This window comes from Thunnus albacares, chromosome 1 (assembly GCF_914725855.1).
Source record: "Thunnus albacares chromosome 1, fThuAlb1.1, whole genome shotgun sequence".
NCBI classification, from domain to species: Eukaryota; Metazoa; Chordata; class Actinopteri; order Scombriformes; family Scombridae; genus Thunnus; species Thunnus albacares.
Window position 1 is genome coordinate 38,234,365 of NC_058106.1, and position 142,833 is coordinate 38,377,197.

Consider the following 142,833-nt stretch of genomic DNA (forward strand, 5'->3'; position numbering starts at 1 on the left):
ATCCCTTTCATCGTGGCTCCATCTACTCCCAGGGACAGCACAGAATAATTAAAAGATATCTCTGTACGTTACTTCTGGCCACTTTCTCAAGTCATCCTCCCAGCCGCTAGCGGCGATCCTTGAAGGGTGCGGCATAGAAAAAGTGTGCTCCCATGTTTTTGACCATATTTTCCATGTCAGCTATTTTACAGCAACCTAACTGCTTTGCGTTGTAAATAAATTTTGTTCCGTACGCTGCAAATTAGCCGTTTGCACTTCCAGTTCCCGCCGGCGTTTCAAACAGAAGTCTCAACACAATCACGTTCAAACCGGGAGAGAAAAAAAATGGGCGGGGCTACATAAGGTGAATAGTTGATACTGTAACTCTGACTTTAGGTTGACTTTTGTTCAATTTTGTGTCTTGATGTTTTGCTGTTTGAATTTATGTTGAGTATCGCAGTGTTCAGTCATCACTTTCATATAACTAACCAGCAGTCGAGACACATTTCAATGAGAAACTGATTAGTTTTATCCATTTTTAATCAGTTTTCTATGAGAGTCATAAGAAGCCTACAGTGTGCATCTCTAATGTTATTGCTGTGTTTGATTTTTTTGCCGCATGTGGTCCTATTAAACCAGCAGATTGTCCCAGCAGTTTCTGAAAATAAGATTTTGAGAACATTTTTAGAGCAGAAGACCAGTGGAGCAAAGATGCAGATGACTTGGGAGATTGAGATAATTGTGAAAATATAAACTTGATTATTATGGCGCCACCTTGAAGTCAGTGAGCATCATTTCATGTGCCTGAGTAGTGGCTGGAATTAACAACCCACCTGCCAGTTTTGGTGTTTCTAGGTTTTATATTTTTTGCTGCACAATCACTTTAAACAGAAAGAAGAAGAAGGATAATGAGAACAAAAACAATAAGTTCCATCATCTTCGCTGCTTTGACTCCTAATAAGATTAAAATTGGCTTCATACTACCAAGATCTGCCCGGATCACTGATCAGCCAACTGATTAATGTGGACATGGCTTATGAGTTTCATCAAATCATTCCTGTTAATTATTTGTGTTCTGTTGGGTCTGCATCTCCTGCCTGTGTGTGTGTGTGTGTGTGTGTGTGTGTGTGTGTGTGTGGTTAGCGTAGCAGGTCAAAACACTGGTGTAGAAGCTGTGTAAACTGAAACTCCCTGATAAACTTTATTTTTATGCATTAATTGTGAAACTAACATGATCTACTGGTTGTCTTGTCATCAGTTCCGTTCTGTGTAAATTCTGCCAATATTTGAGATCATTAACCAGTTTTTAATTAAATTACATTTGGAGTAATTGGGTGACTGTTAGAGTGCTGAGTTCATTGCCAAGTTAGTTTAACAACTCTGCTGTATTTATGGTCCTTCTGTGGTAACTGTATAAGTTTTCTTCTTGCTGTTGGGGGAGCCAAGCAGACACACACACACACACACACACACACACACACACACACAGCCAGCTGATGTTTTTGTTACTTATTGTATATTATGTACATATATGTATTTTACCAGGTATGGAGATGTCCTTTGTTTTTGAATCAATTTCGTGGCTGATAGTTTAATTCTTACCGGTCTAACTATATAAGCTGAGTCTTGCTGGTGTGGTTGCTATGGTAACACTACATTGCATTGACAGTTACAATGCCAGCTTGTGATTTATCTGGTAGAGTTCGAGGCCTTCAGATGAAGGAGAAGAGGACTTTGGGTGAGGCCATTGGAGACAACACCAGAGATTTACTTCTGGTTGGAAACAGGAGACAACAGTGATTATGGAGCAACTGCACTTTGTAATGTTGTTATGGCTGGATGGTCAATAATCCACCACTTGCAGGAACGAGCCCTGGTGGCCCTCTCAACAAGTGATTATACAGCTCCAGACCATCTACTCAGAGCCGTTATCTCACAGATGGACTTCAGACACGGGGTGGCTGTATCGCATCGCGCATTCCAACATTTGAGAGCCAATAGTGGAGTCGGCTCTCCCAGACCCCAGAGCCTCCACTCCAGCCTCCATCTCCTGCCTGCTCTTCAGCCTCAGTCTGCTGTGCCTCCTCTCCAGCTGCCATCCGCTGTGCCTCCTCTCCAGCCTCAGTCTGCAGTACCTCCATTCCAGCCTCCACCTGCTGTGCCTCCTCTCCAGTCTACCCCCCCAGTGTGCTCTTTGCAGCAAGTTGTAAGTGATGATTCACTCAATTCTCTTTTTAGACCAGTAGATCTATTCATGAGCAACACAGACACAAATCAAATACACTGCACGTCAGTTTGTTTTGTCATAACTAAAGCTTAAATAGACACGAGGAGATTGTGATACTGCAGAGCCAGTCTTAAACATCTGTTTTATTTTTCCAGGCAGTGGATCGGCATAACATACCAGGAATGGATCGTGTGGATGAATTGGCAGAGTACCTGGTAGAGCTGCGTACAGAGACGGGCCTAACACTGACCAACCAGCAGGCCAGTGTGGGTCTGTGGCAGAACCTGGAACAATTTGATAAGGACAGGGTTGTGTATGCTGCTCGGCATCAGGACAGGTTGTTGACAGGCCGCTTTAGGTCCCCCAAAAACAAGGCAGTTTTTACTCCTGGTGTTGAGAGCACTAAGAGGTGTGTTCTGGGTTCAAGTGGCTCACCTGCTCAGTGGCCTGACTGCTGTCGTCTTGTTGAGACTATCTTTGTTAGGCTGTGCAACATTCACACAAGCCCCCCAAAAAATGGGACAGCACAGCATGTCAAGATGGTCTCTTATTCTGCAGGACTACAAAAAAATTAGGCAGCTGATTTTGTGCAACGGTGTAGTAATGCAGCAAACCACCCTTCAACTGGTTGAGGTAAATCAGACCACCCTCATCCAGTGGCATAACCAACGGCTGAAAGGTCAGGAAGTCTCTGTGCTTCTGCAGGGGTTGCAACTGCCTGAGGCACGGCCGGTGGCAGGTGAACCACTGACACTTGCAAAGACACGGCCTGCAGTTCCTCCACAATATCACCATCAGATGCACACTTACCACATGCCACCCAACACAGCTGGGCAGGCAAAAACCAGGTTTCGGCGGATCAAGCCTTCAGCTACCTCTACAGAGCCATTAGCCCCCCCCACCTTCAGTCACTTTCCACCCAGATCCAACCATCAACGCCTTCACTGCAGCTTCCAGGTACCTCAGGGCTGAGGCTTATTCATCCTAAGCCAACAGCACTACCACCACAGCTGTTTTTAGTAACTGGTGCCATGCCGCAGTTATTGACGTCACCCAGTCCTATCCTTGGACCGAGTGCCACCAACACTGCCTCTGACAGTCCTGCCAGTGACACAGCAAGTACAAGTGAAGCGCAAATACAATCGGTCGGTCACATCGAACACTTGCAAGAGTTGCGGACAGTTTCGCACACAAGAGACTGGCCATAGCCAATACAAGGGTAAAATATATTGCCCAAACACTGAGACTCTCAGCAAAGAACAGTGGCTGGAGCAGATGAGAAAAAAATAAAAAATTGCTACACTCATGATACATTTTGATACATTTCCCTGTTCTTGGTGTTACGTTTGCCTATGAGGATTCTTATTTGATGTTTTTAATGTTTTTTTTAGGTATACTCAAGTTTTAACTGTTGATATTAATGTGAATATTTTTTGTGCTGAAACAAGTCAATCATCAGAAAATTGAATGAATTTTTTTTGTAATTATTGCAAGTTCAAGAGTTTTAAGACAAGATTGTAAACGTGTATTTTTTAATATTTTATTATTATTTTATCAGTCTGATCGATGAGAGAGCTCCACTCTCAGCAAAGTCTCTGACCATATAATAGAATTCATTTGTTGACTTATAATACAAGTGGTCAATTTGCACTGCTTTATTTTTATCAGTATGTTATATGTTTTTCTTTCATATTTCTGAAACTGTATTTGGAAGAGATTGCTCTCATGTATACACTGCAGAGCAGCAACCATTTTACTTCTTTTCCCTTCCAGAAAGTATGTTGTGTCGTACTTGAAGTTGTTTTCAATAAAAACAGTAAGTAAGTGTCCACGGGTGCCTTGTTTACTTTGTCATGCATATATTGTAAATTGTATTTATTTATCGGGACAGTGTACAGTTCTTATAACATAAATGATTCACTGCACCAGAGTTAGCTCAAAGCTAATTTACATCTGCAGTCCCCCACAATCAAAACATACAACAGCACAACAACACACAGTGCAAAGCAAAAAACACACAGAACACATTATACAAAATACAAAATAAATTATTTGAGAAGACCATGAGATCAAATCCAGGCTCAGTGGCCATACATATATATATATATATATATATATATATATATATATATGTTGTGTGTGTGTGTATATACATATCAAAATAAAAATAGAAAAAAAAGAATAATAGCAATAGAATAGTGGAAGAAGGAAAAATGTATGGTATGTTCAGCCATAACACCATATTTAAATTAAATCCAGTAGATGGCGGTAATGCAACATTTTAGATGCCAAAAGCCACTAAAAAACAAAAAGAATAAGAATTGAACTTGGATTTTTAACACATACACACAAATTATAAACATTTGACACATAAATACAAATTATAAACATTTGCCACTAGAAAAGTCTTAAAATTTTGACGGCCGCCTTTTGTGTTTTCTTTTTCTTCCTTCCCTCTTGTTGACCGCATGTAATTGATTCAGGTACCACAGCCATGAAAACAATCACTCTGTGTTTAATATTATAAGTAATCATGTATTATTGAATTGAACTTGGATTTCAACAAATAAAAACAAATTATAAACATTTGCCACAGGAAAAGCCTTCAACTTTTGGTGGCATTGGACGGGATTCGAACTCGGTGTTTTCGCTTTCTTCCTTCCCCCCTTCTCCTCCCTTCTTCCCCTTCTTATACAGACAATTGTTCCCCAGCTTTAGGTCAGGAGGTAGAGTGGGTTGTCCGCTAATCGGAAGATCTCTGGTTCGGTTCCCGGCTCCTCCAGTCCACATGTGGAAGTGTCCTTGGACAAGATACTGAACCCCAATGAATGATTAGATTCCTCTGATGGGCGGACTCTCATGGTACCCTGACATCAGTGTGTGAATGTGACTCATGGTGTAAAAAGCGCTTTGAGTTCCTGGAAGACTAGAAAGCTGCTATACAAGTACAGTCCGTTTACCATTTAGAAATCAGGTTTAGTGGAGGAAGGTCCGAGGCCCGTCTGGAGTCCCCTCAATACGTCCTTAATCAACTACATCCTCCCTCCATCATTTTTTATCTTATTCATGTGATATCGATGGGCTTTTAGTGGAGTTTGATAAAGTTTAGAGTTTGCAATGAGGGCTTCACTACCTACTCCAACACCTACTGAGTCCACATTATAACTTTATTAAAAGAAACACGGATCTCAAGACTTACTCCCGAGATGGTGTCAGATATGCAGCGGGATACATCCTCGCTCAGACTCCCCACATGCTCACATTCAGATGCTGTTCAAGCATCCTGTAAAGTGGTGAGATTGTGACATGTGGGTTGTCACATCCTAAAAGGTCCGGCTGCCGTCCTCTCCAGGGCCGGGACTTACTGGAGACACATGACGGACCTCAAGGACAGACTGGTGTGTCGGCTGGGATGCTGGTCCCAGCAGCAGGTCCTGAGATTTGAAGATGAAATTCCAGCTTTCTTTGATCCTTCAGCCCACTTTGATCCGGTCTTCTTTTTTATCCAGCTGAGCTCCAATAATTATTTTTTTTTTAAACTGTTGCCAAACAAGACGTCCCCTCTGAAGGCCGCCACACTCAAACAGGTATTTCATTCTGTTAAGTTTTTCGTTATTCTGTTTCAGTGATGTTTTCCTCTTGTGGCTGAAATTTAATTTCATTAAATAAATTGTTTTGTTTTTTTAAATCGATACATTGGAGAAAGTTACAATCAAAAGAACGCAGCACAACATGGTTTTCACTTGGTTTTGGTTGTGTTGTACCTGGAAGCCATATTGGACGACACACGTGATGGTGAACTTGTGGAGGGAAGCCGCCCTGCTGCAGGTAAGGTGAAGTGGTTTGTCTCACCCACTTAAAAAGGAACAAACTGACTATGACTACAAATCGCTGTCCACCAACTACACCAAAACTCAAGTAGGTGACACATAACGACCTTGAGGTCAAACTCAATGTAGCAGCAGAAGTCCTCCAGCTGTCCTGTGTACAACACAAACAAGGCTTTGTGTAAAACATGTCTGTCATCTCTTTTTAGGAGGAGTGTGATGATGAGCAGCAGTGTTTGGCTGTTGAAGGTGTCATGGAGGAGAGCGAGGACACAAACTGCTGATAGACACACTGAAGGGTGACAAGATGTTCACCACAGAGAAGCTTATGGGAGGCTCTTTATTTTTTACCTCACAAAAATGCCAACAGAGGTCCAGGACAAGCTATGTGACTGACTTGCTGCTATAAAGTTGTGGCTTTTATCTATTTTGTAAATTTGCCTGAGATAAATAATAAGTATTTGTGTAAAATCTGAGGCTTTTTCATCAAAATGTTCCAAAAGTTTTGGGGTCAATATATAAAGGTTTGGAGTAAGATTTTGTTGAAGTTCAAAAACAAAGTTCAAACATCTGGAAGACACCTGGTGACCTGGTTCATGGTGACATGGTGTATCATGGTGCTTGTATCTGCAAACCACACCCACACACACACACAGTTCTCTCAAACACTGACCTGGAAACTTCAACCTTTAACAGGCTCATCTTGGATGTGTGTATTTTTCCAAACACAAGTTTGTTTTTACTCCACAGTCTTGGTCATGTTGGGGCTGACGAGTGGACTTGTGGTTTCCATAAATACAACCACCAGAGTTGTAACCCTTCACATTTGAATCTGTAATAAAAAGGTCTGTCTCTCAATGTAGCAATTTAACAAATGGGAGTACATTTTGTGGCTGCAACCAATTCATAAAAAGCACAAACACACTTTCCAGAGGAGACGTCTAAAAAGAAAAAAACGTTAGAGTTGTCGTTATGTTGTGAAGACGACTGACTAAATCATTCAGTCGTGATTTATTGCACACAGGTGTTTTTGAAGCTTAAACATAAACCTGAGCGATTCTTCTGGCACTGTGAGGACTTGAACACTCAACTTTCCTACCGAATTACATAAAGTGATTGAATGCTGAAAGCAGAAATGCATGTGAGTCTTGGGTAAACAGGAAGTAATGAAATGAAACAACCATAAGAGCCTTGCTGTCATCATGTTTACCAAGAAAAGCATCAGCTGCACTGCTGAAATACTGACAGGTAGTCTGCAGGTGGGATTCAGTGCATCTCAGTATGTGATGTTTTTGTGTGTGTTGTTTGTGTTTGTGAGAAAACGGCAGTTTTGCTTTGTCAGTGACACCTGAAGGTTTGAGGTGACTAAAAACAGAAGCGGAGGGATCTTATCAGGAGGACACACTCAGCCTTTTGCAGCTTTAATCAACAGACTGGCAGCAGCTGTATGTTGCCCTTAATGGCTCCTATGACTCATATGTCAAACATGTGACACAGCAAACATTAAGGTCAGTGAAAGGTTTTGATGGTGGTGAAACCTTACAAACAGGATCAAAGTCAGCAGACTGAGGTGTAAAGAGTGATGAGAAATGAGGAGCAACAGTCAAGCAGGGATTTTTTTTTTTTTTTTACTAGTGACCATAAATAAATGAAAGTTCAAACACGTAGCAGCCTGGTGGACAACAAACACAGTCCAACCTGACCCCTCCCTCCCTCTGACACACTACACTGTTTTCACACCTGGCACATCTACCTGCCGTCTCTACCAACACCAGGATACAGTGAGGGGCACCTAGTTAATCCCACAATAGATTTAGAAAATATTTACAATTTAACCTAATATTCTAACACTAATACTCACATTTACAAAATAACTATTACAAAACAAAACAAAAGCTGAACTTAAACCCCTCTAGTAAGTCCTCTCTCTGTTCTTGACTACTTGGTTCAGCCTAACAAGGTCATTGACATCTGCTGGAGGCCTGTGGCTGCATTCTCACCTGAGCGTTTCCATGAAAACGCTTCCGGATGTCAAATAAGAGAGTGATTCGTACAACATAACAACATAAATAAACTTCCTGTATTAGTCTGTTCTGTCAAACTTTACACAATGTGCACGTGTGTTGAGGCTTTCCAGCTCCCTCACAATCAGATTTTCATATTAAGACTTTTAATTGGATATTAAATAAGGGTTACAGCTCTTAACATTCTCTGCCCTGAGCTGGTATCAAACCCACAACCTTATAATCTAACAGGGGAAGCTGATCATTACCAGGACATAACCAGCAGAGGATCCCTGAAACAGAACAAATTCACATTTTGCTGGGAAAAAATTGATTTGCTGAAAACAAAGCTTCTAGGTCAGAAATCTGTACATCATTAATGGCAGAAGAAGGAAGTACAACACGTGTAGAAAGTGTTTGAAGGAAGAAAGAATCTGTAAGACTGAGAGCCTGCTGACTGTACTGCAGCGCTCTCCCTATCAGAAACTATAACTCCTATGGGAAATATATTTACATTTTGACAGAGAGGAAGCTTGTGGAAACATTTTGAGGTATGAAGTGTGTTTGGAAAGTTAAACTGTAGGTATAGGACCTCTGCTCTCCCCTCTGTCTGATCTCAACATACTGGTGAGACCTGGAAACTGCTGTAAATCACTTTGGACTCAAATTGCTCTAAAAGTACAAAAGATATCACACAGAAAATATAACCTTAAAACTTTTCAAAGTTTGAATGGGGTCTTTAGGATAATAGATGTCTGAACAGTTGAGTCTGGAGGTGACAAAAGGACTCTAGACTGCTACTATAAACGTCAGTACTTTAAAATATATATATATAAAGGTCACTGAAACATGTTACAATAAAGAAAAATACAAGCAATATCTGTGCTGAATGAGCAGCACAGTTTGACATCTGAAGGTATGCAGCAGTTAGAAAGAACCAAAAAAAAACGTACGAAATGTGGATCAAGTAGCGTAATAATAAAGAGAAGAACAACAAAAACTGCTGCTTGTGAAAGTGTCTCCTTCTGCTGTTCGTCTCGTGTTGAGTTTTTATTTTGATGATGAAATAAAATTACTAGACACTTTTTTTTTTTTATGAGTTAACAAGCCCAGCTGCAACATTTCAGCTCTGAAAAGAACCTTCTTCAGGCAGGTTTGTTCAGAAAGCTGATGAAAATATGAAGCAGTCCAAACTAGTCTGGATCAAGAAAAGATGCTGTTTGTTTGAAATCTGATTTGAATGAGAGAAGAAGAAGAGAAAGGCCCCCATATATATATATATATATATATACACATACACATATAGAGGAGGAGGAACCGCCTTCACGTAAGGCTGTTGGCCCGGACTAGTCTCCCGTGACGATAATAGTTTGTTCTATTGTTACGTAAAGACAACTTCACCAGGCTTATCACTTTCATACTCACATTATCAGGCTGTAGGAGATGAGGTATATCTACTGCGCTTGCCTTCGGCCATTGTGTGTGTGGAAAGAGCGAGTGCTCAAGCTAAAGGTGTATCGTGTTGTGGTTAAGTTCATCTACCTGTGATGAAGTTTTTTTTTGAGCATCCTTATTGGCCTATGTGGTCCAGTTGTGATATTCCAAGCGTTCAGTCAATGACGAGAAGTAGATGTCTGTTATTCCGTTGTTACACCTCGTTAGCTTAACTACATATTTACATGTGATACATGAGCGATACTTCCAGTGTTGTTACGATGCTCATGCTGCAATTTCCTGGAGGAAGTATTAAGTTAGTTACGGTAATCTTTCATATGTTTAAGTTAAAGTAGTATTGTTTGCACTGCTGTGACAAGTTAAGTTAATAACACCTCCATTAAGGACAATGTGGTCGCCGTTATGTAGTACTTTATTTGACCAAAGGGTGTCACCATTATACTTTATGTGACCTGGTCAGTGATATATATATGAGAAGTTTGTTTATTTCTCTGAGTATTCTCATCTGTATGTAACTCAGCTATTATTCTGTTAAACGGGGACTGTGAAGCTTCGATATATATTTATGTTTAACTGAGTCTGGACCACAACACAGTTCAGAGAAGCAATTACGTCTCTTCATCCTCATTCCTGTATCCTGACCGATACACCATCCTGTTTACTGCCAAACCCTAAACGAGCTAGCCCTGCCTAATTAGCTCATTAACAACAGGAGAGAGACGTTATTCAAGGGGGGGGGGGGGGGGGGGGGGGGACAGACTTCGACATAACACCAGACCTCTTGTAGACCACTAACCAGACATTCTTTAACATCACGTCGGGGCGTTTTACTGTTTTAACCCAAACCATGGGAAGGATTAACGTATCACCTGCAATTTTGAAACAATTTTAATTTGATCACATGATCTCACACAATGAATACCATTATGCATACATATTAACTGAGTTGTCTTCGTTTGTGGATGTATTTATTCATTAATTGGTTTGTGTATTTATTCAGTGTTTTTTTTTTGTCTGTTTGTTTCAGAGAGGAGGAGACCTGTGTGGATAATTCGACTCCGGTAAAAAAAACCCAACAACTCCTGAACGTCTGGATCTGAAGTTATCAGAGAAACAAGCTGAGCAAACATTAGCGGCAGCTTGGCTCGCAGCTTCTCTGGACGCCTTGTGTCTGCCGAACAGTGGCAGAAAAACACATGAAACTGCTTTATTCAGTGTTTGTACCGGTTTTAATCACTGGGGCCTGTTTGTTTTGGAGAGGAGGAGACATCTGCAGATAATCTCACTCCTGGTAAAAACCTCCTGAAGGATGAACAATGTAGGAATCCAAACCCGGGAGAAGCTGACTGCAGTGATGAAGACACTTATGATCCCAACACTACCTCACAAAGTCATCAAACTCTGTCTTTTATTAGTGTTTTGAATGAGAGACCCGTAGCGGCATAAAATTACATATTGTGTGTTTAATTTCTTAAAAGGAGATTTTAAAAACAGACACCAACCTCCAAACTGCAGAGTGTCGCTTGCACACCACTGCAGAGAAATCCAAAGCTTGATGCTAAGCTACGATCGGAGAAGGAGTTTAGTGAACGGTTGATTGTCTGCACATATATTGCAAAGTTAATTATCAAGCAAAAATGTCAAACATTCGATGGTTCTAGCTTCTAAAATTGGATAATTTGCTGCTTTTCCTTTTAACTACTGGAAGATATATTGAATATCTTTGGGTTTCAGACTGTTGGTTGGACAAAACAAACAGTAACTTGACTTGACTTTTCACTGTTTTCTGATGTTAAACAGACCAAACAATTAATCAAGAAAATAACAAACAGATGAAAATAATTGTTAGTTGCAGCTTTTCATTTAACTGCAACTGGTTTTTAAAAAAACGCAGCAACTGTGAAATAATACATTGAATTAAATCAAGTTGCATGAAAAAGTGTCACATTTTGCCAACAGATTGGAGCCCAATCAGGAACCAGTTTATATCCCACAGCAGCTGCTCAATGAAAAGCAGAGCGACACTCCCATTGAGCTTTATTGTTTCCACCTCACTACCTCCAGCTCTGGAATCAGTTCACATGTCTTCAGAAGGGGAAGGAGTTGCGGGAGAATACCGAACTCCTCCTGAGCCCCAGAATGAAGCGGTGATTACGGTTGGAAGTTGAAGCACGCAGGCATGAAGAGCAAACTGCTCCCTCGGAAACCTTTTTTCTCAGCCAACAGACGCTCCTCACCGATCGCCCTCACCCAGGTAGACGCTTCACTCCCTTAATGTGTTTGTTACACTTCATACCACGGCTCATTACGGGTCAGAGTTTGTTGATTCGTTAGTTTGCACGTTCAGTCACGTGTGACAGATTGCACCAGATGACACACACTGAATGCAAACAGATTGGTTTAAGTGTGTGTAGCAGGTTAAAGTGTGTGCTGCTGTGTTTTCCTCAGGCAGATGGCTAAGGGGGGGGATGTCGATGCAACGTGTGTGCTTATTGCGTGTACGCTATGTGTGCTTTGGGATCATCGGCAGGGAGGTTTTGCAGGGAGGTTCTGCTTGTTTGATTATTGAGTGACAGGAAGCTCAGGAGAGATGTGCCTTGCTAGCTCAGCTGGCGCCTCAGGGCTTCAAGGTCGACAGGATTAGCATCTTAAAAACCTCCGCTCCTCAGATCTGTAGAGAGGAGAGAGAGAGAGAGTCGGTGGAGCGGCAGCAACCTGGCTGATTTCATAAATTTGGATCTTCCTCCCACTTTCAGCTCCACCTCGTCTCTTTTGAAATCTGCGGTGTAGATAGGAAGCGGAAGTTTACCTGTCTCATTACACCACATCACACATCAGACGCTTGAAGGCTCAGACTAACAGGAAGTGTCTGGTTACACACGGCGCTCCGTGCTACAGATCTGATCAACAGATATTTTTATTTTGTCACAGATTGCTCAGAAATATTCAGCAACATTCCTGCATTAGCAACTCCAGTTACAGTGAACCCTCCTTAACCCTTTGAACCCTCAACTTCATGTATACATATAACATGCCTGGCTGAGACCTGTGACGACTCTGCTAAAAGCCTGTAAATAAAGAGACTGAAACTGGAATTGCTTGTATGTCTAAAGAGGTAAAAACTCCAGCAACACTTGTAGTATATAGAACAACTTTATTGCTATATACTACAAATGAGTTTTGACCTTTTTAGACTTCTTTCGCTTCTACATTTATCTTGGAAGTAGGTGAAGTTGTGCCAGAAACCTCTACTCTGCATCTTTCTGCTTGCAGGTTTTCAACACCAGGAAAATATTTACTGCATATGGATGTATAGAGGAATATAAGATCCATGATGATAAGATATTCTGAGCCTCGGTGCTGTCAAAAGAATTGAATATATTAATGGATTTGTTATTTTTTGTCTTTCATTGGGGATAATTTATTGCTAAATTTGGAAGTGCAGTTCCTGTAATGCTGTAGGGGATAAAGACAGGAAGTCATGTTGCCATGGAGTCAGTGTGGCTCACCTGTTTCTTCTGTTTGTTTACATTCTGGCAGATTGTCACCGTGAGAAGTCCTGCTGATTGAACTATTAGCTCCTGTTTGCACTGTGACAACTATCACTGAGACACTGAGGAAAAAAAGGTTTATGGTCATTTGGTGAGTTTGAGGCTTTTAGTCGTCTCGACATCAGTTAAATCTTTGTATCCAGTCTGTTTGGCTGTCTGTGTTGTGAGCACACAGCAGTGATGTGGCTGAATGCTGCAGCATAGAAGGACTGAAGCTCATCAGGTCCACATTTCAATGTTTGCAGTACTTTGGTTTATGACCAAATACCTGCGAAAAAGCTGTTGTTTGAGTTTAATGCTGATTAGCAGTTGTTAGCACATTCAGCCCAGGTGTCCTGATTTAACTGATGGTTTTTATTATGAGTGTAGATAATGACTCCAATAAGTAAATATATATAAATATATCTACATGTATTGTGTCTGTTTGCTACTTAAAAGTATAATGTATAAGATTTGGCCAGAATTTTAGTTTAAAACATTCCAAAATTAACTAAAATTATCAACAGGATGTGAAGAAATTACAGTAGACACCATTATGTATTGTGTTGCAGAGATATCTACTGGAGTTAGCATGCTAACCCGGCTAGCTCAGGCCCGTCCTGTCTCGTAATACCACTTTGTACCACAGGTGGCGATAGTGAGTCACTGTAGCGTCCAGTCTGCTTTAAGACTGTTAGTACATCAGAAAGTAACCATGTAGCATCTCAATATGTGGTCAGTTTATCCAATTAACGTCTGTTTGGAAAGATGCAGCGATGACATCAGCTGTTCATATCAGCCGATCCAACGAACTGCACTGAGTTGCAACAGCTAAACTGGACAGATATGGAAATGTATCAATAAATTAGGTCTCGACTGGTTTACTGCGTTGTTAAACAGCAGTGATTAAAGAAAAATGATGCTGTGTGGCAGAAAAAAAAGTGCTGTTTTGCCATCAGTGAGTATAAAATAAATGTTTAGTTGTAACTGATCTCTGTGGTGCAACATGCTTTCTGATCTGTGCAGCTGGTTTGTCATTTACTGCTGTCTCCAATGTCTCTGTAGCATTTTCATATTTTGACAACAGCACATTAAATGTATGTATGTAAACAGTGAGTCTAAAGAAAGTATGACTCTTTATTGAAGATCTGAGAGCAGGAAAACACATTTTGCATATCAGCTCGTTTTGTTGTGGGTTCAGTCTCAGATTAGACCAGAAACAACTTTATTGTAAAGATATTATATTAAATATGCTGCACCATTTACATACCCTGTTGTTTAAATCAAACATGTCAACAGTTCATTAAGCCTTGTTTCAGGCTGAACCCCGGGAGGCTGCCACATCTGAATAAAGAAAACGTTCTTTCTCAGGTAATTTAAGCCACATTGTTGTGGTGTTTTTTCTTTATTATTATTCTTAAATCAATCAAAATGGTTAAAGGGATTCAACAGAATACAGTAGTAAAAAGGGAGCAAATTAAACAACTGCCTGTGGTTGAATCTATTGATTATGAAATATCTTGCTGAGGCGGCTGAAACATTCAGTAGCTGCTAATGATTCACGCTGAGAATCAACACGATCTATAAACTGCATGGAAATATAAGTAATAACAAGCAAACAGGCTACGAGGCAAAGTAAACATCTCATAATGCAGAACGCTGGTTTTATCTGGAGATATTTTATACACAAGAACAATTTAACTGCTTTAAATCATCATGCATTAAAAACAGCACAGAGGAAATACAGTATAATAATAAAATAATGAGGAAAATGTAATTTAAATGTCAATAAAGACAGATGGAGACCGAGCAGTCTAAACAGAGGAGGGCCTGTGTGTAGCAGGCAGTTGTTTCTATTCTACATTATTAGAGATCATTAAAAACGCTGAGTAGAATTGAACTATTTCTAAAGACATCCAGTCTCAAATATTTAAGAGGACATGTGCAACTTCTGTGAATTCCTTTAAAGAAACATTTTACATTTTGCTTTTAAGGAGACTGTTTACATCTCTGTGCATAATTTATTCAATCTCACTGATTTTTCTTTCCCTTTTCACACAGTTTTATTGAATTTTATTGCTTGTTTTGCAGCGTTTGATTTGTTAAGTGCCTCAAATGTTTTATGGAATTTATGTTGAGCTGCATTTCATGTTTGAAAGGCGCTATACAAATAAAGTTTATTATTATTTAAATAACAGATTTTTCTCTCTTTAGTGTGCTGAGTGCATCATTTGCATGTTAACACAGCGTTTCACAGCATTTCATCAGAACAGGTCGGTTTCATTAATGCAGCTCCTTGCTCTCTTTACTGCACTGCGACCCCCGCCGTGACACATACGTGTCCTCTCCTCCCGAGGCCGAACTCATCTCACATACATGTATTTCCATTCCATTATCGTAATTAATGAGACAATGAATGCTTATCGTGTCTGTCATGCAGGCCATTAGCGGCTCAGCCCCTCCGGCTTCTTATCATCATGTTGCTTCACAGAGGAGAGAGAGAAGGCAGCGTGGAAATGATAAAAGCCAACTGTACATCAGAATAGAGGGTAATATTAGAACAATTAAACTGTCAGGACGACATGATCGTTCTGTGGTCGCTGCTCAATTATGTAACTTAGACCAAGATCGGAATAAAGCTTTTAAATCCAAACAGCACAGTTTTAAGGAGCAAATTGAGGGCAAGAATGAAGTAATCTGAGGGCACAAATAACTGAGTCAAGGGGAACCAATCAAGTGATTTAATGGCATGGATGACCAAATTGAGTTCAGAAATGACTCATTTTTTACCTCACATTTCAAATAATTCCCATTAAAGGTATAATATGTAACTATTCTGCATTAAAATGTCTAAAAACAACTAGACCTATATTATATATGTTGTTGAGTTGTGTACTTACATTATCCCAAATGTTTCCAACAATGTTCAAACTCAGAGAAATCTGTAATTTAATCAAAGTAACGGACCGTTTCATTTGGTCACGTCTATGGCGTCATACCTCCTCTACTAAAGAGTAAACACGCACAAGATGCATACGGCAGCGCTGTGTTTGTCCGCTACAATGGCGTCTACCAAAGAGTAACTTACACACATACAAGATAATACATCGGCGTTGTGGTTGTTCCACACAAACTGTTATAAATGGACTATTATTCAGTTTTAAGCCACATTTTCATGATAAATTAAGGTGGTTTTTAACTATATCTTTTAGCCGGAAGAAGGATTTTAGTCATTGGACGTCTGGATCTTAAGTTATCAGAGAAATAAACTGGACAAACGTTAGCAGCAGCTCAGCTAACAGCCCGTACCGGACGTCCGGTGGTCGCTGAACATCATCGGAGAAATATTGATTTTTTAGGTGAAACAGCTTTAATCAGTGTTTTTACCTGTAATCTCCGGGTCCGTTTGTTCTGGAAAGGAGGAGACCTCTGCAGGTAAAAACATCCCGAATGATGAACACTGGAGTAATCCTATCCCGGTGAAGCTGGTTATTTAACAACGAAGACAACAACTCCCATGATCCCTTGCTACTTCACACCGTCATCACACTTCGTCTTTTGTTATTGTTTTGATTGAGACCCCTAGCGGCTGAAATTACATATTGTGTGTTTAAGTTGCAAATGTGAACATGTCAGCAAACAGTTGCTTATTTCCACATCCAGCAGTTACGGAGCAACATTATCATTCATGTGGAGTCGTGTTTCTGTCCACCTGGTGAACGTAAGTCCAATATTCACTCTCTTTTAGCTCTGTTTTTACTCTCTACCAACTCCTGAGGGAAATATCTGGATCTTTAGCTGCTAAATGCTCCACTATGTTCACCAGCTAGTCTACAGCTAACTGTGTCTGTTTGTCGTTTGGTGCTGAGCAGGTAGTGTAAAGGGGCTTTTTGGAGTTTTTTCTCTGAAAACGACGCTATGAGAGCCGCTGAGAGTGAACCAGAACAGTAAAGTTGCAGCCAGACAGATAAACAACGAGCTGAAACTCACCATAAAGCTCCGTAAAGCTGCAGAGTCACTGATAATTCTCTGTAGGTTCATCACTATGAGCCAATAACACATTACACACTGAGACATCAGACTGGAGATACAAAAACACTGATTATAAGCACTTTATTATAAGAAAACATGCTCTTCTGTTCAGCTTCATTTATTATTCCCACTTCCTCCATCACTCCATAGCAACCACTGCAGACAGGTTAACAAGGCCTGAACACACAAACACTGCAAAGAACAGTTACATCAGACCGTCTGCAGTGTGAAAACACAAACAGCTCTGACCGCTGAGCCCGCAAACAAACATCACTGTGTAATTTGCATCTTAATCATATTTATTTCTGTATTTGTTCTGCTTATGCTGGACAGAGTGTCCCCCCCACCCCACACCACTTTTTGGTTTTACAATTTGAAATGTGTGCTGTCCCTGAAAGCGTTGATTGGAGATAATAAAAAGGTGTGTGATTCAACAGATATTTATCTCCGCAAGGTAATTTCCCTTTCAGTGTCAAAGAAGTGACGTTTTTCAAAAAAGCTCTTTTCATTGCAGCTGGGATGTTACTTTGTCTGGAGTGGTTATGGCCAGACAGGATGCATGTGTCTGAAATTATCCCATCATGTCCTGTTAGACAGACAGTCCATTAAACAAAAACAACAATCTGTGCTCTGTGCTGCAGACTGGCAGCAGATTTAAACATTTGCTTTTGTTTGCAGCATGTGCACACAGTACCAAGCATATTCATGTAGACAGCAGACTGTGTCTATATGAAGATCAAATTATTTGGAATCAAAACTTTTTTAAAAAAAACATCGGTTGTATACATAGACTGTAAAAAAATATGGATGTAGTCACCGTGACATCACCCATTGGTTTGCGAACTGCTGTTTTGAAGCCTCTAGTGTAGCGATTTGACCGTCGCCATGTTTGATTTTTGGAGCCAGAAGTGACCATATTTGGATGAGAGGGTGGAGCTGACCGTAGCGCTAGCTGCTAGCTTTGTTAGCACGGTGCATTTACAACCTATGGTTAACAGTGATAATGCTAATGCTAATTTTCGCTATCGGAAAAACAGGCCTAAAACCGTTAAAACAAAATGTACTCATCGGAAAAACTGATCATCCGACCCATTGACAGGTGTTTTATTACAACCAAACACTGAACAAGACTGTTTTTAGGGTGACCACAATGTTACAATTAACTTTAGTGAACTGAAAACACGCTGTGAAACAGCAGCAGCTACGCCTATACGCCATGGTTACATTACGTAAGCAACGTTGTCACCATGGTAGCGACTTGTCAATCACATCGTAGCCATGCCCTAAAGCATACGCTGCTTTATCATCTATTTTACTCTAAATGGAGCCATAATTTACAAAATGAACATGATGCTGTATTGAAGAAGACTTGAAACTAGTGATTGAGACCATAAACTCATTAGGAAACAGTTTACTGAGGTAATAAATCAAGAGAGAAGTAGGGTCATTTTCTCATAGACTTCCATACAATCTGACTTCTTTTTGCAGCCAGTGGAGTCGCCCCCTGCTGGCCATTAGATAAAATGCAGGTTTTTGACACTTCCGCATTGGCTTCATTTTTCAGCCCCCAGGGGTTGGCGCTTGGTTGTACACCAGAGGAATGACCTGACAGACGCCTTGATTCCACCAAGACATGTCTGAGTGCTAATGGGACACTTCATGTTAAACTTTTGCCCAGTTGTAACACCAGAGGAGCACTTTAGTGGCCTCAAATATCCCTCTAATCAGCTCACTCTGTAACAGACACATAATGCTTCCAAGCTTGCTTCCAGCAGTTGTCATCACCCTGGGTTGTTTTTCACTTTGTCAGAGGAATGTTATAAAATAAGGATGTTACTTGCAGTGCAACATTTCGGGGAGCAGGTAGGGTTCGGTACAGATGATGTCCTTATTACCAACATGAATCATCCGAGTAAAATGTGTCAACATCTGTACTGGTGATGAAGGAAAATCCTCATTGTGTAGCTTGTCCACATTGTTCATCACAGCCACTCTGTCCACAAGGATTAACAGCTCGCAACTCTCACCATTTATTTCAGACTCAAAATACCAACTTCCTGTTAAGCCACGCCCATTCAGAGTACAGATACGGACACAGATAATTTAGTTGGTTGAACAGATACGGATAATGGTGCACTGGGTCACCTCTAGTAACAGTAGTATTTATGAGCCATGATCACTCTGATCTCACTACTTACAATTTGGAAAACTAGTTTTGCTGTATATGTAATACCAAATAAAATGCACAATAAAAGATATATATATATATATATATATACGGAAGCCCTGAGAGGCAAGTGAGATGGTAATCCATTTTCTAAGTCTGATCTAAACTTTTGTCTCCTGTTAATTTAAGTGTTTGTTGTTGTGTGTTATGTTGTGTAGTAATACTCATTTCACCCAAAAGAGGCTGAAGTGCACCATTATATCCCCTGTTCTAAATAGGACTAGAAGCATGTTTTCCTCCTGGTGAGTTTTAATTTCTCCATCGCTCTATCACAAGGTATATATATTGTGTGTCAACAAGTTATGTAACATTACTGTCATGTCTCTGTTTTGACTAGAAACGTATTTTAATCAGCACTAACCTGATGATTCACATCATTTTCATCCTCATCAAACCATCAGTGACCCCTCGTCCCCTGAGATTTGGTGCATTGTCATCCTGGAAGAGACCACTCCCATCAGGATAGAAATGTTTCATCATAGGATAAAGGTGATCACTCACAACAACTTTGTATTGATTAGCAGTGATCCTTCCCTCTAAGGGGACAAGTGGACCCAAACCATGCCAGCAAAATGCCCCCCACAGCATAACGGAGCCCCCAGACCCCCTCACCGTAGGGGTCAAACATTCAGACCTGGACCTGTGTCTCCTTTAATTTTTCACCCATCTGTATCTCTATTAGATAGATTATTTAACCATGAGAATTAGGTTGAGCAACAGACATCTCGGATAAAAATGAACTCTTGTATACTTAAAACATCCCAGTGTTAGTTAAGTCATGGGCTGTCAGGCTTGTGAAGCACCAACCACCTACTTAATTATGCTCAAATGATTGAAGCATACTTGCTTGATATTTTACTTGCCATGGGTGCCATTAATTCTGGAGCAGTGAATAGATAGTTTATTTTGGATATCTTAATCTTCTCTAAAATCAACTGTTAGGATGCTTGGTAACCACAGACCTTGTGGCAGAAACCACTGGGTATAAAATGTGAAAAAGCTGAACTGAGTGGAAACATTTTTCTGTCAACACAGTTTACTCAGATACTGATGATAGTCTTTTAAGTCTTCAGCTTACTGCCTGGCTGGCATTATTAATATGGAACCAACTTGTCATTAAACAGACTGCAGTTTAATTATGTAATATCTTGTCTACAAGAGACTGCATATAGTGAAATTAATCAGGTTGTGTAAATGTCTGATTATAGGTACAACTCTGACACAATACTGAAAGGCTGTAAACTCATCATGTCCTCATCTGATCAGGTACTTGGTCAACAATGGGACCTTCAGGTGCGCTCGGACCTTTGAGTTGTTCATATTTCCTATAGATTTTATCAAGATTCAAATGAAATGACTCTACTCCAATCAGCAGTAATCTTATATTGGGAAGGGTCAAAAAGTAAAAAACAAACAGGAAGGGGTAAACTCACTACTTAAAGTGAGAAGTATAATCATAATGTATTGAGAGAGTGAGCTGAAATTGGGTCTTTTTAATGCTCTGCACGTTGTACAATCATTACTGTGTTTCGCATGAGGTGAGACTAACAACACATTCCTATTTTCTCTCTGAGCACTTTGATCTGCCAACAAAATCAAGTTTAGCTCACCGCTCCAATATGTTTGGATATCTTGGGTCGTACTCAATAACACCTTTCCTACGCACAGCTGATCGGGTTTGGATTTCTGCCCAACAGTGTGTAGGTCTCGTTCTGCATCATTCAGTCATAGAGGCTGTTAAGTATTTTATTCATTAAATAAATAAACAAAGCTCATTAACCTTACGTGACCTCCTCCTTCACCGACGGGGATTACACCTCTAGGATGGAATTACTGGACCCACAAGTCAAATGTTGGACTTCCCTCTGGAATATTAAACAAACAAAAATGAGTTTACTGGCCTCAAGGTGATTTAATCTAAGTAGTTTAATTTTTACTAATATTTATTCATTAGAGGTTAGCACAATGTATAAGAATGACTATTCTCTCCATGTACAGTACAGACAGTTATGGAATTCTCAATCAAATCATATCTAACAACTATCTCCTCAGATCCACAGGACAAAACTCTTATCAAATGGGTCCACAGCTTGTTACATATCAATTCCTTGACATGAAAAGATTTGAGAATCAACTGTCTAAGTACCAACGGTTCGACTGTCAACTGAAGAACTGATTAAGAATAAACATTGTACTACAATTGTAATATTCAATACACAGCATCCAATTCTATATCATAAATATGAAAAGTAACCATATCAATTTAAATTGCCAAAATCAAAATGTAACCAGAGTGCTTCTTCTGTTGTGTATTGCTTTCATTAAATGTTCAAAATGATCCTTTTCCCTTAGAAAGTGTCCAAATGTCCCGATCATAAGGGGTGAAGTGTCCACGTTAGCATAACTAATGTTACAATAAACTAACGTTAGCTTACTGTAACGTTAGCATGACTTACGTTACAGTAAACTAATATTAGCTATGCAGTCGACTCAACTCAGATTGTAGCTGTTGGTTAGCCATGAACAATGTTTGTTGCTTGCTAGCTAACTGGCTAACATAAGTATAACAACATAAATAAAGCTAATGCTAACGGCAGATTAGTGCTGATTAAAATACATTTCTAGCCAAAAGAAAGACATGATACATGACTTGCTAACACACATTATATGTACCTTGTGTTTAGAGTGCATATAGAAATTAAAATGCATTTTATTAAATATTACAACAACAAACACTTAAAAAATCAAGTTAACATTTTTTCTCCTGCCAAAACTTATTTTTTCCACCTGTTTCACAGATTTAAAAAATTGAAGGGACTTAGAAAGATTATCCTGGCAAACCCTTTTTCCACCTGTTCTTGAGTCATAAACATAAACACAGGAGAGTTTTGTCTCCAGCGGTTTTAATGTGATGCGGCTGTTTGCTGCAGACGCGGCGGGTGACACTTGGACTGAAGTAGGATGAAAGTCACAAAAGTGAAACTTGACCGCTGTGGGACTTGATTACCTAAATAAAATCTAATTTTATGTTTATAGCACACTAAATGGATATTTTATAGTATCAATTAAATACCAAAAAAACTATGTAGTATTTAATTGATATCACAGTTTATTTCAAACATGTCATATCTGTTCTATTATTACTGTTGTTTTATCAATTTTATTTATCTATTTATTGTTATTATCATTAATCTTACACTAGAGGTATTTTATTTTATTTTAATTGTCAGATTTTACTGCTTAATTGTAGTTTTTAAATGTAAATATAAATACTACTACTATGTACATTAGCTGCACATCTGCGACGGCTGTACTGTAGGTGTGACTCTACACCTGGAAAAGATTCTGCTTTTTCATTTTCACTGCTTCCTCTTACAGACTCTTTGAACCCGACATTAAATCTGAAATACATTTCGGACAGGAAAAAGTTACATACTGTAAGTTACAGATGCAGAAGGAGCATTTTAACAAGTCCACTTTCTTCTTCTTCTTCTTCTTCCTCACTATTTCCCCTTTCATGAGCCTACTGGAAAGATAAGAGGGATCCAGAGCCAGCAGGGGTCTCGGCTGGACTTTTATCCCAGGTTAGAAATGTTTCGTTTCAGAGCCCAGGTTTTAAATGAGCTGCGGTTTCTCTTTGACTGTTTGACTTTGTTTTATAGCAGCGGGAGAGAACTGAGAGAGCGAGAAGGGTAAAAACATTACTGAAACATTTGCTGCGGTAAACTAACAAAGCTGACGGTGAAGGTTTAAGCAGCAGTTTGCCTTCTTAAATATATGACTTTTATATACATACATACATACATACATATATATATATATATATATATATATATATATCTATATACATACATATATACATATATATAACTTATCTTGTTGGCACCTTAAGGGCATACTATGCAGGATTTTCCCCCAAAAAAAGACAGACTCATACAAAAGTATCCCTCTCAATCATCACTTATGACCCACTAGAAGCTTTGGGCAGTGTTGCTGTGGGGAGGTGTGAGCGTGTTTATTTGTGCTTTAGATCATTTAACCACCGTGAAACAATCAGAAAATAACGTTTTATTCATCTGATTCCCGGCTTTGTCCTCGCCAGCGCCGCTCGCTCTCTTCATTCACTCTCTAGTTCGCTTGACCACCACTGCTCTCTCTCTCTCTCGTCATTGAGCCAGGGAGGAGGGGCCAACTTATTATTGTAGCCATGACGACAAAGGTGGCCTAACTTTAAGGAAGTAGTAACTTAAACCCACACCACATGTTTTTCGCACCTTAACAAAGTTATCAATTTTACCATCATCTGTCTGTGCTTTCGTCCTGATGATTACTGCCGATAAAGGCGACAGATTAGTAAATGTTTGTATTTGTCGTTCTGGAGTCACATGATACAACCACGTATCTGGTTGTTTAAAGCTGTAGTTCAGGACCTTTGTCTCCCCCCTCTGGCAGTGAGTGTAATTACAAAAACACTGTCAACAACTGCTTACATCACAGGCTCCACCATAGTCGACTCAGTTGCTACTATTGCAGCTGTAAAATGGTAGATAAATTCTTTTGAGCGTCACACAACCCCCCAAGAATGACTCGTTGACGATAACATTTGAAAAGTCTAGAAGAGCCACGTCATTAAATTATTTTATCCCCGTTCAGGTTAGCAGGCGGCTAACAGGAAGTTAGCTGCTCGGCTCATAGAGCACGCTCAGTATGAATTCATCCGGCCAGCGCAGGAACCAACGCCAGGTTAAAAACTGTGAAATACAGAGAGATTTATCAGCATCGTGTGAACTCGTTTGGCTTGAATGTAACAGACGTTCATTTATATGTAAAAGTTCTGCACTGCACATTAATAAAACTGCATCATCTGCATAGATTTGATTAACAAAAGGATGCAGATTTACAGCTGAACAGTTCTTCCACCTGTTCCTCCTCCTCCAGGTGAGTCTTTAACACAAACTGTGATAAACAACATTCTGCACATTTAAATATCCTCTTGTTGCTTCACACCGAGCAAACGCACTTAATATTAGATTTGAATAATAACCGACCTGTGTTTGAAGTGAGATAGTTCCTCAGTATTAAGCTAATGAATTTGATTGCCTTTAATACTCCTTCATCTGCTCCTCTCCATCACCGCCTCCCTCTCTTTAATCATCTCCGCTCTACTTCAAACAACAAACTGTTCAATTCAAACCTTCAGTCAAAAGCGTCTGATTTACTTCTCCAGAGTGTCTCCAGGAGAGCAAACAATACGCGAACGCAGACTTTTAATCTACGTCCTTCATCTTGGAAGCTTATAGAACGATATAAAAGCTTGAATAAATTAAGATTCCTGTGTACAGCGTGAATACCTTTAATTAAGGTTTGCTTTCAATGGCTGAGCTCAGCTGGGATCCAGAGCCAAGATGGTGAAATACACAAAGTTTCAAGTTTCAGGTAGTTATTCAACTAATAAGTAAATAACAATAATGTCAAAACTTAACTATTCTTGAAATGTCAGTTTCTAACTTTTTTAACCTTTCAGTTTGAATAAAATCTTTATTTATGAGAATGTTTCCTCCCGTCTGTCAGCAGGAGACTAATGAATAAAACCGTTACTGATGTATGAAGAGGTTTTCATGAAATATGATTGACAGATCGGCTGCAGAGCAACAGATTACAGATTTCTGTTGCTGATCTGAATCTCACATTTCAATATTTCAGCTGCAACTCTGAAACCAAAACAGAAAATGACTCCAACATGTTAATGAAGCGTTCTGTTGCTCTCTTAAAGGAGCCAAATAGGCCTACAGGAGGAAAAGATACGTTCGTTAAAACGAAACCTGCTGGTAATTTACTTGGTTTGATATTAACGTGCATCATTTCTTCAGTCTTTCGCAGGTTGAATCTGGATTCTAGAGGCTTGTTGTTGCTGTTCAGCTTTCTGCCTCTTTCTCATCACTTAGTACTTCCTGGTTCACGTCAGAACGGCCGCCAGTGAAACTACAAAATCCATGATTCCTCATTCTTTGCTCCTGCAGAGATCCTCCAGATCGTGACTGATGTCCACCATCATCAAGGACGTTCAAACCTCCTTCCTCACATCTCTTCTCTCTCTCTTCCCGCTGGGTGGATCAATAACTTCTTCTTCTTCTGCAGTGATTTAACGGCACCAGCTGTTTATCTTCAGATATTCACAGAACAGTGGATGGAAATGAGCGTTAATTAGCATTTTCTTTCCATTCAGATTTGTGCTACGTTGGAAACTTAGCTGATGTTGATTCAGTTCTGTCAGTTTGTGTCTGTGCTGAACAGCTCTACAGTTATATTCCATCAAAACAGAAGGTTTCAAAATTGGCTGAAACAGCTTCTTTGTATTGTTTTGTTTCACTTGAGTGTCATTTTTTAAAAATTTAGAACAGCACATTTTGCCAAAAGGCTGTAAATTAACAAGTTAACTTTGCTAATGTCGAATCATTAAAGATTAGTTTGTGTCTGTGCTGAACAGCTCTACAGTTATATTCCATCAAAACAGAAAGTTTCAAAATTGGCTGAAACAACTTTTTTGTATTGTTTTGTTTCACTTGGGTGTCATTTTTTAAATTTTGAACAGCACATTTTGCCAAATTAACAAGTCTGCAATCCAAAGATAATCAATTTAGTTTGTGTATCAGTAGGTTGGAGGATTCCTTCATGTTTTATTGGCACAGAAGAATTTTACAGTTGTTTCACGGCACCGTTTAAACTCCAACTTCCTTCCAAGAACTCCCCAATTTCATGACTCACTAAAAGTCATAACTGACGCTCAATGAATCAGAGTTAATACTCGTTATATCAGCGATGGGATTTCTGCTACATCACACTGTGTAGAGCCTTCATCTCTCCTCCTCCTCCTCCTCCTCCTCCTCCTCACTCGTCGTCGGGGCGACGAGAGGCCGCTCCTGTTTCGTCTCATCGCCGGCTCCGATCTGACGCCGACGGGCTGCCAGAGGAGGAGATTAATGAAACGACGTTCTCCTTCACAGCGATAAAAAAAACCCCAGCCGTCGTGCCCCTCAGCTCCTCTCGGAGGCCGTATCCAAATGGATCTGTCGCAGTTTTGTGGAGATTAGATTAAATTTGGTGGTAATGTGATGCCATTCTGTGAAGAGAGATAAAGTACCATCTGCTCTTCTCTCCTATTTTGTGTACTCTTTTCCCCTCTGCAGCCTCTTGTCACCTTCACGCCCCCGCAAACACTTCCTCCTCCTCCTCTTCTTCTATTTTCTCTTCTTCTTCAGTCCCTCCCTTGGATTTTCTCACTCACAGTTCTTCTTCTCTTATTTTAGCTCTTAATTAAATTTAAATGTGTCCTTCTCTTTTCAGAGCTGCACTACAAATCTGCATAACTTTCTGTTGCTGGATGTTTTTTTCTCTCCGTCTTCCAGGGACGGAGCTGCTCCGCTGTGCAGAACACTGGTGGGCGGTGTCGGATCAGCTCTCTCTGTTTATTTGCCTTTTTTATGGATTCGTTTTCTAACTGTGAGGAGAAAAAAAAGCTGCTTGCTTGCTGAGGGAAAGTCAACAGTTCAACTTCCCTGAGAGACATCTTTGTTCCTTAATTAATTCCTGCAGCACTTTAACAAAGTAAAACACCAGAGCTGAAATGTTTTAATGGAGGGTAAACATTAAGCAGCAGCAGGACGTCACGCTCAGAGAGGCTAAAAGTCAGCAACACACACCATGTGCAGTTGCTTTTTAACAATTAATTGAAGAAATAAATACTTTGATGAAGCCATTTACATGAACACATTGATCTAATGCTTTTTCAGTCTTAATTTCTCTAAATCTCATGTTCCACTATGTTTATATCTCAGCTCGGGTACAGAAGCTGCAGATTAATGAATATTTGCATCCTGCTGCCTTCAGGTGCTGCAGGGATGTGATGACCTGAAGCTTTTCATACAGTATAAAGCAGCTGATAACCTGCTTTAACCGCATTAAAGTTTATATTTTTTATGCTGATTTAAAAGGCATCTATTGTCTATTGGCTGGGGAGCGTTTGATTAAATATACTTTATTTATATTTTGACTATTATTCAGTTATTTCTCTGTATTTCTTGCTGAAAGAATTTAGTTTGCTCTTGTTGTTGTTTGTTCCCTCCTCCCACCTGTGTGTTCCCTCCTCCCACCTGTGTGTTCCCTCCTCCCACCTGTGTGTTCCCTCCTCTCACCTGTGTGTTCCCTCCTCCCACCTGTTTGTTCCCTCCTCCCACCTGTGTGTTCCCTCCTCCCACCTGTGTGTTCCCTCCTCCCACTTGTTTGTTCCCTCCTCTCACCTGTGCAGCGTGTTGTTGCTGCTGCGTTTGGAACCAGAATACACCGACAGGAAAAACTAATTCAGGAAACGGTCGTAGTGCCGCTTGCGTTGGTCGTTATAATCAGTAACTAACCTGTAACCTGTAACCTGTTAGCTACTGCATCCAAATAACAATCAGCAAGCCAAGTATATTATAACATAATATTTCCATGATCACCTTCTTATCAGAGCCGTCTATGAACAAACACTCTGCTCACTGCGTCGGTCATGTGAGGATCTGCCATGATTGGACAGAACTTTTATTGGCTCGTCTGAGTCTGACGTTCATCCATGTGGGTGAAAAGACAAAAAAAAATGCACAAGTTGTGTGTGTGTTTGTGATGTTAAACCCTCCAGATTTTATGATACTAGATACCAGTGGTGAACTCAGTTGTACTTGAGGTACTTGTACTTGTACTTGAGTATTTCCATTTTACTTGATACATCTTCCTCACTACATAAGAAAATATTTTACTTTTTACTCCACTACATTTATTTAACAGCTTTAGTTACGTGAAATAACAGAAATCTTATAAATTACACTGCATCACCTAAGATGTCTTCTCATTATAACACAGATTATTAAATAATCGATTTACAAATAGAACATCAACAAATGCAGACTCAAATATTCAATATATGAGTAGAAATATATATATATATATATATATATATATATATATATATATATATATATATATATGTAAGTTTATTTTGATAGAGAGATGCAGAGATATTTCAGATCATCACATCTGTGCAGATGCAGCAGCAGAACTCAAACGATCATCTCTCGACCTCTCAGATTCATCCTGTGACCTTTATAAAGTCATTAAAGCGGCTCCACATCAAGCAGCTGCAGCAGGAAACACTGTTTACACATCCATGCTTCACTGTTAATTATTTACTATATAAAACGTGTAATATATCAGTCTGAGGGGACGATTTCCTGCAAAACAAGTACGTTAACTATTAATACTTTAAGTAAATAATAATAATAATAATACGTCTGTACTTTCTGTATTTAAGTAAGATTTTAAATGCAGAAATTTAACTTGTAATGGATTTTTACATGGTGTTTTTCAACTTTTACTGAGTAAAAAGTCCTTCCACCACTGACATAATAAACTACTATTAAATCTATCTGGAGCTCGTCTTTCTTACAGCTGATTATCATCTATCTATCTACCGTTAATGAACGAGGACATCTGTCCCTTTAAACATTTAGGACTCATCATGCTGTTAACTTTATGATTCACTCAGAAGTGGAGGCTGTTTTTCTTTATTGATTCATCTGGTGATTATTTTCTCGATTAAACTTGTTTGAAATATCAGAAAATAGTTAAACATGTTATAATTTCCAACAGTCAAAGGAAACATATTCAAAAAACAGTCTAAAAACAGGAAATATTCAGTTTACTATCATATAAAACACAAATCAGACAGAATCAGATATACAGAAATAGAGATATTTGCTTGAAAAATTGCTTAAACATTTATCAGAAGATTTATCAGCTCTAGTGATCAATACTAGAAACATTTAGAGTTTATTTCTCTGTTTGTTGACGTCCGTCTCAATCATCTCATCTAGTTAACGACACTTGTACATAATGTTCATTTCCTCATCCTCATTCCTCGTCTTCTAACAGAGTCGGGGAACTTTTCTAGGCAGCAGCCGGTCGGTTTATCAGCGAGTCACATCATGAAGCTTCTTAAACTCTCACTTATTGCCTCCGTTCAGCTGCCCTCGTCCCAACCTGCTGCTCCTTGAAATCTTCCACACGGTGATTTCTGTGGATCTGTACAATAAGCTGCTGAGTCATTACTCCCATCATCCTCCTCTCCACCCCCCCCAACCCCCTCCCGACCCTGCAGGTGTCTCCTGTCCTCTCCTGTCCACCTGAACATCACAACCGAGCTACAGCAGCGTCCAGATGGGGCCGCCGACCCCGACGCTCCGTTACGGGAACTCAAGAGGAAAAAAGTTCGCAAAGGCATCGAGACAGCGAGCGAACAAGTCACGGCTCCGGACGCCGTTTTAACCACGAGGAGACGACAGGATCTGGTCTGTAACAGACAGTTCAGCAGGACAAAAGCCTCCTCAAAGGGGGGGGCGGCGGAGAGCTGAAGGTGAGGAGACGATACTGCACGAGGTGAAGAAGAGTCAACACACAGACATGAAACACATTGAGTGTGATTACACTTCATTATCACCTAGAAACCAGAGAAAAAACAGGCTGAACTTTCCTAAAACTCATCACATATTGAAGTTTTCTTCAGTCTCACAGTAATAACAGTGATATTTGTCTGTACATCATGTTACAGGAACCGCTAACAGCTGATTCACATGACTTTTAATATAAAAATATAAACAAATATGGTGTCTGATAAGAGAACAGCAGCTCCTGCCCAACATATTGGTTCATAGACAGGCCGATATGTTGCTGTTAGCAAGTTTCCATCTGTCAGATTAGCAAAAACATGTTTGTAGTAGAAGGAAAACATTCAGAGATCCTCTTTAAATACAAGGACGTCGCTCCAGACGGGATTTAACTGACAGGAGGAGCAGCGACTTACTGTCGGTCATCCAGCTGGAAATATTACTGGAGGTCGAAGGTGAAAATGAGCCTCATACAGAGAGAGACTGGATTAAAAATCACTGACCAGCAGGTAACGTTAGCATCGCTACACCTCCCCTACAGACAGAGAAATCCAGTCTGAACCGTCGCCTATGTATCCGTGACATTAAAACCAAAACAGCTCGAGCAGAAATGGTAATCCTATTAAAAAAGGGTTGTTGTACAGGTGTAGAGAGACGATCAGAGCTGCACGGACTGAAGGTCGAACTGAACAACAGCAGCTTTAAACTGAGCGACGCTGAGCGCAGCAGAAAAACATCCACAATACACACACAAACATTCACGCGTCTGAATATCTGGGACTGATAAACACACCTCTGGAGCTGAAACTCTCCTACTTACAGAGTAATGAAACTGCAGATTCCAGTCATATTTGAATTATTCAAAGTTGCATTAATCTAGTTCATCCCTCCATGTGTTCAGCTGCATCATTTATAACAACTCAGGCTGAACTTTGTTCCAAGAAGAAACTCTTGACACAGATTCATGATGTCGGTGCATCACTTCCTGCTAACCTGAACTCACCTCGACTCAGAGTCTATCAGTCACCACTTAAATCAGACTTCAATTTAAAGAAATAAAATAAAGATCATCGTTATTGTAGATGTTGAACATTCTCTGGATTTTTAGGAATCTACTTCTCAGATATCCCCAATACTGTCTGAGAAATAAATGCTTTTTTACTGCTAAGAGTGGAACAAAGGCTACACGGCCAAAAGTATGCGGACACCCGAACATAGCAGCAGGTTCATTAATCTGCTGCTATAAGGCAAGTCAAGCATTTCTTTATGGAGCTGAGGCTTAAATTGATCAGCTGCTCGTCTCTCAGTGTAGAATCTGATTTATTATATTTCTTTGTGTGCGTACATGTAGAATCACTGCAGACTAAACGTACCAATAACCCACCAATGGGATCATCAGTAGCTTTTGCTGTAGGCAGCTTTCTTTATTTGATGTTGTTTTATTTGTGAAAGTGAAATTATACCATTAATGTCTATTTCAGCTTACAGAGAATCTGTGGCTCCATATAAAGAGATGAAGAGTATCTGACATCTAATATTAATCATCTGCATTAATAATCAACTGTTACATTTTACACACCATGAGTTTTAATTGATTTGAATGAAGAAGAGAGAAACTGATGTTAGCAAAAAGTTGCTTTATTTCCACATCCAGCAGTTACGGAGCAACATTATCATTCATGTGGAGTCGTGTTTCTGTCCACCTGGTGAATGTAAGTCCGATATTCACTCTCTTTTAGCTTCTGTTTTTGGTCTCCACCAGCTCCTGAGGGAAATATCTGGCTCTTTAGCTGCTAAATGCTCCACTATGTTCACCAGCTAGTCTACAGCTAACTGTGAGCAGGTAGTGTTCAGCGGCTTTTTACAGATTTTTCTCTGAAAACGATGCTAAGAGAGCGCTGAGAGTGAACCAGAACAGTCAAGTTGCAGCCGGACAGATAAACAATGAGCTGAAACTCACTATAAAGCTCCGTAAAGCCGAGAAGAGCTGCACAACCAACACATTACACACTGTGAGTTCAGACTGTGGAGGTAATTCTGATGCATTGACCGTCAGACTCATGCAGTTGACACTTTGTCAAAATGTTCCATTTTCTCATGCAGTGAAAAACAAATTCATAACTGATAATGATGCGGTACGAAAACTGGACACTGACAGCGCACAGACAGACAAGACAGAGCAGCAGCGAGTTATTCAGACCATCAGGGGGAAAGCCAGAAGTATACACATATCTATTATATTGTAATTTTTACATATATATATCTTCTAGAGGTGGAGCCAAATCCAAATACAGTATTCTGAAAAGTACAAATATTTATTTCGTACAAATATTACATCTCAAGTAACAGCACACAGGTCGGGACTTGGTTACATCGCTCTGCTCTGCTGTCCGTCTCTGTGTTAAAGCTGAGCTTTGGTTGAGTGGTCAGTGCAGTCGTCCTATCATATCCTAAAATTAGAAGTGTAATAAAAACAAAAACAGGATTGTTACACCTATTTCTACTTTCGTTTGAACACAAATACAAATAATTCTGCTGCCTCAACAAACACACATCCTCAGTCTCTTCACCCTCCCACCTGGGAACCAATCACACGCCAAGCTGAAGTCAGAACTTGGCAGCTCTGTATAGAAATACTGATGTAGATGCTTTAATAAATCCACTTTCTCTGGGAGCATCTATTCAGTGTTTATTCAGTCTATTCAGCTCTTTTCTCTTGAGACTGTTTCTGCCTTTTTATCTACATATCAGATGTGCTTCACTACCTGCAGGCATGCAGCGTGATAAAAAGTAGAGCAACAAATTAACAGCACATTTGTCACATCTAAAATAAAATAAAGTGGCCCTGCGCCGGATGTTTGTTTCACTTAACATGACAGTCAGATAAATAGTATATAAACTAGACTTCACATCACTGGATTTTACATATTACAGATTTTTCTGGGAGCTAAAGTCTTGCATATGTTCACAAGCTTTTAGAAACAGATGAAAGAATCATGTTGTTGAATTGTATTTATTACTTCATTGTGATGATTCATGAACATGAACATTAAATGAAAACATAAGCCAGCGTTATCTTTTTAAAATATCAAGCAACTAACAAGGAGCATATATATATATATATATATATATATATATATATATATATATATATATATATATATATATATATATAGGGATGCACAATATTATCGGCATGTCAACGGTATCGGCCAATAAAAGCTCAAAAATGAAATATTGTTATCAGCCATTTCTGCCGATTATGAGAGGCCGATTTGTTGTCTTCTCCTCCGCCATCCGACTGTGCTTCCCTCCACGGACTGTTTCTCCCTGACGGTCCCGGTGTTTCCTCTGCAGGCTCCACTTCACTCAGCTACCCGTCAGACCTGCTGCTTCTTCCCATTTTAACCTGGATAACAAACCGGGGCTCGGTGCTCCAGTTGGATCCATATGGAGAGCCGGGGCTAACGTTAACTGGGAGGCTAGCAGAGGCTAGCTGGCTGTGCTTCCCTCTGGCCATGCTGCAGCTAACGCTCCGCTAGCCTCTCAGCTGACGTTAGCCTCGGGTCTGACGGGCAGCTGAGTGAAGTGCAGCCTGCGGAGGAAACACCGGGACCGTCAGGGTGAAACAGTCCGTGGAGAAGCTGCTAAGTTCGGCTGCACAGATAGGAAACACCTCGACTGACAGGATGTACCACTCTGTTTGGGGGGGAAAAAACCTCCTTCTTTTTGGTTTATAACGGCGGTTGGCAACCAGTGTATTAGGTGCATTACCGCCACCTTCTGCTCCGGAGTGTGGACCAGAGATTAAATCCTACACATTAATCCTGTCTGTCTAATAAACTCAATGAAAACTCTACTGCTGCTCCAACTTGGCAGGTTCATTAAAGTTTTAATGCTGAACTCCTGAACTCCAGTCTTCCTCAGTTCTTCCTTCATATATTGTCTTTCTTGATCATAATTAGTACAATCTATGATTGCATGCATAATAGTCTCCTCAGCCAGCTGGAAAAAAATATGCACATATATCGGTATCTGCAATCAACCACAGTGAGTTGGGAATATCAGCATATCGGATATCGGCAAAAAATCCAATATCATGCATCCCTATATATATATATATATATATATATATATATATCCAGGTGAAAGTAACAGAGGCTCCCAAAGTTCCACAAGGTGAATTATTTCTTGTGCAGGAATCAGGATATGGATCTTTGTGGATTTCTAAAAAGACTTCAGCAGCTCCACAGACATATTCATTTCATTATTCCAATATTCCAGCCAAACCTATTTCCTCCTGCTGGTTGTGGAGGCGACCACATGTGGAGCAGCAGGCTTTGATATCAGACTGTAGCGGCGTCTCTTCCTATCAGACGGCACAGTGTCACACCTCCCCGGCTTTGTTTTCTTTCCTTTCACACCTCCAGGGCTGTCTGTCGCTCCGCTGCAGAATCAGAAGTCTCTGGTGTGTTTTTTTTCATCATCAGCAGGTTTTGAACTGAGCCCGTACGGACCGACCGATCGCCCGCGGAGGAAAAACTCACCACCGCCTCTCAAAAAGCCGAGGACTCAAGAGGAAACAGAAACTTCAGTGGATGTTTAATGCAGCAGGACGGCGCTCAGAGGCCTCGGCGGAGAATAAAACCCAACCGAACGTTCAACAACAACAACAACACGTGGAGTTCAGCAGAGCGCAGGAAGGTCACGGGATCGTTACAGTAGGACGCGTCATCGGAGGACTTGGAATCTGACACTTTAACTGTGGAGATATTTGAGAGTGGAGCGACTCTAACGTCCCCGGAGTCACACTGCTGTAAATGTTCGGATGGAAAGTGTGAATGTGCAGAGTCTGAACGTCTCTACAGACGCTCCGGGTTTTAAAAATAAATCTTTCTCTCTCTAACAGGTACAGCAGGTGCGATCCCTGGTGGTTCTGGTTCTCACCCACTGTTCAACCAGAGATGCTTCAGATGAAGGAAGACAGAGCTGCATTATTATTCTGGCAACGAAATAAATGTTTTAGTCATTTTTTAAAGCAAAAATGTAAAAAAAACAAAAAAAAAACATGATGATTTAATGCTTGTCTTTGTCCTTTATGATAATAAACTCATTATCTTTGGGTTTTGGGCTCTTTATTATATTAAAATATATTATAATGTCTTATAAACGTCTTATAAACAAAAGGACTGATTGAGACATGAATCCACAGATTGTTCAATGACGAAAACAATGGTTAGAGGTTATGATTATAAACACAATAAAACACATACAGAACATCATAAACTGCTCAATGACAAACAGATGATTCATGATTTACCTGATTGAGTTTAATAATCACAGCAACATTTATCATTATTAATAGACAGAATACAGAAACAGAGAAAGTGAGTAAAAATGTAAAATTGTAGTCTGTGTTCTCCTGTAAAGCTGGAGGACAGTACGGAGCTGTAAACTAAACACTAGTGAACATCTGCCTCATGTGAAGACAGCAAACTGTGATTATTCTACCGTGTTTTCTTCCTGGTTCCAGTATAACCATAATTAAAGGGAGAGACGGCCACCGAGTTGACTTCCTCTCTTCAAACGAGTGAAACGAGTGAAACGAGTGACCTTTACCTTTAATCCTACAGACAGGAAAGATGAATAGCGTCTCCTCCTCCTCCTCCTCCTCCTCCTCCTGAGGCCGTATTTGAACCTGCGACACACTAATTACAGTACAAGGTGTTAAAGCTTCAACCTGAGTGTGGCTTTATCTCTGACAGCGCTCCTCCTCCTCCTCCTCCTCCTCCTCCTCTTCCTCCCTGAACCCTCTCTGAGACGGCAGCTGAAAGCTCGATAATCTGACAATCTCTGCGGACATTACCGGCTGTGGCCGGAAGGCAGGTGCCTTAATTTCCAGTAACGGGTGGTTATTACTGAACAGATCTTAAAATGGAGAAGGTAATGGCCCATTGTGCTTTGGGTGCTCGTCTAAGCTGCCTATTAGAGCTTAATGTGATTTACACACTGCAGAGAGAAGGGACGGAGCGGAGAGAGAGAAGAGAGAGTGTTGCTGTTTGTGCTTCTGTTGTGTGAACGTGTTTCTGAAATGTGAGCACGAATGAATCCATGAAGGAATTTAAATTGAATGTGATCTGCTTTGATGCACGTTTCCTGCTGGAGAGAAGGAAGAAACTGGGACGTGTGTGTGTGTGTGTGTGTGTGTGTGTGTGTGTGTGTATCAGTCAGTAATGTGAGTGAGGATTAATCCCTGAAGTCAATTTCATGACTTGCAGCAGTAATGCTTCTCTGCATAATCTTGAGAGAGAAGAAGAAAGCAGGAAGTTGTTGTCGTGTAAGAAGTCTGCTGGGATTCATGGTTTAACCTTCCAGTACACGATGATGTCACACATGATGTCACATGAAATATCAGCGGCTGAATAGAGAGCTAAAGATCAGCCTCTGATGCATTTCTTTTATTTTTCTTTGGATTTAACAGTTTTTTGTCATTTCAAGTGTCTCATATCCAGATAAAATCCAGATTAGATTCACACAAACTTAAATTTCATCCCAAACAACCAGTTCTGTTCTCACAACCTCCAGCTTTCTTTCCTCCAAAAATAGTAGAAATGATTGAACGTGTACAAAAAAACCCCTCATAACGTTACAGCCTCGACATAAAATGACTCAAATGAGACTTTTAACATATCAATAACAATATTTATTACAAAATAAACCAACTTACACATCAGACAAAAGCAGCTGGAGGACGTTTTTCATCATTTTCTGACGTTTTATGGACCAAACAACTAATCAAGAAGATAATAATGTTTCATGTTTCATTACATTTTTACAAAACTGACACATTTCAGACTATTTCAAGATATTTATTAGTATTTATTTTGTATCTGTTTTACCTTTTTCATCCAGTTAAACCACAAAGGTTGAGATAATGTTTGTGGTCATATTATTGATGAGTCCAGCAGCTCAGGATCAAACCTCAAACACACACCGGCCACCATCTCTTTATTCCCTTTCAGCTCGTCACAGAGAATTAACAGAAATCTGAAGTCCCTCCACGCAGCAGCGTCGGCTCTGGCTCCCGCGGCGGCTCTCGGAGGCTCCAGGTGTTGAAGCGGAGGTCACCTTCAGCTGCACATCGGCAGCTTCTCCTCCTCCCCGCCGCTCCTTAATCCGCTGTTAATTAAGCAGAATCTGCTCGTTAGCCAAATAATCCATCAAATGGCCAATAAGGTTCAGGAGAACACGCTGAGGGAGAAGCTGCTCCTGTTCAATTAAAATTAACTTTTTTTTTACTCACGTAGCAACGTCCATTATACAAAACAGCTGAACACACACACACACACACACACACACACACAGAGAGAGTCTGGGAGAATCTTTGAAATAACTGATTTTATTTATTTTATTATATTTTATTTTAGTTCACCGTCCAGCTCACTTCTTTGTCATTTCTTTCATTCTGTTCCTCATTTATTTCCTTCAAACTATTAAATGATGTTAAATATTCCCACAGCAGCCAAACTCACCACATAAATAGTTTTTAAACTACTGATCCTGCTCTTATGTTCAGTTTTATCTCCAGTTATTCCAATAAAGAGATAAATTGTTAAAAACACCTGCAGGTGTTGCTGCTGACGTTCTAATGTGTTTCTGGGGCGAAGCTGCGAAACCTGCAGTTCTTCTGGTACCAGTACCATCATCTGACATGTGCAGTGACGTCCTCCTGAAGAACTAGAGGCTGTTACAGCTTTGACCTCTGAGTCTCCACCTCTGGGTCTCCAGTCTGCTCTGGATGCTGCTCAGAAACAAAACTTCCTTGTTCTTCTTCACTTGTGATGCAAACTAGCAAACATGGCAACGAAATATGAGCACAGAGGATGTTGAAGACATTTTACAGTGTTTTGGTTGACTTAGATATTCAGCCGTATTTATTCCAGTACACAGCTGCAGAAATGCGACAGAGAAAAGGCCGAGGCTGCAGCTGCATTAGCCGCAATGCATCCTGGTACCTGTAGGCACAGCTGGCACCAGCAGGAAAACTCCACTTTCTGTGTTACTATAGCGATATTGTCCATCTTTTAGCTTACAAAGAAGAGGACAAGTGTTTTATTGGTCTTATTCATATCCCTCGATAGAGTTTTAAACGTTGTGTAACTCTAAACATGAGTCGGCATGTTGTGACCCAGTTTGTCGTCACTGAAGGTAAAAGTCTGATTCACCTTCCAACCTCCTCACACTCTTACTTTACACTTCTTTTTTTTCTTTTTGCATCAATACGTTTCGTCTTTTCCAGCTGTGTCGCCTCCACCTGAACCTTCCCGTTGGAGAAATGGATTCCTCTCACTTTCTCTCACTCTCAGAGAACCCAGCAGGTTATTTGCATTTTCTGATACTTTGCCTATTTCACAAAATTTCACGGGAAGCGGGGTCGACGGATCGACAGCAGGAGGGTCAGAAGTATAACAGAACTCACAAAGAGAAAGTGGATAAAGTTGAACTTGGCGGCGAGCAGGTTCTTGTTAACAGTCGCAGTCAGCAGGTTACCGCTCGGGAAGGTCGAAGCGGCTCGGCTGAGTGTGTGCATGATAATGAAGCAAACGAGCTACCGAGCGCCCGCTGATGATCATTTTATCCACCTGAAAGGGTATTTGGAACATAAGAGGGTAGAATAACTAAGGTGAGCATCACACACCTTTTCAACCTCTCCGGTATTTTAGAGGGAGTGCCGACGGCGAGGGCGAGCGTCCGTGAATCTCCGCATCCCGTCCTGCCAAACAACCCGATCGGGGGGGGAATCAGGCAGTGATTAGTCTCCCCTGAGCCGCACATGAAGCACGATCCACGGGGCTTGTCCTCATTATGTCTCCATTAGCAGGAGCGTAATGGATTTTTAATGAAGGAGGGAGACACAAACACAAGACGAAGCCCGACATCAGCGGGGGAGCCTCACCAATCACCAGACTGAATCCTCCTCCTCCTCCTCCTCGTCTGCTGCCGTCCGTCCGTCCTCAGAGGGATCAAATGTCCAAGTTTCATTTTATATATATATATAATATAACACACTCACTACTTCCTTCCTGCTATACATTTAAAAATCATTCCCCAAACTCTCACTCAGAAGCTTCCTCGCTTATTACTTTCTGTGAACTTAAAGAGAAAACAAGAAGTTGCAGTAAAAACATAAATCCCTCTGAAGCGCGTTACCTCCTGTGTGTGTGTGAGAACTGTTTTTCTTCTATTTAATCTCTCATTAGCAGTTTTGTTTTCTCGCTCTCCGCCAATTGTTTTTTATGTGATTCGGACGTCACTGATGAGAACTCTGGAGAACCAGAAGCAATCAGCTCCTCTTTTTACCGGCGGTGTTGTTCGTCCCCCGACTGTGTCGACTCCCATTACACCAGTCCGACAAACACCATTAAGATCCTTTTCTTTGAGTGTGAGTGTGTGTGTGTGTGTGTGTGTGTGTGTGTGATTCGCAGCAGTGTGTTAGGACTGGCTGGGAAGTCATTAAAGCTGCAGCAATCAAACCGAGCACTTAAATGATTAGTAGCAGAATCACAGATGAGATTCGTCAACGTTTTGGTTAAAATCCTGGATTATTTTTTTTACATTTTCACATCATTTTAAAGCCAATATTCTTTGAAGATCCCCTCCAGGCTTTTGATTTTAAAAAAATGCATAAATTCTCTGCTTTGAATAATAATTGTGTCTGATATGATTTTCTCAAACAAAAAGTTCAATTACAGAGTCTTAAAAGTCTTAAACTAACATCCAGAATACAGAATATATATATAAATACTTTTCACTTCAAAAGTGGAACAGTTAGTTTCACTTCAAGTTTCCACATCATCACACCTGTTTAAGCTGCATACTGGATCACGATTGGCTCCAAACTAGTTGTGATGTCATCAATCCTGCAGGTACATCCAGGACCGACTTTCCTCCCTCAGCAGATGAATGAAAACAGACACAACTTACTATTCAAAGCTGAATATTTTTTACTTTAAAACATGTCTGCAGGGGATCTTTAAATATATTAATCTAGAAAATCTGTTCATTTTTATGCAGCTTCAGTTTTGAGTAACTTGATACAGTTACAGCAGCAGCAGCTGTGACCTCAGAGATAATGAAATTACCATAAATTCTCTAACAGTGGCCAGGACTCTTATTACCTAAGTGGCAGAGAGAACCAGACTCATATTAGAGACAGACCTTTACTTCTAATTTGCCGTGTTCTCCAGTTAATACAAACTCAGCACTTCCCCCATGTTGACCTTTTGTCTTGATAAACTCGGTATAATGTCCAACAGTCAGGTCAGGTGTTTCACTTTGCCTTTTCTCCCTGAAGATTCAGCTTATTTCCAGCTCTATATTTATATTCTGGGGCTCTACTGGAATATCTTTGCATGATTTCCAGTTAAAAACTCCTTATTTATCTTCTACTGGTCCTTTATGCAGCCCCTCAGTTCAGCCTCTGTCTGAAACAGGCCGTTTTAGCTCCTGTCTCTTTAAGGCCCCGCCTCCTGATGAGCCCACTCTGTTCTGATTGGTCAGCTTCAGGAAGCTTCCTCCGGCTCCGGAGTCTATGTAAACAAACTACAGTAGCAGGATTTTACTTCTTTTACTCCTCGTTATGATGTGAGAGTTGACAACGTGAACAACACATGGAAAAAAACCTTAGCAACAACCTTAGCAACCACCTTAGCAACCAAGGCTACAGATGGCTGTTTATAGGCGTGTACGGCAGCTTGTTGGCAAAGTGGGAAAAAAATGGCGCAAATGAAGTGTCAGAGCAGGTCGAAGCCCTGGGTTTTGACTTGCAGGCAGCATTTCTACGTATGTCAACCTCAACTTTTGACCATGTTTAACATCCAACATCATGATAGTACATAAATAACAGAAAATCATTAAAATCATAACACAGCCCCTTTAAGGACAGGTTCACAGGTTTTTTAGTCTATCTTAAAACAACAGTCAGATATCAGTATGAACACTGAGACATTATTATTCTTACTGTAATCATTCCTCCTGTTCATACCGACCATGAAGGGATCCCTTCTTAATGTGCTTTCAGTGTAAAATATGAAATAAAAAAAATGCAAAGTTTATCTGAGGCCAATATGAGGCTTCAGGTGTCTAAATTAGCTGAATCCAGTGGGTGTTTTCCAAAGTTACTGTCTTCTAACTGTGAAGAATTTCAGCTTTTGCCATCAAACAGAAGATTAAGAGTCCCGCAGGTGAGACTCAGCAGACTGCAGAGCTCTTTTGTTCCTCAGTCTGTCAAACTGTTGAATCACATTTTGGGTTCTCAGTAGTTCTCAGTGCAGCTTTTGTAAACTGAGAAAGCTATGAAACTGCAGCTACACATTCATAACGTCTGATGTTATATATATGTTTATAGTGTTTGTTTTGCTGTTTGGTTACATGTTGTGTTTTGTTATATATGTGTACACCTTGAGACGCAAGACAGAAATATTCTGATGATTAAGTGAAATCAAATTTTATAAAGAGGTTTTGTTGATTGGAGCTTAAACGCACAATATGTCATTTTCTGCTGCTATAGGTCTCTCAATCAAAAGGTGTATACTCTGGTGGACGCCATTGTAGCGGACAACCACCACGCCAACACATATACTCTTTGGTAGAGGAGGTATGACGCCATGGACAGGCGACCAAATGAAACGGACCATTGCTTGGATTAAAATTACAGATTTCTCTGGGTTTGAAAATTGCTGGAAACATTTAGGATAATGTAAGTACACAACTCAACAAGATATATAACAAAGGTCTAGTTGTTTTTAGACATTTTAATGCGGAATAGTTACATATTATAGCTTTAATGGAAAAGAAGAAACAACTGGAATGAATTAGAGTCTGAAAACATTGTTATTTGCTAAAAAAAGGAAGTGAGAGCAGCAGAGTGGAGCAGAGTTAGTGATGTCATAAACTGTTGTAGTAAAACCTGCATCAACTTTGTCCACTTGTTATTATCAGAAACAAGTAGTGAACAAAACACTGACATATCATGATCTTTGAGTTCATATGTTGAACTTGTTAGGAAACAGTTGCTTATTTCCACATTGATCATCACATTGATAACGTCCATAATAACTTGTGGGGTTCCTCAGGGTTCTGTTCTTGATCTCTTGTAGTTCAAAATCTAGTTAAAGCTGCTTGAAATGATGTTTTTTGTCCACTTGTTTTCAGCAGAATAGCCTCTAAACACGACTTCTGTCATATTATCAGTTTATAGAACAGTTGTGGCTAACATGTTAGCAAACAGTTGCTTATTTCCACATCCAGCAGTTACGGAGCAACATTATCATTCATGTGGAGTTGTGTTTCTGTCCACCTGGTGAATGTAAGTCCAATATTCACTCTCTTTTAGCTCTGTTTTTGGTCTCCACCAACTCCTGAGGGAAATATCTGGCTCTTTAGCTGCTAAATGCTCCACTATGTTCACCAGCTAGTCTACAGCTAACTGTGTCTGTTTGCCTGTTTGATGCTGAGCAGGTAGTGTACAGCAACTTTTTAAAGCTTTTTCTCTGGAAATAGCTGCCTGCTGCAGCCCAAATAAGTACAAAATTAAGATTATCAATTAAGATACACCCATCCCTTTATTTGTTTATGCTCAGCATGCCACTGGCTGTTATTTAAATATCAGCTTTTATATGATTCATTCATCTACTGCGTTTCATTACAGACACCTGTGGTTGTTTTAAATCAAAGGTCACATGTCTTCTTTGAGACTGTTATGTGATTTAAAACCTATATCAACAACAAAGCCTTAACATTCATTATACACCTCGGTGAATGTTATCTCTCTCAGTCATACATGTGTTGGAATTGAAGCTTGTTTCCCCACCTGCGCCTCATAATAATCAACACAGTTATTGATTCCATTTAACCGCTTTTAAACTCACAGCGTTTGATTTGAAAAGAGCAAAGACGTCCCGCTTAATTGGTGCCTCGGAAAGGTCAGTTTTAATTAATGTTGTGACTCCATAATGCAAGTGTGATTATCAAAGTCTTTCCTCCAGAATACTAAACATGCAACAAATACCATCAGGGCTTTAGAGCTCTGTGTGTTTTATTACCAAAAAAAAACACCAGCACATCACACACCAGTGGTGCAGAAAGCTAATAAAAGAGGCAAATCAATCATAATTTACCTCCAGGAGAAATACATTTACAGTAGCTCAGACCTGAGCTTGTTCTCTAAATGAATGGAAAATTGATGTGAGCGCAAGGTCAATCACTCAGGATCATCTGCTTTGCAGTCAACACAAAGGCTCCGCTAACACTGATTAATAAATACACTTTTACATCAGTGGATGAAAAGCTTAAAACTCTCTGCACTCAACAGCTTTCCACCTCAATACAGAGCTGTAATAAAAAAGCTGCCTTTCATGGAAAAATATGAGGTCAATAAACATCTAACCAGCCTTTCTCTGACTGTATGAGACTGAAGCTCCAGCCTCAGGATGAACATCACAGCAGCAGGTTGCTAATGAAATATCCTCTGAGCTCCTCACTAACTGAACTCATTAACCAGGATGGAGACGACGGGATCTGGTCTGTAACGGACGTTCAGCGGGACGAAGCTTCTCCAGCAGGGCGCCGGAGAGCTGAAGGTGAGGCGACGATACCGCATGAGGCGAAGAAGAGTCAAAAAACATCATAACTCAGTCAGATCTGAACACACAGACATGAAACACATCAATATCATTCAGTGTGATTCATTATCTCTGATGTCATCATCAATAAACCTTTGAGACTTCAGAAGTTTTCTTCAGTATTACAGTCATAACTGTGATAATTATCTGTACACCATGTAACACTGCTGCTAACAGCTGATTCACATGACTTTTAATGGAAACTATTTGACTAAATGTAAACAAATATGGTGTAAAAACAGGTCTGAAAGAGAACATCAGCACCTGCCCGTAGCTGACATTACAGCACATCTGATGAGCTGTTATGGGCCATACGTCAGTGTTAGCGCCCCGTCTATACATATATACTCTGTACTGGATTAAAATCACTGACCAGCAGCTTGTTAAAGTCTTCACACCTCCCCTACAGACAGAAATACAGTCTGAATGGGACTTTAGATGTTACAGATTTCTACAGAGATCAATACAACATCGGCTACTAAATGTCTTTACAATGATTTCTTATTAGCAGTGACTGAGACCATCAAAGGAAATTAAAATGTGTTATCTTGATGAGTGTCTGGCTTTAAAACAGACACTTTTCAACATTTTCTTGTGTCTGAAATCACTCAGTTTACTATGTTTACTGTCCACTGTATAGTACCATCAAAACTTCCACAGTAGAATGATCTATGTAGTAGGTAACAGCTGTCAGTTATGATGCAAGATGAAGATGATTAGTGAGTGTCTGAAACCTCAGTTTACTGATTTAAAACATATTTGGATTACAGATTGTGAAGATCAGGGTTGATCCTTCTACAGTCCAGAAGGTTGTGGTAACAGATCTGCCCAAATGAAAACCAACCAGACTGAACACAGGTTAGAAAACACCATAACAGACCCTGTAGAGGTCATAACGACTGACGCAGATACAGCTGAGACAGATGTATTTACATCTTTTTAACATCTGGCTAGAATGTGTCTCAAACCTCCTCCAGAGATGGTTTGAACTATTGGATATAAATGTGTCTTGAAAGCTTTTTGGGAACATTTACACTGAGCTCGTTCGACTCATGAAACTCAGATCTAAAATGCATCCGATGCAACTGACTCACCAGTTACAGCGTGTTGTATCTTCATGTAGAAGTTACCTCCACACCTAAAAAAACACAATCATATAAATTCCACACATGGAGACGATAATCATTACAAGCAGTGTGTGTGTGTGTGTGTGTGTTTTATCAAGGAACAGTTTGAAATGCAGCAGATAAGCTAAGATGTGCTAATACTTGATGGATATTGATTCACTTGTGTCATATCGGAATATGTATATATAAATTAGGGATGCATGATATTATCGGCACGTCATCGGTATCGGCCGATATAAGCTCCGGTCCCGGTGTTTCCTCCGCAGGCTGCACTTCACTCAGCCGCCCGTCAGACCAGCTGCTTCTTCCCGCTTTAACCTGAATAACAAACCGGGGCTGGGTGATCCGGTTGTATCCTCATAGAGAGCCGAAGCTAATGTTAGTTTGGAGGCTAGCAGAGGCTAGCTGGCTGTGCTTCCCTCCAGCCATGCTGCGGCTAACGCAGACCGGGGCTCGGTGCTCTGGTTGGATCCACATGGAGAGCCGAGGCTAACGTTAGCTGAGAGGCTAGCTGAGAGGCTAGCGGAGCGTTATCCGCAGCATGGCTGGAGGGAAGCACAGCCAGCTAGCCTCTGCTAGCCTCCAAACTAACGTTAGCCTCGGCTCTCCATGTGGATCCAACCGGAGCACCGAGCCCCGGTTTGTTATTCAGGTCAAAGTGGGAAAAAGCAGCTGGTCTGACGGGCGGCTGAGTGAAGTGGAGCTTGAGGAGGAAACACCAGGACCGTCAGGGAGAAACAGTCCGTGGAGAAACTGCTATGTTTGGCTGCACAGATAGGAAACACCTTGACTGACAGGATGTACCACTCTGTTTGGGGAAAAAAAAACCTTCTTCTTTTTGGTTTATAACGGCGGTTGGCAACCAGCGTATTAGGTGCATTACCGCCACCTTCTGCTCCGGAGTGTGGACCAGAGATTAAATCCTACACATTAATCCTGTCTGTCTAATAAACTCAATGAAAACTCTACTGCTGCTCCAACTTGGCAGGTTCATTAAAGTTTTAATGCTGAGCTCCTGAACTCCAGTCTTCCTAAGTTCTTCCTTCATATATTGTCTTTCTTGATCATACTTAGTACAATCTATGAAGCATAATAGTCTCCTCAGAATATCCTCATATATGTGCATATATCGGCAATCGGCCACAATGAGTTGGAAATATCGGCATATCGGATATCGGCAAAAAATCCAATATCGTGCATCCCTAATATAGATATATGTTGTCACTGTGGACGCATTTCAGCTTTCAGCAGTTTTTGAAATCTGATGCTACTTCCTGCAGTTCATTGTTCTTTTTTATTAAGTAACCAGAGTGAGTTTGTGTCATGTATTGTGCTGTTAACGTCGCCTCCAGTGTGTTTTAATGGTGATGAAAAGGGCAGCAGTGTCCAACAAATCATCCTATAATGTAAATGCAAATGAAGTCACAGTGCTGCTGCGTCAAACCGTCTACAAACTGTGTCATTACATTTTACAGAAAAGCAACTTCTCACACAGTCCGGGCCAAAGTCATTGTAGTGAAACCTTTTGAAGTGAAAGGTCATCAGGCAGTAACTTCTCTTCCAGATGAAAGAGCTTCTGATAATTGGAGCAGGTTCAGAGACGAGGATGAGCCGAATGCACCTCAAACATGAGGAGCGATGCGAAATGAAAAAAAAGAGAAACCGTGAAAAAAAAAAAGGCAGCGAGAGAGAAGAAGAAGGAAAGATCAAACGTAGATTGGAGAGAGCCTGTAATGAAGGCACAATTACCAGTAATTTTTCTCAATTTACCCAGTCTGACCTGCCGGGTAGCCGTACATGTAATAAGAATACAGGACCAATCATTTTCTCATCAGAACCGAACAGCTTGTACATCTCCAACCCTGCACACATAAGCACTTTATCTCCCGTCTCCTCGGTCTCTGTGTGGCTCGCTGATCCTGTTGCGGCGACACCAGAGACGTCGGCGCCGGCCGTCTGCTCCCCCCCCCCCCCCCCCCCCCCCCAGGTGTCACACACGCTCACAAACTTTATAAAAGAGTGACGGAGCCGCTTGTCTTTTTATTGCTCTGCCACACAGCTGCTGGTGAATCCTGTCAAGAGATATTAAATTTGTATGAAAGGGAAAAAAAAAAAAAAGCTTCACTCACACTGCAAGTCTGACAGGAAGAGGAGGACACTGTGGGATGTATCACCGTCATATCTGTTAAATATGCAGGTGGGTGCGGGTGATTGTTAGCTTAGCATTAAGACCGGTAATGTTATTATCACACACATCCTGTCCTGCAGTAACCTCGGCCTTTCCTGTTCCTCGTCGTCCACCTTCTCAGCTGCAGCCTTCCCGCCCTTTTTTCCTATTTACCCGTCGTATCCACAGAGTATCTTATCTTACCGCGTTGTGGCCGTTTACCTCTTGCACTTCAATGAGGAAACTCTCAATATAATATTGTCACATTTACTTTAACGCTCAGGTCTCAGCATGCTCGTTACAGACATACGAGCTGCTGTAGAGGAGTGAGCCTCAAACAACAGAGCAAACACGTCTTAATCTTTATATATGATTAAACCCAAACAGACGTGGCAGGATCTGAACATCAGAACAAACAGATGTTCTTTGTTTGTCTTTCACACAGGAACACACTGTTCAGACGCACAAACATGGTTTCTGCAACTACCACTGAGCATCTAAACCTGTCACAAGTTCCCACAAACAATATGTTAAAGGACTTTCTATATATTTCTTAATGTCACAGGATCAGGACCATGTTAGGAAAACCAAGCAGGTTGGATCTCCGTCATCTTTTTCCTTCAGCATGTTGTTTTCCTGCTTTACAATCCTGTCATCATGGTCAGATACATCCTGTTCTCCATCTCTTTAATGCTTTATTCCTGAGTGCCAGCAAGGTTAGTCTAATGTATCTGATACAGGAGCCGATGCATCATCCTGCCTCTTCTTCAAAACTGTATTCATTGATTGTGTGAGGAGAGTTGAGCAGATATTTCCAGGTCAGCCTTTAGCGCTCAGCTAACCCTGCTAGCCTCTGATAGCTCCTCATCACTGTCTTTGCTAGATTTACCCATCACTCTTAAAAGATCTTTACCAAGTATCACTTACACAGAAAAAGTGTCACGTCTGCTCAACACCGAAGTCAACAAATCTCCTGTTTGGATGCAAACCAACAATGAACTGATCTACTAACAAGTATTGTGTTTGTATCAAAGCTGATATATCTGATTAAAAACAGGTCAGTGAGTCTCACCGCTGCACTGGGTCACATGATCCTTCATCATGAAGAGTTTTGGTCACGTTAGTTTGTTTAGAAACGGCTCCAAAGACTAATAACAGCATCACGTTTTCAGTCTCTGGAGAGTAGTTCTGTGTAAGACAGACGCTACTGAGCATGTGCAGGAACACTTCCTCCATCTTCGTCCTTAATTCCAGTAAAGTTGAACTTTTTACTTCCAGTCGTTTGTGTTTACGGAGACACAACAGTTTATTTGTCAGTTTGTTTTTGGTTTAATCCGTCTGGACCAGGAGAATCCTGTTAAACAAATGACATTTGTGGTTTATTATTTCTTAAATGGCTTTTTTAAAATATTTTTCATAATGGAACTTCATAAAATATACAGTATATAGTGTTAAGTGAATGAAAATCCTCCCATAAACCCAACAAGCTTTTCACCACTTACTTTCAGCCTTGACAGAGCTGTGTGTGTGTGTGTGTGTGTGTGTGTGTGTGTGTGTGTGCGTGTGCATGTGTGTGCGTGTTGTGTAAGCGGGCTCGGCGGACACTAGAAGAAGAAGTTGTCAAGGTCAGTGGATCAGAGAGTTTGTCGTCGTTACTCGGTTCCTCGTTACGCCACAGGCTTCATTAGCCGCTTGATTGGCCTCGAGTTCAGCACCCTGATGAATCTGTTTTATCATACAGACTCATTACTGGTTGCAACAGTCACGACTGGACCACACGCACGCACGTACGCACGCACACACGCACACGCACACACACACACACAGGTAATAATTATATTGGTATCCCATTGTAATATAGGACGCATCTAAATGAAATAGACCATGATGACATTAACTAGAAGCAGCAGTTTGGTTGGCATTCAATGCAAATTAGAGAAAACTGTCTAATGAAGTCTGGAGACACTGAACAGCTTGACCCCCCACACACACACACACACACACACACACTGACACACTGAAGGGCTTCGGGAGACATGTGAGTCAAAACACATTTTCCCACCAATTTGGCACAGCTCCACAGGAGGCTTTAATTGGGCGCGAGCAGCGAGGAGGTGACACGTGTAAAAGCAAAGCTGTGTCAGACGGAGGTCAGGGCGGCGTCGGTGTGGTGTGGAGCGCAGCGTCTCATGCCTCCTTCGCAGCACACAGCGAGAACGAAACAGCGTCGATCACCTCTGATAGGATGAGTTTAGTTTTTTTCCTTTCCGAGTCTGCGGATGTTCATGTTATTATGACGGAGTGTTTTAGTTTAGCAAGTTCAGACCTCTAAACATATCAAACTTGAATGTTTTTGGGTATTTTGAGTATTAACACACACTAACAGGATGTGTTGAGTGGACGTAAAAGCAATTTGTGCTTCATTATCCTCCCAGAATATTAAATTGAAGGCTAAATAAAGCTGGTGAATGATGAAATCAAAATGCAAAACAATTATTAAAGCTAACAGGCACTAAAATCGTCTCACTATCAACTACAGTGCAGCTGCTAAACGTCGACACACAGCACCGACTGACTTTTTAACACCGTTTTAAAGGTTGTAATGCTTCCAGGTTTTATTGCTGCCAGTTAGTTTACCAGACTTTCTCTTTCTGTCAGACTGAGACACTAAGATGTGGCTGAAAGTTTTTCCTCGCTGCCGTCACCGAGTGCTGCTCATGAGGGAAAGTTGGGTCTCTGACAGTTAAAGAGAACAGACTAGTCTAGACCTGCTCTATGTGGAAAGTGCCCCGAGATAACCTCTGTTATAAATAAATACATTGATTGATAAATACATTGAATCTGTACACATTTGTTAATTTCTTACATACATTCAGATGACACATGTGCATTTATTTTCTTGAAACAAAGAGCTGTAAACACTTGAATCACAGCTTTAAAGCAGTGAGAGGGTGGCAGGTACAGTGTCTTATCAATACGTCTTACTGGTGAATCAAATCTAAACAGTAGTTAAACTATAAAACAGGATTAGAAAAACATTTTTAATCTGAAGTTTTTCCTGCTTAGAGGTTATTGTATAAACATAATGATAAAGTAAATAACAGAACCAGACACTCTGTAGCTCATCTGTTGTTATTTATATATCTGGATACCTGGATGTGTCATGATGAACCTTATGTATGTACGTATGAATGTTTGTATGTATGTATGCATGTTTGTATGTATGTATGTTTGTATGCATGTTATGTATGTGTGTATGAATGTATGTTTGCATGTATGTATGTATGCATGTTTGTTTGTATGCATGCATGTATGTATATATGTATGTATGTATGTATGCATGTTTGTATGTATGTATGTATGCATGCATGTATGTATGTATGTATGTATGCATGTTTGTATGTATGTATGTATGTATGTATGTATGTATGCATGTTTGTATGTATGTATGCATGCATGTATGTATGTATGTATGTTTGTATGTATGCATGTTTGTATGTATGTATGCATGTATGTTTGTATGTATGTATGTATGCATGTATGTATGTATGTATGCATGTATGCACGTATGTATGTATGCATGTATGTATGCATGTATGTTTGTATGTATGTATGTATGCATGTATGTATGTATGCATGTTTGTATGTATGCATGTATGTATGTATGCATGTTTGTATGTTTGTATGTATGTATGTATGTATGCATGTTTGTATGTATGTATGCATGTTTGTATGTATGCATGTTTGTATGTATGTATGCATGTATGCATGTTTGTATGTATGCATGTTTGTATGTTTGTATGTATGCATGTATGTATGTATGCATGTTTGTATGTTTGTATGTATGTATGTATGCATGTTTGTATGTATGCATGTTTGTATGTATGCATGTATGCATGTTTGTATGTTTGTATGTATGTATGCATGTTTGTATGTATGCATGTATGCATGTTTGTATGTTTGTATGTATGTATGCATGTTTGTATGTATGCATGTATGCACGTATGTATGCATGCATGCATGTATGTATGTATGTATGTTATGTATGTATGTATGAATGTATGTTTGCATGTATGTATGCATGCATGTTTGTTTGTATGCATGCATGTATGTATATATGTATGTATGTATGTATGCATGTTTGTATGTATGTATGTATGCATGCATGTATGTATGTATGTATGTATGCATGTTTGTATGTATGTATGTATGTATGTATGTATGCATGTTTGTATGTATGTATGCATGCATGTATGTATGTATGTATGTTTGTATGTATGCATGTTTGTATGTATGTATGCATGTATGTTTGTATGTATGTATGTATGCATGTATGTATGTATGTATGCATGTATGCACGTATGTATGTATGCATGTATGTATGCATGTATGTTTGTATGTATGTATGTATGCATGTATGTATGTATGCATGTTTGTATGTATGCATGTATGTATGTATGCATGTTTGTATGTTTGTATGTATGTATGTATGTATGCATGTTTGTATGTATGTATGCATGTTTGTATGTATGCATGTTTGTATGTATGTATGCATGTATGCATGTTTGTATGTATGCATGTTTGTATGTTTGTATGTATGCATGTATGTATGTATGCATGTTTGTATGTTTGTATGTATGTATGTATGCATGTTTGTATGTATGCATGTTTGTATGTATGCATGTATGCATGTTTGTATGTTTGTATGTATGTATGCATGTTTGTATGTATGCATGTATGCATGTTTGTATGTTTGTATGTATGTATGCATGTTTGTATGTATGCATGTATGCATGTATGCATGTTTGTATGTTTGTATGTATGTATGCATGTATGCACGTATGTATGCATGCATGCATGTATGTATGTATGTATGTATGTATGTATGTATGTATGCATGTTTGTATCTTTGTATGTATGTATGCATGTTTGTATGTATGCATGTATGTTTGCATGTATGTAAAGCGTAACAGAGCCACCAGACCCCCTCACTGTAGGGGTCCAGCATTCAGACCTGGACCACTTTTTTCTTTAATGTGTCACCTGTCTGTTTATACAAATATATAGATTGTAATTATTTGTTCTAAATATGAGCAAAAACCAGTTTGAGTCTGGTGCTGATCTGTACAATCTGCACTTATTATTATTCTACTTATTTAACCTCAATTTAATATTAACAAATGAGTGCAAATTCCTATTTCTAGACGAAGCCTGGAGGAGGGAAACTAACAAACACTCAAAGTGTCATACTGGCACAGAAAGTGTGTGTGTGTGTGTGTTGGAAACAGTGGGGGTGGTGTTTATGTGTGTGCATCAGAGTGGGGGTGGTGTTTGTGTGCATCGGTGTGGAGAATCCAGACAAAAACAAAGTTATAAAGTGAAGAAATACAACCAGGGGGGGAAAGGAAGGAAGCAGCTCTGAATAAATGTCTTGGGGAGAACGCAGCAAATTGGGACTGATAAACCGGCAGATCTGAAACATAATGAATAGTTTCAGCGAGTTGTTTTTAAAAGAGAGGAGAGGGAGGAATAATCCGCTTTCCTGAGACCCTTTCAGACACAGAATCTGTAATATTGTTGGGTTCATTTTTCTGTTAACGTGAAGGATTGCTGGATATCACACGAGGGTCTTTTTTCTGGACAGAACCTTGACTGATAGAGCTGCACGGCCTGTCAGTAGTTTCTGTACGGCAAGTAACACAGGCCAATAATGTACAAGAGATTACCGTAATGGCCTGAATATAAGCCCAATATTCTGGAAATTAAGTTTGAACAGTGGAGGACATCTTATATTTTCAGACAAGACATTAATCAGATCTTTCTGAGTGGATGCATTATGGGTTGTTTTTAGACTTAACATCGCTAAGCTAGTGAGTTTCTTCCCATTTGTTTACAGGGAGTCTGTTAGTATCAGTCAGCATTAAATGTGTTTGGTTATCTCAAGAGTATTTTTCTGCCGCGGAGGAAATAAATTCATGAGTCGAAAGCGTTTTGTGATGTTTTTACAGCAGAAAACGGACGGCGTGCTGAATCTGTCAAGCTGCCAGTTATGACCGTCACAGATGATGAGCAGCTCAAAAATACAGACAGTCTGTCTGAAAAATGCAAACTGCTGGAGGGAATAATTTAGACCACTTTGACAGGAGCATGAGTATGTGACTACACTGAGATGTATCTTCAAAAAGTCTTTTTTTTCCCAAAAACAGGTGTTGGAAGATGGAGGTACGTCTGTCTATATAATTAGTGACGCCTTATATTCAAACCAATATGTGTTCACTTACTTTTTCTTAACAAAACATGAGCCTGATGTCTGCAGGCTGCTGGTTTGAGTGTGTTATCTACCTGGCAGGTAGGAACAGATTATTCCATTTCTATTTTAACCAGTACAGCTGTCTACACGGCCCACGTTTCATTTGCTATAAATGCGTCAACAAACCCTGAAGCATATTTTTACACTTCTATTTCTCATTTTACATGTCTATTTTCCTCCATTGTACAAGCATAACTACAGTGATTGTGTCTTGAGCTCTGAGTGCTTCCTATATTTGGGTGACCTACACTTGACACTGTGCCTAAACGCATCATGAGGCTGAAGTACCTTAAAGTGCCATCAACAGCCGCTAGCTGCTCCAACTGACTCCCGTTCAAAAAGCCTCAACGTCTCTCTAGAAGTACTCAGTCAATTATTGTTTTCAACAAGTCATTCTGGCCTCAATCTGTAAATTCAGGCCCTCTAATAAGTGTGCTGGTGGTCATTTTGGAAATTATTGCTCCGTTAATAAGATTTGAAGACTTATAGTAGCTTTGATATCTGCCGTGTGGGTGTTGATTGACAGCTGTGATTGACAGTTGGCTCCAGGACTCGCACTGAGTCGGACTGTTGTTGCCATATTTCACTAAGTTTAATGTTACTTGATTATAATACCTACCCTGTTAGCACAATTTAGCTAAAGTAGCTAACGTTAGCCCAAGCGTGCAGCAGTCAGTGTTCCCAGTAAGCTAACGTTAGCTTGCGTTAGAGGTAGCGGGGTGAGCTTGCAGAGTATGAAGGGAAACACACTCCTTATCTGCAAGCATCCAAACAGTAAAGACGGTGCCGTCCACAAGCTGCAACTCTGGACTTCAAACTGGCTCCAATGAAACCAACAGGTGACACATCCATCTTTATATACAGACTGTGACGGACACACAAACAGAGCTGAAGCTGTGATTCCCAGAACTTCAACTCTCCTGACCAGAGACGATGTTTCGTCAAGAAACACGAACACATCGCAGATCAGTGTGCAGAGTCTTCTTCAGTCTGTCTCTCTCGTTACATGCGACCAGTAAATTCACAGTGAGCAGCTCGTCAAACTGCAACATATAGTTCAACTATTTCACATCACAGTTGACAGGACTGTCTGGACATAAGGCGGCTAATGAAGCAGCGATAATTGATGTTGCTTTTTGATTTAAAAGAAATGTTTTCATACATGTTGAAATAACTTGATATTTGAATTAAAATTAAGCTAATTCATTCTATGTATCGCTCCAAGCTTCTGGCGCCACATATTTCATGTGGGCGAGTGACCACAGCTTAAATAGTAGCTAAAAGATGTTTTTCTTTGTGTTCGCTGCATCGTAGTTCCTGCTCTAACGCCAGGAATGACTCTCAGGAGGTCAAATCTTCACCTCAGTTGTTGTGAGGCAGGATGTGTTTTGAAGGAATAAATCAATACATATTCAGGCGACTGGAATGAGCTCACATTTCCTCTCATTTTTCCCTTCCATTGCACCATCCCATCACCCCACATCTGACCCAGGTACAACAGAGCTGCCACAGTCCTGTCCTGGTCCCAGACGTCGGCCGGGGGTGTGATCCAGTTAGACGTCTTCAATAAAAAGAGGCGAGCCCAGACAGCTGTGAATAAAAGGAGCTGAATATCCTTTGAATTTCCTGTCACATCTCTCGGTTCCCCTCAGTGTTGAGCCTTGACAGCCACAGGAAATGTTCAGATGACAGTTTGCTCCGAATTCTTTCTAAACATTCAGCTGCAAGCGAGTGAGGCATGAAGGAATACACATCAGCCGGCAGAATGAAGATATCCACACTGACAAAGTGCAGACTGAAGTGAGCACAGCCGCTTTAGGTTGAATAAAGTTTAACCTGCAGGAGTTTTCTAACGGCTAGTCTTATGTTTCACTTCTTCACCGCAAAATAGATCGGACAGTTATCTGTCACGTACTTAAAAATGGTCTGAGATGGTCTGAGAGAACATCATGTCAGAGGATGTAAGTCAGACAAAAGTGCTGCAAACAACCAGAAGAGTCTGAGAGCACAGGACTGAAAAACAGAATGAAGCTTCACATGAAAACATATTTGGATACGAGGTGGAAATAATCCTCTAATAGTTATTTTTCTTTAGCCTTAGAAAGCTTCAAGGATGAGGACTAACTGACACGTTTGTCAAATCTATCTAAGGTAAACTTTCCCGCCTAAACGCTTTCCTAAAGCTGTCGGAAACAAGGCGAGTCTAATATGAGAGGATTCATGTTTGTGAAATTATTTTAACATTTAAATCATAAGTTGTTGGATTTTTTTTTAATGACTGTTGTTTTATTTTATTTAAATGACAATGAAGTTAAAATGTTAAATACAGTATTAAAGCCTCTGGAAACGTGGCTTGAAATCATGAAAATACATATATGATATCAAAGTTGAGTGTCTCATTAAGCATCCACAAAAATCTGAATAACTAACACCAACTAACAAACTAGGTCAGACCACCTGAAACTGTGTTTTTATTCAACTATAACCCCCAGAGTATGATGCTAATCGTTTTAGCATCTTCCATTCATGTACATGAAACGGTTAGCATACCTTAAAGGTTTAGCTATTAACTACCAAATCCATCAAATGGACCCCACTTGGTTAAAAAGCTTGAATAATCCACTAACTAACAAACTAGGTTAGACCACCTGAAATTGTGTTTTTATTTAACTATACCTCTATGGCACTAATCATTTTAGCATCTTCCATTCACTTACATGAAACGGTTAGCATTAGCTTTTCTATTCAAAACTTTTGAGCTTATTATCAATTACCCCAGTGGTCTACTGGTTATCTTCACTAATCAGCTAACTAGCAGACTAGAGTAGACCGCACATATCTGTTTTTATTGAACTATACCTTGCAGACTACAAAGCTAAGTGTTTTAGCATCTTTCATTCACTTACATGCGACGGTTAGCATTAGCATTACTATGATACACTTTTGAGCTACTTATCCACTCTGTGATGAATACAGATTTGGATGGTGTACTCAAGTCTGCTAGTTAGCTTAACACAGTAACTTTCAAACCATATCAGGCTAATTTGAATTCTCATTCTAGCTAAAAGCAAAGAAAAGTGCACTGCATTGTTTTCTCATGGGAGAGATGAGAGTAGTGTTGTGAATTCAGCTTGGCCAGATAGCCACGTCAATCATCTTTCTATTAAATATGATTGGGCAGGTATTTATTACGTAATAAATTCCATAGTTTAGTCCCGTCTAACTGCAACCCAGTAACAAGGGAAGAGAGCGAAACTTTCTAAAGAATTATATATGTTCTCATACTTTTTTAGGTGTTTACTATATGCGCATTAGATCCCAAATTACATAATTAATAGCCAATCATGGATTTGCCTTTCCAGGGGCTTTAAATATGGTCTTGAAAAAGTTGTGTGAGTTGGTTTTATATTTGAGCCAATTATACATGAAAGGACGAGCTCATAATTCTTCAAGTCAGTCTTAAAACAATGTAAATGTGACAGATATGCACTTAACTCAGACTGCTGAAGCCTCATATAAACTTCACATCAACTTTTAAATGACTGTGGAAACACTGTGGATTTTGGCCTCCATCACTTATGGACACCTGACTGTTGTTTTAAGCACTTTGAGCTGCATTTTTTTGTATTAAAGGTGCTATACAAATAAATTTGTTGCTGTTATTGATGTTATTATTAAGACACACTTCAAACTTTGTGAACCTGTCCTTTAAAATCTTTTTATTCACTCTCTTTCTCTGCGTTGCCACAGATTTGGCACAACTGCCTCCATTGTTTTATTGGAGGACATCACACATCCAGTCTGTATTTGCCAAAAAGCAGCACATTCACGTCTCCATCTGTTTTGTGTTGTAGGATGCTGCATGATGTGTGGACAAAAAGGAAAGAAATCTGTTGTTCAGTTTCTGTGTTTGTGTTACAATATTTACCGGGTCAGAAGGAAACCTGATCATTACAGTTCAGCTCTGTGAAATCTGGCATCTGAGCAGACAGGAGATGAAGAAAATGACAAATAATTGTCCCAATTTAGAGAAATCAGGAAGAGCAGAGAGAGGAGCTGAAATAAGAAGAAAACATGCGTCTGATTACAGTTATTACACAGCTCTGTTCAGCGCTCTGCTCTGATTGGCCGATGTTCCCTCTTTAAGTTGTTTTACATGACTCCATGTTGTTTATTTAATTTCTCTTTTCCAATAGATTTAAAATTTTAGTTTTCTTTTGGTGACAGAAGGAGAAGAAATACGATGGGACGACATGATACACTCACACATGGACGTCATGGTAACAGGTGATGTGTCTTGTTCAGCTCATTTGGTCCAGATCAAATAAACAGGATCCTGTGGTCTGTTTGTGTTTATGCTGATTTATTACAGGAGAACCAAGACCAGTAAACATCAAGTCACGGAGGAAAGTTGGAGTAAAACCGGTTCAATAATTAACCTTCGATGTTTAAAAACACTCACAGCTGTTCTGTTGAAAACTCTTCTAAGAGTAAAAATATTCATTCTGCTCAATGATAAAAAAAATATGTTTAACCTGTTTCCCAAGTTGTGACTCAGCAAAGCAAACAACAAAGAAACAAACTACCTGGATGAAGACGATGCGTTCAGGCGCAGTACTGAGTGTAAGACGATCAGTTACAGTCGCTTTAAGAGGAGAAACCATAACAAAACACTGAATGAACACATGCTTCAAATCCAAAACGCTAAAACACACAAACATAACACAAAAAACACAAACAGTGAGGGTCTCTTCACACCTGGCGTTAATATGAGTCTTGGTTGATCTGATCACAAGCGGACAGCTCGAAGTATAGGTGTGAACGCATTGAGATCCGATCGCTCAGACCACATTCAGAGGCGGTCTAGACCGCATGTGGTCACAGTCTTCCAGCAGAGTGTATGTGAATGTGATCTGGACCAGGCTGAAGGAACCGCCTACTCACCTGATGTCCTCTAGACGTAGACTGAGTCCAGGAAGTGCACCGCTGCCTCCGTGAACCCTCCGTCCATGGCTGAGTTCAACTTGTTTTATAACAGGATAAAGAAATGCATTATGTGTGTGTGTGTGTGTGTGTGTGTGTGTGTGTGTGTGTGTGTGTGTCTGACCTTTTGGATGTGTAGAGGAACACAGAACATTAATCAACATTAGATCTTTACCGATCCTGTCGGTGTGTCTGCGGGTTTAAATAATCAATGAAGTTATGCTGCTCTGCCTCGTGTGTAAACGCACACAGCGTCTCTCAATGGGGAGACTCTATATTCTCTCTTATTACACTCTTGTATTTGTTATATATATATATATATAAATATATATGTTCAGACTCTAGAGCGAATCAATAGGATGGCATTTGGTTTTCATGAGGGGACACATTGATGCATTATATATTTGTTTATCCTGTTATCAAACAAGTTGAACACAGACGCCCGGTCCTCCCGCTGGTTAAAAACAACAATGAATTTGGTCTTTGCAAACAGATAATAATGTACATGTTTATTGACATCTAGAGCTGGGAGGTGAGATCCGATCACATGTGATCACTTGAGACGCATGTTAATGTCAGGTGTAAACAGGACCGGTGGGAAATGTGCTTCAAACGGCTGCGAAACAGAAAAACGCCAAACAAAAAGAAAGACTCTACAAAAAGAAATGATAAACAGGAAGTGCTCCCGGCTGACCTCGCAGTGGACTCGTCCGAGATGAATTTGACCTTGACTGGAAAGTGGACGAAAGCAGACAACTGATAAACAACAACACTCAAGTAAAGTATAACGTTGTACATAATATTAAAAAAAATCACATTACATTGGATGAATTATAACAGTCAGGTGGCTTATTAGACACTCAGCAAATTCACAAAACTGTAAAGAGCTTAAATGAGTATAACAGTAACATTCAACAATAATTTTAACACGGTCGAGACTTCAAGTACAATCAGAGGCTTAAGTTTTATCAACTCTAAACTTTCAAAGAGTAAAACAACAGGATAAAAACATAAAAATCTCTACTTTTTTAAAGCGCAATGTGATTCAGAACCAAAACAATGAACTAAAGGTGCAATAATACGTCTGAATCCTGACTGTTGAAAATCCAGCAGCATTAAAACATCTTTCACATCTTCTCTATTATTATATCTCCTTCTAAAAGGAGACAAACTGACATATCAGTCAGATTTTTACCAGGAAACCAGTTTATGGACTTTATCTGACTTGAGCTTTACTCTTTGACATGTGACAATATTACAACCAGTGCTAAAGACTCCTTCTGCTGGAATACACAAAGACTTTCTAGCTAGTTGGCTGACACTTTCCAACATTCCCGAGGATCCATCTCACCGTCTTCAATCCTCCGTCTATCACCTCGTCTAGAGATGGGGGAGTGGATGTGGCTGCAGTTTCAGCACCTGAGGTTTTCAAAAAGCTGATGAATGTTTTCTTCCTGTTTCTCTGCTGGTGTTTGTTCTGCTTCAGGGTTGTGTGATGTGGAGGCGGATGGAGGCTGAGCCGACGCTGCTGGATGTTGTGCTTGTACAGTCAGCAGGGACTCCGGCGACCAGACGTTGGATTCACTCTGACTGACTGGTCGCTGTTGATGTTTCGGGTTTTGAACCTCGGATCAACAAGTGAAGCAGGTCATCAGTGGTGAGATCCATGTTTGACAGAATGCTTGTTTTGATTATTTTTGTTAGTTCAGTGTTGTTGTCATTCAGGTTCTTCTTCTTATATTATTATTAAGAGTAATTTTGTTTATATAGTACTTTTCGAAACACAGATACAAAGTGCTTTACAATGAACAGAACACATTTAAAAGTGAAAGTCATAAAAACTAAGCACATTATAAAAACACAAATGAACTAAAATGCTATAAAATATAAGATCCCCATAGAGTAATTTTAAACAAGTAGGTTTTTAACAGTGTTCAAGATGTTGACTTTCAACAGGTGAAGCAGCAGCTTTATGTAAGTCACACGTTAAGTCAAACGTTAGTCCTCACCTGTGAGCATCTGTTACATCTCTTAGTGGACTCAGAGCCTTCTTCAGACTCCATCACATCAGTTTCTTGCCATGATGGCACCAAATGCCCTGTCTTCTTGTCGGCCCTCAGGACCTGAGAAATATGCTGTGTCTCAAATCGCGTACTTCTGTACTGACACTTAACATTTTGAGTGCATAAGTGCGTTCACACTGAGAAGTATGGGAAAATGCAGTGCACTGTGAGAACCCGGATGGTGCACTCAAAATGGTCAAAAAGTCGAGTGTGGAACTATGGACACTTCTCGCCCTCAATGGTCGCCATCTTGGCTACGTAGAGGAAGGGGAGGGACCACTTTTCAAACGTTGTAACTACGGTGAACATCGCCACATTATACAAATGTAAGTTATACATGTGTTTTTTAGCACTAAGCACCACTATACTGTTGTCGGATATAAGCCATCAGTATGTTTTTTGGGTTAATTTAGCAGTCTGTAATCATTTGGTAGCGCGAACGATAACGCGAATGCTAACGCTAGCTAATGCTAATTTGCGATCGTCATTTCCGGTGAGTGCACAACGGCTGTGTTTGATTTGAGACAAAACTACCCTGTAGAAATTTGCGCACTACGCCAGTAAGTATATAATGTACACAGTGTACTACATGAAAGTGTACTAACAGAAGTCTGTGATTTGAGACACAGCTCTGGTCTTTTCCTGGTTCAACACTCTCTGTCAACCTGAGTCTGGAACCCCGTCGTGTTGGTGACTCGGTGAAGAGTCTGTTTCTTCCAGCTGAAGAAGAATTAACTGACCGCCTTCTTGCAGATAGATGTTGTGTGATCAATATGAGGGTCTTTGGTACTTTTCCCAAATAATTAAAACATTTTTTTTTTAAAATTGTACCATTTTATTGGGAACTGACTGTTCCACAATACATTTTTTTCATATGCAAAACATTTTAATATAATAAAATGTAAATTATATTGTAGATTAATCTCATCATTTTATTCTGTTCTGTGTTTTTCAGTGTAATATTCAGTTATTTTATTAATATATAACAGTATTGTTATTATGAACCAACTCTTTATCTGACTGCCGGTGGCAATCTTATATTTCAGTTTGACTCACCGGTGGCGAGGTCATGTCTGTGCCCAAAGCGCTGCAGATGAGTCCAGCTGTTGAGCTCCGAGGTCGTCACCATGTCGGCCCCGCTGTCCGTGGTCACGCAGGTCATGTTGTCCTCGTTCAAACGCCTCCTCAGGCTTTGTGTTATGAGCTCCTCTGTGTGGTCTTGTGGGAAGTGTGTTGTTTGAAGACACGCAGCTTCCAGTCATGAATGCAATAAATGCTCAGACACAAATAAGGCAAGGCAAGTTTATTTGTGTAGCACATTTCAACAACAAGGCAATTCAAAGTGCTTTACATAGAGCATAAAAGGCATCAAGACAGAATATAAAAGCAACACAAGTAAAAAGACATTTGGAAATAAAAAAGAAGCTAAAAGGGAATAAGTCAGATAAAACAAGACAATAAAAGTTACAGTGCAGTGTAAAATATAAACCCTTAATGTGGTTTAATGAAAGGCTGCAAATAGAAAAGTCTTCAGCTGTGATTTAAAAGAACTGAGAGTTGCAGCAGACCTGCAGTTTTCTGGGAGTTTGTTCAGATATGTGGAGCATAAAAACTGAGCACTGCTTCTCCAGGTTTAGTTTTGACTCTGGGGACAGAAAGCAGACCTGATCCCAGACCACCTGAGAGGTCTGGATGGTTCATAACGTAGCAGCAGATCAGAAACCGTTCAGTGTTTTATAAACCAACAGCAATATCTTAAAATCAATTCTTTGACAGACAGGAAGCCAGTGTAAAGATCTGAGAAGTGCAGTTTTATGATCCACTTTCTTGGTCTTAGTGACTCGAGCAGCAGCTTCTGAATCAGCTGCAGCTGTCTGATCGACCTGTGAAGACAGCGTTACAGTAGTCAAGTCTACTGAAAATAAATGCATGGACAAGTTTTTCCAAATCCTGCTGAGACAGAAGTCCTTTAATTCTTGAGATATTCTTCAGATGATAGTGGGCTGACTTTGTAATAAGACTTTGAAGTGCAACTAGACCATAAATCACTTTGTTTAATCACAAAAAAACTAGATGTTTTGAATTTTGAGTTGAATCTTGTCGTGGCATTGGGAGAACAGCTGTGAATAGGGCATGTTGCGGCTGGGTATCTCATACCATGGATCAACTATTTTAAACAGTCATTTAAAGCCCTCATTTTCCGTGTTTTTTATGGGAATCATATCATTGGCCAGGTAGAATATCACTGCATCTGTTGTCCTGTCATACAGTGTGCCTTCGTTAAAGTGGTTTGTTTTAGCCGTGTGGCGTCTGGCTTTGTGAGTGTACTGCTGACATCATGGTGCCATCTGACATGTAACTCTTATCTTTGCAAACTTTGCAAATAACTGTTTGAACCATGTCGGTTTCGGAAAATCCAAATCAGTTCCGCACTACCGATGTCAATTTTTTTCTAGGGACCAAATAAAAAGGGCAAAGATAAGAAATCCAAGACTCTACTGGATGCGTGAATGAGCCACAGAACCACAACTGATATAACGTGCACAGTAGGAAGGCAGATCATGGAGACATTTTAATCGTTCATGATCTAATATCATCATATCTGACAAACAATCCAAAACCCCAGAAATTTTTAATTTAATATCACGTAAGACCGGGACCCAGCCAGTGTCTGGAATTTTCGCTTGAACACTAACAACTACTGTATTGTCCCGAATATTAGACATCCCTGATTAGAAGATGACACCCTCTTTTCATACTTGTCCTGTTGTGAACGTTTCCCTGAAATACTTTTAATCCATGAAGAAGAGAGTTCTCGTCCTTTTCTCTTATAAAAGTGAAACATGAAATAATACCACTAAAGCAGAATGTAAATACAATAAACATCACATCCTCACACTCCCTCCGGTCAGTATTATCTTCTCCAGCTGTCAGCATTTTTCAGACCGTCCTTTTATCATTTTTTATCATTTCAGCTGTGACAGCAGTAAACTCAACTGTTTGACAGATGATTCACTCCTCGCTGTGTTTCTACAGTTAACATGTTTTCTTTCATCATGAATTTATTTCCTCTGCGGGAGAAAAACACTGTTAGTGCTGCTGACAGAGTTCTGGTTCCACTGGGGATTGAACCCAGGACCTTCTGCGTGTAAAGCAGACGTGATGACCACTACACTATGGAACCTGTACTGTGGTATTTTATGATGTAATCTGGATATAGAAGTGCTTCTAGTAGTCTAGTGTTGAAAAGTGGTTTAGGTAGAGTTTTTCTTTTAGTTTATAGGAAGGAAATAAAAAAGAACATTAAAAAAAAACACATCTTGGTTGAATTTGATTGTAGTAGTATGGCAACTGTTTACATTATTAGTTAGTTAGTTATGTTAAGGCAACGTTTAGGTCAGGATTTTATTAGTTGAGGGAAGGAAATAACTTGCACAATTGATTTGAAGTATGGGACGAGATGAAAGAGTTGTGGTTCCACTGGGGTTTGAACCCAGGACCTTCTGCGTGTAAAGCAGACGTGATGACCACTACACTATGGAACCACTGACATGAGTGACTTTCTACAAAAATCACACATTTTTAGGTCACTTCTTGTGAAACATGACAGGCCTACTTTTTTAAATAAGACTATAAATGTCTGTATTTATCAAATAACAAAACCAATTTGTATTCAGCTCAATCCTAAATTTATGTAATAGAGTTCAGGTAACATAGATACTGTAACTCTTCCAATCTGCAGTAGCTTTTTGTTGAGAGAATATGTTAGTTGAGGTTACATCTAGATCAGATTTACCTTAGTTGGTTCCACAACTGACTTCAACCAAATTAAGGTGATTACTGGTTCCACTGGGGATTGAACCCAGGACCTTCTGCGTGTAAAGCAGACGTGATGACCACTACACTATGGAACCACTGTAATGTGATATTTTCAGGTCTAATCTGTGTATAGAAGTACTTCTGACTGTAGTCCAGCAGTCGAAAGTGGTTTAAGTCAATTTATTGTAATTTACAGTAAAGAATATAAAAAGTAACATGAGGGAAGACTGAGAAAGAAGGACTCTACATGTTGGTTGAGTTGCAACATCTTACTTACAACCAGCTGTAGATTTTTGTCAATTTCCTTCTGATGACCATAAAAACAAACATCTGTTGACCACTATTGAACAGAGCAGTCTGTCAACTCCAGTCATGTCAGAGTTCTGGTTCCACTGGGGATTGAACCCAGGACCTTCTGCGTGTAAAGCAGACGTGATGACCACTACACTATGGAACCACTGTACTGTAAACTTTTACAATCTAATCTGGGTATAGAAGTGATTCTGACTGTAGTCTTGTGGTGAAAAGTGGTTTAGGTAGAGTTTTTCTTTTAGTTTATAGGTTTATATAGCTCGACGTTGCGAGGTGTGACGTCACCTCTTGGTTTCATTGGAGCCGGTCTGAAGTCCAGAGTTGCAGTTTTTGGTCGACGCCATCTTTTCAGTTTGGAGTCAGGACCTTCAAATAAGGAGGAGGTGTTGCCTTTCACACTCTGGAAACACGTCCTGCTACCTTGGACCCAAGCTAACGTTAGCTTACTGGGAACATCAAGCGCTGCACACTTGGGATAACGTTAGCTACTTTAGCTAAATTGTGCTAACAGGGCAGGTACCATAATCAAGTGACATTAAACTTAGTGAAATATTGCGACAACAGAACGACTCAGTGTGAGTCCCACAGCCAACTGTCAATCACAGCTGTCAATCAACGCCCACACAGCAGATATCAACGCTACTATAAGTCTTCAAATCTGATTAACGGAGCAATAATTTCCACAATGACCACCAGCACACTTCTTAGAGGACCTGAATTTAGAGATTGAGACCAGAATGACTCGTTGAAAACAATGATCGACTCAGTATTTCTAGGGAGAAGTTGAGGTTTTTTGAACGGGAGTCAGTTGGAGCAGCTAGCGGCCATCGGTGGTACATTAAAGTACTTCAGCCACAAGACGTTGGAGCTGCTGATTGGTGCTGACTGACTCTAACAATCACTGTTAAACAAGCTGGAAGAAACTTGCTAACCTAGCAACATTAAGGCTACAAACACCCATAATGCATCACACCCTGTAGGAGCTGCTGTCCATTCAAAAAGATCTGATGTTGTGAACATATAATTATATTTTTCAAATGCAATTTCCAGAATAAATTATTGTCTTATATTCTGACCAATCTGGTAATTAATTAGCATTTAAACAACTAATCAGCAGCTATAATAATAATAATAATAATCAGATTCTGTAAAGTCTGTGATGTCTCAAAGCGTCCAGATCATCTTCAGCTTGATTCATATTCATTTTTTTTTTTTTTTTACCTTGTAGCTTAAACAGCGATCATATCTGAGCCTGAAATCTGATGATAGTGCTGCACTGAGTTATCGTATGATAAGACTGAGGATTAGTAGCGGTGGTCACTCTGCGTCTCAAAATGCAAGGGGACGTTTTTAATAAAATTGCACCGGCTCAGCAAACCCGCAGGAACAACTGTGTGTGTGTGTGTGTGTGTTGGAGGGAAAAAAGAGAGTTTGTGTTGTGCACTCCATGTATTTCCCTACAGGAGCCGAGGTTTGCACGCAGCGCTGCAGCCGTAACAGATGAAGATGGATTAGCGTCTCTGTCTGACTGTCTTAGGGAAGCAGAAACGGGACGGAGAAGCGCCGACACTCGCAGCGGAAACACATTACTCCACCCTGCCAAGGTCCCCAGATGAAAGGTTCAGCGATTTTGTTGGCTGGTTATCAAAACCAAGACACAGCAGTTTCCTCTCTTCTGCCTCTTTCACCCTCTTCTGCCTCCCCCCTCCTCCTCCTCCTCTTCTTCTTCTTCAGGGAGAGGAGGCTGCTGACTCAGCCGAGGAGCTGCCGCATTTCTTTTGTTTGAAGACATTTCATGTCTCAATGTTTGGGTGAGGAGTGGATGACTGTAGCTGTGACCCAAATTCAGGGGTCGCCTTATTTCAACGACTGAATGACAGACAGTCTACAGAGGATTTACCGTAACATCATCATCCTCAAGCCTCACTGAGAACTAAGAGCACAGTAGAGGAGACTTTTAGACCACTGAGCTGTGATGATGCAGTTTAACAGATGATGTGAATATGATACAAGTTTATATTTTCATTTATTCATTTGACATATAAATGAGGGACAATCCAGCAGCACGAGGCTGCAGGTGCATGAAGTCACATCAGTGCAGTGTTGCCTGATGGGACTGACAGAAAGTAGTCTTATCAAAAACTGGATTTCAAACAACTGACATAAATATGAACCCATTTTTGGGTCTATTTTAGTCGTCAGTAGAAGATAAATAAGGAGTTTTTATCTGTAAATCATGCAAAGATATTCCAGCAGAGCCCCAGAATATAAATATAGCCTGGAAAAAGTGCAGAGTATGTGTCCTTTAAAGATTTCCCCTCATACGAACAGATGTTACGAGTGTTCAATCACAAGATTCTGACAGCAGAATGACTGGAACAGGAAAAATGTTTCAACTCGGTTGTAATAAAGTGAAATGACATCTGGTTTCAACAGCTGTCAGTAAATGTGTGTTGAGTCGATGCTGCTTTCATATCATATGTGATGGATGATGGAAAGATTCCCATGACTTGTGAACGTTCAGTGTGGTGGCAGAGTTCGTGGTGTAAAGATTAAAACACTGTTTATGCAATGTATTAATGTAACAGGGTCAACTATGCAGCATATGTATTATAATTACACAAAATTTGTAAATAGTTAAATCCTGACGTGCTACTCCTCCAGGGTCAACAGGTGGAACATTTAAGGCTCAGTTCATTGAACCCCTACGTTCACTTTTGTGGGTGCCCCCCTCTATAAATGATGTCCCCCGCCTTTACCTCTCCCCTTTTGTTGTCATACTTCATGGGAGAGGAGCCTGAGTTAGCGTCACAATTGACTGGATGATAGTTTCTGTCCATTTACTTCTGTCAGTTGCCGGAATAAACGGTGGCCCCCAACGAAACCCTCGCCTAAGCCTCTTCCTTACGACACAACGCAAGAGTCAAACTGCTACATTAATAAACCGAGCAGTTTGACGGCCGAGACTATTAAAACTGTCCTGCTCTCGTGATCAACTTAACTTTATTTTAATGCAACTGAATTCAGGTTTTAGTTGTTCTCATTTACATACTGGGTTACGTTGACCAGCTGCTGCTGCAGATGAAATCTATTAATAATCGTGGGAGATTTGTGTGATTTTTAGAGATTACACTGCTTTAGAAAAACAGACTTGGAGCATAAAAACACTTGAGGGGGTACCGTGGTCTCTAGAAGTCATAAATTGAAGCATATTTGTTCCGTGAGATGACGAGTGACCAACCAAACCAAACACATGCCGACTCTCTGACTGGCCTCCATTACCTCCATCCTGCAGATGAGTCTTCGTTACTCCAGTTGATGTAATGTGATGACCACCTGAACAGAAACAAGAGCACCTGAATCCAGGATTAGTTGTCAGGCTACAAGGGATTCTGGGATACTGAGGACCAAAAGATATACAAGTTTTTGCAGCTAAATTTTTGCAAAAGTAGACTGAATTTTGGCTTTTGACGATCTCACAATGACATTCAGCAGCTGAAGCGTGAAGTGTGGATGTAACTTGGCCTCTTTTGTGTGTGTGTGTGTGTGTGTGTGTGTGTGTGTGCGTGCGCTGGGTATTATGCCTGTCACAGTTGAGTGCTCTCAGGGATCAGTCAGTCTGACAGATCATTAACCTGACTGAGACAGAGCAACGGCCGTCCAACCAACCAAAGGTCAGAGAAAGGTCAGATTCATATACAGAGCGTCTTATCTGACTGATACGAACCACGCCATCTTTTATCACCCAACCCCCCCCCCACTCCCCCTCCTCCCCCAACAAACACACACAACTTTCTTCTTCTTCTTCTCTTGTTTAACATCCCTCATGGCCCTCTGGGATGCAGGAGACTAAATGTCAGAAAAGTGGGCTTTTGACAGGAGGTCACCAGTTCACATCTTGACACCAGAGGGGAAGACGGTTTAAAGAACAGACGTTTGTGTAATCGTCTCCTTTAACCATTTACACCCAGATCAATGCAATTGCGCCAATAAGCAGATTCCTCATAACTCAATCAAATCCGAGTTCCAAAACCTCTCTCTCTCTTTCTTAAAGGATCATTCTGGTGATTTTCTATATTTTTCTTATTGTCAACAAATCTTATATGCAGCCAAACCAACAATAAACTCATCCTACTCTATTGTGTGTGTATCCAGAATCTGATACATCTTATTCCTCTGTGCTGTAGACCTCTGTTGTTGTCCAAAAACTATTTAAAAAATGTCAGCGAGCCACAGCGCTGCACTGGGTGACATGTTCCTTCATCCATCATACTTTTTTTCATCATCATCAAGAGCACAAAAAAAAGGGTGAACGTATAGAATCCCAAACCCCTGAAGAGAGAAAGCTTCCAGTGAACCAAACAGCACATTTTATGAGGATGGACAAGAAATGCTATCAGAAACAGAAACAGACGTCAATGAAGACGACCTTGGGCCAACACTGAGAGAAGAGTTCTCTTTCTTTATCTTTTGTATAACGCGTAACCCACTGGATGTTCTACTTAAAGTACTCCAACAACAGCCCCATGAGGAGCTCCCTCCACCACCAGAACTCTCTTTAACACAGGCAGGAAATTCAACATCAAAGCAGTAGAAGATGTGAAGACCATAACATACAGCATGGCCGACCAATTCTCTCTACACCCTAATAAATATCCCCATAATCAATACAAGACTTACAATCAATTAATGATTCCCTCGATATCGATGGCTAACCTCTTTTCAGGTCAAACAAATCACTCTGGACAATTCTGTGCTCCATCAGTTTGACATCAAAGTGCATTTTCACTTCCAGCTGACTGGACAACAATCAACATAGTCCAGTTAATGAAAGGACTTCATCTCAGTGTGTCAGTTTTCAACCCAGAAGAAAACGTTGGCATTGAACGTTTCTGCAAACCACAGAAACGTTGAATATATACGTTTCAACACGTGTATTACGTATCATATCAACATATCTACAAATGTAGCATATTAACATTTCTACCCGTTCAATAATGATGCTTTATGGTGTGACAACGTTGTGGTTAAGGTCGGGTTAGGTTTAGGCACAAAGACCACTTGGTTAGGGTTAGGGGAAAGATCATGGTTTGGGTTAAAATAAAAAATAAAATAAAAACGGCCGATGTCTCACTAAAAAGGCTGTTTTTCTCGCCAGAAAAACAGCTGCAAATGTCCTGACGTCTCGCTAAAAACACCCACTTTTTTCGGTTGAAACGGGAAGCGGACATCGGTTTCGGTTTCGAGGTGGTCTCGAACCGTGTTCTCTGCTGATTTCCAACTTGCTTCCAACAAACTTACTATCCATCCACCTGCCCCTCCTCCTCCTCTTCCTATATAGGAAAGATCAACTCATATAGATCCCATGTGAACTACGTCACTTTAGAAATGTTGAGATGATGTGTATTTCACGTGTTGAAACGTAGACTTTCAACGTTTCTGTGGTTTGCAGAAACATACAGTGCCAATGTTTTATTCTGGCGACCAGGCTGTAGTTTGAAAAGTAATGCATCCAGTGGTGACAGATCATAGTCATGTGGATTTTTTTTTTCTTGTATTGCAGTTGATTTGCATGATGAGACATCAGAACGTAACTAAAAATATCTTCTGTAAATATATTTGTAATCAGTACATGCAGCAGTGTTGAGAAAAGCCATCAGATTAGAGAAGGTACATTTGCAGCAATTTATTGCAGAATAATCCACCCACCACCCCCCACAGGGACCCTGTATAAACACTTTACAGTTTGCTTCAATTTAATTATTAATGCCTGATTGAATGGTTGTTTGTACACATCCATTTTTACATCACCACGCTGTAATTACACCTTTATTTTACACAGAGGTCATTAAGTTGTTTGAAGCCTTTGGGCAGTGGATGCTGCTTAAGTTGGAAATGATGCAAGCCAACTTCAGTAATGCCATTAGGAGGGCGGTGGACTTGCTGGAGGCCAGACAACTGGCGTCCCAGGAGGACACTGGTGACATGCTGCAGGAGCTGTGCCAAACTGTGGAGTTCGACTCGGAGAGCTTGTGCCTCCAGATTCAGTCGCTGTTCTTTCAAGAAGAGAACAGTGAGTGCAGTGACATTTCTTTCCTGGTATTTTGACAAATGACACAGCACAGTAACACAACTTTTGATTTCTACAGATTCAGTACCACAGTCTGCGAGCTGGAGTGAGTCTGGTTGATGGTGTGAGGAGGGAGCATCTCAGTCTGGGGGGGAAATACAGCTTTAAGGGGTGAAAGGGAAAGACTGTCAATAAATGAAGCCATGTTAAATAAGAATTTGTCAAGTAATTTTGACACGAACATATCAGTGTCTGCTTGTAAAACATTTTCAGATAGTATAATAGCAATGACTAAGACTATGGTACCATAAAATAGGTTTCACTGGGTTGAATTCACAATATTTCAGAGATTGGTGTTAAATCACATGGTACCATCTCTATATTCAAATGGTTCCTGTGGTCATCTGAGGGCATTTAACCTTTTACTTGGTACGTTCCAACAGCCAGGTTGTCTTTTCTTCAATTCCTATTCCAACTTATCCTAAAACCAACCATAACCCTTAATTTGTCTCGGTGCTGCTGAAGATAATGGCCACAAGCCACTTCAGTAGAAATTGCAGCATAATGGTACCATCGCAATTTACTTTGTAATGAAATACAAGACAGACAATTTCAACTACTTGTCATTCTGGACAAAGGACAATGTCACCACATTCACTGCAAACTACATAATAAAAGAGCAGAACTGCCAAGGCCTAGCTTCAAACAGAGAGAAGAGGTCCTGGGTTGTTTCTTACCATTTGTGTCTGATCTTAATGGTAAGTGGCTTTCAGACTGGCTCCACCATTACTTCTGGTGCTACTTCTTCCTCTCTTGTTAGACTGAGGGCAGACTGGACGCTACAATGACTCACTATCACCCGTCAGGTACAACGTATAACGAGACAGTACAGGCCGAAGCTAACTGGTTAGCATGCTAACTTCAGTAGATATCTGTGCAACACAGTACATATAGGTCTTTGACATAACGTCAAAACTGTTGACTTAACGTTCTGTTGATAATTTTAGTTAATTTTGAAATTAAAATGACTCAGTATTCTGACTTACATGTGCGTTACCTATCTGTATACAGACATACCTTAAGAGGGCATAACCTATAATATAATATGATGATGACTTCTGTTGGCTAAGTAAACTAGCTAATCAGCGTTAGCTAACGTTAGCAGGTTAACATTAATCTGCGTTCACGATAACAATATTCCTTTCTTCAATTCTATAATTATCATCTTTTATAGGGATTCTGATTTGAAGGTGCCGTCTTTTTCATTTGTGTAGATGCCAACACGTGTGCCCGGTGGTGAGTGCGGTTGGCATGGTGAAGAGGAGGAGGAGGAAGTCATATCAGAGGACCCAGAAGATTAGCGACCCAGCCTCATCCCCCTCTGTTCATTTTGCACCAAGCTCTGCTTATGAGAGCCGACACTTTATACAGCTTGTAACAATAATAACAATAATAATAATACTAATAAAGAACGTCTAGAGGACTTTTCACAAATGTCATCTCGCAGTAAAATCCCCGTAACATAATGGGAACCCGACACAATGATGTTCAGCAGCTGTTCGGAGAGGCCCTTTAGGCCCTTTAGCAAACATGCTGGAGACGTTTTTTTTGTTTGTTTTGTTGTTGCACCTGAAAACAAATAGAAAATGCTTGATCCAGACTTGACTGCTGCTGTTACTGAAGAACGGCATTAACATCAGTCTGAATGGGTTCACTCCATCTGTTCTTCTGATATCACGTCATCCTCTAATGATGAAGCTTTATTATCATGTAGAAGCATTTTTATCATACTGGGAATCGCGGTTAGAACTATGATCTCTGATGAAAATGCACCCCATCAAAGTGTTTGACGTTCCTGAGATTTTAGGAGATTTAATAACTTTGAATGTGAGACGTGTTCAAAGATGTATAAGAATCTCTGCTTGGAATAATAATGTGTCTGTTATGGGGTTTTTTTTTTTCACAAATAAGCTCAATTGTCTTATTAAAAACCTTTAAATGACTTGGCAAATGGCAAACAGTCTCTCATTAAAAGTCTGCTGAACTAGCTATTAGCAGTTCCAGTTTACTATCAATGGATTACTCTGATAGTTAAACACTGGTCGTCCCTGTATTTCACCAGGATGCATGATTGAATTTCACTGTGCCACTTTCTGGTTTGTCTGGACACTTGAACTCACATTTCCAATATGAACTATTAACAGATTTTTGTCATGAAGAAAAAAAAACATCCCGAATATTCTGGATGCTGTGAATCAAAAAGACATAAAAACCAGGACTCTGAGTCAGTTTGCTTAACTGTGCTGTATGATAAAAGCTTCCAGGAGATTTTCCACAGGAATGTTGTAGTTAACAGTGACATCTTCTTGTTGCTTAGTAACCGCTCCCCTGATGGCTGCCCCGCTGCTCAGTTTGAAAAGATCAGGGTCAAGGTTAGCAGCTGTGGCTTCACCTACCTGGATTGTTATTAAAGACCTTGTCCCTCCGCTGACGTGACGAACATCACCTGACCTGGCACTGAACCCCCGGGGACACGCAGAGAAAATCAGCAGCAGCAGAGCTCAAACAATAGATGACACTGAGGACAGAGTTTTCAAGAAATAATTTACCAGAAATTGTTCAGTGAAGTTTTGAAACAAGTGGACAAATGGAGGGAAACGGGGGGGGGGGGCTGCCAGTTATTGTGAAACCGCAATAGTTTGAAAAATGTCCCGTTGGATCGAAAACCCGTTAGTTCAACGGTCCGTTATCCCGAAAACAAACGCCCAGAGCTCCTAACATACACACTCTGGAGCTGCTGTAATTCAGTGACTGCCGGCCGTGATACTTTCCAGACTCTGTGAACATATTGCTCAATTTAACAGATCTGGGTTCCCCAACACACAGATACCGATATTTTCAGCTGATATTTCAGTTGATATTTAACTTTAACAGCTCTTCTGTGAACTATTAGCTCACATTACACATCTTACTTTAGTTTATTTGCTTAAAGTTTAATAAACTTAACCTAAACTTAAACTTTAAATGTGTAACATTACTGTTTGACATTCTGAAACACGACCAGTTCACGCAATTGTTATACCATGATTTCATTAAATCAGTGTTCTGCTTTGTGAAACATGATGCCGAATTTATTAGAAGAACTGAGTGAATGGTGAAAAGTCTGTTTGATAAATGACTGACGACGATGCAGCAACTCAAACGTCGTTTGGCCGACAGTCACTTGTGTACTAACGATTGATTTGAAAAATGTAATTATCATTGTGATGTTAATAGTGTCGTGTTATGAAATACCTTTATTAAAGTAAGAGTCCTGCATTCAAAACTTATGTAACACTAAATATTTTCACCAGTTAACTGTGGTTAAATAACAGCAGAAAGTCTTCAACTGTTTCCTGCTGTAGGAAGAAAACCTTTGTTAACATACTGTAAAATATAGCTGAGTTTACTGCTAAACAGAAGATCATTTATGATTTCTTATGACTCATAAACAGACACTAAACTCATTGTAAGATAATACTCATCACTCATCTGCCTTTTTTAACTGCTGATTTATTACTTTGGAGTTGTACTGAGTGAAACATCTTTTGTACTTAATATATCTTAGCGTATTTTGACGTGCTTGTTAAAATACAGTGATATTGTATGATGACAACACTGTGGTTAAGGTCTGGTTAGGTTTAGGGAAAGCTCATGGTTTGGGTTCAAAATACACTTAGATATTAATGGCAATAAAACTCCAGGGAGAGTATTTGCAGAATGGTATTTTGTTTTCGGGATAACGGGCTATCGGACTAATGGTAAGTTTTTCGGACTACTGGGATTTTGGAATAATGGGCTGTCGGACCAATGGAAAGGCACCAGGGAAATACTGTTGACAGAGTGATTATTTAACAAATTGTAGAAATCACAGCAGTATTTCATAAACTGGCTTCACTTTTTTTAAATCAATAATGCCTTCAGGTTGTTAAATAAAGCTGTGAAAAGGATGTAGTTTATTCTCTATCGGGACACTTTGAATCACTGAGTTTCATGAATATAGATACAGTCAGTAAAAGCAATAAATGATTCACAGAAAGAATTTAAAAAAAAAAAACAGTGAGAATACAGTGAAGAAGAATATATAAATGTGAACCATGGAATTAAATTAGAAAAAAAACAAAGATTAAGAATGACAATTGTATGAAAATTATAGCAGGTTTACAAAACTAAGTTTAAAAATGTATCGTTACTTAACTAGTTTAAAGTATAGCTGCAACAATTAGTCGTTAATCAACAGAAAATTCATCAGTAACGTTTTAAAAACCATTTCACAACCATTTTTCAAGCAAAAATGCCAAATATTTGATGGATTCAAATAACTGGGTGCTTTTTCTTGTCGTACATCGTAAATTAAATATTTTGTGTTTTTTTGGGTTGCTGCTTGCACAAAACAAGACATTTGATGCCAACACCTTTTACACAGGTATTTTCTTTTGTTTTTTTTACACCAAACAGTTTTGTGCAATCCTGCTCTAAAGCTCTGCTCTATTTCATTCAGTACTAGTTTCTGTTGAGGTTCTGCAGTTTACAGTCTAGGAGGCAGAAAACATGCTAATCTCAGTGCTGCTAGTATGTAAACACATTAGTACTGACTGCTGAGGTAGCTGACTTCACTTGAACTTGTCTTATCAGAGAAAATTTCCATAATGACAAACATGTTGTGTAAAAAAAAAAAAGCAAAACAGACGTGACAAACCAATTTCACCATATAAAGCAAATATCACAGAGATCTATGGATATCAGTAGAAAGTAAATGGAGATCACCTATGTGTAGTCAAGGGGCTTTAATTGATTGTAGTGTAATACACCTGTATCTGTGAGTGAGTACTGTGGCAAACTCACACCATGGAAACAAAGGAACGCAGCAAGCAACTCTGCAAAAAAAGGCGATTGAAAAGCACAAATCAGGCGATGGAGACAAGAACAAGTCACTCAACATCCCGCGGAGGACAGTTAGATCACTCATAAAGAAATGGAAAGTTTATGGCCTGGCTATAAATCTGACAGAGCAGGCAATCCTCAAAATATGTGTGAGTGTGCAAGAAGGAGCAGAGTGAGGGAGGCCACCAAGAGACCTACGACAACTATGAGAAAACTGTAATCGGAAATCGGAAATTAATAAATATACCTGAAGAGACAGTGTGCGAGTGGTTTCAATTTTTATTCAACCTCCAAGTTCCAAGCTCCAGAGGTGGAGATTTTCATTCTGTCTATTTATACTGCCTTGATTTCGGGAGGAGCTGTATGAAGTTCAGTGCAACAGTATGTCAACTACGTTAATTTGTGCTAGCTAACGTTAGCTAAAACATTCACAAAGTTGTAACAGGCTGAGTTCATATTTGGCGCTAGATCAGTCTGCACATCATTTTAACTTTTTTATTTTTAAAAAATTACATCGATATTATATGAGTACAGCTGTTTATTAAAATAACTTTACACATTAGATAATCAAATAGACAGATATACCCACCGAGCAGGAGCAGTCGGCATTTGTGATCCTTGAACATAGAAAAACCTGCCAATTCTGGTCACTAGATGTTGCACTACGCATGTCTTAATCTCAGTTCAACTCAACTTTATTTATGTAGCACCTTTCATACACACATGCAACCCAAAGTGCTTAAAATTATGATAAAACAATAAAATGTTGAAAATAAATTAATAAAATACAATACAATAAATATCAAGGATACAAAATAATAAAAAACCCAACGATTAGAACTTGAAAACTAAGGCTATAACATTACTCCAAATTAAAAGCCAGGTTACAAAGATGTCTTTTAATTTCCTTTTAAAAATACAGAAAGATCTTGTCATTTTAATATCCATACGCAGTGTGTTGCACAGTTTAGAGGCATAAAAACAGAAAGTATTATTATTATATGTTTTAATTTACTTTGTTATATTAATTTTAAAATTGAATAAGTGGCACATTCCAGCTTAATAAAGAAATTATATTAAATGTTTCATTATTTATTATATTTCATTATTCAAAGTAATTATTAATAATTTAGTTAGCTTATAGGCCAAATTAATTAACTGTGTGTGTGTGTTATTTTAAAAGATATAACATGCAGTCATAGGTCCATAAATCAAGAGGTAAATTCCTGCACCATTTCCTGAAAAATTCCGATTGGCATGGCCCAGAGTTGACCCACCTTGAAAAAGTAGCTCCATCCCCCCCCCCCACTCCCGCACCACCCCCCAACCTCCACTCCCAACTCTCAACCTAAACTGGTCCAGGTCTTAATGGCCATTTGGTCCAAATGCAGCCACATGTGCTGATTCTCAGCCGGAATCAGCCGACATCCATAAACCCAAAACGTAGCCAAACGTGGCTACTTGGAAATTAAAAAAACTCTCAACAACAACCCACATTAGTTTTCCTGCTAAAGTCTCCTTCTTATCTAACTTAGAAACATAAACACAAGTCTTGTCCTGCGGTTTAGCTTGTTGAACGAGCCACCAAACAAATATTCACTGGAGAAAAGCGCACCGCTAACGATGCCCTCAGTTAGCTAGCTGGATAGCTAATTAGCTGCTCAGCTGCAGCACGTTAAACAGCAGTAAACATACCAGGTTTTTTACTTTTTTTTTTTTTTAAGAACAGGGACATTTTACAGACTAAAAACTGGGCCATACTCTCTGCTGGACCAACTTTATGACTGTTTTTAAATATTTGTTTGGCACTTCTGTACTGCAGTTTTCTTACCAGCAGTTACCTCCATACATACACCAGTACCAATATCTCTGCAGTGGACTAACATCAGGTAATTTCTAGCTCTAATGCTTCAAAGAAAATACCTGAAAAACCACCAAATGAGTTGATATAATGAATAAGTCACTGTCATGATGGGAGGTTCTGGAGGCTTGAGTTTCTGTCCTGATAAGAGAGGTGAAAACATTCCTGCAGCAGGAGAAGTAATTAAAAAACTTTTTAGTTAACCTCTGCATTACTTAAGATTTTACCACCTTGAACTGTCCACTGAAGAGAAGAGAAACATCTCTCTACACTTTTTAACAGCGTTCTGATACCTGCACATTTGGTCTTTCATAGCATCATAAAATATTTGCAGGTTGTATTTTTCCTCTTGTTTCAGGCCCCTGTGTCATTATAAAGCCAAGAGGATAAAGTTTGGGAACTGTCCTGGTTTTTTTTATAGCAGCAGCATCTTTGGCAGATACACACAGGTCATTAAAGTATCCGACCAGATGATTTATGGAAGCTGAACAGGCCATAAGTCAACTGGGCAAAGACCAATGAAAAATTAATAACTGATCGGCCATTAAAGATTCAGGAGTGGATGATGTGGTTGTACTGTATAATATCAACTTTAAAAGAAACATTAATACTAATATAAAGAATTTATGAGCGGGGGGAAAAAACCTGAATGCTTAGAGCATTCACATCTAAAAGAAGAATAACAACAGCGTAATCACGTAAGTGCATTCAGTATCATTTAATCATTTCAAAACAGTATCAAAATAAATATTAAAGTTAACAGTTTCAACTACAGCTCCATTCACACTGGATTTATCTCTCTAGAGGAAGTGTGGTGATTTTAACATTACCTGTTTAAATCCAGTCCAGAGAGCCGAACCCCAGAAATAATTACAGCTGCAAACACCAACTGTGAAATTTAATATGACAACTATGAAAATGACAAGGTCACAAATGTTTATCTGATGACAGAAAAAATTAAAAAATAACAGGAGAGGAAATGTGCTGTTGTAATGTCTCTTTCAGACCTGTTTTTACACCATATTTGTATATTTTGGCAAATTGTCTTCATTAAAAGTCATGTGAATCAGCTGTTAGTAGCTTCTGTTTGTAGTGTAACATGGACGTACAGACAAACATCACTGGATTACTGTGATACTGAAGAAAACTTAAAAATGTGATGATTCTCTGGTTTCTAAGTGGATTTATGGAGGTTTATTGTTGATGGACATCAAAGATAATGATATCACTGAACATCACTGTGTCTTTCATGTCTGTGTGTTTAGATTCGACTGAGTTACGACTCCTAGAAGAGGATGATTTTTGACTCCTCTTCACCTCCTCTTCACCTTTAACTCTCCGGCTGTCCTGCCGAATGTCCACGTCTGTTCCAGACCAGATCCTTGAGACGTCCCCATGGTTACAGCGTCGTCCAGGACCATGTGTTAATTCACCGTAGCACAGAGTTTATTTCAGGTCAAGTCAATGTCATTTGTGCAGCCCAGTATCACAAAATCACAAACAGCAATACAACATCCTCTGTCCTCAGACCCTCAATACAATACAATACATCATGTACAAACAGAATGACAAAATTATGATGGATCAATATATATGATGTATGTGACGTGATGTAAATCCTGTCTGAATGGGGCTTACATCACAATGTTTACCACCACAGAAGTATAAAAAGATTCTACATTTAGATCAGATGGCTCATAATGCACCAGGTGAGCAGCTGTAACACTGACTCACACTGAGGGCTCGTCTGGAAGGACGTGTGTTATTAGATGGTTTCAACATCTCAACAAGCCTTTCCTTTATCTCAGCTGTCCATCAAACACACTTCACACCTCTTATTTCTTCTTGTAAGACTTTTTTTTCTCCTCTTTTGTTCTCAAGGAGATATTCATCTCAATGAGATTTAACTGAATAGATCCAATTTAAAGCCATTTTAGTTTTATGAACTCAGACTGTTGAACCCTCAGAGAAACTTTGTGATATATTTTTGTATGAAACGAGGATTATGAATTTTGTCACAAAGCGGCTCAATGCGTGTGACAAACAGGGGAAGCAAGTCAAGTGCCAATTATTAGTTTTATTTGAAACTAAAGCAACATAATGATATAAAAGAAGGCATGAGGAGACTAAGTGCATCAGTAGTGAATGTAATGTGTGTGTGCTTCTGTTGAATGCAAAAGGAAAATACCAAAACAAACCCAGAACCTGATGAGATGTGGAGCCTGAGAGAGAGAGAGATGGAGACAATGGGATCAGAGTGGTATTTATAGACACCTAGGTGTCACAGCATCACCATAACGACCCTCCCTGACAGCCAGCTCCTGCAGGAAGTGACCAGTCAAACCACTGCAGGCAGAAAAGGAGGGATCATAACACCCCCCCCATAAGAACGGGGTTCTACTGAGAAACTGGTATTACACATCTGTTATTATTAACACCGACACTTTAATTTAAGAATACAAATTTGTCTCTGTAATTTGGCACGTAATCAATACATTACCCATAATCCATGAGCAGTACTGCATCCCTCCATCCCACCAACTCAGCATCCTTGGTACCCCAAGAGCAGTTAAAGAGGATGAAGGACAGAGGAGAGCATGGAAATGATAAGCAATAAACATGAAATTAAGGGTCCGTTGGTGCATGGACCACCTCATCACTCTCTGGTTTGGTTTTTTGCAGGGACTTCAAGAAGTTAAGAGGACTGAGGTCAGTGAAGACCATCAGGTTAGACCCCAGAGCCAACACAGACATCAAAATGCTGCAGAGCCCAAACAAGCATCAAGGCCTCCTTTTAGATTACTGAGTGATTGTACTGGTGCTTTGTTACATTTTCTCTCCTGGTTCTGGGTTTGTTTTGGTATTTTTCTTTTGCATTCAACACCTCACTCATCTACACATTACATTCACTACTCATGCCGTTTGTGATCAGTTATGTTGTTTTATTTTACAATAAAATCAATATTTGGTACTTTACCTTGACTGGCTTCCCCCTCTTTGAGCTCAATGCATGTGTCCTACTTCTCCACTGGAGGGATGTCAGGGAGGGAACTTTTAATCGTAGGTATGAACAATTTTTGGTAGGGTACATAGGGACACATGAGTATTGTGTGTGTATTTAAGACAAACTTATAACAATAGAGTATGAATCTATCCTTTAATTTTACAGATGTTTGATCATAAACCAAAGTTAACAAGGACTGGTGCATAGCAACAGTGCAGAGGGCTGCGCTGGTGCGGGTGTGTTGCTTCAGGTACCAGTGAGACCATGAATGTATGAACTGAAAAGAAAGATGGTGCCCCATTCATTCCTATGAAAGTTGCCAAAAAAAAAAAGTCAGCACGCAGGTTTCCTCATGCTTCTGCGTTTTTGTGTCCATGGAGTATGCTCAGTAGAGTTCTTCCAGTCGGCTCCTCGCTTGTTACTGGTCCAGATGGATGGAGTTTTACAGCCACTGCTTTTCCAATGATTGTGTTTGGAGTAAAATGCTTTTTGGGACAGTGTGCATTACGTGATGAACACAGATTACACGGGAAGTTGTAATTTACACGGTTTTGCCACTACATAAAATAGCTAAATGTAGCTAATAATAACTAAACAACTTCACAGGCTGGTGCTGATCTTGGAGGTTTGAGGTGAGACAATGAAATACAATCCAGGACGTTCAGTTTGAGTAACAGATCTGAGAATTCAAGAGGCTGCTGCTCAGACTGTAAAACACAACACTATGAATAAAAATGCTCTCATCTTAATTATAATTATCCCAGAGGGAAACTGGTTTGCAGTGTGGGCACAGAATGGAGCATAGAAAATAAAATCATATACGATAAGAAAAAGAAAAAAAAACAAATCACAGACACCAGGAAGTCCACATGTGACGAACGTCCTTGCAGCGCTTATGATGTACAAAGATTCAATATGAGAAAGAGACGAGAGCTGGTTGTTCAAAATGCAACGCGACACAAAAATATACACAATACTTCCCACTATGCAGCATTAACTGTAATACTGCTGAGTGCTGAGAGTTTTATGTGTCCTGCAACTCATGCATGTGTGTTGCAGAGTGTGATGGCTGATGGGATAAAGGAATTCTTCGCTCTATTACTTGGGCAACTGGGAGTCTGAAGATGGGAACGGCTGAATCTCACTGTTTTGTCACAAGACTCTGAGACAGGATTATACAATTCTGGAAAGTTATCACGCCGGAAACTATTTTATCATTCGCCACAACAATCTTGAGTTCTTGTTACAAAATAATCCAGTTTCTGTTGTTTTGACAGAACTAGAGTCATGTCCTGATAAGAGCATCTTTATTATTCCTTCCTAGAGGCTGCAGCTTCTCCTGAGTTCCTGTCCGTCTGCATGTTATCAGCTTCAAGCTGTGAACAGAAACAGCGGTTCCTCGGCTGAAGATGGAGAGAGCAGAGGCGGCTGGAGTCCACAGGTCAGAGAAGGGCCAGACAGGATGCATGACCTCCCGAGACTCCCCCGAGTGCTCCACATCTTACCGACCGTCATGAATCACCCGACACTGACGACTAACGCCTCTCCTCAGGAATATTCTCAGTATGAAACTAACGAGATGACACAGAGGGATGTCGTCAGCGTGGGGGGGGGCAGGTTTCTGCTCAGATATACAGCTCTGCCCTCAGTCACAGTTGGCGGGGGTCTCACCGCCGAGGTGATTTATGTCCTCAGGTTTTCACTAAACTCCTCTGAGCGGCAGAGACGAACGACGGAGTGGTTTTCACGCCTCGCCAGCACCACCGGGATCAGATACTGGGCTGGTATCACTGCATGTGGGTGAACTTCTTTAAACATGTCTTCCATACATCACCCAGAGCTGCGGACACTGAGGGGTGAAAGGGGAAGCTGCAACCTGCTGGCACAACATAACTTCGCTGCACACTTATACAAACACTTTTTAAAAAAAAAACTTTTTCTCCGTCTGACTTCTCTCTATCACACACACGTAACTTTCCCAAGACCTTAACCTGAACCCTGAAGCCATAAAAAATCATCTATATTTTTCATAATCCCGCTGTATGAAATGTCAGTGTGTAATATGTGTGCTGTGGCTCGTAGCAATGAACCTACAGAGAATTATCAGTGACTCTGCAGCTCCCCGCGGCTTTTTTTTAACCTGTATTTAACCAGGAAGACCCTTGAGATTGAGATCTCTCTTCTGAGGCCGAGAGAGCACAGCAGTTATGGTTTAAATAGAAATAAAACACAACAGGTAGAGAATACAAACATATGAGGAAAAGACTAAATCCAACTCAAGTAAGACATTTCTCATTAACAAGGCTTTAAATCTTTCCAAGGAGATTAGATTATTAAAATACAGAATGCAGATTATTCCAAGTCCAGGAAGCAAAGTAGGAGAACCTGGTAGTGAAGCCACCTGGTGGAGCCAACGGCTTTATTACGGAGCTTTATAGTGAGTTTCAGCTCGTTGTTTATCTGTCCGGCTGCAACTTTACTGTTCTGGTTCACTCTCAGTGTCTCATAGCGACGTTTTCAGAGAAAAAGCTGTAAAAAGCCGATATTTAGCTCTTATTATACATCCATGGAACTACGCAATCAACTTTATTTGTACGGCACCTTTCATACCGGTTAATGCAATTCAAAGTGCTTTACAGGTGACTATCAAGCTGATAATAAGACAGCATGAATATAAACAGTAAAACAATTTGAAATTTAAAATAAAAACTGGATAAAATAGGTAAACAACTGTATTTAGGTTTCCATCAAATTTAGCACGAATTATGACCAAATTTCAAGAAAATCAGCAAAGGAAAATCCAAATTAATGCACATGCATGAAGAAAATACTTTCTAAAACTGATGTAGCAGAAGAAGAATCTATTATAACTTAAAATCTAATAGAGTTTTAAATGAGATTTCTTCTTCAACAAGTTTCTCTTGAGACTCTGAATAACGATGCACTTGAATTCATGCAACCACACAATCAACAGCTTGTTCATTTTCTTTCCTTCCTTTACATTGTTCCCTCATATATCTTCCTCTTATTTCCTCGTATCCTCCTGTTCATATTTGTAATTTATGGGGTTATATTTACTGCTGTGACACGGTATGAACTCATAAATTAATCCATGGTTGAGTCTTTGCTAGCTGGCCTCAGGAGAGATCTGCCAAGTTCTCGCTAAATATCCAGACACTGGCCTTTTCCGACTCAGCAGAGAGACGTTCACACAATGGACAGCGTGCCACAGTAATGGTTGACTCCTGTCTGACCCCTGAGTCTCGCTTTTAATCTGAGCCCAGAAGGCTTTGACATTTCTCTGACATTTACCATGACACCGTTACCTCAAAGAACTGAAAAGGGCCCAGTTACAGGCTCTCAGCAATCGATAGCCAGTTAGTTCATCCTGCAGTAGAGGCCCAGTGAAAAGGAGGCGTCTGTGTTAATCATCATTTAATATCTGCAGGTCAAATAGTGTAAAACGTGAATAAAAGCAGCGTTTTAGTAAAATGATTCTCTAATGAGAACCACATTCAGAGCTTCTTACACAGTTAAGCATTATGATGTTCGATGAAGGATAATTAAAACCTTACTGGTAGTTTTTGGCTTTCGATCCTGCAGCTGTCAGGTTATGTCCCACAGCTGGAGTTTTACTTATTTACATCACTACAAATGTCAATTTGGAAATTTGAAAATTCAAAAATGGAAATTTGACTTTATTCAATAGACAGAAAATTAAGCAATAATTAATTTTTTAAGCAAATATGCCAAAATTGTTTGTTGCTTTTAATTTCTCATATTTGATGATTTTCTGTCATATATGATAGTAAACTGAATATTTTCGGGTTTTAGACTGTTTAAAGACGTAACCATTGACTGGGAAATTATAACTTCACTTTCACTCATCTCTTCTCTTTCACAAACACGCATTTTTCAAAGAGTTTGATGATTAATTGTCATTTTCTCCCAACATAAAATCGATACTTGGAAATTTTAACAAGTGTATCACTCCTTAGTTGTTACTTGATGTTACAAAATTTTATTTACCTGCAAGGGTCTATTATTATAGAAGGATCAATCGGCAAGATGTTCCTGAGCTGCAGCTGTATTTCTGACCAGCAGGCGGCCGTCTTGGTTTTGAGAAATTTGTGTTGCACTTTCAAAGGCTGGCCAATGGATGGCAGCGTATGGGACGACACACTAGAGTCCGTTGTGTTGGCTGACCCATGCATATATAAGAAAACGGCTTTTGAATAGCTGTCCACTGTAGTGACCACTTTGCATGAAAGGGTTAAGCGAGGAAATAATCATCAGTTTACTCAATAATGAAAATAATTGGTTGCAGCCCTTCTTCTGGAACAGAATGTCCGGGTTCTGTTCCAGAAGCAGATTTTCTTCAAATCAGCAATTGGAATAGAAATTAAACCAAAAACCAGAAAACAACTTGTTTTAGGCTTCATTTAATGAGGCATGTTTTACCCGAGTTTCTCTTAACATGAGAAAGTCGAGATTATTTGAAGTAACCAAATAAAAGATTTGTGGGATAGGGACATTATATTTAGCAAACCAACATTTACATTTTCAGTAGAAGACAGAAGAAGAAGAGAAAAACACTGTAGATTGTGTTTCCTATGAAGGTGGGCTCGGATAACCAAGATGGCGGCTACGCAGATGCATCTCACAAGCCTGAACATGGTATCTAAAAATATATTCATAAACGAAAATAAACTGAATTTTAATACTTATATTCAATAGTAAAATGAAAATAAGTATTTAATAAGTATAAGTATAATATACTAAGTAATAATAAGTATAAATAAGTACATAAGTAGTAATTTAGCATTATTGTTTAAAGGTTAATTGTGTTGGTCCAGGTTAAACGTCACATTTGTCTATAAAACAACTTAAACTAGATGTCTGCCTTTCCCACCAACACTCTGTTATAATTCAGAGTGGAACCCCGACAGTCAACATTCAGGATCTTAGTTTAGTCTATCACGAAAACATGAACTGATGACAGACACCAAGATGACTTTGGTTAATGATGGTATTGTGCCAGAATTCGACCCCCTCACATATAGCGGTATAGGGGTGCTGCATAGGCAGGTAGAGATCCTGGTTTTTGCGGTAGACCAGATCAGATGTGATAACACGACCTCCTGGTGTCTTTACAACATAGAAGAGTGAGTCTGTGACTGAATTTACTCAGTGCATTGGGCAATATTTTGAACCAGAGAATACTGTTCAATGCAGTACTCTTGAAGTATAACATCGCTGTACTGTACTCGTTATAATACGAGCCTCACTTAATGCCAAGTTAATGACAAGTCAAGGCAGCTCACAGGAAATGTTTAGTACCAGTGTTCAGATTAAACCCCCAAATTCACCTGCTGCCAGCTGAGTCCAAATCCTTATACAGTAGTCTGTATTATATACTGTAAATCCGTTTAGCTAGCTTTGAATTACTGATACAACACAATTTGACTCCTCAATTCTCTGGTGAAGATACTTTTAAGAGGGTTGTGTGTGTACAGGAGTGAAGGAAAGGTAAGTTAGTTAGGCACCGTGTGTGTGTGAGTGAGTGAGTCACACAAAGTATTGGCAAAATAAACTTAAAAAATGTTGTCATCCCTGTACTTTCAGCTGATTCCATCCAACGTTTATTTGATTATGGACAGCAGGAACGTCGTACTGCTCGGCTCCACTGGCTACACTGATGATGTAGGTGTAGACTACAGATGTGAGGTCTGTGGAGATGAGGATGGCCCTACCGCTCAACCACCTGCAAGAAGGTCTGCAACTAAATTATTTTCATTGTTAAGTAATCTGACAATTATTTTCCCAATTGATTAGTTGTTTGATCTATAAAATGTCAGAAAATGGTGAAAAGCCCAAGATGACATCCTCAACCTTGTCCACAACCAAAAGATATTCAGTTTACCGTCATAGCGACTAAAGAAACTGGAAAATATTCACATTCAAGAAGCTGGAATCAGAGAATCAATCATCAAAATAGTTGGTGATTAATTTCATAGTTGACAACTAATGGCTTTATGGATTAATCATCACAGCTCCATCTGCAAGACAGCCCCGACGGACGATGATGTTTCATTTTTGAACAAGGTCTGCAGCTTCATTTGGTCGTGCTGGACGTCCGCTCCAACGCACAGGAAGATTTTTACAAGGTATAAAACCAAAGAATAATGGCCAAAAAAGATTTATTGCAAAGCTGTGAACTATATATGGCTTCAAATATGGCCCTCAAAAAATCACTGAGCAATGTCTCTTCCAACCATGGCTGGAGGTCATGGTTATATGGGCTTAAGTTGGACTAAGCGTTTGGTGAACCCCATAAACGTGGTAACATCACCAATTTACCGCAAGTTACACCCAAACAACTGACCAACCAGTAAATACAAACGATAAAGTCGTTTAAAAGCCCGTTGGTGCTGCCCCCATTTAAAATGGTTTCAATACAAACCTTTCCAGTTTGAATAAAAGCCTTTCAAGACTGATGTCATGCAGAGAAACAGTGTTTATAGTTACCAAATCTGTCTGGCTGTACAACCAGGCGAATAACATAAGCATTATCATCAACACAGGGAATTTACAAGTGATAAATGAAACCTAATTCACAAGTATTAGTATTTGTTGCTTAAATAAATAAGAGAGGATTTGTTTTGTTTTGTTCAAACTCAACACTTGGAGCTCTATCTCTGCGTCTGGAAAGGAACATAATAACAGGAAGGGTGGAGAGAGGAAACCACATGTTGGATGGTGCAACCCCATCAAGAGGCAACTGGTCCCACCATGGCTGAAGAGGTCAAAAGTGGACTCAGGCTGGAGGAAAACGTCCTCTGTGATGTGCAGACGAGTCAACTTGTGGAGTCCAGCGGGACATCAACTGGTACGTTATAGTATTTACAGAGTTGGTGAATTACTCTGACTGGGCTCGATGCTTGTAGCTCAGAACCTTTGTTTGTTATATCAAGTGGAAAAGGAGGAAATCGACCAAAATGCAGGACAAGTCTGAAGGAACTTGTTTATTCTGAGACAGTGCAGTGCAGGCAAAAACAAAACGCTGACTGATCAGAGCAAAACAGAATACAGGACGAGCAGATCAAACCGAACAAACCAGAACAAACTGACAGAGGATCCAACAAAACTGAACCGAAAACTTAAAAACAAAGTAAACTGACGAGGGGAGCAGGGCTAACGAGGCTGATGGAGGGCAGGTGTGGAGGGTGAAACAGGCTGGGGAGGAGTGAAGGAACTCAGAGGGGAAAAAAACAAAATAAAAACCCAGAGAACACAATCCTCTTAATAACTCAGACTGAGTAAGATGTGTGAGTACAGCTTACTCCAGTCAGGAACACAGTCCAGTCTTAAAATAACAGGGAGAAAAGGCCGAAGTCTCTGGTGGAACGGAGGAGAAGAGCAACCGAGGGACAAAGAGCCAGACTGTGACAGAAAACTTAACAGGCTCAATAACCATGAAGAAGAAATGGAATTAAAGTGACACACAATGTCCAAACACCATGAGTCCATGACATGTCGAGGGATTTGAATCTTTTTTTAGTTAAATGGTAATTAATAATGTAAAGATGTTTGGTCTCCTGGGCTGGACTACAACAGTAAATGTCCCTTACTGACTATTCAGCTCCACATGTACTTCATTTGTTGCAAACAGCTAAGACGAGGTTACGTCTTACAGCTGCAGCAGAAACGTATTATTTATTCAAGAAGGGTTAATTTACTTTTCTAATGCTGCGTCTTTGAATCCAGACATTTCAGACAGTTCAAGTTTACAATTCACATACTCAACAGTTTGGTCTAGAAATTTGCTCTTTTGGTGTTAATGCACCTCTGGTCAGATTTAGCTCCTCTCTGTAACAGCAAAGTATTTCTGGACTGAGCTGTTGAATATGCAGATTTTAAAGTTTAAAGTTTGTTTCGTGCCGTGCAAAGATGTGACTCATCTCAACATAATGAGGACAACGTTGTGAATCGCCTGAACAGCTTCAAAGCCTGGGAAACAGGTAAATTAACAGATGAGGTCGTTAGTAACCTGCCAGCTGTTTTGCTTCCAGTCGCTGTGTTACTGTGTGTCTGAACTTCGGCTTTTGACTGTTTTGCATAAAACAGTTTTTTGGATTTCGGATCTTGGATTACCTGATTGATATATCTGTGATTTGACCAACGCTTGGACTGAGACTGAGGACTTGAAAGACCGAGGAAGGTGTTTTGGATGTTTTTTGGTTTTGATTTGATCAATAAAGTATAAAAATAATGAAGGAGTAGGACTAGAAAAGTTCTTTACTTCATCCAACGCCCTTTTTGAACATTGAAAGGTTATTATTTGTGTTGCTTACTGAATGTTTGCTGTTATTTCTGTTTTTGTTTTGTTTTGTGTCGCTGCCTATATATTTTATTTTATTGTTTTAACATCTTTGAAATGTTTCAGTAATGTATGACCTTTGTAAACAGCCAGACTATGAATCAAACTCATCAGTATTTCTGTATGTTGCCGTTGACGACTATAAAAGAAGATTCACTGTACAAATCCACCAAAATCATACAGAAAAATAAATACACTGATAGTTCTAATATTAATGAAACAGCTAGTGACATTATGCAGTCTAGTCTGACTAAGATAGTGTACTTTCATTAGATATAATTACAGAGTGCAAGGACTGAAAACTGAAACAGTCTCATATTTTGGGATTCGACAGGTTGAGAGATGTAACAAGGTTGTTCTACTGGTAAATAAACCGAGCACAGACTCTCTACAGGCGCCAGCAGTGGGCTTAAGTCATCTCTTGGAAACCAAATATCAATCGATTTTTGTTCCATTATCTTTTCTGTAGGAGTTATGTTTTGGAAACATAACCCCAGGAAGATCACTGCCCTTAATTGAGAGCTCAAACAGTGAGTTACAGAGGAGGAAGAAGAGGAGGAGGACTGAATAATGAGCATTGCATTTATCCAAAATAAATAAACATCTCAAACAAATATTCTAAATACAGAGATAAACATCCTGCTGAGGTGTCACTATGTTGGTACATCATGGCCGCAAGGAGTCAACCTATCTGATTAAAAACTGACCCTTTATGCACATTGTAAAAACAGGAAGCACAGGTGGTTTTATGACTGATGGTTACGTAGGAACAAACCAAATGTCCAACCATTGGTGTTTTTTTCATGTTTTAGCCATTTATTATTTAATAATTGCATACTGTCGGCAAATGTAACACAGACTTGCTTGATAAAGTCAGCATATCACAATGATCTCTGCTTTTACTGTTGTGTTTATTGTTGTTTTGTTATTGTGTTGTAATGCAGTGTAGACGTTCCAAATTAACCCTTTCATGCATGAATTATTAAATCACAGAGTAATATTTTTTTTTATTGTTTATTTTTACTCTTAAACAAGTTAAAAAATCATGCCAAGAACTTTTTTTTAAATATATTGTATTTTGACATGTGCGCTGTAGTAGACACCATGCATCAATGGAGTAAAAAGTGATTCATGGAAATCAATATAGGCAATATATATATATATATATATATATATATATATATATATATGTGTGTGTGTGCGAACATTAAATAACAAGTGAACATTAAATAACTACAATAATAAAGAGGATATTTGGAAAACATGTCATAGGCCCAATAGGCAGAATGTACCCTTTGTTGCATGACGTCCACTGGAGCGGACAGATGTATTTTCAGTCACAGAATATAACATACAAGGAAATATTATTAAAAACTTGATAAAAGTATTTCAAACATCTTACTTAGTTGAAAAATATACTTGTTACCTGTTTTTTTCTCTGAGAATAAAAGTATTTAACAGATATTCCTGAGCTACTTGGTGCATTTCCTCCACCTTACGGCATTTTGAATTTATGATTCAATATCTCAAAATCACAGAGTCATAAATGACATTCAGATGGAATTGTAGACAACACTTTGGGACATGGTACTACAACTTAAATGGTTCAAAATGGCTTCCAAATATCCGTCCACTGTAGTGGACACCATGCATGAGAGGGTTAAAGCTGTATTACCTATACAATAATATATCATGGATAAAAATAAAAGCAGACATTGTTCTCTGTTCTATGATATGAATATGAATTGATGACCTAGCACAGGTATGTTCATTTTGGTACTGATATAAAATAAAGTAATATTGCAGTTTGCTTCATCGTCATGTGTGAGTGACTCTTAAAAGAGCTGTTGTGGTTGGGCTTGTGCACTAAATGGTGTCTTGCTATGGGACACTTTCCTCTGTAGAGAAGTAGGACACGAACCTCCCTAAACCTGTTGACAGCAAGTCTTCCCAGACCTGGCAGTGCCCCCCCCCCATTGAAGCGCTTGACCAAAAGCTGAGTCGGCCAGAATCCCACTATCGCTTGTTCTTCCGTAAGGACACCAGTCACGCAGAAACAATACTGGGCATCCACAACTGCCAACATCAGGGATGATCTTGGAGACAGTGGAGACCCCTATACGAAAGGTGTTAGCGACGGTCCTGAATGAGTCACCAGTGGTTACGTATCTGTAGCTGAGTTGTAGTGAAGGTATTGTAGATGGTAGACTACGTGAAATCTGTTTACATTATTGTGGTGGATAAAAGAAGAGCTACTTTTACTTTGAAAAGCTCAATACTTAAAAATCCATTATTCATAAAATACACCAAGAGTAAATACAATACAGTTTCTTCTGAACTGGTTATACTGGTTTTAACTTAATGTGTAGTAACCTAGAAGGAATGCACTAACTTATGTGTGGATAAAACAAACATTATAGTCATCTACTCTCTACTTTTAGCCATACAGTAGTCTATAATGTAACATATCCTGGCAATTAACCAAATTAACAGTAAATTAGCAATGTTAATGTAACGTTATTCACAGGAAACAACGCGCCTTTATCTATACACAATTTCTCATACTGCTGTAATAAACCAGATTAATTCAGGCAATGTGTGACTTGCTAGATACAGTGAATATTTATTGATTTTGACACACCAGTTATGAAACCGCCCCTCATAGACGACATAGAGACAGATGGACAGGCGATCCGCAGCTGAGACGACACGGTTGGTGTCCATCCGAGAAATCCTGGCATCGATCCTAACTAACAGGTCATCGAACTGGACCCCGGTCGGCTTTAAGTAGCGCTGGAAGTGGCAGTGATCCAGACGCAGTTCCTGGAGAAGGAGGTGAGATTCACCAAGCTGTGTGTGATGTTATGAACCCAGACACGGCAGTGTTTGGTTTTCCGACGTTATCTGGGACTTCCTCTACAGGTACAAGGCAGCAGTGGTGGTTATTTCGGTCACGGATTAAGATGGAAAGAAATGGTGGAAAGAAAAGTTGGTATTTATATGAGGTAAGCCCTTCCTCTCTGCTTTTCCAGAGGAGAAGGGCGTGTGCACGTTGGTGACACAAATACAAACAAATGATCCCACAGTCAAACTTCCACAAGGGTTTAAACTGGCTCCTAGGTAGAGATCTACATATAAAGACGATATTCACCAATTGTGTCACTTATACTTTGTGAAGCCACACATTTAGTGTTGCCAACGATCCAGTTTATCCAGTGTTTATCCAGTAACGCCGACTAAACGGCAAAAGTCCTTTTTTCTGAGCTTCAATTTGAAAATGTGGTGAAAGTGCAAACTCAGCAGGTACTAAGCTTTGGATGAACTGTCACTGCATTGCTGACTAATGAGGCTTTTTGTTTGGAGCGGAGTAAGTGATTTTGGTGCTTTTTAAACTGGGTGTTTTTGTATGTTGCACTTGTATAACTGATCTGAACTTTGGATGTGTTTGTTCAATCCGGAGACACTCGTAAGCGATACTGAATATTTCCGTCCCTCACAGAATCAAACATAAGTTGCTGTTATTAAACAACACAGACTTCAACAAATCAACCCCGCCGCAATCCATGTGCGGCCGTTCTGCATTTCTATTAGTGGAAGTTGGCAACACTGCTAAGGAAAAAAAAAAAGCCCATCAGCATTCGCCGTGTGATGGTGGGACCAGGAGAAATCGGAGCTGGTGGGTGATCAGTCTGTTACCAACCCAGCGTCTTCTCACAGCTCCTGGCACCACACTGTGGCAAGTCTGTTTGTTTGTTTCTTATTTTCTGGGGATAAAAAATCTGTTTTTGACCTTCTGTCTATCTCACATCTATCTGCCATCCTCACAACTTCTCGCCTAGACTGTGTTAATTAGTTTGCTTACTATCTCTCCGAAGTGAACACAAATCTGCCTTTGCCTTAACTTCACAGTATTTGCATCAGTCATGTACATCATGCATGTAATATATGATTGCATATAAGATATTTGAGCATGCATGACAAACTGTTTTCTTGCTAGCAAACACCACAAACACTGTATGTGGGCTCCACTAGCTTTGCATGTTCTGATTATTCTAATTTCTTCATAGATGAACAGTAAGTGTTCCCTCATTCCTTCACTGTATGAACTTATGTTCTTCTTCCTCTGTGACTGCCGTTACTGTTGATTAAGATGAAGTCGCTCTGAATGCACGCAAAGTCGCGTACTGCTCCTGTCGGAGGAGGGTTAGAACCTAAGAGTCTACGGGGAGCAGCATGTCTCGCTGCATTCACTCAGACATTGGAGTTTCGCTCTTGTAAAGTTCTGGCCAGCCACAACTTTTCATACATATAATTTTTAATTAGAGTGTCCAAAACTGGCATAGCAGCTTGGGGTGACAAGGCATTTTTTATGGATGGCAGCTGCCACCCCAGTAGATTCTTGGCCAAGTCAACTAGTTTTGCTGGCTGTAGTGGATTTTTTTCATTTTGGCAAGATAATAAAACTCTGTGTAATGACAGTCCCTCGCCTCTAACTGCACCTGAGTCATTAACTACTACTGCTTCACCAAAAAAAACAGAGTAGGAGACAGGAGCCCTGAAGCTCATAATGGTGAAGAGACATTATTACCTCCTCATATCTCCTGTGAAAATCTGAGGATGACAGTTTGATTTCACAAGTTGATCGGTGAGATATGTTGACATACGGAATTGGTGACTGAGAGAAGAAAATGTGACGTGGCTGCAGCTTCAGAGGACGTTTTCGTTTTATCAGCTCATACTATTAAGTTGCAGTTGATTTACTGTGTGGAAAGCAAACACCAGAGTCGAGGTTCAGGTGGTTATCAGACAGGCGAAGGCCGGGGCGGGCTGAAGAGTTTCCACCACAGAGATGAAAGGATCCTTTCTTCTTTTTTTTTCAAGAGCCATGAAGTTATGTCCTTTTCAAAATGCAGCGAATCAGCTGTACAACAAGAAGGCAGAACTTCGTCATTATTCTCTTTTCACATCACAGAAGCCGGAACTCTTCAGCGCTCAACCAGATAATAAGCAGAACAGGTTCTTCTCCGTCAGACTGAAACTTTTGAGGTTCTCATTGAAAGACCTTGATGATTTATTTTCACCAGCATTCGCCCGCCGTCTCCTCCTGTCAGTCAGAAGTAAACAATGGACCATGAAAGGTCTTTTGGAGTCAGAGCTGACTGAAGTCTGGATGAAATCAATATTACCCTCAAAGACAGAAAATTACAGAAAAACTTTTCCTTGTGTTCTTAAAATTAGTTTCTCTCATTATCAGCACTCTAGTTTTGTGTCATCAACAGATAAACAACATAAAGGTCGTGATGTGAATCAAAGACTATTTATCAGAATGTAAGTAGATTTTTTATATGAAAACTCAACATAGGAGTTATTTTGTGCTTCTTTTAATGTCTTAAAGTAAAAGTTTGTAACTTTTTAATATCCAAAAAGTAAACACAAAACAAAAGTTAGATTTCTAAACAATAAAAATAATGTACCAAACCCACCGTTACTTTCACTTTGGCCACTAAATCCTACTTTTTCCAAAGTGATACGTCGTATCCGTGTCCACAAGCAACGAGGTGTGAACAAAGGTTCTGTCATAAAAGCAAAGACACCAATTACAGACTTAATAGTAGTCGCTGGTGATAGTGAGTCTCTGATAGTTTACCAGCCACCATAAAACAAAAAGAACAAGACGGAAGGTGATTACAACATATCAGGGAAAAACAGCCACCACCAACCAGAGCACTGACAAGAAGAAAAGATTAACATCAACAGGAAGTAATCAGGACAAAAAAAGAAAGCACTTGAAACTATCTTTTTTCAAATTGTCATGAAATGTTTTAGATTAATATTTAATCTATAAAAGTCATGGTTTCAGAGCCAAGGTGACGTCCTCAAACAACTCGTTTTGTCAGTCTAAAACCCAAAGACATTTAATTCAGTAATTTAATAATATAAAGAGAAACTCCTGATATTTAAGAAGCCAGAACATGTTTGACATTTTTTCTGAATAAATAACTAAAAAGATTAATTCATTACGTGGGTTGAAGATGAAAAAGACTGCACAGCTGACACCTTTTTCATCCCACTTGCTGTCTGGTATTTAAATCTCTATAATTACATGGTCTGTGGGTTGTGCTGATGACAGAAACTTTCACCTTTATTTCACTTTAGATACCAGCTAAACGTTACATCAAAATTTTGGCAGCTGGAATAAAAAAAACAGCAGGAAATATGTAACGTCAGTCCTCGTTTTCAGTCTTGGTATTATTGGATCTCAGTGCTGCATGCGACTCAGCCGACCACAACATCATATTAGACCAGAAACTGGGTCGGACTGTTGGGGCACAGTGCCAACCTGGTTTAAAGGACAAGAACTACTTTGTATCGATCACATCTGAGGGTACGAACATGACGCGGAGTTCCCCAAGGCTCCGTTCTCGAGCCTCTTCTTTTCTCTGTCTACATGCCACTGCCTTTTATATCACATTACATTTTGGACTATTTACTAATACAATATCTTGGACTGCACTGTAAATCTCATGCTGTTTCATCTGTCTTCTGTCTTACATTTTATTTTACTCTTTTTAAATCCTATCATCTCTTTTTTTATTATCTTGATTCTTAATGCATTTTATGTTTTATGCAAAGCACTTTGAATTGCCTTCTTGAGAGGTGTTGTACAAATAAACTTACTTTTATGTAGTAAAATCTAATGATAACTTTGTCCAGTAAACAACTTAAAAACTATATTATCAGTCATTTTTGCTTTTACTGTCAAAACTTAGTTTCACAGTTAAGGCCTACCAGCATTTATTGTGAAGCACATACAGGAAGTAAGGGTTTTTTTTTTGCTTGTCTTTTAGATAGTATGATATGTCAAACTCTCAGTGCACTTGAGCAAGGCATCTCCTTCTACAGTGGAGCCGCTCAGTCTGATTTTTAATTTTAATTTTCTTCTCCTAAACCTCTCTGATGTTTTTCTATGAGGTTTGTTCATACCAGTGATCCAACAAACTCCCTAAACGTGACAAACTCTATGTAAATCTCCAGTTTCAGCCTGATGAATGTTACCTGCTCATGAGGATGTGAATGTTCCTGAAGTTTAATCATTAAGAAAATGTCCATATAAGGCGATGGGTTCTGCACTGTTTGTGGGTGAGTTTCACTCACAAAAATGTTCCCAAAAAGTTAAAAGAAGAATTTCAAGTCCTGCTTCCAGTTAGAAATCAGCAGACACAAGTTTCCAACAACTACTGAAACGTAGAAGCTGCTGCGCTGAAATATGACAATGATAATAATCACATCTAAAAAAAAAAACCTCTCAGTAAACTGGCAGCCATGATGATGATGATACGTTCAGAGCTGCCAACTCTCACACAATTAACACATTTCACACGCTGTCATGCCACACATGAAAAACAAATTCATAACTCATAACATGACGGCGCAAGAAGAGGACTGACAGCGCATAGACAGACAAGACAGAGCAGCACAGCGCAACAGCAGCAGCAGCGAGTTATTCAGACCGTCAGGGGGGAAAAGCCAGAAATATACACAAATCTATTATATAGTTATGTATTCCCATGCATGCTGCTCAGAGTAATCTCAGTCAGCAGCTCTTCTGGCAGCAGCACATCGTCTCTCCTGCTGACTGAGAGCAGCAAAGGAACAAATCTCACGCCAAGCTGAAGTCAAAACTTGGCAGCTCTGATCAGTTGAACATAATATTCACTTTGCATCAAGTTTGTTTTGGGTTTTCTGTGTGATTTCTGTATCATATTTAAATTCAGGTTAAAACATTATGATTTCAGGTCAAACAATTAATCAATCTACAGCAAATTTACTGTTTTGATAATCGGATTTTGGTTATTGTTTAAGGGAAAATGCTAAATATTTGCTGGTTGCAGCTTCTTGAATGTGAGAAGCATTTATGTGTCATAAATGATAGTAAACTTATTATCTGTGGATTTTGGACTGTCAAAACAAGACATTTGAGGACATCACCTTTGACTCAGAAAAGTACAAGAAAATAGTTGAATGTCATAAATACACACACGACTTTACACACATCTATTTCCTGTCTGTCCATACTGGGAGAGAGATCTCTCCTCTGTCGCTCTTCCTGAGGTTTCTTCCATTTTTAATGAATCAAGGGTCTGAGGACAGGATGTTGTATTGCTGTACCGACTGTAAAGCCCCCTGAGGCAAGTTTAAGATTTGTGATATCAGGCAACACAAATAAATTTTACTTGACTCATGAAGGAAACTGTTTTCGAGGCCCATTGTTTGTGTCACTCAGCTCTGTGTAAATAAAGGTTGATTGAAGCCTCTGAGGACATGATGGTAATCATCACATCACTCACAATAAGGCCCTCCATTCATCACAGAGCTTTGTCATGCCACCAGTCTTGTGTGTGTGTGTGTGTGTGTGTGTGTGTGTGTGTGTGATCACCTCGCCGCCACATGACGCTCATCGGCCGGCCTTGTTAGACATCGACCTTCACGGGTCCTTGGCGCAGAAACGTCCCCATGACAACCTTTTTAAATCAGGCTCTCGCCTCACGGTCAATAAGTCGTATTATCTCCTCCGCTGAGAATACAGGCTCTTTATCTGCATCGTCGATAACCCACAAGTCACAGCTTCTCACCGTCTTTAACCGTCACTCGGAGTGATGCGCCATTACAAGCGGCCGTCATCATCGTCATCATCATCACCGCCATCATCATCATCACCATCATCATCATTGTGATAAAATGCGTAATAAACGGTGTCAAATTAAAGCCTCTCGCTCGCCTTCATCATCAGCCCGCAGCAGTAAAACACGTTAATGTTTAGAGATCTGTGATGTACTTCAGTGGATGTACCAGAGTTAGAATAACAATGAGAGTCGCATTAACGTGGAATCAGGCGACAGACTCCATCATGTCTGATGTTAATAGCCGGCAGATACCGAAGGTGTATTTTGTGCTCGGCTGCTGATTTCCCTCGAGGAGCCTGAAATAATAATTCAGCTAATCCAGCAGCCTCCTCCATCACCCAGCGCCTGTACGTCTCTACGCTTATGTGTATGTATTTGTGTGAGAGCGCCTGTGGGTGAAGTACTTACACATATCCATCTGCAGCCTGTGTGTGTGTGTGGGTTTTTTTTTTTTGTGTGTTGAAATGTGCGGTGTAGTTACACACCGTGACTCCAGGGACGTATTTGAAGTGTCGATGCTGTCAGAGGTGTTTTATTCTGACGTGACTGTGCGGGAGAACTCGGGGGAGCTCCTCTCACATCTTTGTTTTAAAGTATTTTGTCTTCTGCATTTAATTCTAAGATTGTTGCTGCTTTTTCTCTTTCTCTCTGACAGATTTAAAACTGATCGTGTGGAAGAGGTGGGGAGACACTGCAGATGAGTGAGTATTGATGAGCATCTCTCAGACCATCTGGCTCACAAGGTGTCGACACGCTTCACTGTGTTTGTATGCAGACTGCTGTCTCTCTCTCTTTTTTTTTTTATTGATGTTTTGCTGTTCTGTTGGGATAAAATATAATATTTGTTGTTGTTTGGCTACATTATTTTCTCCGCAGCCCAGTGGGGAAATTACCAGTCATCCACACATCTGGCAAAATATATTTGCTGTTATTTCAGCAAGTGACAAAAGCTATAAAGGGACGTTTCCTGTCATTTGCATCACTTTAAATTACTTTAATGTTTTTCACTGAATAACCAGCCATATCCTGTTTAAAAGTGAAACTGTTAGAATATAAAATCTGTTTAGAGCTGTATACATGTTGCAAAACCTGCAACGTTTCAGTCAGCAGATGTATTTATTCAACAGAAGCTGTTCCTCGTTTGTTTACCTGCTGACATCCTCGGATTTTGCTGAAGTTTGAAATCCGTACTGTGATAAATTGTGCAGGTATCAAAGTTTAACATATGATACAAATCAAACGCAGCCCACCACCTACGAGAACGCAAACTGACAGTAAAATCTTTCTTCTGTGGATTAAATCAATGAGTCGCTGTCACGCTGGCTGCCGTCTTTTCAAAAGTAACAAAAAAAGGAAAGTTTATGTATTTATCACAGTTCAGACATGTTTCTGTAAGGAGGGAATCTAAATACATACAAGCTGTACTTTTTCATTTCCATGAATCATTCCTCCTGTTCATACTGGATATTAAAAGATCCTTCAGATGTGTTTTCAATGGAAGTGAAGGAACTACAGTAGTTTTTACAGACAATACAGATATCATGTTTCTGTTGTTTATTCTAAATATATTGGAGCTCCTTGTACCAGAGATGGAAATGTGTGGACGACTTCTGCAGACAGGACTGAATGAGACCATGAAACCATCTAATACACCTTTTTCACAGCAGACATTTGTAGGAAAAGCACAAGTTATAATTGCGAATAGTGACACGAGCTTCCCGGTGAGTTTTGGCTTCTTTTATGTTTCATTTCTCAGGATTTAAATATGTGTGAGACGACAAAGGCTTCAATTTATTTTAATTATTGATTAATCTGTCAATTATTTTCTAGATTAGACAGGTTCACAATTCTTCTAGTGTATCTTAAAACAACAGTCAGGTGTCCATATGAACAGTGAAAGAGGTTTTTCCTCGCTGTAATCATTCCTCCTGTTCATACTGGATATTAAAAGATCCTTCAAATGTGTTTTCAATGGAAGTGATGGAGGATAAAATCCACAGTGTGTCCACACAGTCATTTAAAAGTCTGTGTGAAGCTTCTATTCAGCTTCATCAGTCTGAGTTAGTCATATCAAGTGGATATCTGACACATTTACAGTCTTTTTTAGCATCAAATTCCCTCTTTGTGTTTCCTCGGACAGTGTTTCCCTGTTGAGCTGCAGGTGGAAGTATAGTAACAAAAAGAGGGACTTTGACACTAAAAAGACTGTAACGCTGAAAGATATCTACTTGATTTAACTCATTTGGACGCTGAAGCTTCATATTAGCTTCAAGATAAACTTTGAAATACGTTTTGTCCTCCATCACTTCCATTGTAAGGTCATTATGAAGGGATCTTCTAATGGTCAGTATGAACAGGAGGAATGATTACAGCAAGAAAAACAGGTTTCACTGATCATTTGGGCTCCTGACTGTTGGTTCAATACAGACTTTTAAAATGTAAAATGGTTAACCCGTCCTTTAAGCTTCTCAGTCGGCTGTAATCGATGATGCACCTCGAGGGATCAGCAGGTGATCAGATAAGATTTAAGCCAACGTCCAGGGCTTCAGGCGGCGATCATGTGCAGATAGGTTGATATGAGGAGAGTTTAGGCAAAGCATGAACACACAAGATTTGTTATTTTTATTGAGGGGGAAAAACATCTCATATATTGAACAGGGTTTACTTCGCTGCAGGAAGCTGAACTGAAGCTTCAGAAAGAGTCTGTTAAGCCAGCTGAGGACGGCAGAGAGAGAGAGAGAGAGAGAGAGAGAGCCTGAAGCTCACGGCGGGTTGGACACGAAGAGCGGCGTGAATGCGAAACACATTAACAGCTGCATTAATGATGAGCTCAGAGATGCAGCAGGCGCTCGTTCCTACAGGCGCTGCAGCCTTTGATGGCAGCGTTTTAAAAGCAAACTCCAGCCGCGGATCCTCACTGCTGCTGCTGCTGCTGCTGACGATGAGGTGATGTAATGTAGTTTTATATGAACTCTTCTGCTCCTGCATCACTCACTGACTTCCTGCGTGTTAAGGACGCTCTCATCCATCTTCCTCAATCCTTTTAGTACAGTATAATGTTATTTTTGCCAAGTTATCATGAAATAAGTGACATAATATATGCACACAGGTAGTTGCTTCACATATGGGCGACACATCAGCTGCATTTATAGACAGTTGTCTTACAGTTATTTTTAAATGATGCATTTCATTTGTTTCTTTGTCTACATATTCAGCAAAACTAGAGAGAGAAGGTGAGAATGACGGGAGGGAGTCAGCCTGTGATCACACACGCAGCAAATTCACATTATAGTTAGTTCATATATATATATATAGTTCACATATTTCTCAGTTTCTTGTGTCAGACGCTGAACATCGTGCCAAAATGTTGCGCTGCAGATAAAATCATTATTTTATCATGACATCATCAGGTTGCCAACATCAGCTGAGCTGTGAGATCAGCTGTGTTGACATTTAAAATGAGTGATCATCACACAGGAAGTTATCAAAACATATATTAGAACTATATTAGAAATGTGGCGACTTCTGCAACGTAGCGTCCTGCAGTTGTCGGATGATTCGCGGCCGTGTGGGAGCATCCCCTTCTCTCGTTTACTCTGTGTTTACATCGAGGACCCTGCACACACACCGGATGAGGACCTATTCTACATAATTACTGTCATGCCAGTGAAGCACATTTGAATTTGAAGTTGAGAGGAGGAGGAGGAGGAGGAGGAGGGAAGCAGAAGACGGTTATTGGGCCTCTAATTTTCTGCTCTCTAACTGGCACTGATGGGAGCCCTCAGGACATCACAGATACATCCCATTAAGGAGATGAATGACTGTCTGGGATCCATCACATGACCACCTGTGAGGATGAAGGAGCCGTCTTCCTCCTCCTCCTCCTCCTCCTCACAACAAACAAACGCATTTCAGCTCCTCTCGGTGCTTTCAGTCGCAGAAAGCATCAAAGGCCGAATCTAAACGCTCAGCCTCCGGACAGCCGTACGTACGGTGATGTGTTCAGCCGTCAACACATCGAGTCGGCGAGGATAAAATACACCGTGAGACGGGGCTTAAGTGTTTCCATGGAGATGAACTGAAACTACTGATCCTGTAACTCGTCTCAAAGGGTTTTTTTTCTGAACGGTTCTTAATGGTTTTGATAAGTGCGGATCTGTCGCTTTACACCAACAGCTGCAGCACATCTGGTCAGAAAGCTCACTGAGATTTTCTCTTTACAGGAAGTGATAAACACGGCGAACATCACACTCACATTAAACCCTCAACAGAAACCTTCGCCTGTTATAGTGTCACATCCTGACTGAACTTTATTTAGTTCTCTTGAGTTTTCAGTGATGCATTTATTTTGCCTGGTTTTTTCTGTGTTTCCTTTGTGTGTTCCTTTATTCCTCCTGTGTTTATGTGCTGGTTAGCCCAGCCCTGCTCCCAGTGTCTTCCCCAGTTTATCTGCTCCCAGTCTGCCTGTGTGTTGTGTCACCTGTTGTCTGTTTATTTTAGTTCCTGTTTTATTTTGAAATATTTTCTCCTTGTGTCTGGTTCACCTTTACTTCCTGTGTTTGATTATCTCATGTTTTTTACTTGTGTCTCGTTTGCAATCACACCCTGTGTATTTATAGTCCAGTCTTCAGTTCAGTCCTTGTCGAGTCGTCTGTGTTTATTCTGCGTTTATTCTGCGTTCCTGGTTAGTGTTACTGTGTCTCAGTGTCTCCTGCGTTTCTGGTTTGTTCCAGCGACTTTTGAATTCTCATTAAATATTTCTGCATCGTATCTTGCCCGCCTGCTGTCTCCTGCGTTTGGGTCCACCTGCTCCTCTCACCTACCTGACATATGGCAGATTATAATAAACAAATCCACGTTATTCAAGGATCAGTCTGCTGGTTTTCTATATTTTTCTTACTGTCAACAAATCTGCAAATGTGCAGAACCAAACCAACAACGAACTGATCTAACAAACAAGTATCATGTGTGTCTGACGTGAGATTTGTTGAGAAAGAAAAACATCAAAAACCACCATGAATTGTCATTTTAAGCCTGTCGGCCTCTGAATGTCCTGCTGTATTCTGCAAGTGCGGTCAAGTCTGAACATTTAGATTCAGCCAGAGTCTCTGAAATCTGAATCTGTAAAGTCATTACAGTTGTTAAGCGAGTGTAATGAAGTAGAAGTAAAAAGTTGCATAAAAAGTTCCAACAGTCGAGTGAAGTATCTGAAAACGACACTTAAGTAAAGAATTTACTTTCCAGCACTGAGTTGTGGTGAAATCATCCTGCAACCTGCAGCATTTGGAGAAATTAAAAACACTTACAGAAGCTGTAAAGAGTTTTAATGTGAAACTTTTAATGTTGTATAATATAATATGATTATTTTATGCTCCTAGTGATTTAATGCAGAACTTGGCAAATTGTTGCTTGAAGCTTTTCAATCTATAAGAAATGCATCCAGTGTGTTTTATATATATATATGTGTGTGTGTGTGTGTGTGTGTGTGTGTGTGTGTGTGTGTGCGTGTGTGTGAAGGTTAATAGGGCCGTGTGTGTGTGTGTGTGGGGGCAAAAGGAGAACGAGTTTTGGATGAGTCCCATTTGTAGCGCATCATTACTCTCCGGCTCCCGGCTCGTCCTCAGACAGGCTGATCTATAAATACAACTGGTCCAGACTCTCTGCACGGATGATGTCACGCTGCACGAAGCCGCTCGTAGAGAGAGGACACGACTTAACGGCCCTCAACAAACAAACAAACAAACAAACACACAGCCGATAAATGAACAAACAAACATCACTGAGAAATAAACCTCAAAGAAACGAGGCTTCATAAACTCGACGCCCTGCCAGTCGTTCAGAAAGCAGTTTGTTATGTTTGTAGCTGATATTACTAAGAGAAAAGTACAATTTTGAGGTATTTGTACTTTACTTGAGTATTTGACAGCTTTAGTTACTTTTCAGATGAAGATTTGACACAATGGATAATATAACAAGCTTTTAAAATACAACACATTGTTAAAGATGAAACCAGTGGTTTCCAACCTTTTTGTCTTTTGACATCTTACAAAAAGCAGTGTGTAGTCGGGGTCACATTTCACATGTCTATGAGTTGTTAACAGCTCCACCAAATAGTGATTTTTCCCTCTAAACTTCTCACATGCTTTCATTTCAATAAATGTTCAAATGATCCAATATTTCAGCAAAAATCAAAGATTAGAGAAAAAGTCCAAAAAACTGAAAACATATTTGTGTATCAGAACTTTGTTTTTTCTTCTTTCCTCTCCCATTAATCATCTCACCACCCCTCAGATTTATCTGCTGACCCTTTGGAGGGCCCCGACCCCTAGGTTGGGAACCACTGGACTAAACTAGCTAACTGTATATAAAGTAGTGTAAACTAGCTCCACCTCCAGCAGCTACAACAGTAACATGCTGCTCTAACACTGATGCTTCACTATTAATAATCTAATGATGTCATATATAATAATATATCAGTCAGAGGGACCAAACCACTACTTTTACTGCAATACTTTAACTACATCAAGCTCATAATACTTATGTACTTTTACTGCAATACTTTAACTACATCAAGCTCATAATACTTATGTACTTTTACTGCAATACTTTAACTACATCAAGCTCATAATACTTATGTACTTTTACTGCAATACTTTAACTACATCAAGCTCATAATACTTATGTACTTTTACTGCAATACTTTAATTACATCAAGCTCATAATACTTATGTACTTTTACTGCAATACTTTAACTACATCAAGCTCATAATACTTATGTACTTTTACTGCAATACTTTAACTACATCAAGCTCATAATACTTATGTACTTTTACTGCAATACTTTAACTACATCAAGCTCATAATACTTATGTACTTTTACTGCAATACTTTAATTACATCAAGCTCATAATACTTATGTACTTTTACTGCAGTAGGATTTTTCATGGAACTAATAGGTGTTGGATGGATTGATGATTAGCTTGTTACAACATATAAATCACAATAAAATGTTCAAATGATCCGATATTTCATTCAAAAGCATCCGTGATGAGTTTTCACATTCAAAAATCAAAACCTTTTTATGTGCCTCACTTATCGGAGGTTAAATGTTAAGTGAAAATCAATCCCTCTACTTATTTCTCCTTCTCTTATCTTTCTCAGTCTTCTTATGGATCTCGACCACCTGTGGGAACAAATCAGCTCCGTATCCATTCAGCTGTTTCTCTGGTTTGCAAAGCGTTTTTTTTTTTTTCCCCACACACACCATCATTTCTCCCTCACTCCCTTCAATTTTCTGCTTCCTCGGTGGATTGAACGTTCAGCTGAGTGAGTGACTGAGGCAGCTCCAGAACAAATGAGGCAGCAGGAGAGAGAGAGAGAGAGAGAGAGAGAGTGAGCGAGAAGGGGGGGAAAAAAAAAAAGGAGTATGGGGGCCAAGTTGTTCTTTGATCAGACCCGGTGCTGAGTATTATACATGAGCATTGATTGAAGAGGTATGAGACACGGGGGATACCATAAACACTTACAAAAAAAAAAATCCGAGGCGGAGTTGCCTTGTTCACCCTCCAATCTGGATAACAAGACTTCCATCAGGCCTCGAGCAGCTTGTTTACCTTCCACTTACTGCTGCTCCTCAGATTGCCAGATCAATAGCTGTGTGCCAGCGCAGCAGGGCGCTACTACAGCAAACACACACACACACACACACACACACACAATCATGTTTCCATCACTTCAGAGGACGTTACATAGACTTGTCCCCACAAGAGATGCAAGTTCCCGACACACACACACACACACACACACTGATACGGATAAATATTCATCTTAAAATAAAAAAAAGACATCTGAATGGTTCTGCTGCTTACTGATGAGGCAAAAAAAAGGGGAAAAAACAAGCATGTTTAGTTCTCAAAATGTATAATTTTGATCTTTATTAGGCTGACAGGCTGTCACATATAAAAAAAACACACAACATGATGACAAACATGTCAAATACGTCTCAACTCTGTTTGTCTTAAAAAATCTATTTTTACGAGGTTCTAATCCTGGTGAGTAGACGACGCTAACTTGGAGTTAACAGAGTTTTCTGTTGGTCTGATAATAATGTCAAAACACATCATTATTCACTGGAGTGATGATTTTATTAACATTATCAGATTCAACACAACAAACCTGATTCTGAGCAGTAAAATGTTTGAGCTTCTCCTCCACAGTCCAGACTTAAAGGAGCTTATTCTGTTATCTAATAGACGAGCCTCTGCTGTGTGTGTGTGTGAGTGCATGTATTGATTACTATGAATGCTTTGCTGCACTTGTTTAGATACTAGAAGATTGATTGGTTTATATTGGTCTATATTATGTTTACTGTTATTCTGGTATGTTGGTGGGATAAGTGGGAGAGTCTGCAGTCCTTAGGGTTTAATATATGTGATGTACTGCCTTAAAACCCTTAAAACAACAACATCTCCTCCTTCTCACTCAGACCACATTGGGAGGTGGTCTGGGCCACATGCGACCACATTCATTTAGCAGAGTAAACACAATGCATCCTGGGCCACATCGACGGACAGTCTACTCAACTGACGTCCTCTATTTCCTGGCAGACTAGACACAAGAACCTCCGTCCGAAGCTGTTCAACTTGTCTGATAACAGGATAAAGAAACGCATTATTTTGTTTTTCCATTTTCATGAGAGTTAAAAAAAACAAAATCCACCTCCTGCTAAACCGTTTCCCTCATCAAAACGACAACTGGAGTAGAAGTTTAACCATTAATTTTTCGCTTGTCTGTGTAAAAAAAAAAATATTTAAGAAGCTAAATGTTGCTGGATAGTTTCCTCCCACATGTCTAGTTGATGACTACAGTTTTTAGTTTTGCTGCGCTGCTCGACATGATGAGCTCAGGATTTATCAGGAGGACGTCTGCTTTACTCCAAACAATATGAACCTGGACTAACTGACCTTTTGGATGTGTAGAAGAACACAGAACATTAATTAAAACATTAGATCCTGACCGCTGCTGTCGGCGTGTCGGAGATTAAAATAATCAGTGAAGTTATGCTGCTGTGCCTCGTACGTACATACGCACAACTTCTCTCAATGGAGACACGCAGCTGCATGAGAGGCGCTACAGGAAGTCAATAGGACAAGCGACGAATTTGGTCTTTGCAAACGGATATGATGTATGTGTTCACTTGCATATAGAGGAGGGAAGTGAGATCCGATCACAAATGGTCACTGAAGACTCATGTTAATACCAGGTGTGAACAGGACCCACATCACATTCATGTACGTTGAACACTGGACCAAAACTGGCGATGTTTCTCTTGCTGTAATCATTCCTCCTGTTCATACTGACCATTAGAAGATCCCTTCATAATGACCTTACAATGGAAGTGATGAAGTTTATCTGAAGCTAATATGAAGCTTCAGTGTCCAAATGAGTCAAATCAAGTAGATATCTTTCAACGTTACAGTCTTTTTAGTGCCAAAGTCCCTCTTTTTGTTACTATACTTCCACCTGCAGCTCAACAGGGAAACACTGTCCGAGGAAACACAAAGAGGGAATTTGATGCTAAAAAGACTGTAAATGTGTCAGATATCCACTTGATATGACTAACTCAGACTGATGAAGCTGAATAGAAGCTTCACACAGACTTTTAAATGACTGTGTGGACACACTGTGGATTTTGGACTCCATCACTTCCATTGAAAACACATTTGAAGGATCTTTTAATATCCAGTATGAACAGGAGGAATGATTACAGCGAGGAAAAACCTCTTTCACTGTTACTATGGACACCTGACTGTTGGTAATTCTCCTTTTTTTCCATAAAGGAGTGTGTGTGTTTCCTCCAAACTCTAAGTAACATTTCGCAATAAGAGTTTATTCAGTTCAGCTGTGGAGCTGCAATAAATCAGTTTTTAATTTAGTTTCATTTAAAAACGCTTAAATGCAGAGAACAACAAACTAATGAAGAGCTGTAGGAAGTCTGATACCCCCCCCCCCCCCCCCCCCCCCCCCCACACTGTTTATATATACGTGTGTGTGTGTTGGGGGAGTACTGAAGCTCTGCTGGTACTAACGGGGCAGAAGTGCTTATAGGAGGTTTTTCTGCAGACTGCTGACAGAGGGCTGCTATCATCAAAATCAGGCCATAACATTCAGGAAATCACAACAAGATAAACCTGAGACAGCGCACACACACACACACACACACACACACACACATTGAATCCCATCCCACTTTCCTGTGCATGTCAGCAGGTGACAGAGTGAGGAGATGAGGGTCACAGTGGGCTCATCAACCTGACAATTTTCTTCAGGTAAGCAGTTTTACACACAGAAACACACACACACACACACACACAAACACAAACACAACAGAGCGCAGAGATGAGAGGAGCTGTATCTGTGTTATTCCTGTAGGACAGATTTTTCCCCCAATAATCAATTTTCCAGTGTATCTGAGTCTCACTAAAGACAAATATACTGGAAAAGTTACAGTAGCTCAAAGTGACGTCTAAGACAAACTTGTAAAATATCACATTTTATCAAGAAAACATTCTCCTTATAACAAAAAACTATCTGGATATAACCAGAAAACATCTTTGTTTTAATGAGAATGCTTTTCTCATGATTAAGTTTTCTTATAATTGTATTTGCTTTTATTGTCTGTGTGTTCCAGGCTGCTTAGTGAGAACAGAATTTCATTACATATTCAGTCCAACAAAAGAAAAGAAAGATCAATTAATTCAAACAAACATTTCTCCTTTTGAATAAGCATCTCACTGTAACAAGTTGTTTTATTAGATTAAGAATCTCGTTTTAATGATTAAACTCTCATAACGAGAAACTCTTTTTTTATTGTAACGTGATATTTTCTCCTTATAAGGAGAAAAAACTGAGCAAACAGTTTTTGTCATGATGGCAGAATTATGCTGCTGTAGTTTATGATGATGTAACAAGCACATGTTTGTTACCAGATGAAACACAACCAATAAAAATCAAATGTCAGATCGATTTTCTGTCGATTGATTGATCCAGTAAACTGAAAAGACTCAAATAGGTTAAAATAAATAATCTACAACATTTCACGTCTAAATGTTTTTTGCTCTGTGTTGCTCTCTGATTGATCAGTGATCCCAGCTTGATGAAATCTGCACCTCCGGCTGTCTGGTGGCTCTTGTTTTTCTTTCTTGGGAAGAAGTTAAAAGGAAAAAGAAGCAGTTTCATCACTCGGAGGAAGACGAGCTGCTGGAGAGTCGAGCCAAACCTGGAACGAAACATCGCTGCTGAAAAACTCTCTGAGATGAGAAGCGATGATGAGGAGCTGCCAACATCTGGCTGGGTTTTGTGCTGTGCCAATGGATCAATATCAGTCACAATAAACAAAAACAGTATTGGAAACAAGGAAGTGATGCAACTAATTATTGGGTCAAATAATAAAGTAACAATAACGATACTGCTGACCTGTTTTGGAGCTCCCTGATGATCCTGATTCACTGCTGTTGGCTCGGGGCACATGTGCTGCCAGTAATCTCTCTGTCTTTATTATTATTGTTGCATTTGCATTTTTTATTTTACTTGTAGCAGGAAAAAAACAGTAATGTGAAACCATTACCAGCTGTGGGCCTGACTCAGTTTAGAAACAGTTTTCCAGCAGGCTGTTCCACAGGGCAAAAAAAGCAATCTTCATATATATATATATATATATATATATATATATATATATATATATATATATGGGCTAAAACAGAATACAGCATTTAGCACAAATAACAACAGTAAACAAATGTTCAGAGGGAACAGTAAGGTTGATTATTGAGTTATCGTTTTGATTCAGAAGAAGAAATATTTGTGTAAATGTTTAAATTGTGAATAGGAGGGAGAATTTCTAATGTGATTGTGTAAGATTTTGTTCCAAATTTTAGTGTATGTGCAGAAAAATAATCTTAAACCATAACTGTTATTAAAAGCAGGTATAGTTTTCAGTTCATTTGTAATAACTCTGGTTATTCTTCCAAGTCTTATGAAGCTATATCTTGGCAACATAGAACAAAGTGGAGAAGGAAGGAGGTGATAATATAGTTGGTAATACAAATGTATTACCGTTAAGTACTGTATAATTATGATAATTTAATGACTTAGATTGTAAAAATACTACACAATGATGTATCCAAGGACAAAGATGAATTTTATAAGCTATTGTAGAGTCTGGCTATTGGTTCAATAAGTTTTGAGGTAATAAGAGACCAAACTGGGAGACAACAGGACGTTTTTGAAAGTATGACGGCATGAAGTTATGTATTAGAAACAGAAAGTGTAAGATGTGGCCTGATCTGGATGTAAACATACATTTTCTTTTTCAACTCTTTTATTAGTTTCTGGATATGATCTTCAGATGTTAGGTAGGTGTCGAGATAAACACCAAGGTATTTAAAATTCTGCATTATAGTAAAGCTCTGGTTGGCCAGATCTATGGGATGAGACATAGACAAACGTTTCCTAGAGGAATGGAAATACATACATTCAGTTTTTTATGTTCCTGGGATCAGTTATATTTAAGGAATTAAAATCAGAAATTGGAAAAGAAAATTACAGTATCGTCTGCATACGAAGAGACAGAGACAGAAGTCATTAATGTTCAGGACAAAGAGTAAAGGACCAAGAATACTACCCTGAGGTACCCTGATATCACACATAGAGGGGGAAGAAGTAATTTTAACTACCTGAGGTCTGTTTGATTAGTAGGAAGAAAACAATTTCAAAACAGACGGAGAAAACTGAAGAGTTTAATTTACTGAGTAATTGCAAGCCTTACGTAGGTCAATAAATATTGCTCCAGTGACATCACCTTGGTAAAGGGAAATGCAGATCTGCTCAGTAGTTTAATATTTCCAATTAGAAGAGAAGAAATCAAAAATATCAAAATTAATGATTTTTTTAATAATCGGATGATTCGTCGTCTTTCTTAATTGAGCACACAGGGACCTCTGACCTCTCTGAAAATAACATTTTTGTTTGGTTTTGTGTTGTCATCTTTGACTTTAACAAAGTTTCTAAATGTATTTCAAATCTCCTCCTTCCATGGTGTCTTCTGGATCTTTAGTAGGTTTTGTTTTATCATATTTATATTATACTACATATTATTCCTGAAAATAAATGTACATCAGAAAGAGAAAATATTGCAGCAACCTCTCTTGACCAAAGATAATCATGTGCTCTGTCCCAGTTAAAGATAGTTTTGGTCAGTCTGGAACAATGAGGAGCCCAAATCAGAAAGTGCACATGTGCACAGTGGTGTCTATATACTTTTGGCCATATAGTGTGTATAAACTACAGCCTGCAGTGAGTCTTGCTGAGTGTCGACACTGACAACAAACCACCAAATGACTGTTAATCACAGAGATTAAAGACTCCGATGTTTCTTTACTTTAACTGACAGTGTTTACATGAGTGATGTAATTAAACATATATTCAGATCACTCGGGTCAAACATCTCGCTCATTAACTCAGAACAGATGAGAAAACAGCATCTTCAACATGAAAGTCTTAACCAACATGTCTGACACAACACCACTAACCCTGCAATTACAGATATAGATACGACTGAACTGCAACGACAAATACGTCTCGATGGAAACACGATGCTGCTTTCTGTCAACACAATGAGAAAATATTAATAAATGTATTAGGCAACAGTTTTATGATTATGTTTAGGCACTAGCAGGACCTGGTTCAGGTTGGGGGAAGATCCTGATCATGTTTCTACATACATTAACCTCAAGTTTTGGAACTTTGACCATGTTTAACATCATAATAGTATATAAATGACAGAGAATCACAAAAAGCGTGATATGGCCCCTTTAATCTAAGTTTTTGACTCATCAAATGACCGAACACACATTCTTACTACAATGGAAGATAAATATTGTTTGGAAAGTTCCTCCAACACTGTTTGGAACTCGTGGGCTGCTTTGCTTTTCATGTTTCTGTCCAGTTCATCCCAAAACCAGCTCGATGACTGTGCTGGTTCCATGATCTGAAGCCTACGGTCATGTTCTTTTCTTCAAAGGTAGTCCTGACAGCCTGAGGTTTGTTTTGGATCATTATCTTGCTGCAGGATGAACTCATGACCAACTAGGCGTATACCAGACGATGCTGCATGGCTCCTCGGGATGCTGAGGTACCTTTAATGGTCCAGGATGACCAATACAGAAGGTTTGGAAGTATTCAGCTGAAGTTGGGACACCTGTAGGAATTCTTTGCATCAACTTTCAAGACTTCATTTACTTCCATTGCTGCAGAAAAGATGTTAGATGTTGAAAGATGTTAGATGTTGGAGTTTTTATTACTTACCTTTGTACCATTTATTCACTGGATTTGAAAAACGTTTGACTGGTAGTGTATATACAGTATATGTATGTATGTGTGTGTGTTTGTATGTAATGTGTGTATATGTATGTACACAGTCTTCACATCATCCTTGAACACAAAGTGGAATTTTAATTTTCTTGGAGATAATCTTCTCTCTCTGTTGAGTTCTCACATGTCCTGACCCTTTGCTTCTTCTTGTCGTTTCACTTCAGGTCACCTCAGATCATAATAATGGCGCCTTTCTTTGGACTAATAGCAACTCATTTAGTTTTAATCTCGGGGACAAATGCAGTTCATCATATTTCAACCTGACAGAGCTCTTAAATTGAATTGCTTTGGCTCTGACACTGATGTTATCCTCTGCGTCTATTGAAAGTCAATCTCAGCGCAGGCGGAGCAACAATGAACACAGGAGATGAGGGTGGTGGTAACATGACAGAGCCATTCTTCTCCCGCACTACAATTTAGATCCTCCAAATGAGAACCTATTTTTTAACAATGGGATGTATTCTTTATGATGAAGACAGAAAACGGATAGAATGATTCAATAACAGAGCTGTGCTATCTTTAGGTCTGAAGTCCTTGATTAAAAATGGAAAGGTGCCACTCAGCGGTAACATGAAAAAAATGAGATCCGCCTTGGATACAATAGAAGAAGAAGAGAATAGAAAGGAGGGAGAGAGAGAGAAAGGGGGAGTGAATGGATGGAGGTGGATGCAGATTAATTGATGAATTCGGTACCATGAACTGTGTCACTCATTGTCTGAGATACAATGAAATGTGCCGCCGACACAAATGGAATCCATTTTCCAACCCGACAATGATTGTCTCCGCTTTTATTATTACACTGTTTTCTTTTTGTTTTGTTTTCTTTTCTTTTTTTTTTTCCACCTCCTGTCTCGCAGTAATTCAATTTCTTTTTTCAGTCGCTGTCCTACATGCAGAATGTATCCCAGAGAGGCTGCATTCAGTTATTTTTGTTAAACTGGTTCAAACTCTGTTAACAAAATACTTAACTGACGTTTTAATTAAAATTCAAATAGGTGGTGTCATTCTGTTTTGTTGCACCTCATTTTAAGCAACATTATGGATGTATTAATATATCAGGTTTTGTCAAGGAAGAAGAATTTTTGGAATAAAAAAGACGACGTCTCTGCTTCTGCTGCATATTGTGAGTCTGACAGTGTTATCGGAGTGCAGTGTTAAATCTGTGGTGTATTCTTTTAAATCTGGTGTTATTTTGTATTTTCGTTGTTGTCGACAAATGTCATGAAAAAACCAAGACAAACAATTTCTCAGTCTGTCGCTCAAATTCGCTCCGTCTTCAGCTCTCAGCTCCAAACTCATTGGTTCCTAATGTGGTTTCCAAGTTCCAAAACTCGAGGTGAACGTATGTAGAAATACCAACTTTAATTTGAAAGTCAGGGCTTCAAAGATACCAATACTTCCTCCTCGTGATGACGTCAGATTGTTCACACATGACCAAAGATTCACAGATTTTGGATCTGATTCAGCTCTGACAAGGAGAATGTATTTGAGAAGTTGACAAAAAGAAGTGAAATCCTGCTACTATAGTTTGTTGCCTCTGGAGCCGGAGGAAACTTCCTGAAGCTGACCAATCAGGTTCATCAGGAGGTTGTCCCCATTTTGTTACGCCTCACCCTTCATCGGCCCTATGGGGCAAACAACAACACACCATTTAAAATACCCAAACTATGAGATCTAACATAAAGACATCCAAAACAACCAAGACACTAAATAAAGTCTGTGAATGTAACAGGGTCAACTCTGCAGCATATGTATTATAATTACACAGAATCTGTAAATAGTTAAATCGTGACGTGCTAATCCTCCAGGGTCAACAGGTGGAACATTTAAGGCTCAGTTCATTGCACCCCTACATTCACTTTTGTGGGTGCCCCCCTCTATAAATGACCTCTCTCCTTTTGTTGTTGTACTTCATGGGAAAGGTAAGCGACGTTGTGCACTTCCTTTGAGTTACGGGTGTAAGTTTGTTGATTAGCTTGGACTTCTTGTACAGTATGCTAACACATCTCTGTGTTATTTAATTTGTGTAGAAGCCTGAGTTAGCATCACAATTGACCCGAGGATTTGTTTTATTTACTTCTGTCCTCAGTTACTGGAATAAATGATCACCTCCAAAGACACCCTGGTCTGAGCCTCTTGCTTATAACACAACGCTAGAAACCACCGGTTACATAAACAACAGTCAAACGACGACAGAAACACTAAATATAAACCCAGACTGAGAGGCAGCAGTCTACAAACCAAACTGGAAATCATGCAAAGATATTCCAGTAGAGCCCCAGAATATAAATATAAACCTGAACATGTGCATGATTTCCCCTTTTATAAAAAGCCTCACATATACATTATTACTTCTAACAAACAAACAGGTTGAAATGGTGTGATTGTTGGGGACTATTTTCAGCGGTGGATGAATCTACATTCGGTGCTCTAGTGAGTATTTTTGGCAGCAGAAGAGCGTGTGTGTGTGGGATGTGTGTTCATGGTGATGAAGGAACATGTCACCCAGTGCGGCGTTGTGGCTCACTGACGGGTTTTTAATCGTTTTTAGACAAAAACGGAGGTTCTATTCCGTTTGTCGGCCCCTTGATCTCATTCTTCATATGTATTTTAAATCCATTATAAGTTTGTCCGTGTTGTATTTCTGTAATTTGCGTTCTGTTCTGTACACACATCTATTTCCTGTCTGTGGGATCCTTCCTCTGTTGCTCTTCCTGAGGTTTCTTCCATTTTATCCCCCATTTAAGGGGCTTTTTATGGAGTTTTTCTTGATTCAAATCGAAGGTCTACAGATCGTAAAGCTCCCTGAGCCAAATCTGAGATTAGTGATGCTGGGCTATACAAATAAAATTGATTTGACTTGATGTATCAGACGATACTTGTTAGTAGATCAGTTCATTGTTGGTTTGGGTCTGAACATGAGATTTGTTGCTGATAAGAAAAGAGCGGGAGATGCTACAGTACACATGTATGTGTGATGTATGCTCTGATGTAAACTGATTCGAGCTGCCAGAGATGTTTGAAGTCGCCTTTGTTGTCTTTGAGTCTTTGTGAAACGACACCGACGCAGCAGCAGCAGCAGCAGCAGCAGCAGCAGGTTTCAGACAACAGCATCACATCCTTCCTTTTCATCCTCAGATAACAGGATTGGTGGTGATTACAGGGTTAAATGATCTTGTAATCTACCAGTCATGGCTCAGATACAGAACGACTGCTAAATCCTTCCAATCCGCCCAATCCACTCATGAGATGTCATCGTCTCAGATTCATCAAGGAGTGTGTGCGTGTGGCTGAAAACAATTTTTATCTTTAAAGGAGAAAAACAGTGAATTTCCATAACAAAGGAAACAGCAGTTAATGCGTTCAGAGCAGCACATGGACACACAACGTCGACTTTTTCAGTTTTATTAAGATCAAGATAATAAGATAGAAAGTCACCCTTTATAAACATTGATTAATGGCTTTATTCATGGTTAATAAATCATTTACTGAAGCTTTATACATCATTTGTAAGCCAATAATATGAATAATCCTCCTCCAGTTCATCTGTATGTAAACTGAACTACAGCAAGAAAAATTATAATTTGCAATATTAATATAAACATTTTTGTGGAGATTTCTTCACAGACGAATCAGACAACTTGTTGACTGATGATGATATATTTCTGCCAGCTGCATGTGGTCTAACAATAAGCTCTTTATCTTATTTATTTTGAATTTTATTTAAGTCTTGTGCAGAATTTTAATTTTGTCTTATAGTCCGACTGATTTAATCATGTTTGCAGTCTCAGTGTGACCGTCTGTTCTCACTTTATGCAAAGATTTGATTTGCTGTATGTAAATAAAGACTCCGGCTACGTGATGCTGATGATGGAACGTTATTTAATCAGCATAATGTAAAACTGGAGGGCGTCGTCATGAAATCAAAGAATCTGGAATATAATTTCTCCCCTTTTTGGTCTCTGATTTTTTTCTCAGAGAGAACACGGGACAAGTGAGCAGATATGTACGTTATTAATTTCAGTTGGATTTCAAATATCTACACCTGTGAATTTAATAGAAGAAGAAGACAGTTGAGCGCATATTTAATGTGAAGCAGGAATGGACTGTTTATGTACGTGTGTTGTGTATGTGTTCAAATATCGTCACATCTTGCCTGGATGTGCCTCAGCCAATCACTCCCAGCCTGCCCTTGTGTCACCCCCCCAGTCACCTGTTAACCATTCCCTTATTAGTTTGTATTTAACCCTTTCATGCATGAATTATGATAACCTCAGTCAGGATTTTTTTCCTAAGTGTTGAAAAAAATGAAAAAAATGTTTTTTAACTTAATTGTCATTTTCTCCCAACATAAAATCAATACTTGGAAATTTTAACAATTGTATCACTCCTTAGTTGTTACTTGATGTTACAAAATTTTATTTACCTGCAAGAGTCTATTACTATAGAAGGATTGGCAAGATGTTCCTGAGCTGTTGAGCATTTCTGGTCAGCAAGCGGCCATCTTGGTTTTAAGAAATTTGTATTGCACTTACAAAGGCTGGCCAGTGGATGGTAGCGTATGGGACGACACACTAGAGTCTACGGTTTGGCTGATGTGCAACTGTACCATCAAAACCCCATGCGTATATAAGAAAACAGCCTTGGAGCAGCTGTCCACTGTAGTGACTAGGGATGTGCAGAGAGCCCAGTATTTGTATTTGCATCTGTATTTGTTGAGGCAGCAAAGTTATTTGTATTTGTATTCGAATAAAAGTGGAAAGAGGCTTAAAAATCCTGTTTTTGTTTTTATTACGCTTTTCAATTTTAGAAAATTAAAGTGTTATAATAAGTATTCATGAAGCTTGTGTCAGTACTTCCACTTTATCTCTGGGGAACACTCCCAACTCTGAGAGTGATGTCCAAATTAGGAAATGTGCGTCATGTAGCAGGTGGATGTGACTCCCCTCACTGAGACCTGCTGACAGATGTCACAGCGGAGCAGAGAGACACTGAGATAGCGATGTAACCAACCTGCACGCTGGTGTTTGACATGGTTTATTTTTCTTCCTAAAAAAAAAAAAAAATTTTGAAATATTTGTATGAAACAAATATTTGTAAAAACAAACAAACAACAACACTATTTGTGTTTTGCCGAATAACGCTACTGCCCAGTTTGCTGTTGACGTCTAATAAAGAGTTGTCCTTCAGACCTACTTTGCTTTCTGTCTCTGCGTTTGTGTCCGTTCCTGCTTCTCACCAGTTATTCTGTTAAACAACCGATGAAATTTGTTAAAAAAAAAGGAGAGAATATTGTCTCAACACAACAGGTGATAAAATACTTTAAGCATAATTTTTATTGAAGTGCAGCCTGTGATTTCCTTCACCTGTGTTCCCATGAAAACCCAGTGGGTCGCGGCTCCTTCGCCTGCTGGTGAGCGAACCACAGGCAGTGAGCGATAATTTTACAGCAATCAGCTTTCAAGGGGTCTTATAATATGTATTCAGGTGTTCGAGTGCTTCAGTTTAAAGCCATTGCCTTTAAATCAACTCCTTTGTTTTCCAGCTGGTTTCATTTACCAGGAAATGCATCACAGCCGGAGGTCTGATCAGGTCCTATAAAAATGTCTGAAGTGAATTAATTGTAGGTGATTATTTCTGCAGCTGCTTTGCCTTTTTGTAAAACTCCCAAGTTCCCACCTGGACAACATTTACTGTTCCAGTCATGGAAACATCCTGCAAAATGAAGAAATATCCCTAAAATTACCTGTAAAATGTCTTGTTCTATACATTTTTCATGTCTTTAATTTTTACGTTACTGCACTTTCCATCGGTTGCCACGGAGCTTTACATGTAAACCTTCCTCCTTCCTTCAGATGACGGTGGTTTTTAAAGATCAGTACCAGTCAAAGGTTTGATGACGGCGTTGCAGACTGTTGGCGTATCTCAACCAGCTTCATGATGTCGTCACCTGGAAGCTTTTCCAGCAGTCTTGAAGGACTTTATGCTTGTTGGCGGCTCTTCCTTCACTCTTCATGTATACATAGAGTAATGATAAACTGGTTTTTACTGCAGTAGTTGAATACGACTGTTTGCCTCTGCACAACACAACTGATGGTCTTACAGCAGGGTGGCTGTGGCTCAGGAGGTAGAATGGGTCGTCCACTAATTGGGAGATCGACGGTTCGATTCCCAGCTCCTCCAGTCCACATGCCGATGTGTCCTTGGGCAAGACACTTAACCCCAAAATTGCTCCTGATGGCTGTGCCATCAGTGTATGAATGTGTGTGAATGGTTGAATGTGATTCGTAGTGTAAAAAGTGCCTTGAGTGGTCGGAAGACTAGAAAGGCGATATACAAGTACAGTCCATTTACCATTTACTTACAGCAGAGTTCGACAGTAACGGGGGACCGATGGCCCACCGCTGCACCACCACCATCTAAACACAGGAAGGTCAATGATTTTCTATTTGAAGATCCAGAAATTAAAAAGCAAATAAGTGAATACTTTCATACTTTTATGGACATAAACAAGAATTCTATTCCAGACGTTCCACTGATACGAGAAACCTTAAAATGCTTTAGAGGGGAATTAATCAGGATCAGATGCATAAAGAATAAAAAGCAGCGACAAGAAGAAAATTAACAGAAATCAGGTTGTTACAAAGTTCAATGTCAAATGAATATAAAGATGAAATATGGACTGAACTATGTAATTAATATGTATACTATAGCTTAATTACCACTGATCCAGATCAAATAAATAAAACCGTATATGAGACTTTTAAGAATATCATAATATTAAGATTAATAATATTAATCTTCTCTGCTTATAAGAGGAAGAAAAATACATTGGAACAGCCAATAGCTATATTTGAAATAAATAAAACTATTAACACATTTTCTGAAAAATAAATCTCCAAGTGTTTAGTGAAGATTTGTCTCTACAGGTGCAGACGTATCGAACATCATTTGGAAGTTTTTTACCTGTGTTTAAGTATTCTCAATTTTTTATTTTTTTTCATAAAAAAAAGATAAAAACCATTTAATGTGTAATAACTATCTTCCAATAGCTTTAGCAAATTTAGATAATAAAACTCTTGCAGTAAGATTAGTTCATTAACTGACAGACACCAAACATTCATCTGATAACACTATGAAATTATTCAGTATCATCCGGCAGCACTGTCACTGTCAAAAGCCTTTGATCGACCTGAACGGCCTTTTCTGCTTAACACCCTGCAGAAATACGGGTTTAGTAACAACGTCATGCAGTGGATCAGGATGATGGATTCGATGCCTTTGGCTTCAATAAGAACCAACGACCTCATTTCAAAACCTCTCATTTTACATTCAGGTATTAAACAAGGTTGTTGGAAGTCAAATATATAAAAAAAATCAGGGAACCTTCATAAACTAGAGGATGATATTTCCTCGAATGATGCATAACTTCAGCAGAGTATCTTCAAAGAATAAAAAAAATTGTCTTTTTCTTTTATTATGTACAGTCACACACACACAAAAAAAAGGAAATCATGAATAACTGGATGGTTTTTAAACACACACACACCAGCAGCAGCTCAGACAGAGTGGAAGCAACTGAAGCTACAGAAATGATTAAGTTGGAAAAAAGAAGCTTTCAAACTGCAAAATAATGAGACAGAATACGCTGAAACATGGACGCCAGCGGAAGAGTACTTAATGTCACTACAGGGGAAGAAAGGAAGAAAAATCCAAGAGCCTCATTTATTTATTTTCTCTTCTCTCACTTAAGCTAATAACTGTCTTCTTCTTCTGTGGTATTTATACCGCATGTGACCTGAGCTGTAAGATGAAAGTACAGAGAAAATTAAAGGATAGTAACAGTTTTTTATAACTGATACTGTTTAAAGGCTGTGTGGCTAAAAGGTTGGTTTAGATTTATAAATTGGTTCGGAGGACGTTAGAAATGGACGGACTCACCCCTTACGAAAAAAGCACATGTGAACCGAGACATTTCACATGTGATGTTGTGATTTCACATGTGTATCTTAAAATTCACGTGAAAAAAGACAACATGTTTTTAGCTTTACATGTGAAAAAGGATAGTGTCACATGTAAAGTGAAACATTTCACATGTGCCCCTGAAGTTTCACATGTGAAACGTCCGAAAACCACATGTGTCCTTGAACATTTCACATGTTAAAACACGTGTGAGTTATCACATGTGAAACAGCACTTCACATGTGATAACTTGTGTTTTTTTTGTAAGGGGCTTGTTTGTTGATTATTTGTCAGAATTGTGGATTTTTTTGTCTTTTTCTGTTTTTCTGTATTTTGTGAGTCATTAAAAAAAATGGCAGTTTGTTCTGTTTTTTTTAATCCGGTTGAATTGGACTTGTTTTTCTCTCCTTGGCAAGATGAGTTTGGACAGATGTGAAAACAGCAGGTGGGGACCAAAACAAAGGAAATGGTCTTATTGGTCTCACTGGTTTCACTCATTTGACAACTTTATGCATTTCCTAGTTGCCAAACAGGACGATCTTTAAAATCTCTCTCCATCCATGATGATGTGTTTTTTCTTCTTGTTCCTTCAGTTGGATGTTTGAGGTTTGTTTTCACATCCATCTGCTGAAAATCTGTGTTTAGGTACCGAGCATGTTCGTGACATCACAACTGGTTTGGATCCAGTCGTGGTCCAGTATGAAACTAAACACTGAGAATGAACTTTACAGCGAAGGAGGAAACATCTGATTCAAACATTCAATGAGGAAGAAGATGATGACGTCATTTTAAGGGTTTTTAAGGGACATTTTTTTAAACAATAACAGACACAAATCATTATTCAAAGCAGAGTATTTTATATACATAGGACAGCCAGTCCTTTCAGTCAGGTGCTGGTCAGTCGCAGGAACATATAAGGTGAAAATCAACATTAACCAGCACACTGTAACGACTTTACTGTGACTTTATTAAGAGTGAACAACACGTTTCGCCAGCAGCTTCTTCAGGTTCGCTCAGTACAACTGCTGAATACTCACAGCTGTGATAAATACACCTGAGTCACATGACTTAATTAACACAGTCTTCATTCTCTCAAAGTGAACATTTCACAAAGGGTACGACAATAAAAATATACATCTTATAAAAAAACATGACGTGATTAATGTTACACAAAGTTACAAGAATTAAACCATTTTATATAATTAAACTTCATTTTATATACATCTTAACCTCATTAAAAAAGAAAAGTTCATCCATCAGTTAGATTTGTTTTTGGTGAATATGATGAAACATTACAACCTACACACACACACACACACACACACACACACACACACACACACACACACACACACACACACACCGTCCCCTGCTGAGGCTGTTTGATCCTAATGACACAGTTTAATTGTCTTCTGTTTGTTGTCCTGCAGGAATCTAACGGGACTCCTGAGATTACTGATGAGACTTCCTCTGCAAAACAAAAAGCTTCTTGTTTGCGTCTATTTGTTTGCTTTTATTGGTTTTCATAGAAATCAATAGAAATAATATAAATCACCTCCGCTTAGTAACAATTTTATGACAGTTATTATCATTTTTCCTTCCTCCTAGAAACTGAGAGAGAGAGAAACACGATGGCCCCCGGGGGAAATCGCCCCACATCTGCTGTGCTGACAACACGCCGCCGCCACCGCCGCCGAGATTAACTCTGTGAAACGCGGTGGAAAACGTTCCTCCTCTGCAGCTCTCCACGGGCCATTAATCTGAGATGACACGCAGAAGACGTGGAGGCGAGAGGTGGCGTGTGTGCGGTGACGGCTGTGACTGAAAGAGGCGGTGACATTTATTTTCCTGAGATATCGGCACTATCGTCACCTCGCTCCCTGTCATGTTCACTCAGTATATGAATAAGCGATGAAGAGTGTTCAAATCTATAAATGTTTTCCATATGAGTCCTTGTTTAGGCTGTCAGGGACAGTGATGCGGGGGGAGGGAGGAAACAGGAAGTTGTATTGATGCTTTAGAAGTCAGTGGGAGGGAAGTGTAACTGCTGCAGACCCGAGGCGACACAAGCTCACCAAATGTGATTTAGTTGTTGTGAACAAGAGAACGAGGAAGTCTAGTTTCACTGGACTGCAAATCTAGTTTGTCAGTAGTTAGCAGAGGAGACTTTATTAGATCTACTTAACAGTGATGAGTGTCGATGAAGGCGTTTTTCACTGCAGAGATCTAACAACCCTCTGAATTAGTCGCCTCCTGAGTCGTATGATGTGCAGTTTGAGGTCAGTTTGAGGTCATGAGGGTTGGTTGGGTGTTTGTCTGCAGTTTGAGCAGTTTCACAGTCTGATTTCCCAACATGCAGCTGTCAAAAGCTCAGTTCGACTTGTTTTAATATTATCTGTTGTCTGACTGAAACGCTCTGATATTAAACTGAGCTGCTGATCGTGTTTCTGCATCTTCCAAACATCTGAGGTGTCATATTTTTCTTGTTTTCTTCTTACTTTCTGTTCATAGCAGAATCACAAAAAGTAACGCTGCCTCTCTTTCTTTCTTTTTGTCTGCATTGTCTTGTTTGAATAAACTTTATTGGGATTGTCACTCCATGTTGTGGATGCTCAGTTGAATCTGTACAGTGTGAGAATGAAAGCTGCAGGTTCTGGCAGGAAGATTAGAGGGGACGTATTCTGCTTTTTGTGATTTTCTGTTATTTATATCCTGTTCTGATGACGGATGTTTAAACAGGGTCAAAAACTTGTGTTAAAATGCTCCCTGAAAGTCAAAAGTCAGGGCTTGAACCTCAACTTCCTCCTCGTGATGACGTCAGGTTGTTCACTCTCCAACATGTACGGATGGATTTGAGAAGTTGACATTTGGAGTAAAGAAGGAGAAAAAGAAGTGAAATCCTGCTACTATAGTTTAGCCTCTAAGTTACTAGTCAACAAACTACCTGTTACAGTCTCACATAACTGGGTTGATTTTTATCATAATTACCACTAATAGCAACCAAACACATAACCAGATGCATCCTGGTTGCTTGTTAGCATCACAGTTAAGTTACTGTATTGGACCCTTAGCTGTCGCTAGTCAGTGAGCTTTACGCCTGGGACACACAGCCTGTGTAAACCTCAGCAGTGTGTGTGTGTGTGTCTTCTGCGGCGCTTCTGCTGCCAGCTCTATCTTTCTACATAGAGTTTGGCTTTGATAATGGCCATCAATAATAGCATGTTTCATATCATTTAATTATAAATTTCATTCATGGTGGGGTTTGGTTGGGGATACTTCTGTGTCAGCCACATACATTCCTGAAAAAGGACTTCTGTTTTGTTTTTGATTATATTACTGAAGCTCTGTGCGTCACTGACTCTCAGTATTGGAGTTCCCCCCGCTATAGAAGCTCCCTGCCCTGGCGTGCACCGCACAGGCTGACCCACAGTGGTGACACTTCATGTCTGTGACATATTCTACAGATATAGACACTGAAACCATAGTAACAGGTGTAATGTTGCAGGTATGATGTGATATGACTGTCAGCAGATCGTTTTCCTTGTCTATTTCTGCTGAGAACCGTGCGTGTCATGCAGAGAAAATAGGCGAGACCTCAAATCTCTAGATGACACGATGCAGCAGGGGTTTGGCACCTGTTAACATGGATGCTGAAATGAAAAGCAAGAGGTTCTGCGAAGCACATGCGCTGCTCACGCATCCTGTGTGTCCCGGGCATTAGGTGAATAATAGCTGTTAGCAACGATTTCTGTTATTTTTCTTTCTTGTTCTATTCTGTACACACAACATCTATTTCCTGTCTGTCCATCCTGGGAGAAGGATCCTCCACTGTTGCTCTTCCTGAGGTTCCTGCCATTTTTCCCCGTTAAAGGGTTTTTGGAGTTTTTCTTTATTTGGATAGAGGATGTTGTGTTGCTAAACAGACTGTAAAGCCCCCTCAGGCTCATGTGTGATCTGTGATACTGGGCGATATAAATAAAACTGACTTGACTTGATAACTATATTTCAGATATCTGAAGTGTTTCACCTGATTTGAAGACTTATTTCCTTTCCTCTCTGTCTTTGTATTGAAGTTAAAGTCTGTTCCTCTTCAAATAATGTTTCCTTCCTATTAGAATAACAGATAAACAGAATTAAATGAATCCTGGATTCAGCACTTGTTACAGTCTCACTTTAAAACTTGTCTTGTTTTCTCATATGTCCCTCGAGCTGTTGGAGGCCCTCAGGTCACTAAAACTTTGGAAAAAAAAAACGCACAAAATCTAACCAGTAAACAAGAATTTAATACCAAAGTACATGTCAGCTTCATAAACAAAAAGTTTGGCCACAACACACACACACATTCACACACACCCACACACACAGGCAGCAGCTGCAGTGTGTATCAGCAGCCTGGATGTTATTGATGCTCCACACTGCTCACTAAGCTGTTCACCATTTTTCTGATCTGAGGCGCCTTTGGCTCGACAGCGCTGCTCAATTAGTCTAACGAGGAGAGTCGGTGTGATGTCACAACACAGAGCCGGGGACGGATCGACCGCCACTTCATCACATTGTGTCAAATCACAAAGCGTTTAATAAGAGCATCCGAAGGTTTAATTATCATAATGATACCTCCAGATCGATCATCCAAAGTTTCAGCTCTCTGTGAGCTCTGCAGAACCGTCCTGCATCTTTTCTTCCACACACACACATGAAATAAGTCTGTCCAGGTACTTGATGTCAGGAAAACTTGAGCTTTAAGCTTTGTATCCAAGCCTGCAGTGAGTCTACAACGTCCTCCCAGCTCAAGCTCACTGAACACTGAACCACGGAGGCCGACCGACTCCTGCAGCCCAACTGTCGCCCACAGCAGCTGCATGTAAGAGTCCTTCAGGTACACGTGCGGGAGCACCAACTGTGCTTAATGTCCTCCTTGCTCTTCATGTAGGGTCACACTCACCGCTGCCCAGAATGTTGAGGATGAAGAGTTTGTCCTGCTCAGGGACATTAATGTTGGAGACACTGTGGAGGCTGGTGTTTTTTTTTGGCATCGTCCCTCTTCTTCGATCTTCGGGTGGCAGTTGGTGCAGTTTGGTTTTGCCTCCTGTTATGACCCTTGTGTTTTTTTGCTCCTGCTGGCCATCTGTATTTCTATTTTTACAATAACTGCTCTCTCTCGGATGATTTAAACACCAGCTGATGCGGGCTCCCGCCCTCTCTCTCTCCCATGTCCAACAATGGAGGCCCATCCTGCTAGTCGTAGTGTGTATGTGTGTGTGTTAGTCATGTACAGGAGTGGTAAAGTGCTGCAGATTTAATGTCAGCCAGGTCTGCTGGGCATGCTTTTCTCCATTAGATGATGGTTCTTGTACATTGTAAATATTTGCACAAACTTGGGTAGCAGTTTAATTCGTAGGAGTGAGAAGCCCTTTTTTTGTGTGTGAACTTTTTTCTCCTGTTTTTCTTGATTAGGAGTTAGGTTATGCTTTGTCTTTTGTTTTTCAATAGGGAAGTTAAGGGTGAGGGTTTAGTTTAGTTTTGTTTGTTGTTTTGGGCATCACTCAGCTCCGAAATTCTGCTAAATAAACTGCTACAGTGAACTTTGATGGTTGTCGGACTGACCATTCTTGGGCCTGGGAAGAGCAGGGGCTCTAGACATGTTATGTCCAGGTTTCCCCTAGACTCATCCAGGGGTCTGGCTGGGAATTGTGTTTATGTCCAGAAAGTAGCTCCATTGATATTATGCAGATATGACACTTCCTGTCCACTCAGGCTGATGTGACTGAAATGATTTTGAAGCATCTTATAGTTACTTATAGCTGGTGCTCCTGGAATTTGTGCAGGTGCAGGTAGAGCAACCCTTTCATAACCCTTTGATGTCACCAGTTTGGATCACAAGCCCATCCAGGTCGTACTCCAAGTTGAAGAATACCTGAAGGTCTTCAATGCATGAGGAGTGGAACAGGATGAACACGTCATGGAGGAACTCACCCACCTTGTAAACTGGTGATGTATCATCTCCTCCACCTCCGTTCTCCTCTGTCTTGAATGCTGAACTTTGAACTTTTCTCTGAAAATAAAAGTGAATCTCTGCTTTAAAACTTTCAAAGTTGTCTCCTAATTTTTTCTATGCAAATAAATCAAAACATCACTATGTCGGTTTTTATACCGTTTTACAAGCTGTTTCTTTAATTATTCTGTTGTTTGCTTTGAAGTTTGATTATTACCAACGTGTACGTGTTCTCTCCTCAGGTTGGGAATGTAAATTAATTACAACACTATTTTGGCTTCTATACGGCTTTTAAAGCTGTTAGTTTAATTACTGCGTTGTTTGCTTTGAAGCTTGAATATTACAAATGTTCCCATGTTCACTTTGAGGTTTGCAATGCAAATAAGCTAAAAACACTACTATCTCAGCTTTTATCCTGTTATTGAACCTGTTAAGTTAATTATTACATTATATTCTTTTAACTTTGAACAACAGAAACACTTAGCTGTTGTCTCTCTGAGATCTTCAGTGCATACGACGGTGCCGCTGTGTCATTTCCGGTTGCCGCTAACAGGATTTTAATGAGTCCAGTTGGACTCTGACACGTTGTTCTTTTCCAAATTTTTACAGGTTTTGTAAAAGTAATAACAGGCTGACAAAATGAACTTCACTGCACATGCATCGGTGTGTTAAAAGAAGCCATTTTCAGTGATTTATTCATCTACTGTCCTCTTCGTTCTGCTGAAGGGACTTCCTCTTTGTCTTGGCTCAAAGAAGCAGCAGCATGAATATAAATGAGTTAATCAATTTCAAACGCCACAGTTTCTGGCCAGCAGCTCCCACACTGTTGGCCTGGAAACCACCAGTCCAGATAAGACCTGCGCTGACGGGTGCGACAGCTCCGTCACTGTCGAGTTACTGCAGACGCCTCAGAGACGCTTTAACCTGCGTTCAGGTGTGTGTTTATATACAGTATATACTGTGAACTACAGATGGGATGATATGGTTTTTGTGTGTGTTAAAAATGAAAAGAACAACCATATAGACGGCTAAGGGAAAATAATATTTCCCCAAAATAAAACAAATAAATAGTAAAATAAGAGGAAAATAAAATAAATTCTGAAAATAATGAGGTGAAAGAAATAATCTGTAATTCAGAACAGAAACCTAAAATTAGAATCAAAGTCCTCCACTTTAAATATGCAAACTGTTGAACATTAACAGTTCTCTCAATTCTGTCCAATAAAATCACTGAACAGCAGATGTTGTTTCTGTGCCAACCTTCTAAAGACTTCTTTCAGCTGCAGAAAACATCCGTAACTCGGTCGCAATGACGTTTCTAATTGCTTTTATTATTTCTTTAGCTCGCGTACTTGTTTGTGACAGACGTCAGCAGTGTTGTTTGGTTCTGTGTCTGTGTTTTCTTATTCATCACGTCTGTCTGGAAGTGGTGAAGATGAGTGTTCATGTCGTTAGCTGATGTTATGACATCTTACAGATAGAGATCTTTGTCTTGTCAGTAAATATTTCATTATTTTGTTAAGGAGCTGGGTGAGTGGAGCAGGTGGACCCAAATGCAGAGACGGTAGGCAGGGAAAATCTGATGCAGAAATATTTAATGAAAATGTCACAGGAACACCAACCAGGAACATCGAACAAAAGCAGACGATTCGACAAAGACCGAACTGAAAACTGGACTATAAATACACAGGGAGTGATTGCAAATGAAACACAGGTGAGACACATGAAATAATCAAACGCAGGAAGTAAAATGACCAGACACAGGGAGGAAATATTTCAAAATAAAACAGGAACTAAAGTAAACAAAAAGGTGACACAAAAAACACAGGAGGAACACACAAGGGAACAGAGAAAAACCAAAACCAGGAAACAAATGCAACACAAATGAAAGAGTCCCTCAAAAAGTCCAACTAAAAACAGAAGAAGTCTGAAGGCATCAGAAGGGTAACAACAAAAACCAAGAAAGTCAAAAGAACAAAAACACAAAGAGACCAAAAAACAGAAAAAGTCTCGGTAGGACGTGACATATTTTCTCTGTGTTTTACAGGAAAATTGAAATACTGCCACACACATGATTTCAATGCATATGGAGGCATCGCATTGCTCGCCTCCTGCTGCTGCCATATTTAATACTATACTAATATACTATACTAGTATCTGCAGTACAAAGTATGGAAGAGGCACATTTAACTGTGGATGGTTAGTGACGTCTCTTCTGAGCTGGTGTAAGGAGACCATGTGATACATGTCGTCATGTTTTTGTATGGTGAGATATTAAAATTTGATTCATTGTCCCGTCCCTAACACATGCTGTTTATATGACAGGGTTAGTGATGGACTGGTGCTGTGTGATCATAACATCACTGGTTTGATTCCTGATGCTTCACGTCCTTCATTGCTCACGTTTTCTGTGTTTCTGTCTTTTCCTGCTGTTAACTACTCAAAAAAGCCAAAATGCTGAAAAAGAAAACACTTGTTTGTTTTCTACTTGCTGTGTGTGTTTAAATAGTTTTACTTTACTGCTGCAACTTATGATTTGTGTGGCTGATTCCCTTTTTTAAAAAAATATTTAATGAATTTAAAACATGCTTCACATCATTTCATTTCCGCTTCATTATTCTCTTGATCCTGCCTGCTGATGGGAGGACGGCCGAGAGCCTTCCTCTCATTTCTGACATCACATGACTCAATGAGGCTGCGACGGTGGCGGTGTTTAATGAGGGCGAAGGGGTGAACACGCATTTACACGATGGATTCATTAGAGACATATTGCAACATTTGGTAAATGAAGCCCGACCGGTGCAGTGTTGCTCTGCTGAATTCGAGTATGAGTGTGTGTCCGATGTGGCCTCAGGTCTCCAATTACAGACCAAACTTCTCATCTGGAACAGAGGCCGAAACACCTGCTCACAACATCTGCTGAGCTCACTGCAGGAAGTGTGTGTGTCTGTGTGTGTGAGTTTAAAAGTGTGTGAATGTGAATTTGGTGAACGTGTACAGTAGACTGCCTTATGTGTGTCTCAGGTTTGTAAGTCGCTGCTCTGGAAGGACAACAAGACAATTTTTGGCAACATAAACATATTTTTAAAAGGAGACTCATGTAAACTGAGTTTATACAGAAAACTAAGTTATCAATATTTATTTTCTAATAGTTGTATCACTTAGGAGTATTGATATTTTGTATATATCATTCTGAAGAAGGGATTGATTATGATTCTCAACTCACTGTGGACGATTGCCGATGCCGATATATGCACATATTTTTTTCCAGCTGGCTGAGGAGACTATTATGCATGCAAGCATAGATTGTACTAAGTATGATCAAGAAAGACAATATATGAAGGAAGAACTCAGGAAGACTGGAGTTCAGGAGCTCAGCATTAAAACTTTAATGAACCTGCAAAGTGGGAGCAGCAGTAGAGTTTTCATTGAGTTTATTAGACAGACAGGATTAATGTGGAGGATTTAATCTCTGGTCCACACTCCGGAGCAGAAGGTGGCGGTAATGCACCTAATACGCTGGTTGCCAACCGCCGTTATGAACCAAAAAAGATTTTTTTTTTTCCAAACAGAGTGGTACATCCTGTCAGTCAAGGTGTTTCCTATCTGTGAAGCCAAATTTAGCAGCTCCTCGACGAACTGTTTTCCCTGACAGTGACCTGAATAACAAACCGGGGCTCGGTGCTCCGGTCGGATCCACACGGAGAGCCGGGGCTAACGTTAGCTGGGAGGCTAGCAGAGGCTAGCTGGCTGTGCTTCCCTCCGGTTATGCTGCAGCTAACGCTCCGCTAGCCTCTCAGCTAACGTTAGCCCCGGCTCTCCATGTGGATCCAACTGGAGCACCCAGCCTCGGTTTGTTATTCAGGTTAAAGTGGGAAGAAGCAGCGCATCTGACGGGCAGCTGAGCGAAGCGCAGCCTACGGAGGAGGCTCCGGGACAGTCGGGGCGAAACAGTCCGTGGAGGGAAGCACAGGAAGGCAGCGGAGGAGAAGGCAACGCATCAGCCTCTCATAATCGGCAGAAATGACCGATGCCGATATTTCATTTTAGAGCTTTTATTGGCCTGTACTGATGATGTGCCGATAATATCGTGCATTCCTAATTATGATGTTTTATATATATGCTATTTACACTGATTAGACAGACACATGACCTGCCTTTGTAACACGTTGTAAGTGCTAGAGAACTGAAGCCATGAAGTTGTCGTGGAAATTGTCTGAAAACACTAAACACACATATGAAATAATACACAAAACACTGCTGGGTTGAAGATGAACAATTATCTTTGTACAATAAGGAGACAAAGAGTTGCATCAGTTTGTCTCAGCAAACAACAAGCAAACGTTATCTTTTATAGCTGCAGAAGGAACAAAGAAATGATCTGTGACTGGTCAAATCATACAAATTTATGGATTACAGCCAATGGCAAACAGTCACGAGATACATTTACATGCACATGTATGTTAACTAGGAGCCACATCACGTAGAGACACAAATCAAGGAAGAGCCTCAAGCTATATGTGACCTTCAACCCCTCAACGTGTGCTGTTTACTACAAGACACAGAATGGTACCTCTTATCTGGGTCTAAGCCAGGATAGAAAGTGAGGAGTTTGGGCAGTAACATGCACACATTAGTAAAAGAGCAAAGTAATGATCACCCATACATATTAAAATGATAAAACAATCCTTCAGTCTTTGATTACCTTTACAACGTCACTTCCTGTCGACCCTTTGTTCCTCTGCTTCTGTAACTCAACACAGTCTCTCTGTCAGCGTTTCTTTCATCGGTCTTTCTAAAAATTGTTTTGATGGGGAGGACAGATGGTTTGAAAGAGGAGTGAAGGAGGAGATCTACGTCCAAGTAGAGAAACCATCTCAACAGAGGAGGAGGAGGTCTACGACACCACTTACCCCCACTGACAACGCTGTCCTCTCATCTCTTCACTTAACAACCATTCACATTGACTCTAATGATCCAGTGACTCCAACGACTCTTTACAACAGACAGGAGCACTAACGAACCGAGTGACCTTGATAACGACCCCACAGAGTTTAAATACCCGGGACTCCCCACCAGTCAGAACAGAAGGAGCTCCTTGGATGAGAAGCAAAACGTCTTCAAGTATCTACAACTAAGTCCAGTTTCTCTTGATTCAGCCCCCCATGATCTAGATGACTGAGAATCTTCACAGACATCTTTCTCCCAGAGTTTACTTTCCATATTCTCAGGCAGCTCAGCTCCACTACAGCAGCTGCTATCAGAGCAAAAAGTTAAAAGTTTTCATTGTGCAAACAGAAAAAACTATAACTCCCATTGAAAGAACTACAACTGCAGCAGCGCGAGTACTTCACTGCTACTTGATTTTGTCCGTATCCATAAAACTCCCTTTCTTCTAAAGTCATTGTTCATGTTTCTAGTTGTAATCTGTCTTGTGTAAAGACGTGTATCTCCTGCTCTTCCTGCTCCCTCTTCTTCCTCTCTCAACCCAACCGGTAGAGGCAGATGGCGTCCACCTAGAGTCCGGTTCTGTTTGAGGTTTTTCCTTATCACTGTCACCAAGTTGCTGCTCATGGGGGAATGTAGGGTCTCTGTAAGTTAAAGAGTACAGTCTAGACCTGCTCTCTGTGAAAAGTGCCCTGAGATGACTTGTTATGATCTGGTGCTCTACAAATGTCTGAACTCCACTCGCTCATGGACTCGTCTCCTCTGTCGAGCTGTGATGTTTAGCCTACAAACCTCTAGGACTTATGGGAAATAGTGTTCCTTAAAGGCAGCTAAAAACCATAAATGTTGAAAAAACAATATCAGATAGATCGATAGTTTTTTTCCTGAAAACTCCCGTCCTTACGTAAGTGTGAACCACACATCACACTGAAAGGTTTTGTTCCAAAGCTGGATTTAAGCAATATTGCGTAATATTGCAATTATACAACATTTACCAACAAAATAAAAGATATAAACAAAAGTTATTCATATTTTGAGGCAGTTCGCTCTAAAAATAAAGAACTTTTTGCTTGTGTTATCTCCGTTTCCATGGAAACACATGGAGTATGACTAATACCTGGAAACAACCACTCACATCAATAGACTCCTATGTAATGAAACCTAGTTTACTACTCCAGCAAGTAGGTCGACCTTCAGTAACGACCAAGCAACAGAGACAGCATTTCCCAAACTGATAAAATACATCGCATATAAACATAAAACTGCTTTGCCAGTTCAATCACGTTGTAACCAAGATATCCACTGAAAAAATATGTTTTCCATGGACAGATTTAGCTACTACGTCCACAAACTTCACAGACATTTTTAAGCTAGTAGCGCCGTAGCACCAGCACAGCTGACGGAGGATGCCAGAGTGGAAGCTAAAATATACTCTCAACTGAAGGGAAAATGGCAAAGTTTTGCTGTGTGTGGTAAAGGATCCATTTTGTTTTCCCCACAACCCCTAATCAGTTCAGTTCAATCCAGTTTCACAAACATAAAAAAAAGATAACTCAAAACTCCACTCCGGGTTTTCACCGCAGATTCCAACACAAAACAAAACAAACGAAAGACACTAGCAAAGCAACACTGTTACTTATGTCAGGCCTCCGTGTTTAACTATATATCTTCAAACATTACAGTTATAGCTGAAAAAAACAAGTTTGCCAAGTTCACATATCTCCGCCATTCAAATCAACCACCAGTCTTCTACTCAGAAGTGACTGTTGTTGTTAGCGCAAGGTCACAGTCTGTAGTTCTAATGAATGGCGGAGTGATATCTTTAGTGATGAGGCTTTTTTTATTTGAGCATGGCTAGGTATGCTGTCACGCTCCTATATCCTAATAAATGTGAGACAAATTTTACTATAAATAACCAGGCAAGTTTACTAAAAAGTTTACTTTTCTGGGACTGGCGGATTTTAAAAAGAATATTGGGAACTGACACAGCAGGCAACTGAATCATTTTTTTTCTGATTCTGTTGTATTGATGTAGACGTTTATTTTTTTAAATTGTTCAGACCACAAATTCAAGCCAGGACTGAAATCAATGGAAAAATAATTACAATTTAATTGCTCAAAACAATCACAATGATTCACCCTCCTCCTGTGTGGATCGTGTCAACACTTTATTGAAACCATTATCTTTCCAGTCTGGTCATTGACGGTTAGTTTGCTCACAGTCTTTTCTAGTCTGTGTGACTTCATCATTACCAGCCTGGATTACAGTTATCAACCCAAACTCTCCAGAGACCCAACAGTCAATAAAAGAGACAGGACAATAACCAGCGCAGAGTAAATATGATAGATACATCACTGCTCTTCCTCTGTGAGCCTAATCACTGCTGAGAGAGACAGAGCGTTAGCCTCCCCTTTATCGAGCTGATGGAGAGGAGAAGAAAGAGACTGAGCAGTTATTGCCATTGATCTGAGGAAGAGGAGGAGGAGATCTCTGGGCTGATGGTGGGTTGGGTTGGTTTTGGTCGGAGCCACATTGATCCTGCCTCAGCTCTGACACTAATAATTGGCCTATTCCCAACCCCGGTCCCCTGACGCCTCCGTCCGTCACTTCCTCCTGCTCGACACTGAACACAGGCCTCCTGTCAGCCGGTGACGGACCAGGAGGGAACCTGGATGAACCCGTCAGAGTAGAGATGAGACCTGGAAACATACGAGCTCAGAGCTGCACCAGGAAAGATGCTTTCAGCCAAGCTAGTGGCACAGCAATGTCTGTCAGTGGGTCCACTTTGGTCCAGACTGAAAGATCTTTCGTAACCCTTTTCCACCAGCATGTCAAATTTCTCACTTAAGCTTTGATATTCAGTTCTGTGTTTAGATTTTTCTCCATAATGCAGCAGCATCAGGGAGGCGTCTGATCATCTGCAGCAGGACAACAAGCCCAAACATCCAGCCAGAGTCATAGAGAACTATCCTCTATCAGCAACAAGAAGAACAAGGAGTCCTGATGTCAACATCATGGAGTCAGTCTGGGACTAACATGAACAGACAGAAGCAGCAGAAGAAGAACTGTGGCAACTTCTCCAAGATGCAGGAACAGCCGACCTGCCGAGTAGCTGAAACACTGAAGAGAACTGCTGCTGTTTTAAAGACAAACTCACAGCAGATATTGATTTACTTTCTGCTGTTTACTGAACTTTGTTTCAAGTTAACTGATCACTAAAAACTATTCATAACATTATTTTTGAAAGCATCTTCCCTTTTAGTGCCTAAAATTTTTGCACAGTTCTGTATCTCAACATTTACCAAATGGATCAGCTCAGATCAGACCTTCATGGTTCCCAGTCGATGTTTTCTACTGACTCTGCTGATCCTCTGACTTTTCCTCTTGAGCCACCATAAAGTTGACTTTTTAGCTCTTTGATGAAACTATTAGATGGATTACTGTGAAATTTAATTCACACATTCATATTCCCCAGAGGATAAACTGTAATAACTTCCCTCATCTGGTCAACATTTAATTTGTCCAGCACTTTAGTTTTTGACCAAATATGCAAAACTACTGACATCAACCTCAACTGTACTTTGTGATTAGTGTTAAACGAATGTTAGCATGCTCACATGCTAAACTAAGATGATTAACAGTATATCTGCTGAACATCAAACAAGTTAACATTAAAATTATGATACTGTTAACATGCTGATGTTAGCATTTGCTCAAAGTGGCGCATCACAGAGCTGCTAGCATGGCTGTAGCTTCTCAGTCTTGTTATGTTATTTTCTAAATGAAACTAAGTTTTTGGAGGATTGTTTCTTGGATTGTATTAGAGTTTTGTGCATCCACTGTGCAAAACTAACGACGTTCCCATCATTCTCGGCTGTACTTTGTGATGCTGACCTGATGTGACTCGCTAACTATCAAATCAATAGCATCATCATTATGAGCTTGTTAGCATGCTTTAGCTCAAGTACAGCCTTGCAGTAGACTGAAGACTGAATGTAACGCTGTTAGGAGACGGTGTTAGTGTTAGTTTCACATCATTTCAATCCAGTTTACCTGCTGTGAATCCAGGCTGACTGCAGCTCTTTTCTTGTGTGAAGAGGCAAAATTTCCTTTCAGGTCGTTAGACTCAAATCTCAAAGGATCTTTCATGAATTAGCATATTGTACTGTAGCCGCAGGGTTAACCCTGAAGTTAGTAGTTGATTTTACTGCAGCAGTGTGTGTGTATGAAACAGTGAACGGTGGAAGAAAACATTCAGAATGCCAATATATATATATATATAAAAGTAAGAGTGGTAACCCTTGAGCATGCATCACAGTGATTAAACTGTAGAGAAAATAGAAGAGGGGAAGTAAACAACAGGATTTATTCCTTAAATCTCTAAAAATTGGTTTGAAAACAGGCTGAAAAAGCTTCTTCTGCTCGACAACAACACATCAGCTGCTTTCTGCTTTAGTGAGCGTGGCGGTGGAATCGGGAGGCTTTTCTCTTCCAGGAGATGATTATCACAGTACCTCCGTTGTTTTTGCAGATATTGGAGATGGAGGTGGATATGAGGAAATGCTTGACTTCACAATTTATATTTATTTATTTTATTTTTTTTATATACTCTGTTTTGTGAAAGAAAACTGGGAGAACGAGGCCATTATTCACACAATACATCGACAAGACAATTCAATTTCCAGGCTTGTGGTAATAAATGTCAGAGCAGGAAACTGTTGACGGAGGATTGTTTAATCTGGTTTGTTCTTTTGTGAAGGAGTGAGTGTGTGTGTGTGTTAAATATATTGTGGGGACTCGCCTCTAATATATAAAGCTGGTTCCCACAAGGTTAACCATTACATTTCAGTTACTAAAAATATTACACTTGATATTAGGTGTTTTGTAGCTTTCAATCATATTTTCTGATCTTCATCAGTAGATGGATGTTTGCCAGTTGTTATGGAATAATAAATGTTTAAAGATCCCCTTCAGATATGTTTTAAAGAGTGGATCTATTATTTTTATTTAAATTTTTGTTTGTTTTTGAGGTTTTTATATCATTCTGCAGCTTCCCACTAATGTTCCATATGTATTCAAAAACTAAGATTCAAATGTTGGTTGAGGTATTTATGTTTTAGTGTCAAAATGCCGTTTTCCTGAGTCTTCTAAAAGCTTTTTCCCCACATGACTTTCTGCATGATGATGTTACACATATAAACTGATATAAACCCACCAGTCCGCCCAGTGAGTAACCACAGAGACGGACGGAGAAATCACTGCTGCTGCTGTTCAAAGTTTAAATTAACTCTGAGTCCAGTAAACGGCTCCGGATCAGAGCAGAATCCAGTGTGACCTGCAGGTGTTATTCAACCTGAGGCTCCGGCTCTACTCCCAGCTCATCTCAGCGCTGCAACATCGCTCCCAGTATATCTGGACAACTTTTCGTGCTCTAGTGAGTGAGCGTGTTGGAAAGACGCTGTCAGTGAACTGCATGTATGTTGTCGGGAGGCCGTCAGTGCTCAATAACTAGTGTCTGATATATTTTTATATTCTCAGTGTTTGTTCACTGGAGGCTTCAAACTGTTGCATACTGGACCACGATTGGCTCCAAACCTGTTGTGATGTCACAAATCCTGCTTGTAGTTTTACGCTTTAAACTGATATTTACAGTGAACTCAAAGAAACTTTCCTCCTTCAGCAGATGAATATAAACAAACTCTGCAGAGAGAAGAGAAGAAGAAGAACATCCAGCTGAAGGAACAAGAAGAAAAACATGTCTTTTTGTGGAGGCAGGTTTTCATTTTATTTTTTTATAAGCACTTAATTGACTTCTCATCCATGGTAGCTTCAAGGTTGAGCTTCAAAATGATTCCTCGACATTGTAAATGACAATTAAAGGCTTAAGAGTTGGTTAAGTGTGTGTGTGTGTGTGTGTGTGTGTGTGTGTGTGTGTGTGTGTGTGTGTGTGTGTGTGTGTGTGCTCTTGTACATTCAGTATATCTTTGGTAAAAAACCAATTTAACTCGTAAACTTTGAGAGTGAAGACGTTTTGTTTGCTCCTCTTACATGTGAGGTCAAGTGAGGTAGAGTATAGATGAACAAACATTTCATTCAGATGAAGAACATTCATTGTTTCATATTCAAATAATACTAAGTATTGTATCCAAAGCCTGATACGTCTTATTCCTCTGTGCTGTAGAGCTTTGTTGCACCGGTTGACTTGTTCCCTCATCACCATGAACACACACACACACACACACACACACACACACACACACACACACACACGTCCTGCTGCCAGAAACACTCACTAGAGCACCGAATGTGGATTCATCTGCAGCTGAAAATAATCCCCGACAAATTCACTGTTTCCTCCTGTTTGTTAAAAACTAGAATGACCAGTTGTTTTAGGAAATTACTGACTCTATATTTAAAGATCTTCAGTAGGAACCAGTGGGTTTGGAGCTGAGAGCCACAGAGTAGTGAAAAGGTCTTTTCATGGGATTTGTTGACAATAAGAAAAAATATAGAAAAACATCAGATTTATCCTTTAACGTAGACATAACTTTTGCTCTGTTGGATCCGTGAAATGATTCTTTATCTGTGTGGAGGCTTTAATGAATGAACGTTCAGTCTGTCTGGTGACACGTTGTACATATGGGGTTGCTTGGCCTACATGCGGAGAGGCTGACTAATAATTGATAAGCTGTCGCTAAGACCCCGGAGGTGAAGAAGTGGATGTATTCCCGCTGTGATGAAGATGAGGAGCTGCAGGGCTGCTCCACTTACAGACACACACACATACACACAACCCTGAAGATCAGCACTGTGTCACTGAAGGTTTACAGTCTGTACATACGGTGGATAATAAAGACATGTTGAAGGTCTGGGGTTCATTTAGAGCTGCAACAATTAGCAGCTGTTTTGATAATAAAGCATAAAGTTTTTTTAAGCAAATATGCCAAAAAGTTTGCTGGTTTCAGCTCAAATGTGATGATTTGATGCTTTTCTTTGTTGTTTGTTATAGTAAATTGATTATCTTTAGGTTTTGTAGTGTTGCTGAGACAAAAGAAGACATTAAAAAGCTTCACCCTGGAGTGTGACATCAAAAAGTGATTACTCAATGAATCGACAAAGTGATCAGCAGATGAATCAATAATGACAATAATTGTTAGTTGCAGCCTTTGATTCATTGACTGTTGTTTCATGCCATCAAGCTTCTCTTTGGTTCACAACATGTTTGGCTTATTACACTCTATTAGCACATTATCTGTGTTTAAAGGAATATTACAACACTTTTTTAATAATGTCAGTGTGTAATGTGTTGGTTGTGGTTCATAGTGATGAACCTACAGAGAATTATCAGAGACTCTGCAGCTCCTCTTGGCTTTACGGAGCTTTATAGTGAATTTAGCTCATTGTTTATCTGTCCGGCTGCAACTTTACTGTTCTGGTTCACTCTCAGCGTCTCATAGTGTCGTTTTTGGAGAAAAAACTGTAAAAAGCCGCTGTACACTACCTGCTCAGCACCAAACGACAAACAGACACAGTTAGCTGTAGACTAGCTGGTGAACATAGTGGAGCATTTAGCAGCTAAAGAGCCAGATATTTCCCTCAGGAGTTGGTGGAGACCAAAAACAGAGCTAAAAGAGAGTGAATATTGGACTTACATTCACCAGGTGGACAGAAACACGACTCCACATGAATGATAATGTTGCTCCGTAACTGCTGGATGTGGAAATAAGCAACTGTTTGCTAACAAGCTCAACATATCAACTTAAAAGATGATGATACGTCAGCATTATGTTCACCACTTGTATTCTGTAGCTGTTCATTTAGGACTGTATAGGTGTTGGTTGAGTAAGAGTGACGTTTCCCTTGGAGTGTCGGTCAGAACACGCAGGACGCTCGGATGCAGTTAACTCTTCTTTACTGCTTCTCATGTAAAAACAGCACAGTATTGCAACCATTTGGGCTTACAGGTGCAGAGTTGAAGGAGGTGTGACTGTATGTGGTCTATAACAGAAACACATACAAAGTGCCAAACATAATAAGAATCAGACAACCTAATACACTCAACTTAAATTACTTACGTTCAAATTACTGTTATGGCTCATATAAACGTGATCAACACATGAACAGGTAAGCTATTAAACTAATTACACAGACTCCCCCTCCTTTACTCAATCACCAGAATACCAACAATGCAAAACTAACAGTCTAGCAACAGGCAGTAGCTAGTATTAACATTACTGAGCCACATGTATAATAGCTTAGCTTAGCAGATATACCGGAAGCTAACAGCATTAGTGAATTAACAAATATGCCATGAAAGTCTCACTGAATGTCCCGTTCAGTCCATAAAAACTTCCTTTACTCACAGTTCGTCAGAGACACACACAGCTAACACCACTTGGATGCAGTAATGTCCACTTCCCTCTCGTTCTGACAGTGTGCTTCTTGCTTAGTGTATTTACAATGAACGGCAACTTTTCACGTACACACTGGTGCAGTTGCGCACTTTCACCACAAGGGAGCACTGGCGTATCAATCAACAGCCTTTACAACAACTTGTTTCTGATGAAAACTAGTAGACAAAAAAAATCAATTATTGCAGGTTTAACGCAAAGTTCTGCTTTACTGTGGAGCTGGTTGATCGAGCATCAGCCTGACTCCTCATTTTTAGCCACAAATGAATGTTACACATCCTCAGACATTTTCATATCAATGCTTCTCTCTGCTACCATCTTTTTCTTCTTGTATTGATATTGCCCCTTTAATCATTACTTCATCATGTGTAATTGAAACAGAATTATCAGTGAAACTGGATAACAACAAATAATGTTTTATCATCAGATTATATCTTAGTCTGAACCAAAGAGGTGAATTGCCGTCACACACGGTGACACCGTGGCTAAAAAGTGTTATTTGTCTTATTTACATGTTGTATATCTAATATATTGAAGTGGTTCTGTTTACAGAGCTTTGCTAGCTTGTTGTGCTACATATCACAACCTCTTGACTTTGTACTACATCATAAATTTCTCAAAGAACTTCAGCACACAGTCAGGAAGTTGTGATATGTAGCACAACAAGCTAGCAAAGCTCAGTGGGGGGTTTCTATCTTATCGCCAGATGTTTCTAAACGAGTTACGATTACCACTGTTCTAATAGATGAAGGAACATGTCACCCGGTGCAGCGCTGTGACTCACTGATGTGTTTTTAATAAGAAATATCAGGCTTTGATACACACACACACACAGTACTGGTTAGTAGATCAGTTCATTGTTGGTTTGGATCCAAACATGAAGATTTGTTGACAAGAAGAAAAATAAAGAAAATTGCTGCCAAATCCTTTACAGGCTCAGATATTTTCAAGTCTCTCTTAATACAATATTCACATTCTATATGTGCATCAGCACCCAGATACTGGCCTACAGGTGACCCCTCTTTACAGGACTGCACTCTGAAAGACCTAAACCCTGACCTGCTGTTTTTACAGAGCGGCTACAGATGAGAGCTGCAGGGTTACATATCTGAAAAGGGCTTGAGATACTTTACCTCAGCAGGGTCTTTGTCACATCTGCACAGAGTGGAGGTCTTCTGGGGGCGGGGGTGGGGGGTGGGGGGGGGGGGCAGGTTTAATGGCCGGCTCTTTGTTGAGTGGATCAAAGCGAGCATTAGAAGCAGCAAGGACACAAACTGATGCAGGTTTCCTGTATTTGGGTTCGAGTTGAGGTTGTTTTTCCAGTCTTTTGCCCACTTTCAGCTTTTATTCTGTGTCTCAGCTCTTCATATATATTCAGGATTCCTGATTGAAGAAAGATTTTATAGTCTTTGGTGTCACCGTATCATCAACTGATGCTGATGTAGAGGAAGGCGGTTACAACACGAACCTTTTCTCTTGTAACACTGAAGTCAGACACATGCTGTGAATCAGTTTCGCCAGAATTTGTGTTTCGGCACGTCCTTTTGTTAACGATCCCGTGGATGAAGGTGCAGCATTACTGTGCAGAGAATTAAATATTCGTGTGGAGATGTTTATCAGACCGCGTGTAGATGTTCTAGCATTTCCAAGACAATTATCTTTTTGAGCGGTACCGTTTCACGTCACAGTCCATCGTCTACATACACAAACTAATCCGTCCTTACATTTGTAGCATTACCAATTGTAGCCATGCTCTCACATCCCAGCAGATATTGTGTGTTTGTAGAAGCGAAAATATGATGAGCGTGTGGAATTGTGCGAAGTAATAAACAAAACATTAAAGGTTGCACAACACCAATGGATAGTTGAAAACAATCTTCCTTAAAGGAAATGTTTTCGAAAGTTCTGGTTATAATCTCTGGGAAAACAAAACTTTTACTGGATTGGTTTGACCTGCGCTGGTCATTGACCCACCCAAAAAGCATTAGGCCACCAGACAAACAGGAGACACCTGGAAATATTAGGAAAGGGGGGAGCAAAGTACACCACACACAGCAGACATTAATAAATGTCCAAATGGTGCAGAGACATCTACACCCATTGGTCAAAGTCCAAGTGATCATTTTTCTCACGAAAGTGCCAAAAAACACAGGCAGGAAGTCACGTCTGCTTTTGGTATAAATAGGTGTGAAGTTGAAGGAGAGCTGCATTGATGGTTTTCTGAGTTCTGTATGTTCATGTGTAATGAAATAAACTCCAGTTGGTCGTCTGCTCATCTCTCTGGTCTCAGCGTTTGGTGTGAACATCTTTAATATAGCCTGATATGAAACCCTTATATGTTGCGCTGCGTTTCTTTGCAAATGGAAGTTTTTTGTACAATGTCGGAGATGCTGAGCGCTCGAGTAAGGCAACTATATGCAGAGTGGTCGCCCTGAAACGGCTTTTACTCATCTTTGTTGTTTTCCCTGGACATAAACCTGTCAGAGCCATCAGGGATTGCAGGTGAATGATGTAGAGATCTGTTAAATTAATTTTAAATTATATTCTGTTAATGACATTGTGCTGCAACCTCAGACTGGGATTAGTCATTTTAATTTCTTTTATGATTTCCCAGTGTGATTGGCTGCACACATTCCCATCACGGCTCCCTCACATGATATATGAAGGCGATTATGTGAACAGGAAGTCCGTTCACAGCATAAATATGCAGGTACATGTAGCAGCTGCAGTGGTGTTGTGCTTCTTTTTAAAAACGTGTTCAAACTCGCCGTATGAGCGCATTAAGATCTCTAATTCTAGTGGGGTGAAAAACGCAGCCCTCCTCTTCCCCGTTGCCGTGGTGACTCGTCGTATCAGGGGCTCCATTGATGCTGGCTTTTTATAGCTGTGGTGGTGCATGTGCTTAACTCCAGGTGAAACTACTCCAGGTTGATTAAACTGACTCAAATCAGCTGTTGTGGAACCAGAAACTCAGAGTTTCTCGTCTCACAGTAGATCAACTCAGAGTTTGTTGAACCTGCTTTATGAAACGAACCCCTGATGTGACCTGAAAACAAACAACAAACAACCAAAAAACAAGGAATAAATGTTTGTGCACCATCTATTGTTCAAAGCTACTTTGTATTATTTTTAATTTAGGCTGATGTTCTGTATTAGATTAATGGAGTAACTTGCCTTGAGTGAAGCTTTACTGGTCTGTTTATTCAACTGATTATCTTTGCTCTAACGGTCCCTGCTGTTGATGAAACAGAGAGGAACATGATTTAGCGTTGGCGTGCACGTGATGGGTGACGGTTTAAACATCTTAAATTCCAGCTCAATGTTATTCACAACAGAAAATGTTGATGATGCTTTAAGGTGAGTTTGACCAATTTCATACAATCACAACATTCAACATGATAAATTGATTTGAGACTAACATGGTCATTTGCTTTGAGGATTAACTGAAGCATTAATCAACTTATATGTCAGAAATATTTAGTAGTTAGTTGTTTTGTTGTCGATTTATCCAACTGTTACTTTTGTTACGTGTCTGTGTTTCTTTCGTCCCGACAGAGAGAGAAAACTAACGATGTGCAACGTCAGTTTCCATCCTAATTGCGTCCGACTCGTTTATCCAAGATTTTAGAAAGTGGTTGGTATCGGTAGAGGACGTATATGTTGTTCATAATAAATTATGATTACTCTTAATAATAAATGCATCTCTGTGCAAAGAGGGAAATACAAAAAAAGTTATACTTTCATCCCGGCTCCTCTACTGTATGTTGAATCTATTTTAAATAAAAAAAGCTGCAAACTCACAAACTTTTTCCAGATTTTTCTGAGATTCCCAAAGATTCCCACCCAGAGTAAATCCAATATTATCTCTGCTTTTAGCTACTTCCTGTCTGATGTGCTCCTGCGGCTCACTGGTGGTCAAAAATAATCCACAGATTAATTGATAGTGAAAA

The 142,833-nt window shown here is 39.8% G+C and overlaps 4 long non-coding RNA genes and 4 other non-coding genes across 12 annotated transcripts; 2 read left to right on the top strand and 6 right to left on the bottom strand.

The window, feature by feature from the left end:
• Positions 1-63,198: 63,198 nt before the first annotated feature.
• On the bottom strand, positions 63,199-63,271 carry trnav-uac. The gene has a single exon. It is a non-coding gene; the product is annotated as a tRNA-Val (tRNA).
• Positions 63,272-63,559: 288 nt separating this feature from the next.
• trnav-uac lies at positions 63,560-63,632 on the bottom strand. The gene has a single exon. It is a non-coding gene; the product is annotated as a tRNA-Val (tRNA).
• A 296-nt stretch (positions 63,633-63,928) lies between these two features.
• Positions 63,929-64,001, bottom strand: trnav-uac. The gene has a single exon. It is a non-coding gene; the product is annotated as a tRNA-Val (tRNA).
• Positions 64,002-64,290: 289 nt separating this feature from the next.
• Positions 64,291-64,363, bottom strand: trnav-uac. The gene has a single exon. It is a non-coding gene; the product is annotated as a tRNA-Val (tRNA).
• Positions 64,364-70,285: 5,922 nt separating this feature from the next.
• LOC122987717 lies at positions 70,286-75,927 on the bottom strand. Its single transcript, XR_006404571.1, has 3 exons — positions 75,801-75,927; positions 72,745-72,866; positions 70,286-70,450 (listed from the first exon to the last, which is right to left on the bottom strand). It is a non-coding gene; the product is annotated as an uncharacterized LOC122987717 (long non-coding RNA).
• A 9,368-nt stretch (positions 75,928-85,295) lies between these two features.
• On the top strand, positions 85,296-86,907 carry LOC122987756. The gene is made up of 3 exons (XR_006404587.1): positions 85,296-85,850; positions 86,130-86,243; positions 86,789-86,907. It is a non-coding gene; the product is annotated as an uncharacterized LOC122987756 (long non-coding RNA).
• A 3,530-nt stretch (positions 86,908-90,437) lies between these two features.
• LOC122987689 lies at positions 90,438-108,630 on the top strand. Of its 5 annotated transcripts, none has more exons than XR_006404561.1 (5): positions 90,438-90,616; positions 91,122-91,291; positions 97,796-97,841; positions 107,407-107,468; positions 108,283-108,630. It is a non-coding gene; the product is annotated as an uncharacterized LOC122987689 (long non-coding RNA). The 5 variants fall into 5 exon arrangements; XR_006404562.1 differs by lacking the exon at positions 90,438-90,616 and adding an exon at positions 91,379-91,461 and having other exon boundaries at positions 90,934-91,291; XR_006404559.1 differs by lacking the exon at positions 90,438-90,616 and having other exon boundaries at positions 90,934-91,291.
• A 12,188-nt stretch (positions 108,631-120,818) lies between these two features.
• LOC122987724 lies at positions 120,819-125,634 on the bottom strand. Its single transcript, XR_006404575.1, has 3 exons — positions 125,510-125,634; positions 123,560-123,640; positions 120,819-121,002 (listed from the first exon to the last, which is right to left on the bottom strand). It is a non-coding gene; the product is annotated as an uncharacterized LOC122987724 (long non-coding RNA).
• Between the last annotated feature and the right edge of the window lie 17,199 nt (positions 125,635-142,833).